Source organism: Pinus tabuliformis, chromosome Q, assembly GCF_031772625.1.
Source record: "Pinus tabuliformis cultivar Carrire ecotype Pingquan chromosome Q, CPIR1, whole genome shotgun sequence".
Classification (NCBI taxonomy): Eukaryota; Viridiplantae; Streptophyta; class Pinopsida; order Pinales; family Pinaceae; genus Pinus; species Pinus tabuliformis.
Window position 1 is genome coordinate 105,283,723 of NC_142296.1, and position 144,179 is coordinate 105,427,901.

Here is a 144,179-nt window from a genome sequence, read left to right on the forward strand (position 1 = left end):
TTTGGCACTAATATTTGTGTTTGCAGGCTTATGGTAAGTTTTGGCAAGAGTTTGAGTTGATTTCCATATCATTTTTGCCACTAATCTATTGTGTTTCAAGCTAACACTTTGTTTTGCAGACCTATCTCTAGTTTGAGGAAGGATTTCAAGGGTTTGAGGTCTCATTAGTTCATCAATCAGCCTTGAAGCCCTAACTTCAGTCACAAGAGGGTTGATCTCTCATTTTGTGATTTCTATCAAGCTAATATTGGTGTTGCAAGTGTTTGAAGGAGTTCTAGTGCATATAAGAAGCTCATCTATCCATCCAACAAGGCCTCAAGGCCTAAGGGTTTGCCTCTTCTCTCCTATTCTCCTCTCTGTTTTCATAATCAGATCTGAAGTAGCTCTTAACAGTGGTCTAATACCTCAATTTAATCATCTATAATAGCCCTAAGACACATTTAAGACATTGCATAAGCTAAATAGACATTTGTGCTTTTCATGTAATAGCATTCTACATGTATCTTAAGGTCTGATATAATTTTTCTAAGGTCTGATATGAGCATTTAGAAGTCTGATATATAAGCTAACAGTGGTAAGAAAACACCTTGCTAAGGCTTAACATTCATAAGAACTCATTTCTAAGTCTTGAGAACATTATGGTAAAGTGTTAAAGTAATTGCTCTTGTGAAATCGTGTTTATCTTTAAGGTGGTAAAAAGAATCCTTGAATGCTTTGATCTTGTTGTCTTTAAATCTAATCACACACTGGGAAATCATTGTTAGCAATCTCATTTCAAGATAGTTGTGCTCTAATTGGCTCTAGTATTGGTTTCATTGATTGCAAGAAGTAAATCTTAATTGGCATAAATAAGAATTTTGGATAATCTTTGTGGTGAATGTCTCTTTGTCTCTAATTGACATATCAAGTTTAAAGAGATCTTGCCATTAATAATTCTTGTTATTGGTTAATTGAGAGAAATTGGTTAATTCGTGAGATTTGCTAATTGCATTGTTTATTGTCATTGAGTATCATTGACGAGCATTGATTTATTGGAGTAGTTCAAAGTGTTTTCCTCTTTTGAAAGATCTTTTCACTTTGATATCACAAATTGGGCATCATATGTTGCGGCATTGTGATTTTAAGTTCCTCTTGTTAATTGTGCAACATAATCACTGTTGTGGAATCAAATAAATCTTGTTGAGGAACTCATTTTGATTAATAAATTTCATTAAGGCATTCACTCATATCTTTCATTTCATTCTAGGACTAGAAGTGCATTTGTAAAAAATTACCTCTAAGCATAAGCTTGGTTGTAAGAAGATATGACCACCTTTCTCACCCAACTTACGAAGTTTAGACCCTCATTTGTGGTTAACACGGGTGACCTTCCAGTTCTCTTGCGAACAATCCCTTATAGGAACGGAGGCACTTCGTCGGTTAGAATCTCACAGGAGGTATCGTTAATAAGGCCTTACCCTCCTTCCTTTGGGCTTCTCTCTACAACCTACATTCGAGACTAACTTCAAAACAGTTGAGAGAAAAGACTCACCTTATAGGGCATTTAAACTAAAATCTACCAAGATCTTGCATTTCACTTAGATCTAGGATTTGCACTTTATTTAGGATAGATTTGCACCCTACAACAGGTGTTCATATGGTAACTTGGAATTTAATTCATATTGTGCAAGTAAATTGACTCCTAAGGCATTGGTCTCTAACTAATAGTTAAATCTAATCAAGTGGGGCTTAAGTAATCATACTTGCCTTTAATCTTAAGCAAGTTGCTAGGCCATTCAGTTGTGTCTCCTTTACTTGTTGGTTAGTTCATCTCTTCATCCACAGAGACTACCCCCCCTAGTCTGGAACTAGGAAACAACTTAAACGAAGAGTGCATGGATCACAACCCCTGTCATGAGTGTTGTCGCAATGTAGTGTACAATTTGAGCAACAACAAGTCCAAACCCTCGCTCTCACTCCTTATGCACAGACCTAAAACACAAGCAGTAAGATAACGAGCAAAATAGCAACATCAAAACATACAAAGATATTTGATATGTTAGTTAAACAATAATCCAATTACATAATTAAGAACATGTCATATGAACAATTGAATAGGAAAGGAACATAAGTTTCTTTATTAAGATGTACAGCAAAAAGGTAATTATGCAATTACCTAACCCTTGTTGCATGCACTAAACGGAATCGTCCCCAAATCCTTCCTTCCCGAGCCACTAAAGGTCTCCTCCTCTAGCAAAAGCTCTGATAGTTTGAAATAAAGAAGCTCAAAACTACAACATGGAAACGAGGGTCTCCAAAAGAAGGGAGAGTGCTTAAAAGCACAGGGATAACAGACCTCATCGAGGATAATTTTTCCAACGTTAGAATACAAAGGCAACTCACATGCCTAGTGCACCACCCAAAGTGTGTATAAATACCACTAGAAATTGGTGTGGGTGGTTATGGCATGGGCTACAACAGGGGGCTTCTAGTCTAGTACAAAAACCCTGCCTGAAAATGTGCATATTTTATATATTTTTTGATGTATTTTAGATTTTTAAGGCATATGTTGGTTTCTTTATAAGCACCTGCGTATATACGAGTTTTGTATGTGGCATCTCGCGTATGGAATTTGAAAAGATTTTTTTAAGAAAAAGTCAAGTCAATACAGGGATAAGGGGATGTTGCCCTGGCCAAACTGTGCATCTAAATATAAGCGTGGCAAAAGATGTTATAACAATTTGCAATATAGCATCCCAAAGTCCCTTAGAGTCAGACTCTTGAGAAGGAAAGCAGAAGTCATGGGTCGTACTAAGGACAAGAGGTTTGTTAACGAAGATCTAAACCAACTAACAAATCTTCTTTGTTTGGACCCCCTTGAATAGACCAAAAATTACTAGGAAGAAAGAGTTGGTATCCAATGAACCAACTCAACCTATTCCAGGCTTCCAATTTCTGGGGAGAAAAAAGAGGAGGCCTCCACACTCTTCTCAATAATAAAACAATAAGCCAATGAGGCCCATAGGATTAATTCTAACATAGTTCCCACCCTCCAACGGAACAGCTTTAATTATACCCTCAATTTCACAAAGTAATTGAATTAACCAAGGAACTAACAAAACCTAAGTTACCAGAAACCCCTAGTCCAAGGACCAGAAATGCCGTTCCTCGTTTCTGAAACAGAAACGAGAACAATCCTCCTCCAAAACAACACAAAAACGTTTTTTTGCAATTTCCAAAATTTTGAAACGTTGGTTTTGTGCACGGAAACGTATTCTGGAGGTTTTCAATTTTTTTTTACGAAAATTGGGATCCATTTTCAGATTTCCGGAAATGAATCCAACTTAAAAGCCCCGAAAACGAGTATTAAAAAAAAATAGGTTTCAAGTTACGTATTAAAAGTGACGCCTTCACTTAATCGACCGACCTTTCACTTAATTGACCAAGCAACCAGGCATTTGAAGTTGAGTTGTCATTGGATCTTAGAGCAGCTACCGTCGTGACCACTCAGTGTTGTCCATCATCACTCGAGCTACTGGAGCATTAGAGAGTGGGAGCATGGCTGAAGGAATAAACAAATATCAATTTTTCAGAGAAAAGAAACCCGTGTGGCTTTGTTGATTGAATCTTTTCCGACTTCCTAAGACATGGTTTGCACAAAAGCATCCATAATCTTCTCCTTTAAAAAATCTCGTTTTGCCCATTGGAACATTTTTTGCATGTGCATTTCTTTATTTAGGAATGAATTTGATACTTGACCCCTTTGAGATTTCACTATGATTGTTTGCCCCTTTCTAAGGGTTGACATCATTGCCTTAGCATATACTTCCACACTTAACACACCTTGGTAGATAAAAAGTTAAACGAAAATGACAAAAAAACGGGGGTGAAATAACACAATAGATTTCTTATCAAACTACAAGCTTAAGTGACCAAATGGTTTGTGATAACCTAGGTTGTGAACCTAGTGGTTAGTAGTCTTATATATAAGGGGGTGATTTAAATTGGAAACTGATACTTGCACCTTTTATAAGTAAAAGGGGGTGTATGTTTGTGTGTGTATAAGTGCGATATTAATTTTAAATATGTACTTGTGATAAAGTTGGGAAAGAAATGAGCATGTGCCAAATTAACGTTAGTAAGAAACATTAGTTGGGGTAGAAGTAAAGTATGAAAGAGAGTACAAATAAAATGAAAGGAAAACAAAAAAAAGAGAAAAGAGGTGAAATAGGAAGAGAGCACATACAAAAGAGCATGTTGCCACTTGTCCTCAACTAGACATGCATGTTCCCACATGGTTTTGGAGGAGGAAGAAGAATAAAAAGAAAGAAATCCATTGTGGAAGGGTACTCTTGTTTCAATTTTTTTTGGAGTGCATTCTTTTAGGAAAGACTTTTGCAGGGAAACCAATGTTGCACAGTCTTCCAGAACATAGAAACATTCAAAATGTAGGTATTTGTGTCCAGAATGATGAGAAGTTTTGCCCAAATTTACAGGAAATGGCAGGTTGGGAGCAGCAAAAATATATATTAAGTAAAACAAAAGATAGGGGAAAATGGGAGAACTGCATGCATTAAGGAGCTCTCTAATAATCTTTAAACATGTGTGACCATTAATACCTACTGGATATAATATAATGCTCCCACTCTTGGATATGATATGTAAATGTAATTTATGATGGTGTTTTAAACTTTTAAACAATAAATATTGAATACCATGATATGCCATATGAATTATGAATAATGATAGTAGACTGCCAGTAATCTATGTTCATCTTATACTTTGTACTATGTAGTATGCGCATTATTAATTTTGGTGATAATGTTGTAACTTGTCATGTTGACGACTTAAATTTGAAACTAAAACTTGATGATATGTTGAATGATGAATCATGAATGTTATAATAATCATTAACGATGATGACAATGTTTATGTTGAATTGATGATGATAATAGATGATAACTGATTATGTATTTTTAAATATAGAATCTAGCTTCTAAAAGATGAATGGTAATATGAAATTCTTTTATGTGTGTGTGTGTCATTTCCTTGTTGTATCGTACCCAGATTTTTTGAAAATTTGTCGTATCCGTTTCCAACCACGTATTCGTATCCGTTCCCGTATCTGTTTCAATGCAACTTAGAACAAAACACTCAAAAGTTTCCTTACCCGACTTTCTTTGGCTCCAACAAGTGGCAAAACCCTGTCTTCTTCCTGGTAGAGCACAAAAGTTGAAGCAATCCACCCTTCCCAATCTCCCACCAAGCTGACTGGCGTGACAACATCATCCAATTTGCAACCCAATGCTGCCACCTCGTGTATAGGAAAACAACAAAGAGTGCGTATCCGAATCTCCATATCTTTAATTTGAATCCACACACGAAGGGTACCATCAGTCATCCCTAATCAACATTACCAGCAATTGAGGTAACAATAACCCCATAGATAAGGACTACAACCACCTTCCCAAACACAATTTAACATTAAATATCGACATGGGCTCCCACACCATGGCCACATTCATATCGCCCATATCCTCTCAAACTCGAATGCAAATAACAATCGTCTTTCATTGTCGAGTCACCCATCATGCTTATGGAACATAGTGGTGAGTCACCACCTTGTTCACCACGCAGGGAGCCCACCTCAAATTGAATTTCCTTATTTTCCATTTGATCTTACGATGATACTATTATTCTGAAGGACATACAAATAGTGTACTCCTCAAAGTTTTTAAGAAGTCATTTGATTCGCTTAAGCATTGAATTTGAAGCAAGGTCATTTTAGGAGCAAACAAAGTGTGGCCAAGAATGATTTTTGAATCCCCCACTATGAATAGTTTCCAAATGTGGTTAGAAAGAGCTACACATAGGCCTTGGAGCAATGCATACTTTTCTGCCATATTGTTTGAGGCCTTACCGCAACAACAAAAGTGAAATATTTCAATACTTCCTTAGGGATGAAATAATCCCCCCTCCCCCCACCCTCCTTGCTAGAGAAATATTATTATTCATACAATACTTACATATTCTAAAACAATTTCACCTCTCCTCCTGACATAATGATGCCAACCTTCAATTTCTTAAAGCTTGCCATATACCCCTCAACACTCTCAATGTCACCCATCTTGAGATTGGAAAGTTCAATCTCAACTTCATTGACCAAAGTGCTATTATATGTGCTGCTAGAGTGTACATAAATACATCTTTAATAATAAAAACAATAATAAATAATATTAAATAACCAAAGGTCATGTGTCTAAAATGCATGTCTATTCAAGAAACATGACCATTCAATATATACTCCATACACAATGTCACATGCTATTGTAATTATCATATTAAACACATTATATTTATCCATATGAATTCTTGTATGCTATCATATTTATTTTGGATACTCATGTCGTGAACATTGTTATTGCTACCACAAAATAGAGCAGGCCAAATGCAAAGCCCTTACGCAAATCTAAACCTTACGGCAACAAGAGATTGGCCACAACCGTCACCTCAGCAACCTTTCTCTGGTTTTTTAGTGGTGAATTGAATCCCACGAGGGAGGCTTCCTTATAAAGATCACCTAAAGATATTCAATAAAGGAGGATTTAAGGTTATGCAAGGTCTTATGATTGAAGAAAATGTACTAGCGGAGGCCAGAAAGGCAAATAAGATATACCAAAGTTCAAGTAGTATTTCCTATGACCTCTTTGATAGATTAGCGAGTGTTTATAAGTTAAGGTATGAGTGATATTCAATAATATGGCATGCAAATATCATATAATAGCTAGAAGGTCTTTTGAGCATAGAGCAATAAAGAAACACAACTATCAATTAGGTAAGCAAGTTTTAGAGTAGAAAGGTAAGCTTTTTATTATTAAAACATGCATATAACAGCAATTAAAGAGATGATGTCATTCCTAATGTTAGGAAACCAGCGCACGAAAAGATAGATCAACGCCTTAGAAATTAGCCTCTTCGAGGAGGCAACCTCCTTTACATTACACAAATGAACAATTCTTAGATGATTCAAATGACAAAACCTCCTTTCTATATATAGGAGTCTAAGGGGTCACAATATAACCAAGCCGACCTAACAATAATAATATAAAAGCACAAAAATAACAATAAAGGGATTCTATGGAGCACAATAATAACAATATGGGGCAATAGGGGCACAACAATATTAATAAGGGATACAACTACAATAGTAATGGGGAATCACTAGTATTATAGGGACCTAACATGCCCCTCTCCTTCAAAAAAGTTTGTCCTCAACGCTTGAGTAGTTCTGAATGCTTCTGTATAAAATTCTCATCCCCCCATGTGGAATCTTCAGCAGATAAGTTCTTCCACTTGATGAGATACTCCAAAATTAATCGATTTAGTAGCTAACAATGTAAACTTTGAAACAAGAACTAATATTGTTACCCGTTTCGTAGAGATAGCAAAAAAGTGACCTAATTTTGAAAAGGGGTGATGCAGCACACACATGTTTTTTTTAGAGCATAGTTTTTGGCACTTTAATTTTTTTTATGTACATTGTGTTTTAGAATGGTAGTGATTTTCATGCTGATTTAAAAAAATGGTAATTCTGCATCAGATCTTTTTTTAAAATACCTATTTTTTTACTTTAAATTTTCTAATGTATGAAATGTAAATAATTATTTTGTAAATTTAATAATTTTTGAAGTGGTCGTTTTCTTCATATTTTCTTGTTTTTATTTTAATTTTAATTTTTTTGTAGTGAGGTTTTTATTGTTTTACATTTTTAAATTAGAAAGTCGATATTTTGAATTTTCAATATTCTACATATTTAAACATCCTTAATTAATTTTTCAATCCACATGAAATAATTGTTTCTAAAAAAATTATTTTTTAACAATGGACATAAAAATAACCATTTTTAACATAAATATAACTAAAAAACTACATGTTTTGATCATTTTTCACTAGAATTGACATATGAAAATCACAATTTTTATACGAAAATTTTAACTAAAAATGGTTAAATAATAGTTTTTTTTATGAATTTCATGTCAAAAAAAATTAATAATCACTTCTTCTTTTTTTCAAAAAACAATGATTAACTTAAAAATTAATGTGAAAATCAGATATTACAAATATTGAACACATAACAGTATCAATCCCCGTAATCGGAATCAAACAACCACCGCCTGACTGCCCATGGGGGTGGCTACCCGATTCTCGGAATCGGATAGCCACGACCCGGCCACCCCCACGGGCAGCCGAGCAGTGGCCATCTAATTCTCAGCCACCGCCCGACCATCCCCACAGGTGGCTGGGCAGTGGCTATCTGATTCCGAGAATCGGATAGCCACCGTCCAGCCACCCGTGGGGGTGGCCGGGCGGTGGCTATCTGATTTTGAGAATCGGATAGCCGCCCCCATGGGCAACCAAGCGATGGCTATTTGATTTCGAGAATTGGATAGTCACCCCCACGGGCATCCGGGCGATGGCTATTCGATTCTGAGAATCGGATAGCCACCCCCACGAGCAGTCGAGCGATGACTATTCGATTTCGAGAATCAGATAACCAACCCCATCGTCGGTCAGGCAGTGGCTATCCGATTCTCGGAATTGGATAAACACCCCCTGACTGCCCTTGAGGTGGATATCTGATTCTCAGAATCGGATAGCCACCGCTCAGCCGCCCCCACGGGCAGCCGAGCGGTGGCTATCTGATTCTGAGAATCAGATAACCACCACCGGCCACCCCCACAAGCAGTTGAGTGGTGGCTATCCAATTCTGAGAATCGGGTAGCCACCGCCCAGCCGCCCGTGGGGGCGGTGGCCGATACAATTGTTTTTTTTAAATAAAAAATAAATTTTGTTGAACATGTTTATTGTATTTATATATATATATATAAATTTTAAATGGTTTTTTTAATTTTATATATATTTATAAAATATATATATTTTAAATGTTATTTTAAAAAATATCAAAAATATATTTAGCTTTTTTTTTTTAAATGATGTTTAATTTGAAAATATGTATTTTTTAAAAATTGTAATTGTTTTTCAGATTTTGTTTTATTTTTAATTTTAGCATATTTTTGTTTTTTAGGGTTTTTTGAAAATGTTTTTAATCTTAATTTTTGTAGTTTTTTAATTTTTTTCTTTTTTTTTGTTATTTTTCTATTTTTTTAATCTAGTTTGTTTTTAATTTTATTTTATTTTTTTAGTTTTTCTTAATGTTTTTTTTTAATTTCCTATTTTTACTTAATTTTATAGCTTTATTTTATTTTATTGTTTCCCAAAAAATTTTATGGTTTACCACATTAATGTTATTTTTTTGAAATATGTTTTTTTATTATTTATTTCTTTAAATTTTTTTAATTTTTAATTCTTATATTTTATAAGTTAATTTTGTTTTTTTTTTACATTTTTATGATTGAATTTTTTTTTATGTTTTGTTTTTTATATATATTTGTATTCACATTTTGGTATTTTTTTTGTAACTTTCTTTTTTGTGTTTTTTTCATTGTTTTTATTTTTGTTTTTATTTTTAATTTTATGTTTTCATTATTTTTTTGAAATTTTAATGTTTTTCGGAGTCATAACAAAATCTTTTACACCATTATTCCAAAATGTTGAAAATTTACCCCCAAAAAGAAGTCTTATTCGAGCATCAACACTTTTCGTTTTGAGGGTGTTTTTTTGCACAATTTTTGCACATAAAAATTCGATTTTACTGGCATTTTTTTAAAATGTTAAAAATTAACCCTAATGGGGTTATTTTTGCTGCAGTATGGAATGGAGTGTTATACCACCATTCAGCTAGAGGTAACCACTTGACCCATTATGTTTATTTATGATAAACAAAGAAACGAAGATATCCTTCCAAACATTTGTTCACTATCTCAGTTTTCCCATAAAATTGAGGATGATAAGATGAGCTATGAGCTAATTGAGTAGCAAGACAAGAAAATAATCCAGTCCAAAAATTTCCAGTGAAAATGGGATCTCTGTCACTTACAATAATCTTTGGGTTTCCATGTAGCTTTTAAATTGTTTCCATAAGTGCAGTACAAACTGTACTGGCTTTAAATGGATGTGATAATGCACAAAAGTGTGCATACTTGGTAAGTCTGTCAACTACCACCATGATGACACTCTTTCCTTCAGACTTGGGTAAACCTGTGATAAAATCCATTGAAACCTCCTCCCAACGTTGGCTTGGAATGGATAAAGGTTGTAATAGGCCTGGGGTCTTAATTGTTTCAACTTTATTTTGTTGGCAAACCAAACATTCTGCAACAAACTTTTGAATATCCGGTTTAAGGCCATCCCAAAAAAATTCCTTCTTAACCTTGTGGTAAGTTTTTAAAAATCCTAAGTGCCCTCCTAAGGGAGAAGTGTGCAATTCCATAAGAAGCTTTTGTTTGAGTTGGGAATTTTTACAGAGGTATAAGCGATCTTTGTACCATAACAAATCATTTTTCCAGCTAAATGTATCAGATGTACTGGAATCTTGTTGTAACTTTTGAATATGTGCCCACACTTCTTCGTCATTCTTCCATTCCTCCCTTGCTTCGTTTATCCAATCTGGTTGGATAATAGAAATGGCGTACAACAATGCTTCCACATCCTCATCCTTTCTTGAGAGTGCATCCGCCACAACATTTTACTTCCCTTTTTTGTAGATGATTTCAAAGTCATAACCCAACATCTTTGTGACCCATTTTTGTTGCTTTTCAGAGAATAATCTTTGTTCTAAAAATTATTTAAGGCTATCATGATCTGTTTTTACCTTGAAGTGTCTTCCCATTAGGTAGGGTCGCCATTTCTTAAATGCATGTAATATTGCCAACATTTCCTTCTCATAAATAGCTTCGTGTAGATACTTTCCCTTGATTGGACGACTTTCGAAAGCAATGGGTCTTTCATCATGCATTAAAACAGCACCAATTCCATTTCCTGAAACATCACATTCCACAATAAAGTTTTTTGTGAAGTCCGATGTAGCTAAGACCGGTGCTTGGCACATTGCCTCTTTAAGATGTTCGAAGGCCTTTGTTGCTTTTGGAGTCCATGAAAATGCATCTTTCTTCAATAATGTTGTTAGAGAAGCTGTTATTCTCCCATAATTCTTAACAAACTTGCGATAATACCCCGTCAACGCGAGAAATCCTCGCATATGCTTTATGGATGTGGGGATTTTCCATTCCTTAATGGCTTTAATTTTTCTAGGGTCTACTTTAACACCTTCATTAAATACAATATGACCCAGATATTCTGCCTCTTGTACTCCAAAAAAACATTTGGAGCTTTTTGCATATAATTGTTTCCCCTCCAATAGTTGTAACACCCTGTCAACATGTTCAACATGATCCTTCCAAGACTTGGTGTAAATTAATATATCATCAAAAAATACTAACACAATTTTTTTAAGGAAGGGTTTGAAAATGGAATTCATCAAACCTTGAAATGTAGAAAGTGCATTGGTAAGGCTAAAAGGCATGACCAAAAATTCATAATGACCATCATGAACTCTAAATGTTATTTTTGGAATGTCTTCAGTCTTCATTCTGATTTGATGATATCCTGAATGAAGATCCAACTTGGTCAAGTAAATTGATCCATGTTATTCATCCAATAATTCATCAATGACAAGAATGGGAAATTTATCTTAAATAGTGAGCTCCCTATAATCCGGACACATGCGCCATGATCCACCCTTCTTGTGCACCAATACTACTGGAGCAGAGAAAGAACTTTGACTAGGTTGAATTATACCAGCCTCTAACATTTCTGCAACCATACGTTCAATTTCACTCTTTTGGGCATAGGGATATCTGTATGGCTTGATGTTTGGAGGAACACTTCCTGGAATCAAATGAATAGCATGATCATGATCACGAATAGGTGGGAGACCTTTGGGAGTCTCAAACACCTTGGAATGATTGTCCAAGACTTTTTGGAGATCTGGAGAAATAGATGATTTCGATGTGGAAACATCTAGTGAACAAAATTGTGCAATTACACCTCGTTGTTCCTTTTTTAAAAGCTTTTTCATATTGTTAGAGCTGATTATCTTTCTCGGTTTCCCTGCAATACCCCTTAATTCAACTTCCTTTCCTTCCGTAGAAAATTTCATCAAAAATTCTTGAAAATTAAAAGCTATTGTACCCAAGGATTGTAACCATTGGACTCCTAGTACAACATCAACACCACCCATTGGAATGGAAAGCATTGGGCTATTCAATACATATTCTTCCATACATAGCTTGATATTATGGCACTTTACAGAGCAATTTATGGTTCCTCCACTTGCGACCATCTCTTGACACTCTGGTGCTGGATATAGAAAGCAATTCAATTCTTTTGTTATCTTACAATGAATAAAATTGTGGGTACTTCCTGAATCAATCAACACTATTACATTTTTCTTCTTGATATGGCCTTCTATCTTGATAGTTTGAGGAGTTGTAATTCTAGCCAATGCATTACAAGATATGGTCGGATTCATTTCTTCTTTATCTAGGGTTTGTTCCTGGAGTATATCCTCTTCTTTTGACATTTCTTGTTCATTTTCTTCCTCCTCTTCACACTCTATGTAGAATAATTTCTTCTCAGTACACTTATGACATTTCGTGTATTTGCTATCACAATTGTAACAAAGCTCTTTTGCTCTTTTTTCTTCCAATTGTTGTGGTGTCAACATTATAAGTTGTGGAAGGATAGGGGCAGCAGCACTTCCATCTTTATAGTTGTGAGTAGTAGGCTTCCTAGTTGCCATAATTTTGCTTTCCATTTTTCTTTATAACATAAATGCCTTCTCCAATGAATCAGATTCCCAAAGGCGAACCTCATGTTGAAAATTGTCCTTTAAAGTCCATATGAACACATCAATCATATGCTCCTCTGGAATATCTTTTACCCTTATGTTCAATTTTTGGAAGTCCTCAATGTGCTCCATCATTGAACCCTTTTGTTTGAGATTTATCAATTGGTTAAAAAAGGTGTTATTTTTTGTATCCTCATAATGTGTTGTCATTTCTTCCGTAAAAATTGCCCAAGTGACAATTTGTTTACAAGAGCAAAGCCATCGAAACCATACAAACTAATTTGGTTCCAAATATAAAGTTGCAATACGTACTTTTTGTGTGTTTTTCACATTATGGAGATCGAAAAATTGCTCCATTTGTAGTATCCATGTTGCGGGATTCTTACGATCAAACTTCCTCGTATCGATTTTTGCAATATGGTGGGTCTTCAATCCAACATTAAAGTCTATGAAATCATGATTAACATTTCTTTTGTTCTCATCATGAGTTTCCTTTACTACCCTTTCACCATTAGTGACCATTTCTTGTAGTAACTTATTCAAATTTATCTTCAATTTTTCCATCTTATTGTCCATGCCATTCATCTTAACTTCCATCTTAGCGTCCATGCCATTCATCTTAAGCTTCCACGCCATTCATCTTGGCTTCATTTACCTTTAGTGAGAGTGAAATTTGTTGTACTTGGTCTTGTAATTTCGATATATCATGTTGCATTTCTTCTTCTTCTTCACGAGTCATGCTAGAGCTTTCAGGTTGCTTACTAGGTGTTTCCATTTTCTTTCGTCGGGGCATTAATTAATGCTAATAATTCTTCACTATTCACTTTGAATTCCTTCAAACTAATTTTTCCAACCAATCCTATGCAAAATAAAAAAAATTACACACTTTTTTTTTCACTTTGTAAGATCTCGATATTGAATCTGTTGTATCTCTATAGCCGCGGATCTCAAATATTTGATATCTTGTCGTCCGGTAGCCCTTTGAGTCATCTTTCTAACCCCACAAATCTGATCAAGATTGGATTCTCCAAGAAAGAGTTATCCCAAATCTCCCATGGTGACCTGATTATAGACTAGTTCAGTAGAGCGAACTTGTATGACGTGTCATGTCTCACTGTTTCAACCTTAGGTTCTGAAAATGATACTCACAAAAACTACAGTCTGTCCTCTTTCTGTAACTTCTTACGAAAATTCAATCTGATATTCAGAGCGAAAGTTATGACGATTTTCCCAAGGTGACCTGTTTGAAATGTAATTCAGGGGTCTGCAAAAACCCTAACTTCCTCAGATCATATCTCCGAGAATATAGTGAGACAAGCTCTGAAATTCGGACCCGAGGTTCAGCGCGATTTGTCTCAAATGGGTTTTTTTCGCTTCTGAAACGTCGCAGATAAAAAAATAAATAAAATAATAATAATAATAATAAATAAATAAAATTATAGCGAAAATGCCACGATGCCGAGCAGCGAAACCCTAAAATCCAAAGCTCTAATACCAAATGTTAGGAAACCAGCTCACAAAAAGATAGAAAAAATAGATCAACACCTTAGAAATAAGCCTCTTCGAGGGAAACCTCCTTTACATTACACAAATGAACAATTCTTAGATGATTCAAATGACAAAACCTCCTTTCACAATATAACCAAGCCGACCTAACAATAATAATATAAAGGCACATAACAATAAAGGGATTCTATGGGGCACAGTAATAACAATATGGGGACAATAGGGGCACAACAAGATTAATAAGGGATACAACTACAATATAGTGGGGGAATCACTAGTATTATAGGGACCTAACACCTAATAGCGTTTTACCATGCAATTAATGCTAGATTTTATATTTTTCATGTTATTAAATGCAATCCCTATCAACAAAGAAATAGCACATCAAATAAAATTACTAATAAATACAATTTCAAGAATAAATTTCAACTATAACCCTAGATACATAGGAATTAAAGAGGAGAGAGAAAATATGTAATATAGAGGGGTTGATCAAAAAACTACTAGATCATTGCTTTGATCTAATTGAGCAACGAAGTCTTTTAGGGCAAACTCTATAAACACAACCTTGATGAAGAGGATCAAAGAGAAAGAATCTCTACATAGAAACTCTAATGACTCCCTTAGATGGGAGATTTAAAGTTCAAGATATGCATATATCAAAGTTCTCTTGAAGGATTCAAGGAAAACAATTTCATAGACCATGAAGAATCAAGACTTCATGAAATAAATTACAATTTTGACATGGCACACATAGAAAACCTAATTCACATATTAAAGCATGCAAAAATTGATAAAGGTCAACATTAAACTTACAATATTCAACAAGAATATCTCCAATCGATCCCAAAGTAGTCTCTTCATGCAAATTTCCTCCCCAAAAGACAATTCGCTCCATAAAACTACATTGTGGCCAAGTAGAAAAGACAGCAATAATTAGTGCACAGTTGAAAAGGGAGAGAAGCCTAATGAATGATGATCATGAATGAGTGAGTGAGACTCACCTCTATTTATATGAGGGAAACCAAGTCTCATTTCACTAATTTTACAAGCAAAATCCCTAAAACAAGTTAATTTGAGCATTCAAGAAGGTTAAAGGTCACAAGACAACCATGAGATAGCTCTAGAACATAATAAAATGCTAAAAATAAGCCCCACGTGAGGGAAAAATTATCACCATGACATCATCCTCCAAGAATGGTCAATAATGCATAAAGTAAAAGTGAGGCAATGGTCCAAGAATGATCCTCACTCCAAGAAAACCTCAAAGCACATGTGTGCATCTCCAAAAGGCACCTCCTCCACATGATATCATCCAAAAAAAGGCCTATGTTACCTTTCCAAGGCATGTAGGAGTGATGTGGCACCATCTAGGGCAAGCATTGGCATTAAGGAAGAATGTGCTAGCCCTCCCAAGTTGTATCAATGACAACCATCCTCATCTAGGCTTCAAAACAAGGCATCGTCAATCAAACAGGGTCAAGGCCAACCAAGGGGTGCGTTGGTTCCATCTAGGCACATCAACAAATAATCCAATGCCCAAGCTTTCAAGCTCTACATTTTAGTGTTTGGGGGCACATCAATAGGTGTATAATCATGTAAATTTGCTCAAGGCCCAACAATCATCTTTGGAGGGGCAATGTTAGGGCCAAAGGTCATGTATGCTCTCAAAACGAGACAAAGCACCCTTTGGAAGGTGTTGGGAAGGAGTCAAGTTATCCCTCAAGAGATCTTTGCACCTAACACCACCTGAACAAAACATTTCAAGATCAAGTGAGATCAACATCATTAGGGACATAAAACCATTAAAGCATCATAATGGACCATATCTAATGCTAGGGGCACAAAAATACTTCACACAAAACTCACCTTCAAATGTCTAACTAGCTCAAGACATGTAAACAAGTTACCTCACTTACGTTAGGGATGATTAGATTAATAACCCTATTAGGTGTGCCCCCAAGGGGAGTGACATTTCCTAGGTAGACCCATCAATCCATAAGTGTGTGTGATAATGTGGTCATGGAGTGGGAATGACTTGAAGCAAGACACTACAACCATGAGACTAGCAAATGGGGGTCCAACATCCTAAGTGTAATGATCAATGTTACATTTATCATTATTGGCAATTTATCGCCGAGGGTACAAAAATTAAATTATCTGCAATATTGGGGAAAATATCGAAAATTATCATGATTATCATGAAATTTAAAAAAAAAAAAAAATAATAATACAAAAATAATCATTTTTTTCAATTCTTTAAATTCTAAAACAACATCAACATTAAACAAACACATTGTTGCATAAACATGAAAATATAATCGATATATAAAATGTATAACATGTCAAATGATAAATTAGACATCGATATTGAAATATGATATTTGTCCCAAGCCATAAGATCTAATAGAATGATACAAAATCATAACAAAACAAAAATAAATGTCTCATGAGATGAATCATGGCAATGAAAACAATAAATTTCCTCTTGTTTGCTTGATGGAAAATGGTCATAACATCCTCAACAATGTTATCAGAACTAGACCAGCAGATTGGTTAACCAAAAAATACATAAAATATTTAAATTTTGAAAAGAACATATAATTCATATTCACCCATATGAATCCAAATTATTATACACAAATAGGCATAATTTCTCATGCATATAGCAAGGGTGCATAATATAACCACAATATCACTAAGTGAATCAAAATAGATCAATAGAGAAGCTCTAAATTGTTAATTTTTCAGTGTTCTATAATAAACACAATCATTATTCCAATTCTTCTTTAGTTAGCAATCAATTTATCCAATATAATTAAATCTTCTAGCGACAATAAGCAATTGTAGATAGAACAGTAAACCAATGCACAATAGAAGACAACCAACAACAGTAGAGACATTATTTCGTCAAAGACCAGAGAAAAAACCCACAAGGGGAAAAACCCTTTCAAAAATTTTCTTCTATTAGATTGTCATCAAATGTTCAGCAAAGAGATACAATGTTCCAATTCATCAACAAAGAGTCAAAGTCAAATCTTTTACTATCAAAGAAACAAACCAACCAATATCCAAAAGATGAGCCCGAAAGTCAAATGTGGTCGACAAGTCAAATCTGCAATTATGGTCAAAGTCTAAAGTAGTAGCAGCAACTCCAATCAGTTAATGGTCAATGGTCAACAGTCCTCCAAAATAGCTCAGTCAAAGCAACATTCAATTCAGCATTCCAAGATCGGTTAAAGGCAATCAAAACAGTCAAACTTCAACCCATAGGAATTCAATCAAAGTCAACCCTTGACCTATGGAAACCCTATGTGCATACTTGTGGTCAACGTGGGTTAAAGTGCCCAGAAAAACTCGGTTAAAGGAGCAGTCAACTCAGCGTTCAATAACAAATCCAAATTTGGTCAAAACATGCCAAGTCAATGCAAGTCAAAGGCTAGTCAAATTGTCCCAATCAAAAAGTCAATGCAAAAAACAAAAAATGCCTCCTTCCCTTCACACATGTGAGCTCAAGCCTCCTTGTTTCAGACCTATACAAACCAAACCAATCAAGAGAGAGAAGATGTGATGTGTTGATGAAGCTCCAAAGTGATGGAAAATGAGATCTATTTATATGTGGTGTAGAAGACCCAATTTGTCCTTTAAGTCGACCTGTACTTTGTGCACATGTGGGTTTCACCTTAAAAATAATATTTTTCCTTGACCAAATTAAATTCTTCCAAGGTCTAGTAGGGGCATCTCTAGATGAGGAAGACTCTCTAGTGGAGGGGATTTGTCCCAAAGCTGCCAAATTAACATAAATGGCCTCTAAAATCCAAATAAAATCATGTTACAACAAATAGCTACATAACATCAAAATCATTGTCTATATTGGGATCCCCCTCATCAAGATCACCCTTTGGGCATTAAAATAAGATAGAAAAAGCTTAACATCCTAATCAATGATTTTGCTCGAGTGAAGTGTACATTTTTACTAGGGTCGTGAAGGATGAGCTCAATAATCACTGCCACCAACATTGAGGTACATAGAGGGCTTGGTGATCTTGATTAAATTTTAGTTCCATGCCCTCATACACCACAGAATGTAGTAGAAATGTTGCAATCTCACCAACCCTAAAATCATAAAAATTATTAAGTGTGTTGGATTTTGAGTGGGATCTAAAATTCTACTTTCTCCATTTGAAATCCAATGAGGTCAAAACCACTCTCAAACATCTTGAGTCAATTAATGGTAATATTAAAAATTTAAGTAAAAAGATGAAAAAAAAGATAAAGAAAAATGTCACTTTTACTTATCACGATAATCAATGTCGATATTATCGCCAAGGTTGGTTTTGGCGATATTGTCGCGATAATTCTAATAATATCGCGATAAGTGCAACACTAGTAATGATGTAAGGAGGGAGAAATCCTGGTGGCATGAGTTACCCCTTTACTCCGCCTGCTTTTTTCCACCCCTCGGATGTGCCTTTTACATTAACGATTTATCTTTCTTTGGTGCATTGTTTAGTAGTCGAAGTTTGCTTTGTGCTTTTCCAACATCCCTTAAAGATGTAGCGCTTTCTCGCTCATCGAGGTTGGGACATTCAAGAGTTCCTTTCTTTCAGATGAAGCATTAAATGCTCGAGGAACTGAGCGATGGCTAATGAGGGGGGTAGAGCTCATACTATGCTTCTTCCCACGTGCTAAATAAGTCCCAACCATCCTATGCATTTTACATTGTCCTTCTATTGTGGGCTTTATATGCTTTAATCATTATTTTAGCTGCATCAACCTCCAAGGCCAAGTTTCAAGGTCCTAACTCAAGGATGTGGTTATAGGGTGCCAATCCAATGACCAATGACTCTAGACCCCAAGACTCGAGACGAGAAATCGGGAGGGATGGAAAGTGGAAACCCTAGACAAGCTATATCAATCAAAGACTCCCCAATAGTGCCCTTCCTAAACCGTAAGGCCTCAGAGCAGGTCCCAATGCACTAGAATCAAAGACTAACCTCCCAAGTGAACTTTGATAACAAGGATACAATCAAGAGTGATCAATCATCCAGTTTGCCTAAAGATTCATATTAATATGCCCATAACATTAAATGAAAGCACATGATTGCTAAATTGGATAGATTACCTATTAATAGTTGACCCACCTTCCTTCAAGAAGAATGATAAAGGGGTAAGAGCATTGATCAAAGCAATAGGTGGATAACTATGGCATAATGTTATCTGAATATCATCATATGGTTGTTGGTTGGTTGGCTATCAAATCAGGAGAAATATTTTATCCTATGGGTTACCCACTTTTGTTGGGTAACAATTATCAAATCCCAACTTGGGTTGATATTCATGGGATTGCCTGTTGACTTAAAGTCAAATCTTCTTGTGCAAGAACAAAGTTGTGGACAAAACACATTTTGCATTCATCATTGCAAGTTGGTGGCCATTTTGCTTCCAAAAACAGTATCACAAAAAATTATGCTGCGATTTTGAAGACAGCGTTGATGAAGGGGGTGACAGAGTAGGAATCTCAACTTAGAAACCCCAGCAACTTCCTTTGATGGGAGATTCAAAGTTCAAGAGATGCATATATCAAAGTTCTCTTGAAGGATTCAAGGAAAACAATTTCACAGACCATGAAGAATCAAGATTTCATGAAATAAATTACAATTTTGACATGGCACACATAGAAACCCTAACTCACATTATAGCATGCAAAAATTGAATGAGGTCAACTTTAAACTTACAATATTCAACAAGACTCTCTTCAATCAACCCCAAAGTAGTCTCCTCATGCAAAATTCCTCCCCAAAAGACAATTCACTACATAAAACTACATTGTTGCCCCAAGTAGAAAAGTCAACAATAGCTAGTGCACATTTCCAAAAGAGACAGAAGCATAATGAATGATGATCATGAATGAGTGAGTGAGACTCCCCTTTATTTATATAAGGGCAAGCAAGTCTCATTTCACTAATTTTACAAGCAAAATCCCGAATACAAGCTAATTTGAGCGTTCAAGTAGGTCAAAGGTCACAATCTGACCTTGAGATAGCTCTAAAACATAATAATATGCCAAATATAACCCCCATGTGTGGGTAAAATGATCACCATGACATCATCCTCCAAAAATGGTCAATAATGCATCAAGTAAGTGAGGCAATGGTCCAAGAATGATCCGCACTCCAAGAAAACCTCAAAGTGCATGTGTGCATCTCCAATATGCACCACCTCCACACATGATATCATCCAAAAAGAGGCCTATGTTACCCTTCCAAGGCATGTAGGAGTGATGTGGCACCATATAGGGCAAGCATTGGCATCAAGAAAGAATTTGCTAGCCCTCCCAAGTCATATCAATGATAACCACCCTCATCTAGGCTTCGAAACAAGCCATCGTCCATCAAACAACGTCAAGGACAACCTAAGGGCATCGTCCATCAAACAACGTCAAGGACAACCTAAGGGTGCGTTGGTTCCCTCTAGGCACATCATCAAATAATTCAATGCCCAAGCTTTCAAACTTTGCATTCCAACATCTAGAGGCACATCAATAGGTGCAGAATCATGTAGAAGTTTCTCAAGTCCCAATGTTCATCTTCGAAGGGGCAACATTGGGACCACAAGGTCATATATGCCCTCAAAACAGGGAAAAGTACCCTCTGGAAGGTGTTGGGGAGGAGTCAAGCTATCCCTCAAGGAATCGTTGAGGTATGTGATAGCACCTAAACAAAACCTCTCAAGATCAAGTAAGATCAACATCATTAGGGGCATAAAACTATTAAAGCATCATAATGGACCACATTTAATGGTAAGGGTGCATAAATACTTCACACAAAACTCACCTTCAAATGTCTAACTAGCTCAAGACCTATAAACAAGTTACCTCACTTATGTTAGGGATGATTAGGTTAATAAACCTATTAAGGATTTCCAACCCCGAAGGGGAGTGACATGTCTTATAGGTAGACCCATCAATCCATGTGTATATGTTTTAAGGTGGTCATGGAGCGGGAAAGACTTCAAGGAAGATTCCACAACCAAGAGACAAGCTAATGGTTGTCCAACATCCTAAGTGTAATGATGTAAGGAGGGAGAAATTATGGTGGCATGAGTTACCCCTTTACTCAGCTTGCTTTCTCCACCCCCTGCGTGCACCTTTTACTTTGATGATTTATCTTTCTTTGGCGCATAGCTTAATAGCCCAAGCTTCCTTTGTGCTTTTCCAGTATCCCTTAAAGATGTAGCGCTTTCTCACTCATCGAAGTTGGGACATTCAAGAGTTCCTTTCTTTTAGATGAAGCATTAAATGCTTGAGGAACTAAGTGATGGCTAATGAGAGTGGTAGAGCTCATACTAGGATTTTTTCCATGTGCTAAACAAGTCCCAACCATCTTCTGCATTTTACATTTTCTTTTTGTTGTGGTTTTATATGATTTTATCATTGTTTCACTTGCATCAACCTCCAAGGCCAAGTTTCCAAGACCTAACCCAAGGATGTGGATTTAGGGTGCATATCCAATGACCAATGACTCTCAACCCAAATATTGGAGATGAGTAATTGGGAGAGATGGAAAGTAGTAAGTATGGATTACCCTAGACATGTCATATCAATCAATGCCTCCCTAGTAGTGCCCTTCCTAAACCATAAGGCCTTAGAGCAGGTCCCATTGCACTAGAGTCAAAGACTAACCTCCCAAGTAGTGTGGGAACAAGGATACAATCAAGAGCTCTCAATCATCCAGTTTGCCCATGATTCATATTAAAATGCCTATAAAATTAAATGAAACCTCATGATTGCTAAAATGGTTTGTGTACATATTGATAATTAACCCACCTTCAAGAACAATGTTAGACAGGTGGGATCTCTAATTGGAACAATAGGTGGATAATTGTGGCATAATGCTATTTGAATACCATCATAGGGTTGCTCATTGATCGGCTATCAAATGAGGAGAAATATTTTCTCCTAAGGGTAATAGTTATCAAATCCCAACTTGGGTTGATATTCATAGGATCAACTGTTGACTTAAAGTCAAATATTCTTGTGCAAGAACAAAGTTGTGGCCAAAACGCATTTTGCATTCATCATTGCAAACCTGTGGCCATTTTGTTTCCAAAAACATATGCTGCAGATTTGAAGATAAAACTAGAAAACATTGCAAATACAATTCAAAGGTTGCCTACAAATAGAGATCTAGCTTGCGAATTTTTTTCAAAGATTATAATAAAAAAGAAAAAGAATAAGAGAGACACAGACACCAAGCAAGCTTAATTGTCTCGATTTAATAGAAGTAGATAAGACCAACAACACACCTGAGAGAGAAGACAACATTTTTATTAACATTTGTCATTGCTTAACAATTCAAGACGATGTGTCAAAGCTATCAAATTAGCATCTATGACCAATCACTCGGTTGCAAATCAGGTGATAAATACAACTTGGGCTGGCTCACATGAGAATTGTTGTCTAGCCTTGAAAATCATTTATGTTCTAAGCTTACCATGAAAGGCCCTACAACAAACAATGAAGTTAATTTGATTTTCACCAAAATTAGTAATTCATATTGCAATTAACCATAATGAACATGTGACACACATAAGGAATAATCACAAAAGGATGAGATTAACCATTTCTCCTTTTGCAATAGATGGAATTCATCGTGCCATCATGGAAGGCGAGTCATGCTAAATTAGAAAATTATCAAGGTCAAATGACATGTCTCACCATTGGGAAAATATTTTGGTTGTTGATTAACAAAGTAAAAGATTTTAAGAAAACATGAAGGTGATAACATAATGTCAATTATACAATTTCGTATATAAGTAATATTTTATTCTAAATAGTTTAAAACAATATATTAAAAGTACCCTTCTTATGCGACAAAATTCCATTAAGTAAAAGGTTCTGAGAAAAGTCCAAAAAATACTACCAACGTGTGAAAGAGATAATAACGATAAGGTTACTACCATGGTGTGAAATAGATAATAACGATAAGGTACACTTCAAAATTGACTAACTCGAGAAATAAATATTATCATATATGAGTGAGACATGTCTTATCAAAAGTAACCATGGCATACTCATATTGAAATGAATAGGTATAAATGAACAAAATCCTAAGGAAACTCCTAATACAGCCAATTAAAGAATATGTAGAAAAGATGAAATTAACAGTGGAAATAAGATCTCTTGCTACAAAAGTTGACTAGATAAAATGTGCAATAGAGCAATATCAACAAAATTAGCAAAACCTAAAACATGGAATGCAAGAGCTCAAGAGAATTTTTGCCAACGACAAGAAAATCAATCATCAAAAAAGGCACACTTAAAATTTTATTAACACGTGAGGTTTCTTTTGGACGTGGTCCACCTTACTATTGTTGACCTCCCTCACCTATTCTATAAAAAGGGAGGAAAGAGTCTTTTGTGTTAGATTTTCAAGTTACTTCAAAAGTATTTACACCATGTTTGGGGACACTCCATGAGATTTAGGGTGCATAGTGTATGGTCAAAGATGGGATGTAGTATAAGAAATGGTCCATGACGGATAATTGACACGGCTTGCTCAATGAATTCTTGAACTTAATTGATTACAGACTTAGTGTTCTTCCCTTGGCCATTAGACATCTCTTCATAGTTTAGAGGATGCCCTTCATTGGGACCTCATTGAGCAACCACTTTGTTTAGGGGATGTGGAGATTTGTGCATCCTAGAGGAGGGCTTCAAGCCCTAGTTGACATGTGGCAACTTGGTTTCCTATTTGGAGGATTGGAGATGGCCTCAAGATGCGTAAAAATTCCATAACGTTCTTGCAAGGGGTAGCTGAGCTACTGGAGGGCACTTCCAAAGATGTTGCTCACAACAAGTACAAAATCAATTATGTAACAGAGTGCAATCATGATCAATTAAAGGGAAGGCCACATATGAACCCATAAATGAAGTAGGAAAAGTAGGATAGTGTTCTTATTAATGAACAACCAATAATACATCATTCTTCAAGTTTGATTTCACCACATTATCAAGTGGCCTAAATGTGCCACACTTAACCTTCAAACCCTACTTAGGGAAGCATTAAAAAATAAAGCGAAAGACCTAACCTAGAAAGTGCAACACCAAATATCCTTCACTAAACACAATGATTATAGCAAATAATGTGAGGGCTTCACCTCAACCTTAACATTTACTTATGGGAAACAACCTACCCTTGGATTATACCTCACATTGAAATGCCCCTTAACTTCTTCCTCCCAAAGATATTCATTTAAGGTTGGAAGGGATCTCCCACACTTCCAACCATGCCTCTAAAAAATTAATCTTTTAAACCAAGATTTTGGTCCCTTTTAGCATTTAAAAAGGGAAAATGATATTTTAATCCATAAATGTTGTCATTCCACTAAGGGTGTATCCCCTAGGCCTTATTCATGGATGAATAATGCATTTTGTTAGCTTTCAGGTTACTCTAAAAGTGTTTACACCATGTTTGGGGGTGTTTAATGAGTTTTGAGGTACATGGTGTATATTTATCCCCCAGATGGTTCAAGATGTATTGCAAATGAGAGATGGTTCGTGGTGGATTTGCATAATGGAGACAACTAGCTTAGTAGTTTCTTGGCATCAACTATGTGCTTGCTTGGTATTATACCCTAAAGCATTGGAGTTCTCTTGATAGCTTGGGAGACACCCTTTATGATGGCCACGTGGGAAGGTTCAGTTTCTTTGAGAATGCCCTATTTAGTTGGAGAAGTGTTGTACATCTTAGAGGGCATCAAATAGCATGAGATAGCTTGGATTCCTATATGGAAGCTTAGAGTTACCTCCGAGATGCCTTAGGTTGCAACAAAGTTCATGCAAGGGGAGTGGACCAAGAAGAGTGAATGGTTTAGAAGGGCCAACGGAATTCATGTGGGCTTGGGGCAGAGGAGCATGGGCACACCTTGTGTAGCTACGTCATCTCAAAGCCCTCATTGTGTATGAGATCACCTTGGAGCTTTACATTTGTACCCTTAGAGTGAATCACTTCACTTGTGTGGACATACATGTGATTATTGTAGGTTGCTTGAAAGGGATTTGGCCCACATTGTATTGTTGGACTCCCTTACCTCTCATATATATAGGAAAAGGAGAGAGTCCTTCACTCACTCATGCCACACCCATCATTCCTCCTCACTCTTATGTGGAGAGATGATTTGGATGAGCGCACTAGTCATCCTCTCTCTCTTATATCTTCATTTATACTCTCTCTCTCTCTCTCTCTCTCTCTCTCTCTCTCTCTCTTATAGAGTCGCTTGGGATTCTTGATCTTCTTGGATCATCTTGAATTCTAGGGTTAGGGTTTTATCCCTTCGGAGATTTTGAGATTAGGGTTTTGAGATGAAACCACAACTTATGTTTCGTGAAGAAGAGGAGACAGCGTCTTGCTTTGAAGAAGTAGCTCATAGGTGATTCATGTTGGATCTCCTTGGTTGAGCTACGGTTTTTTATTGTTATCACTAGTTAGGGTTTTGGAAATCTAGTGGATTGTACTAGCCATTTGATAAGACTATGCACAACAGCTTGATCTTATGCATATCACTGAAGTTCTCAATTGTTCAATACTTCTATAAATTGCAAAATTGATTTTCAAACATCTACATTCTTCATGGGTTGTAATTTCCAATAAAATATGCCTTCCAGGTGATTTAACAATGTAATGGAAGAAAATAAGGGTTGTTTTACCAATGTATTTATTATTGTAAATAGGAGTTTTCATATTTGGGTTATGCATGATAAGATTGCCCTAGGTAAATAGGAGTTTTCAGATCTAGGTTAAGTATGATAAGATTGCCCTAGAGTAAATAGGAGTTTTCATATCTAGGTTATGCATGATAAGATTGCCCTAGAGGATTGAAATTTATCAAAACACTGGTATCTTTTCTCTTGGATTGCCTAGATGTTTGGCATTGTTGAGGATTGAAATATTATCCACTTTTGTCGTTGTTTTTTCATAGCATATCTAAGGATGAAAATTCACAAGGTTAAGATCCAAGAAACCTCTTCTTAAGAGGTGAAATATCTGTTTTGCATTATTTTCCATATTTTCATAATTTTTTGCATGTTATCAAAGAATTTCACAAATTTCTACACCTTTCAAACTCTATCGCAGCTCTATTAGAGCCCACGAACCCTAATGTTCCGCTTCATGAGTGAAGATGATTCTTTCACCGTCTTTTATAGGCTTATAGGTCTAATTTTGACTTGGGTCCACATTCACCATTACACATGTCAACTTGCCACTTGATATTTTTTTAATTTCTCTGAGTAGGCATTTGATCATTGTTTATAGGCTTGGACCATGTTAACCATGCCACATGGCGCTTTCTCATGGAAAGAGATCTCCTTTGAATACATACAACATGCCGTGAACAAAGTATCCTTGCCCCAAATGTTTCAAGGCTTAAACAAGGATTCCTAAGACAGGAGGAAATCAAGTCTAGGGACTCTATTATATTAACTACTCGTGACACCACCAGTAGAATGTAGCATTCAAACTTAAGACAAGGGGGTTTAATTAGAGCAATTTCCAGATTTTAGCATATGAAATTTCTAAGCCAATTTCTAATGTTTAACAAGTCAATATTAGTCAAAGAGGGAACCCCAATCACTACAAAAGAAAAAAAAACTATGGTTGTTGCAAAACTTGCACAAAAGATGATATATTTCAGCAATTAACAAAATGTATTTATAGCAGCAAATGAAAGTGGTATCATTAGAGCAATTTCCAGATTTTAGCATATGAAATTTCTAAGACAATTTATAATGTTTAACAAGTCAATATTAGTCAAAGAGGGAACCCCAATCACTACAAAAGAAAACAAAATTATCATTCTTGCAAAACTTGCACCAAAGATGATATATTTCAGCAATAAAAAAAAGTAATCATAACAGCAAATAAAACAATCCTTGAACAATTGCCAATGAAAACTAGGGTTGACTCCTGAGAATAAGAATTAAACTGGGGTTTAACTAGCACACTAATCTGAAAATTAAGTGGCATATAACAGCCATAAAATGCAAGAAGTCCAGCCCTAACAAGGCTAATCAGAAATGCATAATATGATGATAATATCATTTTTTTTAACCATACAAATGCTCAATAACTCTACACGTCTAGCTATTCTGTTGTTGAAAATGAATATCTAGCTGTTATAAATCCTAAGTTAATCCTAAAATAGAAAATAAAAGATAAAATGTTGGATTTTCTGATTGACAATTGGGAGAAAGACCAGTCCCTACTCATTTTTGAAGCATATGGGGTCAACTAAAGACTCCCTTGGGAGAAAGTAAGAAGATCTAGGGTGATATCTAGGGCTGACCACCACTCATAAAATTAAAATCATTTATCAAACCCTAGCCATGAACATCCATAGAAATTTTGCAAAATCATCCACTAAAACTATCTCCATAAGACATCACTGCAGTCATCCTTCCATAACCTTTTAGAATAAAGGAAAAGTATTAAAATCATTTAGCAAACCCTAGCTATGAAGTTTGAACAACCATAGAAATTTTGCAGATCATCCACTTAGTACTATCTCCAGAAGACATCACTCTGGTCATCCCTCCATAGCCTTTTAGAATAAGAGAAAAGTAGACATCTAGTGATATGACTCCACAAGTAGCTATGTCTTACAAGTGAGAAATGCTCCTCTTACTTATATGAGAGATCTAGCACTTCCTCGTCCACTAAAATCCCTAAAGACATAAAATAGTGTATTTATCTCTTACAAGCCCTAGATAATCAGTAATAAGGCAACAATACTTACAATATCCATGATACAAGAGTGGATACGTCTCAAGACCCCGAACAACACCTCATAAAAGAAAAAATAATGCTCAAAATATCAATTTGTCCTCCTCATATGTGTGCTCTAAAGCCATACTTGTCACACAAATGCATGCTTTTATGCAGGTTTTACAGACTGTCATACAGGACAGCAAGTTATTTTAACTCATAAATCCTTAACCAAACCTCCAAACCAAGAAACAATCACACTTTGGTTCGGGTAATTTCAGTAGACCAAAATCCATAGGTTATATGCTATATCTTTGAAATATTTTGGTTACTAATACCTACTATTGAAATCTGCTCTGCTTTTAGCATTATTTTTTATGCAGGACAGCAGACAATTCAAGAACACCTCCATCCCATTGACTTCATACAAGGCACTGGACATAAACAAGAGTTTCGGGGAAATATTTAGGGACTCTTCCCTTGGTTGTTTAGGAGGTGTTGAGCCTAAATAGTAGGGGTTCGAGCCAAGGTGACAGTGGGTCCATGCCTTGCATGTGCCCATCTTAGTGAGGCTGCCAGGGCCTTAGCAGCGCTGCTAAAAAGCAGCAGGTTGTTTGATAGGATCCCTTCCAATTATCAACTTAAAAAAAGTATGTCAAGCATTTTAAAGAGAAAACTTATCAACGCAAATCCAAAGAAACATCCTATATGAACCCAAACCTAGCTCAAACTCCTAGTCAATCATCCAGTCAAACATCCTCTTCGTCTAAAACAATAGTGTACCCTCCCAAGTTTTCAGAGTCCACAAAATCAGATGTAGATCTCTTTGGATGGGAAAATAATGCTAAAGTTCCTATCCCTTTGATGAAGTTGTCAAGATCCCTACCATTAGAAGTCAAATAAGGCAGGACTTAGGTTTTGAAGAGCCAAGAGTCAAGGAAGTGATTCGGAGTAACACTATTTGTATGAATCAGAGTGGGGATCCCCCTATGTTTCGCACATCCGCCATGTTAAACCTAGCAACAATCCCTTAAACGAGCCATTCCTAGTGTCATTAACCATAACTAACTGGATCCTTCACAATTGCATGATGGATTCAAGGGCTACAATAAATGTCATGAGCTTACAAGTGGCTAAGAAGATGGGACTTAGAACTTTACGACCTTACAAGAATATCTATGCTTTTGACTCTCGTGAGATCCCATCCATCGAGTTGATTAAGGATTTGCAAGTTCACCTCGCATCCTAATGTATTCTTGAGTATGGACATAGTCGTGTTGGATGTGCCTCTAGCTTTGGGAATGTTGTTATCATGAAAGTGGATGGTAGATGTAGGTGGTGCAATTCAAATGGATCTATCTTAAATCACGCTACCTACCCCTGAGGGTGAGTCCGTTAGGTTATACAAGGAATCCTATAGAATGAACCGTGTAGAGCAACCTAGAAACCCTAACGATCAATTTAAGATCATAGAAGAAAGTATGGGATCTTACATGGTCATGGCCGCTGAAATTCTTCAACCAAAAGAAGTGAAGGGGTTATGGGGAGTGAGTTTTGATGGTGCATCCTCAAAATATGGGAATGGAACTGAAATTGTGTTCACATTTCCTGACAAAGAAGCCATCCATTTCTTGGATAGGTTGGAGTTTGATGCAACTAATAATGTGGAGGAGTATGAAGCTTTACTCAGAATTATCCACTACTAGGGATATGTGCATATCATCCTTAAAGGTTACGGGTGATTCAAAACTAGTGGTGTGTCAAATCAAAGGCTTACATGTCTATAAGAACAAAAGGCTTAGAAAGTATAAAAACAAGCAGTCATGGGGGTCACAGATGTCTTTGATGCCTTTGGGATAGAAGCGGTACCAAGGTCTATGAATGTTATTGCCAATTCATTAGTTGTGTCTACATCAATTATGCAACCTTGCCCATAATTAGATATAAGTGGTAGAATTGAGATACTTTACAACCCCTTAGATATAAGTGGTAGAATTGAGATACTTTACAAACCCTCTATTCCAAACAATGTTGAGAACTAGCAAGTTTTTTACGATGATGATCAAATTGTCAGATTTCTGAAGGGCACTGATGAATTCGAGGGAGATGAGCCTAATTTGAGGGAAGAACATTTTATAGAACCTTTACCCTCTAATAAGATTCCCTCAGGTTTAATACCTTTAGAAGCATCTTTCAACCGAGATGATGCTTTCAAAGGATGAACTAACTCGATCAGCCTAGAAGAATATGAAGAGATCAACATAGGGACTAAGGTTGACTGGTAGTCACATCACTCCAATGTTGCATTAATCGTCATCGAGATATTATCGGCACTCGAAAAAAATCGGAAAAATCGTAATTATCAGTAAATAATCAGAAATAATCGGGAAAAAATCGTTTGGTACAAAAATATTCATTTTTTTCATTTTTTTAATATCTAAACCATCTACAGCATAAAATAAATACATTGACACATAAATATGATAAAAGAACTAATATATAAGATGTTTAATATCATTTCTAGTGCTAAAACCACACATAACATTGAATCATGTCCTGAATAGTAAGTCCCGACTCCTGAGTCCCAACTCAGCCTCAAAATATCAACAAAAAATATAATAATGTATCTCATCATGTCATAATGTCATAATGTCATATACAATAAAATGAAGAAAATAACTAAAGTCTAATCCTATTGATTTCCTCTGCCCCTCTTGCGAAAAAATGCCACAGCATTCCCTTTCCCTCTAGATGTGGATGTTGGTGCTGGTGGAGTTGGTATTGGAGTCTGATGTGCTCTAGAAGCTGAAAAACTAGAAGTATGAGCTATAGGAGGTAAATCACATCCTCTACTGGTGGCAGGGGTAGCCCGGGTAGGTGGTGTCACCTCCTCCTCCTGTTCCTCCTCCTCCTCCTCCCCCCCCCCTCCACTACATCCTGCACTAACCAATCATCAGCAGACTCCATGAGAGGCCTCTCGCCCTCAACCCTCCATGCAGCAGTGGTGTCAATCCCATCCAATGAGATAGCCTCCACATTAGGCGTCCTCTCAAGTTGCCTCACCCACAATTGAAGATTGTAGTAGACGTAGACCATGTCATTAAGTCGCTGGGACTCCAACCTGTACAAAGATCATGAAATAATAATTAATAATTAAAAAAAAAAAATATATATATATATATATATATATCGTTTAATGAATTCAAAAATTTATTTGGAAATTTGCAATATTTTAAATGTTAAAGTGTTAACCTGTTGCGCTTCTTGTTGTGTATTTTTTCAAATACACTCCAGTTGCGCTCACATCCTAAGCAGCTACATGTTTGGCTGAGGATGCGAATGGCGAGCTTTTGCAAAAGGCATACCCTGCCACCATACATTCTCCACCATGCATCTACAACAAAATTACAAATAAAATTTTAAATAAACATAAGAAAAAAATGGAATTTGAAGAGACAATGAAATTTGAAACAAAGTTACAAACTAAAAAATACCTGGCATTTTAATCGTCCTATCAATGACAGCCATCTCAAAGCCAAATGTGCCACCTGCCATCCTATATGTCTCAATTTCTTTAGAGATCTCTATACGTTCTGCTGGAGATCGCACCATCTTCTAGACACAGGATAAGAATCCATCCATGATCTCAGCATCAAATACAAACCCACATGCATAAGAAAATGCGGGGTTCAGGAAAAGCCCAGCAGCATGAATGGGACGATGGAGTGTGTTGTTCCATCGCTCATCAATCACTCCCCATAGGAGGAGTTGTCTCTGAAACCCATCATCTCCCTTATCATCATAGTAGGCCCGAATGGCTTCTTTGGCCCTGTCCATGACCTCATACAAATAGCCCATTGTGGGCTTCTCACCATCAACCAACAAAAGAACCTTTACCAAAGGTTCAGTAACGGCGCACACCTCCTGCACTCCCGCCTAGAAGTCTTCCTAGTATGAAACTAGTCTGCATACGGCCTCTCCCTCTGGTTTGCGGCTCATTGGCAAAGCACGCCACTCCTCTGAAAGAAACACTCTCTTCACATCCCACATAGAATTCAAGAGGGATTGAAGAGATATGAAATTGGTGGCAAACCATGTATTGGCCGGGCACACCAACTCTTTGTTGTTGGTGAATCTTCTCATCAAGCTAAGCACAGATGTATGGTTATATATAAATTTTGTAATGCATTTGGATGAATCAACAATATCTTTGATAAAGGGAATTTTCCCTATGTCCTCCAACATCAAATCAATACAGTGTGCAGCACAAAGTGTCCAAAATAAACTAGGATGCCTGTCCATAAGCATCCTGCCAGCAACAACATAATTTTCAGCATTGTCCGTTATGGTTTGGACAACATTTTCTGCACCCACCTCCAAAATAAACACATCTAGCAAATCACATAAAGTTCTTGCATCTTTGATTTGTGCAAATGCATCAACAAATTTTATAAACATAGTCCCCTTGGGACAACTAACCAAGAAGTTTATAAGGGTTCTCCCCTTTTGGTCAGTCCAACCATCTGACATAATAGTGCATCCTGTTTGTGCCCATGATGCCCTAAAATCCTCCAATCTTTGGGTGCAGTCAAGCTTTTCATTTTGAAGAATCCAGCCTCTGAAATCATGATAAGAAGGGATTTTGTACCCTGGGCCAACACTTGCAATAGCATCAATAGCAGGTTGGAAAAATGGATTATTCCTTACAATGCTGAAAGGAATATCACTCCAGAGGAGAAATTTTGCCAGCAACTTGTCAGCTTGTTCTTTCTCAGTTCTTTTTAGCATTGAACTAATAGATGGCTGTGAACCAGGTGTGGTTCGAGGAACAAAAAATGATGTGGCAGCTACCGGATTGGTTGATGCTGCAGTAGAACCAGTGCCACTTGCTTCAGCTGACTTTTTTAGTTGCCTCTTCATTTCTTCTTTGGCCTCTCTATTCTAGTCTAAAGCTTCCAATGCTTTCATGGCTCTTCGGATGAGTTCAGGATTTGTATTTGTGCAAGGCCCTACATCAAATCCAGGGATTTGTGCAAGGTGATACTTCAATCTGTACACCCCCCCAGACATAGGGTGGCCACACAACTTGCAAGTCAAGTTTAGTCTATCATTCGGAGCTTTAGGTTCACCAAATTCCCAGAAAGGGTCCAATTTCCTTGGCATGTTTGTTTTTGAACTTTGAAGTTGAAAACTTGAATGGTGTTTCGGTGAAGTTGTGAACCTATGGGAAAATAAGGATTACAATTTAGTATTTACAAGTTACAAACTTACAATTTAGTATTTTAATTTTTACATTGTACAAAAACTAAAAAAAATTACATACATTTTAATTTTTAAGAAACCCCATTCCAAACCCAACCAAAAAAACTAAAAAAACAATACATCAAAAACCCCATTCCAAACCCAACCAAAAAAACTAAAAAAAAATTACATTGGGCAAATTTCATAAACCCCATTCCAAACCCAAGTTACCCAACCAAAAACAATGAAAAAAACATAAACAAAGTTTCAAAACAATGAAAACAAAAAAAAATTGGTGCCCATACCATTTCTATGGAGATAATCGGTCTCCTCCTCTTGATTTTCTCCTCCACGCACTTGAAATAGCTCCAATCCTCTCCAAGCAAAATCTCCAAGCCCTCTCCAACACTCCACTGCCCTCTGCACGCCTAACTGTGCAAATGAAATGAAAAAAATCAACTTTTGCCTTATAAAACCGAGCTGCCCCGACCTTCGGCGATAAATTGGGAAAAAATCGCGATTTTTTCGAAAAAAAAATCGCATATAAAAAAAATATGCGAGTATTACTCGCGATAATATCGGCTTCGGGAAAAAATCGCAATAAAGCAATAATATCACGATATTATCGCAATGTTAACAACACTGCATCACTCATGAAGAAAAGAGTAAGATTAAGAAATTAGTGATGGATTTTAAGGATGTGTTTGCTTGGTCATATGATGAAATGAAAGCATATAAAGATGATGTCATATAACACACGGTCCCTTTAGTCAAGGGTGTCAAGCCTGTCAGGCAAAAGGTTAGGCAGATCAATACAAAGCTCATTGTTAAACAAGAACTTGAGAAGATGTTGAGTGTGAGAACCATTACTCCATCTAGACATACCACTCGGCTTTCAAACCTCATGGTAGTGAAAAAGAAGTTAGGACAAATCCACTTGTGTGTGGATTTCGAAAAACTAAATGTAGCCTTCATCAAAGACAACTACCCATTGCCCAACATGGAGATGTTGTAGTAATGGAAGTGAGTATTGATTCTAAAGAAACAAACAAACAAAGAGGGAAAAACCCTATTAAGGCACAACTCTCTTCAACCGCACAGACCCAACGAAGTTCCTCCTTGGCCCACAAAAGACATGAAAACATTTCAATCCAAGGATAGAGTAATGACAGACAATCAGGTGGAGATGATGGTGAAGAACCACCCACTTGTGTCATCTTGGAAATGTCCCATTTTGTTATTTCTTCCGAAAGGAAGAGTTCAAGTAAAAGAGGCTCATAGCAAGAAGAAGGATTTGCAGATATGGATGTGGACAGTGCCACCATCTCAAACTGGGTAGCATCACAATTAGTTGAGAGTCAGAAGTTAGTCAAGGAGTTGGTTGTTGAAGAGCCAATCATTTTTGAAGAATTGTCATTAACCATGCATAACACCCCTTATGATAAGATTGGTAGAAAATTATAGTTTGAAAAGGTGCATGTCAAAATCAAGAAAATTACTAAACTGTGGAAGTCAAAAGTTGGCGTCTCAGGAGTCGGACCTATTGAACTCGTGAAATTACACATGACTACAGGGGATGCACTTGCTCAATCTGCTTTCTTTTTTTTTAACAGGAAAGACCCAATGACTAAGCAAGAGTCGAGACATCTTGTATTGACCACGGACGAAGTGAAAACTCCTTGGGCCGCCTACTCCTTGAGCCTAATCAATACAGGCTACAACATGCCTCTAGAGACTTGAACCTAGGTGGATGGGGTGGCAAGCCACAATCCCAACCACTTAAGCTAAGAACCATTGGCAAAATTAGGTGGAAAGGGAAGACAAATCTGACATATTGTGGGTTTCAAACTCTTCATCTAAATAATATCAAGGTGCCTTCGTCGTTTCCATATTAAAGTTGGTTTCTCTTCTTTTTTTTTCAACTGAAGAAACCATGCCTAGAGCTAGCTTGGAGTTGTAGCTCTCAGGCATACATGGTCTTGCCCAGGATTGGACCACGAGACCTATGGGGAACAAACCTCCCCACCTAACCATTGGACCACATCCACGGGACTTCTACCTTCACTGAGGAAGAGGTTGAAAATATGAGGTCAAAAGGAAAGACAAGTGAGTTGGATAGGCTCTTATTCCTAAACCTCTATTTATGCCCCCTTTAGTTATTCAAACACCAGAAGCTACAGCAGCAATCACCCCCAATACAACCCAAAAAGTTAAGAAAACGAAAAAATTATTAAATAGTGGCAGATCCAATGTCACAATAAATATTAATAATCGACTAAGAATAAGTGAGGAAGCAACGGAAATTTATTTATACTTACAAAATTTGTTGCTTCATTTTTTCAATACTTGAATAAATATTTGGAGTGATTAACAATTCGTTGAAAATTATTTAATGACTTTTATTAGTAAAACCAATACTCTTAGTGATTTCCAAAAGAACCAACAAGGCCTTCCATTAGCGAAGAGAATCAAGCAGATCAAAGCAGCAAGGATTAAAATGCTAGAAGATATTATTTTTGAATGTTCAAGTATCGACGACAATAGGAGAAAAAATTCCTCAAGACTATAAAAGTTGTCGATGAATTACAAGGGCCCAAAATGTTTAGAGATTCTATGAATCAGAACATGTTGCAAGAAGAGTTCAATATTATTAAAGCATCATGGGAGTCAAGTCTTTTGGGACATGCCCTTTCATAATTAATTATACTTGTTAATCATTATTTTTCATTATTATTTATATAATAAATCATTATTTATATAATCATTATTTTTCATTATAAATGAGAAGAGGACTGCCACTCCTATAAAAACACAAATGGAACCTGAACAAGGCCTTAGAAGGTTGACTCTTTTCCTTGACAGGAGAAGACATCATCACTAGGGTAAATAGTCAAGATTTTTAGTTGCAAGTATGCAAATGGGTATGGGTGCAAAAATGCCAATTTTGAAATCAAGGTGTGTCAAGTTACCTTATGATATGAGTTGTAAAACCAAACTTATACCATCAAACATCCACACTTTGCAAAGCTCAAGAGAAGGGTACACAATTATGGGAAGTACAAATCTTGGGAGAGTTTGTAAGCATACAGTGTATATTTTAGCACTAGACACTCTAGCTGGATCTCTATAACATATTTCAAGGCAATAGAAAACAAAAATCCAACATTTGTACAACTAGACATGAAATATATCGACTAGCCCTCTATATAAGCTAGTTGGAAATGATATATGTAGGTTAGACGATTAGAATTTAGGATAACTTCATAGGCAAATTCATGTAATAGATTACAGGGCATAGAAATGCAAATTATGTTGATTTTTGATAGCTTGGGAGGTACTCCAAGCCCTAGGGTTTGGGGATTGGAAGTTAGAGCGCCACAAAAGCACTTTGTGGGCTTGAAACCCAAGCTTGGGGTTTTGCACCCATCGATGTTTGGGCCAAAACCATGAAACGTTTTGGACATGTGATGGATGGAGATGATAGAGGATGACGAGACGAATCCAACGCATCGAGAATCATCGAAATCCAAGTTGTCTAAAGAGAGATAATAATTTTTGAAGTTGTTAGTGGGTTTTGTGGGTGACAAGTCATGTAGGCTTGTGTTTTTGGATAGTTGTACAAGCCCACCTTGCATATTCGTTGGAGCCACTTGATGCATATAAATATAGGTCAAGTGTGAGGCATAATTCAAATAATAAGTGTATCGACATCAAAGAAAAGCTCTGATTTGGACAGCGAGTTAGGGTAGCAAGGATGCAAGGACAGGAGCACAAGTTTTGGAAGGTTATCTTTGAAATTTGGTGTGAGTTACCTTGTGGAGGAAGTCGGAGACTTGAGGAGGCTTGGGAGACCTGTTTGGTGTGCCTTGTCACTAGTTTTGGTGTGTTGTTCTTGCAGACTTGGAGCCGTTGTCACAGAGGTGAGTATTGGAACTGTCTGGTGCATGTTTTGGTGTTATGTTTGGGTCGCAGGGGTAGTTGAAGCTACAACAGCGTGTGGAGAGTTGTTTAGAGGAGGGAGAGGGCTAAGAAGGCTCCTCCAACCCAACCGCAATCATCTTAGGAGGTCGCAGCTCAAACAGGGCCTTCTCCCTTGGTTTTGAGGCCAGTTTGTCTTGCTATTAGGGACAACCACCTGTAGGGTGCCTTGTGTGGATCTTACAAGGGCCAAAACAATGGTCAAGGAGCATAGAATAAACAAAAAGTAAGAGCAACCCAATGGGAGAAGGATACACAGAGTTTTGAGCAAGGGTTGAGGGTTGTTAAGGGTGCCCTAACCAGACTTGAAGTGCACAGATCCCAAGGCAAGGTGGCAACAACAGGCAATTGCAGATGTCATCTTCTGAGATGGTTGGATGCTAGTTGGACGGGTGTCCTAGAAGAGGACAATTTGAAGAAGTTTGTTGGCAGCCAAGTGGAAGGGCTTCATAGGTGTTGGATACCCTAACCAAGAGCAGATGCTACAACAAGTATTGGTCACTCATGGTCTGTTGGAGGGCAGTGTGAGAGTGGACCAAGTGTGGACAATGGATTAGGCATTTATGGTTTGCTGGAGGGTGGCGTGATGGTGGCCAAGTTGGAGCCTGGTGTGCACCATCTTCATGGACTTGGGGCAGTTGCTAGACTGGTAGGTGTTGAGCTCAAGGGTCTGATCAACTAGGAGCAGTTTCTGTAGCCCTAGACTTGTCATGTGGAGAAGGACAGTTATAGTGGAAGATGGGAATCCTCCTAGCCCGTGTTCATAGCGGGAGATGGACATCTTGCAGTGATAGGTGGTAGCCCTCTGTGCCCTAAATTAGTCTTCATTGGAGCAACGCAAAAAGACTACAGTGGGATGAAGTCCCTGAGTAGATGAGTAGCAGTGGGCAGTTGTGAGTTCACAAACAGAGTTGTAAACAACTCACCAAGAGTCTCAATGTGTTGTGCCCTTCATGGACTGAGGCACAACTAGTGAGCAGATTGGATAGGAGAGGTTCAATGGCTAGATGGACTTGGATCGTTGACAAAGGCATTGCTGCAGATCTAGAGCCGAAGGGCCGAGCAGGTTCAAAGGTACGACCAAGGAAGCTGTGAGGAGCTATACAATCATAGTATCTTGTTGAGGGTAGATTGGTTGTCGATGGACTGACACCAAGCCCCAGTTTTGTATTCTTGTACTAGTGGATATTTGAGGGCCATTATCCTTGGTACGAGAGCCCTAGATTGTTGTATTATTCAGTTGGATTAATATAACGAAGTTGGGTTATTGTACAAAATTGTGTAAAAAGTTGTGTATATTTTGTGCACTAGTAGATTTACTGTTGTTTATATTTTGTTGTACAAAGTAGTTTCGTTGTGATCTTTGGTTTGGTAGTGTCAGTGATTTAAGATTCCATCTAAAACACCAAGATTGTGGAAAATCAACAAATTCGACCTAAATCAAACCCTAAATCAGATTTTTGGGCATGGAGGACACAAACCTTAAAAATGAGAATATTAGGTAATGTATTAGACACTACTAACCATAGTTTGAATCGTTTTGAGGGACATCCCTTCAGTTTGGTCAAGGGAACCTCCCCCACATAAAGAACATGAGAAGGCATCCCCCAGACTAAAGAAGACAACGAGTACATGTATCTCCAACAGGAAGATGCAAGGCACATCTCCTAGTGTTGAAGATGAATCCCCTAGCAACAAAATACCTATATGCTAAAGATTAACTTGTCTACTTTCAAAGGATTCAAACCGTTTGATTTAAAACCTAGATCGAAAAGTCTAAACGTACAACATGAAATCAGAAAACAAATTGAGAACTCAAACTTCATAAAGAAAAAAAGCTAACTAAAAGATTGAGGAGATACATCAAGAAGAGAAATTGAAGAGAATTAAAAGCTTTACACAAAAGAAGAAGCATGGTCATTAGAGGAATCATGCCAAAGCTAAAACCACCATGTCTATGCAAACAAGTTGCCCTGAATCAAGTCATCGGTATGAGAAAGTATAGATTGAAAGGCCAGCATTGCTAGATAAGAAAAACAAGAGAGTTCAAGTGGAATGAAACACCTAGAAAAGAGATAAAAGTGTTGTTAGACCAAACAATGCGCAGCGGAAATAAAAATAAACATACATACACAGCACATACAAAATCACAAAACCATAACACAAAGATTTTAACGTGGTTCACCCAACCAATCTGGGCTACATCCACCAGAACAGAGGCATCGGCAATCTTATTATTCAACAGGAGATTACAACAATTTTAATTCTTCACACATACTCTCAGCTCACCCTATTTTCTCTACACTCTCACAATCCTCTACGGGATTACATTTCTTATAGCTAGAGTATAAAATTGAATCATAAATTCCCTCACAACAAATATAGGATGCATTAACTCCTCCTCAAAAAATACTGGACCTAATATAGCAACTAATCCTATTGTTGTCACATACATGAGATTTTTTCCAAAATTAATTAAAACAAAAAATCTCAACAATCTCCACCTTGACAACAATTACCCTGATACCTTGTTCCTTTATTATCTTTATCTTTTCTGCAAGCCAAGAGAAGCCAGACACCAACGTAGCTTCTCTAACAAAACTGGTTTCGTGAACATATCTGCACATTTTTCCTTCGTATGCACTTTTTCAAGAGAAACACCCCTTTCAGTGATAACCTGTCTTACAAAATGGTACTTGATAGGTATATGCTTAGATTTACTATGATAGGCCGGATTCTTAGCCAAATGAATTGCACTTTGACTATCACAAAATAACTTGATGTTGTCCTGTAACCTACCAAACTCACCAATCAAACCTTTCAACCAAACCGCTTCTTTGCAAGCATGCGAAGCAGCTATGTATTCTGCTTTAGTAGTGGATAAAGCAACAATATTCTATAGCTTTGACATCCATGATCCAGCTAATAGCTCCACCTGCAAGAGTAAAGACATACCCTGAAGTTGACCTTCTCTTATCCAAATCACCTGCAAAATCGAAATCAACATATCCGCAAACAAATTCACTACTTCTGTTATACGTGATACAATAATCACTTGTGCCTCTCAAATACCAAAGCACCCATTTCACTGCTAACCAGTGTTCTTTTCCTGGATTTGCCATATACCTGCTGACAACCCCAACTGCATGTGAAATATCTAGTAGAGTATAAACCATCGCATACATTAAACAACCTACTACATTGGCATATGGAATTCGAGACATATATTCCTTTTCTTCATTTGTATTAGGACATAAACTTGAAGAAAGCTTAAAATGGGAAGCTAAAGGGACTGAAACAGGCTTCACATTGTTCATACCAAACCTCAAGAGTATTTTCTCAATATACTTCTGTTGTGATAGCCACAGCTTACCATTGCTCCTGTCTCTGAAAATCTCCATGCCCAAAATTTGTCTTGTTGCTCCTAGATCTTTCATATCAAATGTCTTAGCCATCTGAGCCTTTAACCTATTGATCTTTGTTATGCTTTTGCTTGCTAAAAGCATATCGTCAACATATAACACTAAGATAATGAACATGCCATTACTTAATTTCTTAGAGTAAACACAATGATCAAATTCACTTCTTATATAATTTTGACTCAACATGAAAGAATCAAATTTCTTGTACCATTGTCGAGGCAATTGCTTCAGACCATAAAATGATTTCTTGAGCCTGCAGACAAATTTCTTGTTGCGATCTTGAACAAACCCTTCCGGTTGTTCCATGTAAATCTCCTCATCTAAATCTCCATGTAAAAATGCAGTTTTAACATCTAGTTGTTGTAATTCTAAATCAAGTAAGGCAACTAATGCTAATACAATTCGAATTGAAACAATTTTTACAATTGGTGAAAATATCTCATGAAAATCAATGTCTGCTTTCTAAGAAAAACCTTTCGTGACCAGCCTTGCTTTGTACTTGTCCTTTGAACCATCAACACCCCTTTTCAATTTGTACACCCATTTACATCCCACAGTTTTTCTGTCTTTAGGAAGTTCTACCAGATCCCATGTGTCATTCTTGTCTAATGCCATCATCTCGTCCTTCATAGCTTCTTTCCACTTTTCACTTTTAGAACCTTCTACAGCTTCCTGATAGCACAAAGGTTCATCATCGTTAGCGGTTAAAGCAACTGAAGTAACATAATCATCATACCTTCTAGGAGGACGTTTAATTCTCGTGGACCTCCTTAAAGATGTTTCTGGTACTTCCACAATTTGTTGATTATTATCTGTAGGAACTTCTTCATGATCTACATCTGAAACATGTTCATGATCTACATCTGAAACTTGTTCATGATCTGCATCTGAAACCTGTTCATGACTTACATCTGAACCATGTTCATCTTGACTATCATCAGTATTTGAACTAGTTTCAAACTGAATGTGTTGAAGCTTAGATACATTATCCTGTTTCAATTTATCATCTACATCTGGATTTTCAAGTAAGGATTCATTAAATTTAACATCTCTGTTAATGATGATCTTGTGAGTAGTAGGATCCCACAATCTGTATCCCTTAGTCACATCACCATATCCAACAAAGATATATCTTTTTGATTTAGGATCTAATTTAGAACGTTGATGTTTTGGAACTAGAGCATATGCATCACAACCAAAAACTTTCAGTTTAGAATACTCACAAGGATGACCTTTCCATACCTCTTGAGGAATTTTGCATCCTATTGCAGTGGATGGTGATCGATTTATCAAATAGCAAGTTGTAGCAACCGCTTCTGTCCACAATTCCTTCGGCAAATTGGCGTTACTCAGCATACTTCTTGCTCCCTCTAAAAGAGTCATGTTCATGCGTTCAGCAACTCCATTTTGCTGAGGAGTATACACAGTGGTTTTATGTCTCTCGATCCCAGCTTCCTTGCAATTATTATCAAATTCCTTTAATAGTTCTTAGACATTTAATAGTTCTTCCAGTGATGTTTTCAAATAATGCTCTAAATTGTTTGAAAACTGTAAACACATCAGACTTCTTCTTTAACATGTAGACCCACACTTTTCTAGAGAAATCATCAATAAAAGATACAAAATATGACGAACCTCCATATGAGGTTGTAGGAGACGGACCCCAAACATCAGAATGGATATAATCAAGGATTCCCTTACTAGTATGTTTTCCAGTTTTAAACTTCTACTTGCTTTGTTTCCCAAACAGACAATGTTTGCAGAAATCTAACTTATCAGACTTTAAATTAGGAAGTAACTTATGATCAGATAAAATCTTTAAACCTCTTTCGCTCATATGGCCCAACCTTTGATGCCATAAACGAATAGAATTACTGTCGTTTTCGGACACTGTAGAAACATGATCTGACTCTGTTCTTCCTTCTAACTGAAAAATATTTCCAACCTTCTTTGCTTTCATTACTAGTAAAATTCCTTTATAAACTTTCATTACTCCACCTTGAATAAAGGTTTTATATCCATTAGTGTCTAGTACTCCTAATCAAATGAGGTTTTTCCTTAGTTCAGGTACATGTTTTACATCAGTTAAAATTGTATTTGTCCCATCAAACATTTTAAGCTGAATGGTTCCAATTACCACAATGTTACTGGTGACATCATTTCCCATGTAAACTACTCCATCATTGATTGGTTTATAAGTTTTAAACCATTCCCTATGAATACACATGTGATTTGATGCTCCAGAATCTAACAGCCAATGTCGATCATGACTAGACAAATCAAATGATAACACTTCATCACTCATACCTGTCTTGGATGCCGACCCTGTATTTGTCATGTTTGCTTCTTTCTTCTCTGTTGAAGAGTCTTCTTTGGATGCTTGCTGTCTCTTCCAACAGTCCTTCTTCAAATGTCCCGATTTGCCACAAAACCAGCACTTTACCTTACTCTTCTTCCCTTTCGATTTTGAACGCGAGTCGTTGTGCTTACCGGAGCGTCTTTTTCTAGAACGACCTCTAGCCATCATTGCTTTTGATGTAGAGGTTTCGGAATTTGACCTCTTCCTTGTCTCTTTAGACAACAAAGCTCCAACAACATCATCAAATTCAAGGGTTTATGATATACTTAAACTTATGGAAGTAACAAAATGATCCCATGACTCGGGCAACGAGCATAATAAAGTTATAGCTTTATCCTCTGATTCAAATTTTACTTCTATACTTTCTAATTGCACCAGGAGAGTATTAAAGACATTCAAATGATCAATAATAGTTGTACCTTCCTTCATGCGCAGACTATACAATTGTCGCTTCAGAAGAATCCTATTGGTTAAGGATTTTGTCATGTACAGCTTCTCAAGCTTTGTCCACAAACCAGCAGCAGTTTTCTCTGACACGATGTTAAACAAAACATCATCCGCCAAACACAGTCGAATACCGCTCAGAGCTCTTCCATCCAATTCATTCCATTCATCATCTGTCATGGTGTAAGGCTGTTTGAATTTTCCCAACAGCGCCTTCGCCACGCCTTGTTGCACAAGTAGATGATGCATCTTCACTTTCCAGATTTCGAAGTTATTTTTGCCATTGAACTTCTCGATCTCAAAACGAGCACTTTGAGTTTTTGCCATGTTGTAACAAACAGAATCTCCAATTCCAAATTTAAAAATGCATTTTCTTTATACTATAAAATGCCTCTGTCGTACCGTGTAATTACAATTTGAAAAGAAAAACAAAAACTTGCAGGTTTACCAAAAGGAAAAATTGCTTGGTGCTCCTCGACAGCGGAAAACCCGCGCCTGAAACAAAATAAACTGCCTGGCGCTCCTCGACAGCGGAAAACCCGCGCCTGAAACAAAATAAACTGCCTGGCGCTCCTCGACGGCGGAAGACCCGCGCCTGAAACAAAATCCGTGCAAGGCAGGAAATTGGCGCGATTAACCCTTTCGTTTCCGCGCCAATAGCCCTTTCTGGCGCGCTGGCACGACTGTTCCTGGAACTTCCGCGCCAATTGGCGCGACTGTTACTGAATAAACCGCGCCAGCCCCTTCTTTAGCTCAAAATTGGCGCTGTTGTTCCAGCCAAAACCGCGCCAACCAAAAAAGCTTCACTTTCCGCGTCTCTGTCACACGTACCAGCTCCACAACCAGAGACCTGTAGGTTATGGGCCCTCCACGCTTCCGCTGCGCCGCTCTGATACCAATTGTTAGACCAAACAATGCGCAGCGGAAATAAAAATAAACATACATACACAGCACATACAAAATCACAAAACCATAACACAAAGATTTTAACGTGGTTCACCCAACCAATCTGGGCTACATCCACCAGAACAGAGGCATCGGCAATCTTATTATTCAACATGAGATTACAACAATTTTAATTCTTCACACATACTCTCAGCTCACCCTATTTTCTCTACACTCACAATCCTCTACGGGATTACATTTCTTATAGCTGGAGTATAAAACTGAATCATAAATTCCCTCACAACAAATATAGGATGCATTAACTCCTCAAAAAATACTGGAGCTAATATAGCAACAAATCCTATTGTTGTCACATACATGAGATTTTTTCCAAAATTAATTAAAACAGAAAATCTCAACAAGTGTTGTCCTACGAAAAAAAACACTGAAAACATGGAGATTAGGTGTCGCTTTGTTGATGCAAATTTGAAAAATAAAAAAATAAAGATGGCATTCCCATGAACTCCTTTTAATGTCGTTCCCATTCCTTCAAACATTGTTCCCTTAGCTTTGCTAATTCAACGCTTACATTTCTTGAAAACCCTAATACCTCTTATTTGCCCAATACTTATTTCAGATTGGATGGCAACTATATAAGAGCATTTCCATAAGTGCACCATATCTAATTGTCTATCACAATCCAATTACACCTATCATACTAGTCAACCATCTAATATTCTTAAAGCCAGTTCCATGGAACTCAAATGGGACTTTTCTAGCTCATTCATTATATTTTAGCCTTGAAGTAAATATCTTCAAAACAAAAGAGGTGTATGTATCTATCTATGCATATGAATATGGATGGTGTTTTCAATAATGATGGTATCCAAACAAAAACATTTCACTTAAAAACAGCATCCCAAAGAATGAATAATTCATAAATAATACCTGCAAACAAGGTCCTGCCTCACATTCATTTTCCTCAAGACGATATTCATGCATTATCCAATCAGTTCGTTCACCTTGTGGAGCCCGGCCTCTATAGAAAACTAGAGTCTTTTTTATTCCTACTGTCTTTGCTCGAGAGTAAACTTTACGATCCCTTCCTGTGGCTTTCCAATACCCAGCTTCAGTAGCCCTATTAGTGCGTGAACCATTCGGATACTTCCTGTCACGAGGACTAAAGAAATACCACTCCATATCACCGCTGGGCAGGAAGGATTTCTCTGCAAAATTGCAAAAAATTCAAGCGTGAGACATTGTACTCATTGCTGAATTTTACTTATCATATAATCAGGTCCAGGAACATGTGGAACATCATGTTTCTTAACACCAAAATTTAATTTACAGGAAAGATTCGTATGCAAAACACACAAGCTCATTTCAATTATGAAACATTATGTATATTGAATTTAGTTCAAAGAAAAGAGGTGTCAACGGTCAACCTATGCAAAGCCAATTTTTTTAACACCAAAATTTACTTTACAGGAATAATCCGTGCAGAATTGCACAAGGTTCATTTCGATCATGAGTCATAATCCACTAATTACTGAATTGTAGTTAACATGAAAATCGTCTAGTTAACGTGAAAATCTTTGGGAAACTATGCAACAGTAAATCATCATGTGTCTTCTTACCAGAATTTTTACACTTCTGCAGACCCAACTGAGAAAATCCAGGTTATCCCATTAACTACTGTTACTGAAAAACTGAACATAACTGTTCCGGGAAACTTGATAAGCTGCATCAGTCCACTGTCATTAATAATTATTATCGATATACATATTCTAAGCTAAGAAGCTGTGAAAATAATACTTATTCAATGCTATGCCGTAATATTTCAACCGCCAGTGGGAATAAACAAATATTTCTTTGAAGTAATACTACCTACATCTATTTTAATGTACCTAACTGTTAATACTGTGGAATGTTCTAGTTTAATTGCTTTAACACAACCTACGATAACCAAAAAGTTACTGTCTCTATATTTAGTAAATTCGAATTTACTATTGGAAGCACTAGGAATCAGTAAGCCCTTGCATTTACTATTTACCAAAATTGACTTTAAAAGTTCAGTTGTATTCTCTAATTGAAATTTTCATTAACATAACCAGGTTTGGCAATCTGCAAGCCATTGAATCCTTGAATGTCCCCTTCTTGGAACCTACTTAGCAGAGCCACCTGTTCCGATTTAAAGTCATCCTCTTGAATATGTTTCACCCTATTGGCATTCTATGTAAACAGTTAAAGAAAATGGGGCCGCCATTCGATGTAATCACATTGAAATTACTTCTAACATAACCACCCAAGGAATTTGATGGACTAATTCTGTGAGCTACTACCCAAAGATAGATAGGTTAGAAGACTTGCGAATAACGGATGCCTGCCACAATCCAATACAGTACTTCAGTAACTTCGACTCTGTTCAAACGATCTGCTGTTATATCCTATGTTACTATAACCTGCAGTTACATTCTCTGTTCCTAAAACGTAGGGTTACCAGGGTTTAAGTTAGTGAGTGAGATTCATTAACAGGTAGGTTACTACTGAAACCTACTTTAACATGACCTGCGAACACGAACCAGAAACGCAACCCATGGACCATCATTTTACAAAAGACCGCAGTTACCACCATCATCTCAGCTCGCAATTCCACTTAAAAGTCTACCATATGCTAACCCCCAATTAATGGGTCAAAATGTAAGTCTAAAATTTCATTGCCGCCGCCATGAGAACTAATGCCTAAGAGAGATTACTTCAAAAGCATAATCAAATTACTACTACTTAGCGAGATCCCATAAATCTGTCGATCAGGAATATAAAATTGAAGTTACCAGGCAAATCCCAGGGCTCGTTTCTGTAAAGGTCGACCTCGCTAATAACCTCGATCTCTGCTTCTTTAAGGCCATGATTGAGTTTGCCCTTGAGATAGCAGGAGATAAGTTCTTCGTCAGTGGGATGGAACCTGAAACCTGGGGGTAACGCTAATGTTCCCATGGGCAAAGAAGGGGGGTCGATTCCCCTCTAGGTCGATTCCCCTCTACCACCTCTTAAGCCTAAGAGGCGAAACTAAATTCCACTCACCCGTCTCCCTTCTCCCTTTTTTTTCGTTCTTGATAATTTATCTGCCGTCTTTCTGTGCTGGTGGCTGAAAATGTCTGCGCCCACCTATTATTTGTATGTCTCTCCGCCAAGCCCAACCGACATACTGTGTAGGCCGTCCATATTTGCAGAATAAAAACCCAAAGAAAATTGGGCCAGATATTTTGCGCACACGTGTCGCTCTTCAGTGATTACTGGGAACAGTAACAGGGTTCGTATTTGGGTTGGATAGATCGATCACTGTCGTCGCTCTCCCGTCAAATAACGGACACCTAATGCGTCCATATTTGGAGAATAAAGTCCAATGAAAGTTGGCCACATATTTTGTGCACACGTGTCGCCCTTCACTGGTTACCGGTAACAGTTTGGGCTCGTCGCGCAACTCGCTCTGCCATCGAACCCAAGCTTCCGTAAGTAGACCCTTTTTCACCTTTCACAATATCGTGAGATACGGGGAAATGGAGTTGTTTAACCCGCAAAGGAATTGATTGGTTGGTTAAAAGTGGTCGGAATTTGGTAAAAAAATTTCAAAAAATTTTGTCGAAGCAGTGTTTGAATCGTGTTTTTTATGGTGGAAATAGATTCAGCACCATCAAAAACGTCTAAGAGACCTAAAATTTTGAAGTTTAACAATTATAACTTGGATTTACAAAAATTCTTGCTAGATTTTCTCTAAATATCACTGAAATTTTCATAACTTTCCGAGCAACTCCTCTACCTCGTTAGACTAGGCGACGAAGATTTCAGTGCTTTTCTATCCCTTATCTAACTAAATTTCTGGGGGACTTTGTTTTTCCGCATTTTAGCAAGAGGAGACATTGTAATTTTCGAGCTTTATTATTAGCAAAGTTTAACTCTAAGAGTATCAAAGATAATTGATCATGTGATTTCCTATTAGTAAGGTGCTTTAATAGTAAAATTTGACCAATTGAGCTAACCTTTAGAGCTTGTTATTTTTATTTTTATTTTATTTTGACCAAGTTAAAATGTTTATATTTTTTTACATAACGTTACAGCATCTCTACCATACTGGATTTCACAGTGTTTCAATTGACCATGTACTTCTTATTAGCAAGGTGTTTTAAAAGTAAAATTTGACCAATTGAGTTAACCCTTAGAGCTTATTATTTTTATTTTTATTTTTATTTGATTTTAACCAAATTAAAATGTTTATATTTTTTTACATAACTTTAAAGCGTCTCTACCATACTGGATTTGAGAATCTTTTAGGCAATTAATTTCTTTTTTTATTATTGATAATTATCCAAATAAATTATAATTTAGTTAATTTATATGATTTCTTAAATTTTAGCAATTTAGAAATATATGACCAAATAAGTGTTTTCGAACTTATTATGGATTAATGCCTATTAACATTTGCTAACCATTTAAATTATATAATAACACTAATTTTAATCAAATATAAAAAAATTTAATAAATATAAACTTGAAATATAAAATTTTCAATGAATATAAATCTAAAATAATAAACAAATGGTGATTTTGAAATTTTGTAAATTGAAATTTCAATAATTTTTTATTAAAAATATTTTACAAAATAGAAAATTATTTAAATATTTTATTTAAACTATTTTTCATGAGAATAGAAATTTAATAAATATTTATAACTCCATTTAATATAATATCAAAAAAATTATAAAATTTATTAAATTAATTTAATATAATAATTAACACAATATTTGAATTGTTGAAATTTTGTAAATTGAAATTTCAATAATTTTTTATTAAAAATATTTTACAAAATAGAAAATTATTTAAATATTTTATTTAAACTATTTTTCATGAGAATAGAAATTTAATAAATATTTATAACTCCATTTAATATAATATCAAAAAAATTTATAAAATTTAATAAATTAATTTAACATAATAATTAACACAATATTTGAATTGTTGAATTGAGGCTTCTGTGATCCATATCAAGTTTTATGAGAAAAATTTTCAGCATAAACCACATAATGATACATTTGTCCACTATTTCGAACCAAGAGTGTGGTTCATAGTAAGGACAAGTTGAAGAATCAAATCATGGCTGCATGTTAAATAGGGAGAGCAAATCTTCCAACGACTAGGTTTGACTAGGAAACGGCTATATCGGAGTGGGTAATTAGACTAGACCAACGGCCATATTTGACCAGGTATGACTAGGAAACGGCTATATCTAAGTGGGTAACTAGACTGGACCAACGGCTATATTTGACCATGAAACGGCTATATATTAGACTAGACCAACGGCCATATTTGACCAGGTATGACTAGGAAACGGCTATATCTAAGTGGGTAACTAGACTGGACCAACGGCTATATTTGACCATGAAACGGCTATATCTGACTAGCCAACTAGACTGGACCAAGAAATGGGGACAAGGACTAATATTATATTTGATAAAATTATTTAATTATAAAAATATTATTAGATAAATAATTATTCAATATATTAATAGTGTTTAATATCAATATTATTAGTATAATGTTTTGAATGTCATTAATGTATAAAATGATAAACTTATTAAATGCTATATATGAATGTTATTTTAATATTTTTATATTGGTCTTGTTTATTATTTAAGTAAAATGTTAACCATATTTGTGTTAAAAAATAATAAATCTAGAGAATATTAACAATAATAATCAAGTAAAATGTTAACATATTTAAGTTAATATGTTAATAGTAATTTATTAATAGATCTAGGGATTATTAATATTAATAATAGTATGGATCTATTATTATTTTTAATATTCCTAAATATATAACAATAATAATAAATTAATTATTGTCTTATAAATTATATTATTATTATTGTTATTATTATTATTATTAATGGTTTGGGTAAGGTATTAATAGAATTTATTAATTGAATATAAATTTACGAGGTTAAGTTATCTAATGTAAATTTGAATTTTCCGCTTATATCAATAATCATCTATAATAAAAAAATTTAACTCATTAAGTTAGTTATGAAATAGATCATTTAATAAATTTAAGAAAAAGAAAATGAGGAAAATTTCTAAAAAGACTAAAATCGAAAAACAACTAAGGAGAAAAAAAACAAATTAATTAAAAACTTTACTCATCTATAATTAGGGATAGAAAAAAGATTTTTATGAAAAGACAATTAGTTTAGATTATTAATGAAAAAAGGAAAAAAAATGAGTGACCTTAAGAATCAAAGAAACGAATAAGAACTTCGAACTTTCCTTTTATGTTTTAATTCATTATGATTACTCTGGTGCTAAGTAGAATTTCCATCATTTTATCTCCTCTAAGTGGTAATTGTCCCAAGTCTCGAGACATTTTGCATGGTTATATTTTAAAAAAAGATTAGCGAGTGAACAAAAGAAGTGAATGGAAAAATATTAAGAGTAGTAAAGTCGTGACCCACGAGAACCTCAAGATGAATTATTAATTCTGTGGAAGGGCCTCGAGATTTAGGAGTCATTCCGTATATTTGTAGTGTTTCCATTAATTTAATTATATGATTTCACATATCTGATTTATTTAGATAAAAATGGTAATTAAATTTTATAAATATTATTTTATAAGATTATATAGATATTATATATATTTTTAAATTTGTAATTTAGTCGCTGATTTAATGGTTTTAAAAATTAAATTAAATGTATATTAATAATAATGTGTGTTTTTAAAAATCATTAATATGGAAGAAATGTTGTAACGTTTTGTCTTCTCAATAAAAATAATAAAGATAAAAGTAAAAATAATTATGAGTTAAAATACATATAAGTTATTGACTTATGGTATTCATGTGGAATATAGTTTATTTAAAGGGAGGAAGACTAATCTAGATTCATTTGAATTCAGGATTTACTTCCAGAGGTATCTTGACGTGAAAACCTCTTTCAAAGTGAAATAAGGATGGATCTAAGCTGGTATATAATGAATAGAGAAAATTAAGCAAAGTCTTTTGGTTGAAATCGCATAAGAGAAATTTTTGGCCGACACGTTTCGAACCAACAAGTGTGGTTCATCATCAGGACTAGATGATGAACCACGCTTGTTGGTTCGAAACGCGTCAGCTAAAAAATTTTCTTATGTGATTTCTACGGAAAGACTTTGCTTAATTCATTATGGATCATAGAAGCCTGAATACAGAATAGAGAAAAGTTAAACAATCAATCAAATTTAACTATTACCTTTCACAATATCAATAATGTTAATGTTATTACTTTTATATATATTACAAAATCACTTCTATAATGTCATGAACATTTACATATCCAAAGTTGTCGAAAATGTTTTAATGCATTTCACAATAACAATAATAAAATACAATTAAACATCGTTTTATTTCATGTTTCACTTAACAACAATAATAATAATAATAATAATTTTATATATATCTCGAATAGGCTCCTCTAGTAAGCTCATTCTCCCCATCTTCTTCGGGTGAGCCCTCCTACCTCGATGGCCCCTTGAAGTCACCCACCTGATTTCTTTCTTTTAGTAGGTACCAAAGAGAGCGGTCAGCCTTGATATGTAGCCTAGTTGGTTGAAGCCCCCCTTGCCAAGTCTTTGGCCCCCTGTCATGAGGCGTGGGTTTAATTCTCCTTGGGTCCATCAAGGTCAGACCTCGCAGTTTGAACCAGTTAGTGTGTGGCCCCTTCGGGTGGGCACGTGGGCGTTATTCCGTGGAAGTAAACACCATTATTCAAAAGAAAAATGAAAAACAAAACCAAAACCAAAAAGAGTGGCCCTTCCACAAGTCTATCCCCTGGTTCAATCTCATCTAGCAGTTGGTCAGTATCAGGGGTCCCTTACCGACTTGTTTTTCTCTCTTTCCCCATAAAGGTCAGGTCAATTAATGGAAGTGGAATGATAGTAGATGAAATTAGGGTGTTTCCTTTGAGTGTTTGGTCTTCTTATTATTATTATTATTATTATCCAATTTTAAGGTCACAGCCAAACCAGACACCAAATTGGTTTATGAGACCCCCTTGTTTGTGGGACAAGGGACCCACCTTCACTTTAACTGCTAAGCCTACAAAGGCATACATACTCTACCCCCTCTAGTTTTGAACCCGTGACCTCTTAGGAGAAAACACATGCTCTTAACCATTAGGCCGTGTATTTTGAGTGATATGTGTTGAATTTTAAATAATTTTTTAATTTAATGAATATTTTGATGGGTTAGATAGAGTAGTGGACGAACGAAGAGAAAGCCATAAAAGAGATGGAAGGACTCACGAACATAGGTTATTGGTGTATCCCCAACTTAATTACCTTTATTGTGTGAATCATTCAATGTCTCTATTAAATTAGAGGTTGTAATTAGTATTGAGAAATTGACAACTAAGTATCATGTTCAAATGCAAAAATATATTCTTTAAAAAGAAACATCAATATGTATATGTTTTAGTAAATCTGCAAAATCTATATTGTTTTAGTGAAAATTTACAATTATCTAAGTTACTTTTATTGTATTTTAATCTCGTGAAACAACATCGAAAAAATATTGAAGTTTGTGTATATATATTGCTAATGCATACTTATAATATGTTCTTCAACTTGCTATTTAAGATACTGGCACGAACCACTACAATCATGTCAAGCGGGAAAAATCTTATAATGTAACTTAGTTCTTCAATTTTGAATCAATATCTTTAATTTTTTGTCCATTTGATAGAAAAATAAAAGGATAATATGGAGAAGCCCCTAGGGGCGTAATGCAATTGGTGATATCTATGACAATGAAGTGTTATGTACCAAGAGGTTCGATGTTCAAATCCCCTTGATTTACCCGTGTTTACTGAAAGGGTTATAGTGGTAGTGGTTGGAATCACCCCATGTCATGCAAATACGAAATCGACCTAGTGACAGGGGTCGAAATCGATCGTGTGCCATTTAAGTACAAAATCCAACCTCATGCCATGCAAGTACAAAATCCTAACCTCGTGTCATTCAAGTACGAAATTCCAACCTAGTGTCAAGCAAGTATGAAACAATCCCGCATTCCTTTAAGTATTAGAGAGAAAGAAAAAGCGAAAAATAATAACATGAAAAAAATTATCTTTAACTCATAACTTGAAAAAAAAAACACTTTAAAATGTCAAAACTCATGAATAAATACAATATATATTCTTTTTTTGTTTTTTACAAGAACGGTTATAGGATTGCATTAGATACTTCGCATAAAGCCACAACACAGATTACAGATATTGGAGGTGATTTCTGAGCACCTCTCCAACAAGAGGATCAAGGCGCATATGCTTATGATTCGTCTCTTCTTACATTTTACAATGAACTCTATTTCTGTTATTTGCCCAAGCTTGTGAATGCATACAAATTGCTTCAATAAAATGCAGTAAAACATGGAAGATAGGGGATTAAGGAATTGGATCCCACGATGTTTCTTTGTCTCTGAGAATAGCCCCAGCAGGTAACTGGGCTACCTTGTTTGCTTCAATATCCGCCTCTTTGTTGTTTATTCTCAGCACATGGAAAAATTCCAATTTCAAGGACTTTGCCATTGCTTTGACTCTTGTGATCGTCCTTGCAAGACGCAAATATGTTGGAATAGAGTTTGTCACCATTGTTTTGATGATGACCTGTGAATCACCAAAGACATTAACCTCCCTGAATCCCAATTATTTGAGCAGCTTGATCCCTTGGAAACGAGCCAATGCTTCAGCTTGCATGCTAGAGGAGTGACCTAGTCCCCAAGCAAATCTATGGATAGGAGTTCCTTTTATATTTATTATGAGCCCTCCCGCACCAACGATTCCTGGATTTCCCTTAGCTGCCCCGTCAAAGAAGAGAGAGGGGATTGTTTGCTTGGAAATCCAGGACTGAAAGTCTTCTTCATTTTTTCTGATTTGCCATTCTTTGGGAGGAATGGGGATGATAATCGATTTTTTGAATTGGACACTGAGTGCAGCACCCAACTGGATCTTCTAGGAGAGGATTGAGAGTCTCCCATTTCTCCTTCTTCTTCTGACTCCTTAGATTCTTGGACTTCCTCCTCCTCTTCTGAGAGCTTTTCTTTGGATCTCTGTGCGGCACTTCCACCTTTGGTCGAGACGGAGGGGGAAACTTTGGTGGAAGAAATTTCCTTTGGGATCTCAACCTCTTGGGAGGCCACGATTTCAGATCCTAAGAGCTCGAATTTGTTCTCTTTGCCTTTCATGGTTGATTGTTGAACAGGGGCCGTCTAAGGGCCTTTATCATTTGCAGTTGCAGTCTTCTTGTGAGAGGACTTGGTGCGCTTGACTTGGTTCCAACCTTCTTCTTTCCCTTTCTCTTATGTCCCATTGGACGGACAGCCTGTGGCAAAATGGCCGTAGACGTGGCATTTCTGGCATTTGAAGGGCAGTTGCTCGTAGTCGAGTTTTTTTACATGAGTCCAGGGACCTATGATGATTTTGATGGCTTCCGGAAGCCCCACCTCTAGATCTACCTCCACGCAGATTCTGGTGCAATCGTACTGGTCTTTATTATTAGCCCAATCTATAAATTTACCTAGGGTGTTGCCTATATGATTTAGTGAATCCCAATTCCAACAATGCACTGGGAGATTAGGGAGTCTCACCCACACCGGGACCGCTGTGGGAACATCCACTGCCGAATCGAAGTCTGGCGTCCATTTATTCAGATACAATCCCTGAGGACCCAAGAAGTAAGGTCCATTTTGGAAAATCAAGTCTTTGTCCTCTTTTGCAGTGAACTCAAATAGAAAATAGCCTCTCCTGAGAAAGTATGAGGTTACTCTGTTTTTTATCAAGGGTGCCCAGTTCTTGGCAACCCAGATCTCTGTGGATTTAGGGGATAGCCAAAGCCCTGTGAACTGGCCAATGAGGGCACGATCTGCTAGAGACAAAGTGACTTGGATCGGCCCATCTAGCGAGAGAGAAATCTCGGGGATGTCCTCCAATTTCTTCACAAACTTTGCAACTTCGCCTTTCTTCTTCTTTGGCAAGGATGTGAGCAGAGAGTTGAAAGCTTCAGAGGTAGAAGGCGGAGGAGGAGAGATGGGAGGCCCCTGAGGAGAGCCCAACACCTCCATGGAGGCGGGCGACCTCGAGTAAGGCCTAGCCAAGCCGATCTGCGGTAGGCGGCCACGTTCTTCAATGCTGCCCAAACTCCTCACAAGAGCGCTCACACTGTTGCAGAGCTAAATCACGCTCAGATTATCCTATGGACAAGATCTTTACATGTTAAAAAGAAATACAATATATATTCTTAAAAATATAATTAAAAATATTCCAATTCTTATATTTATTAAAAACATAAACAAATTACAAATACCATTCATAAAAAATTAAACAAATTCTTATACTTATTAAAAAAAGTTAATTAATTAATTAATTAATTTACGTTATACAATTCATACTATTATAAACATAAAAATTAAAAAACTAATCTTCTTAATACTATAGCATTGCTCTAATTCCTTGCCATCATTCACCAAAAATAAATTAATATTATATCATTGCTCTAATTCCTTGCCATCCTTCCCCAAAATAAATAAATTAATTAAATAAAGACAAGGTATAATTATTATGATGATGTTATACTTGCTCGAATTCCTTGCAATTATAACGATGTTATGATTCTCCTCACAATTTCAAATTTAAATAATGTAAAGCATTAAAATGGTACAAAGTGCAAGGATGGATTATAGCTACCAATAAATAGAGTTTGAAATAAAGAATAATGTAAAGCATTAAAATGGTACAAAGTGCACGGCAAGGATGAATTATAGTTACCAATAAACAGGGTTTGAAATAAAATAAAATAAATATATTTAGGATTTTAAAATTTATTAGGGTTTAATTTTTTCAAAAAATTTAATAAAATAATAAAAAGAAATTATTAAATATAGATAAAGAAAATTTTGAATTTAGGTTTTTGTGATTTATATTTTATTTGAGAAAATTTTGGTAGATCACGTTGAGAAGAAAGAAGCACCACATCATTATTGAGGATTCTCAAGTCCTTGCAAAAATTGATCATTTCCATCAATGTATATTTATGGAGACTATTGAGATTGAAAAATGTCCAAGTCATTTAATAAAAATGATGGTTGGAAAATAAGTCGTTGTTGGATCCCTTCTCTTTATTCCTAAATTTTCTCCTTTAGTTTCTTTTTTTATCCCAGCTTCTTCATTTCTTTACCTTTTCTTTTTGACCTTATATTTTTATATTATTTATTTATTTTTATTTTTATTTTTTCATTATTATTTTATTAATTTTTTTAAAATTATATTTATTACTAATAATGATACTTTGGTTTTCGCCTCTTTATATTATGAATTATAATTTATATTACTTCTATATTATAACATTATTTAATAAATTAATAAATAATTTTGTTATAAATTTAATAATAATAAAAAAAAATCATTCTAATTATTTAGTTTTTATTCTCTTTTGTTATATTATATTTTTTTTAAGTAATTTTTTATAATTTTTATTTTTAATTTATCTATCTTTTATATTTTTTATTTGTAAATATTTTTTTTCTCGGCAAAGCTATCTAATCTATTATATTATGTACAGGTAAGCATTACATTCAAAAAGACAGGCTGCCCAGGGCCGACTGTGGCACCTTGGGTAGCTTTACTTGACTCAGAATTCGCCCTCGCAGGGGCAGCACTTCCCACATGACAAAACACAGAGTTGTTTCCAGGTCATACCAAAACGGCCCGCGCAGGGGCATCAAACAGACAGACGCGTAACAGACTTTGCAAGGCCTACTGCCTATACTACAGTGAACGTGAACATAAACAAGAACTGAAAAGATACAAACATAGATATTTAGCTTAATCCAGGCCTCGACCGAGACCCAAAATCTATACCAGACCTGAAAGAGAGAAATGTATGACATGGTGTGCCGCTGGGGACTAATCTTCAGGTTTTTCCTCAATAATTCTGCACCAGCCTTGGCCTTCTGGGATGCCTGCCCACATTGCCATAGGGTCCTGCGCTGTGGCCGGCGTCTCCTGCTCTTGAAGTCGGGTAGGGGACTGCTGAAGCTCCTTCTCTGGATTTCCCTCTGCAATTGTCGGCTGCACCACTGGGCGTTTCTCCCCACTGCCCTCTGGAAGTACCTCAGCGGAGACCGGTTGCATTCCTTCTTCGTTCTCCTCAGAAACCTTTGTAAAAAGAACTGAGATGTGTGCGTTAATGCCAGCATTATCCCGCGAGCTGCCAAGGGTAAAAATGACTGAGCCGAACGCTGGAAGCATGGGCGCTCCATCATTGGAGCTGCCGGCCTCCAGGAAATGACTGGCTGGAATTGGTGTGGCTCCCGCCCTTCTATGGCAATAGCAGCAACAACAGTGATGGTGGACATCCGCTGCAGGGGGGCGTGAAGACTCACCGCGCCCAGAACCTCTTCTACACGGCATTCTTTCACGCGGGCGCGCCATGGTTTCAGCGACGCCCACAGCTTGTTCCAGAACAGTGCTTGAGGGCCTGTTATGAGTGCGATCACCCCCAATTGAGTGCTGTCCCCCAATTGTCCCGAAGCAGAGCTCAACCTTACATAAACAGTACCCAGGATAAACAAGCAGGAAGCAATCTTCGTCAGAATGAATGCCTTCGCTCTCAGCATCAATAGCGCAACGCTTTCTCTCAGAGATGTGAGTTGCTTGCTCTGCACTCTGAGCCCAGAACAACAACATGCCTTCCCTCTTAAGCCAGCTGACATTCCCTTGGATTTTGCCCGCATTGATTGCCCTCTGCAATCTCGCCATCGTTCCCTGCGTCCTCATTAAGGATCCTGCTCTGCTCCTCCCGTCTTAACGTCTCGGCGGCGAGGGGCATTTAAAATCCCTTGTCTATCACGTGGCGGCACATGCTGGGCATGTGGCTCCCCATAACCTGGCGCGATGACACCCGCATTCGGGGTTTTATTTGTAAATATTAATTATATTATTATTATTTATTGTTTTTCCAAATGTTCAAAATTCGATTATGAATGAAAAATAATAAAATGGTAATAAATAATATTAATAAAAATAAAAATCAACAAATAAATATAGTCATAATTTAATCAGTGTTTTTTTGAGTTGAAAATGATGGAAATTCCGATAATATTTTGATAAAATACTTTATGGATTTTTGTAAATCCAGATTATAGATGTCAAACTTCAAGATTAAATAATTAGATAGTTGTCAAACTTCAAGATTAAATAATTAGATAAATAAGTATATAAATTTTGACTGTTAGGAGTTAGTGTTTGCATCTCTACTCTTTATTAACTTGTTATTAGCTGTCTGGGTCATGTTGTTTGTTTGTGGGACAAGAGACCCACCTTGGGGAAGCCATTTGACTGCTAAATTTACAAAAGCATACATATTCTACCCTCTCTAGTTTTGAATCCGTGAGCTCCTAGAAAAAAACACATGCTCTTAACTATTAAGCCCACTCAAATTATATTAATTTTAATATATATATAAAAACTCAAACTCTCCCTTCAATAAAAACACATTACCTCTCATTTGTTATACTGAAAAAATGTTGTCCCCGGGAAATCAAGACTCCGAAAAAATAGGGGCGCCACTTAAGAAATCTTTGAAGGCCAAGAAGGTGGCATGGCAGTAATGGTGCCATTAAAATAGATATACCCAGGGAGATGACGGGGATTAAAAATATCCCAAAAAGGGAAATTTACATAGACGGCGCCTTCAATAAATCTTTAAAAACTATGGCAGATCGAGAAATAGTCATATCAATTTTTTTTTAATTGCAGCGTAAAAAACTGGAAAAATTTATAAAATATATTGTTTTGGGATAATCCACTTGTGTTTAACCAGTGGAGCCTGCAACAAAATATCTGAATACTTTGGCAGCTTGTTCAACTGTGCACAGTGCCACATTCAATTTGGTTGGCTCTCACAGAGTTGAGGATTGAATTAAATGCAGGTGACAGTGACCAACCAACTATGATTTTGGCGTCGTTTTCTTCTTGCTATCCACATCTTCGTTTTCAAATAGTTCCACGTCATCTTTTATATTAACTTCTTTTTTTCGCAGTCACCGTTATCTGCTCAACGAAGTTAAAGATAAATTATGAGACAGATTGATTTTTTTTTTTTATGGTTTTTGTATTTGGCTCTTTACTTGTGAAATTTTACAATAAAGGCTTCTAGTTTCACTGATTTGCAAGAGTACTTACTATCTCTTGCATTTTTGTAGAAGTGTGGGAATGCAAGTCAAGATCAGCTAAGCGAAAGTAGTGGTTTTCTCTAAGAAAAGAAAACATAACTAGTATAAGTTCTACTATGAAGGTTGTGGATTACAAATACCTCGAAATTGACTTCAACAAAAATCTAAGCTAGGATGGTTGAAAAAAAAAAAAAAAAGGGAAGAATTTTGGGGGGTTGGAAAGCATTTCATGCTTTTTAAAATAGATGTAGAGAGGTAGAGTTATGGCACTAGCAAACCACTCAAACTCATTTTTGGGCTTCTCGTGATTCTCTATGGTTGTGAACTATGGGCCAGCAGTAAGTTTGACATGTAGTGGAGACAAATTGAGAAAATTAAGAAGTGTTTGATTACAAACAAATTCAAGATTAAAAGTGCAGTTCCTTATGCCCTTATGCTATCTTGTTAAGTGAAACATGGGTTGCTATGATGCGAGTCATAAGGTATTTTAACAAAATTGAGCAAATAGAAGAGGGTAGATGGCCTAAGGTTGTGTTGAATGATAGATTGTGCAACAGAAAAGAAAAAACAAAAACAAAAACAAAACAAAACAAAACAAACAAACTTAGATGCAACAAAATAACAAATGGTTTAGTAAATGGGGTATTTGCTTGAATGCGTGTCCCATAAACAACAAAGAGATAAAATCTTTTGTTATGGATAAGTTCCACAAGTGTACTTGGGATAAGGAGGTGGGAAGAAAGAAAAAGTATTATATTGAAGTGTTCAGTTAATGACTAATTCTCAACAACTCCATTGTGAAACACGGCTTTGGAAAAGGCCAAAAGAAGTGTGGGAGGAAAGAGTACCCATTTGTTGTTTTTCCGAAGAAAAAAATAAAATAAATAAATATAAATTAGAATGTAAGGTCTTCAAAAACAACAGGGAAATTTATGCAAATATGTTCGCAGCTAGCTCTGGGATAATCTATTTAGCAAGAGGTTTGTCCAGAAGCTGAGAGCATTTATTGTGAAACTTCACAGAAAAATGGTCGAACACATCACGCAGTTGAAGAAGCAATCTATGCTATAGGCTATCTTTAGCCTCCTGAACAAGCAATCTATGCTATAAGCTATCTTTAACCTTGTGAAAGTTAAAATAATTTATTTTTTTCTTTTTTAATAAATTATTTCAAAAACACCAACCAAAACTAAGGTGGCGACGAGTGTTGGGTTAATTGAGTTGAATCTAAACGAGAGATGGTAAAATCATGTGGCCTTAAATTAAAGTATGGGCTTTATGGTTTAGAAATACCCCACATGATTCATGGTTGATGGTTGTGGAAGAGAGCTTTTTAAATAGTTTCACGACATCTTTTATATTAACTCCACGTGGAGAGATATATGCCTCATATGCACATGGTGGGCAGATATCTACCTCATGCATGTGTTTATCTGAACTCCACCTAGACAAATATATACCTCATTTGCATCCGGAGATTCTAGTTGTAATTTGTTTATTATATTTTAAAATATGACATTTTTTTTTTTCAAAAAAAATCTACGGATTTGATATAAAAACATGAATCTTCTAAAGTTGACATTCGCGGTGTTTTTTAAATTAGTTACAGTTTGAAATACACTTAAACAATTTAACTTTTTTTATTTTACCATATTAAAATAAGCATATACCATCCTTATTCAACAATCTTAAACATGGTACAAATGCATAAAATTAGTAACAAAGAATAATCCCTATAAAATATATCTTAAATTACATATATAACAAATAATCTTTATAAAAAAAATTCAATTACGGTTAAAGGTTAGTAAGTGGTTGCTATATGCAAAAGTAATAATACCAGTTGGTTTATCTACCCAGGCCTAACCCCATGGGCTTTCAGGGGATTTGACCTTGTGACTTTTCAATTGGCAAGGTACTTAGCAACTGGAACTCGACCAATTGAGTCATCCCTTAGGGCTAAATACTAGCAATTGCACCACATGTCATGTTGCAATGGAAACGTCGTAAGGCACCAGCATAAGAAAGAGTAGCATGAAGAAAGAAGCTCTGATATGTTATGTGATTTAATTGAATATCTAAATTATAAATATAAATGATTTTATTTAAAAAGAAATTTTAGGTTTGGAGAAATGTTTGGATAAAGAAATTGGTTTTTTATAGCACGACACATTAAGCCTCTTCTATAAAAGAGTTCAAGTTGTTAAACTAAGTTATATTTAATCGATATCCAATCTATATAAATAAAGAAGGTAATAGAGCTATATCAGAATTTTAACAACCTTCACGCTCCTGCAGATGCAATTGTACTGGTAATAAACATATAAGAGCTTCTTCATCTTCCCATTTTTTTTTCCATATCTCGATGTTTTCTTGTCATCTCTCTACTTTATCCTTAGCTTAGTTACGACAAAAGAAACCCTATTTGGGTCTTGACTTTTGTTCAACATCTCTAGCTCTTCTAGTGTCCGGCTCTTAAACTTTGCTCTTCAATTCCTCTAATTCGTGGCTCTTCATGCCTCCTTAGGTTGCTCCTCTTGATGGTAGAATCCTCATAGTCCTCAAGTTGTCTGCCATTCAGAAACCTTCCTTCTAAAAAACAAGTTTGCAGATGCAGACTCAAACATTCTCTGTTGCAGAAGCAAACATGCAGTTTGGAATGTTGCAGCCACAAAAGTTTTATGTACACATGGACACTATCATGTTCTGAACAGAAAGCATGACCAGGGACACTATCCAAAAATATCATGATGAGAGCTAACTACCTAGGAAAGCAAGCAGTGCATTATGATGCTACCCAAACATACCCTGCTGGCCAAGAAGGAAGCAATCGATCTAGGGTCGTTTTCCTCAAAATCTGGATTAGCAAACCGACGTCCTCATCTAAATGTCCAACTGGTCTAGACTCTGAAGAATGTTAAAGTTAATTCATTCATTATTCCGTGTATTTAATTAATCCAAAATGTATAACATATCAATATTCTCGACTCTGAAGAATGTTAAAATAATTCATTCATTCATTCCATATATTTGAGTAATCCAGAACGCATAGTAGATGCTTTATAAATAGATAATATTGTCGCTAAAGTGGGATTTGTGTAGCACATAGCAAGACCCATTGAGTGAAAATATATAAAGGGTATTATATTTTATCTTTATTGTCGTATTTGTAGGGTACAAACAGTAATTACAAAATGTATGCTCATAAGATGACCAAGAACAGGGAAACATGCAATCCCAATTTGAGAAATAGTACCATTTCATGTTCAAACACAAAACACTTTATTGATAGGATATCAATTTACTAAATCTGAAAATGAAGGAGACAACCAATTTGTAAATCTATGGATTTGATTTTACAGTCTTAATAGCTTGTACTGGATCATTTAATTTTGCTCCTGTTACTTCTTTACCAATCTTTTCACCCTTCAAATTATTGAAGGTGGGCACAACCTTGAGTCCGAGCTCCTTTGCCAAAGGTTGTAACCAAAAACATCAATCAAAAGCATTAGTTTAAGATATGTTAGATATCACAAACAAAGGAAATATTTAACAAGCAATTGAAATATGGATTTGAGAAAAAGCATGAGGAAAAACAGTGTGTTCAGGCAATGCCACTTTATTCATTAAAGAGGCAAGTGAATAGGAGCGTAATAAATATTTGATAGACAAAATGCAGTGCCATAGAAGAAGCGAGATGATGAACTTAAGTCATGATGTACGTCAAGAAAATCAATAGACCTTGTTCTCCTGGTTGTAGTCAAGCTTCAGGAACACAACATCGGTGTATTTCTTTGATAGTTCTTGCAGTTTGGGAGCAATAATCTTGCATGGACCACACCTTCAAAGGAATTCAAAAAAAGGAAGCAATGTTAGAAAAATAATTGCTTCTTACTAAAATAGATTTATCATTAGTGATGTTTAAAGTTTCTTAAACCACAAGGATCGAGACCTTTTCTGGATAGATTTTCTCATATTCCAAAGTATTATACAACATGGAGCATGTCATTAATCCTTGTCTGACAATATGAAAAAATGACCTAATGGATCAAGGGGGAAGAGGAGGGAACCATCAGAAAACAAAATAGACTAATTTTTGTTATACATGCATGCCCCAGGACACTGAACAAAAGCCCACATAAAAAAAATTGCCTACCCCAACAGGGACGCCATTCGGTATGGAAATATCCATGCCCACACTATCATATATTTTGGGGCATTATCGGTCACTTCTAATGGTTGATTTGACCCTATGATTTACTTGCTCCTTTACAACTCATATATTTCTTTAGAATTCCACAATTATTTAGTGCCAAGGCCCTGTTTGATACACAAGACTATCCCCTGGACTTGCAAGCCATGGTGCATGATTGGCCTTGCCTTCCTATTATGATGGAAACATCTGAAATCTCCATTTTAGATTCCAAGCCATGCCAATTAACCAAGTTATATCTTTGTCCAAGGTAACCATCATTGAGTGCTTAACTAGATAACAGTTCAAGGCAAAGACTCCTTGTTACATCATCAACACTAAGTAACAACTCATTGTATTTTATATATACCTAGATACAAACAAGAACATAATTCTCATCTAACTCGAGATTTTCCTACAAGGACACAACTAGTGACATAACTCATCATCCAAAAAAAATACCAAATACAAGCCATCATTTTCATTCTGCACCTAATGCAATCAAAACCATTTCATTGTGCAATCAACAAAATTATCCACCAAGAGAGTGAGCTCTTTCTTGTTCATTACTCATTCATTGACACCTGGAATGTACATTCTTGTTTGCCAACAAGAACTTAAAATACCAAAATATTTATGCTTTCTCAAGACAACAATAAAGACACAAATTTCAAGGATCATCATCCTTTCAACAAATGGTCTTGGATATAAGTGGTTAACATTAACCTTAACCTTCAATCGATGCCTTTACCTCTACCCCAAATGCCTCCACCTCGACTCCTTATCTTATCTTTGCTACTGAGTCATTGATTACTGCTTACGATGAAAATGATTGGTGAAGAACACATCCAGTTGGACCCATGGCTAGAGACCTTGCTTAAAGTCGATAATTCAAAGCACTAAAAAGGTTCATAGATAAATACTCTAAATAAGAAGGCTAGGAAGGAAGAAGCCTAATTCAACTACAATTTTCTTGTACTGAGTACTAATATTTTTTTGAGTACTCATTTTTCTTACAGAAAAAGTGAACAAATATTGGCATCCATGATCCTTCCTAGACAATCCAGTGGTATCGAACACTTGTTTTTCATTTGGAAAAAGTGAACAAATAATGGCCTACATGATCGAGTAGTATTGAATATTGATTCTTTTCGCAGGGTCGTGAATGCTAAAATTGCATCTTATTTCTTGCAATTTTTGACTTTAAATTATTTTTTATACATTAAAATAGGTAGTGGCTTGCATACCACAAATTGTGTCTCCAAGGCTAAAATTTCTACCAAAACACAAGTGGAAGATTACAGAATTCTTCATAAACCATTTAAATGGTCGATTCATCGTGACTCCATATCCTGTAACTAAAACTTAAGAGATGTATAACTACCTTCGGTAGGGATTCCAAGTAAACATGAAAATTTATACAAATGGTCCATGTAGATAAAACCTAAGCATTGATGCCATCGTTGTCTTTAGTATTTGTTTGAGAGAGTCAAATCTGATTCACCAACAATTCTCTCGTACTGAGTACTGATCAATTTTCAAAAACAAGTACTGAGTACTTGTTTTTCTTGTGCAAAAAGTGAACAAATATTGGCATCCATGATCCTTCCATGACAATCCAGTGGTATCAAACACTTACTTTTCATCTCGCAAAAGTGAACAAATAGCCTCCATGAATACCACTTCTTCTTGCAAGATTGTGAATGTTAAAATTGCATGTTATAAAAATATACATATCTAAAAAAAAACAAATATAATGATGCTACAAATCAATATAAATATTTTAGAGAAATAAAACCAATTAAATTTAAAAATAATTAGATGGTCAAAAAAAGTTAACCACCTAACTATAGGATCCCCCCACCGCAGACGCGAAGTAAGATCTAGTCCTCGCAGGCTTATCTATCTTCATGGGGTGCCACTGTTGTTACTCCATATGCGCCTTTAAGTGGAGGGAACATCTAAAACAATGGTATTAAATTCATTTGATGGGAGATCAGCTAAGTAAACCTGGAACTCTGACACGTTCATGCTGTGGCAAATGAAAGTTAATTGCACTACTCTCACGATGTCAACTGCGAGAAGAGTATTCATACCAGTTTTTTTTCACTTCGTAAAAACCACTTCATATCTTTTGTACTAATCCAAATTGGCAACTCTTGCGACACAATTTCAACATTTTAAAAACTTAGAACTTTGACCACTAACAACTTACACATGAGATTTTTTTTTTGCCATAATCCTTGCTCATAAATGCATGTATCACTCAACATGTTACATGTGTAACCATAATAAGGGTTTGTTGTTTTCTATCAAAGAACAAAAGGATTATGCTTCATCCAAAATATGCTCACAGTACACATATTACCTTGGGTCAGTGCTCTTTCTTTCAAAGGGCCTTGGTTTTGAGTTTGTCGAGTTAAAATATTGAGAGATGAGTATAACAACCATGACAACTATCAAACAACCAACCAGGGAACTGAAGAAGAGGGCACCAGGTTGTCAGATTTGCACAAATCCATAAATTCCATCAGAAGTTACTAGAATTAGGTCATTCAAGCCATCATTTGAAATATCACCATATATTATGGGGTGTGTAGGTAGAGATTGCAAGAAGAATGACGTGAGCTGACTACCATCTAGGGAAAGAATAACTGCCTCCTATTCTCCTGCAACCAAAATAACTATATGGGTTACATGAACATGTAGTGGCAAAGGTTCTAAATTGGGGATAACCTTTTCTTCAACAATTCACACATGTGAAGGCAAATTTGACCAAGTAGCACTAGTTAGTAGTTGTCATCTTCAGATTTAACCCTGGCCATAAATGCATGGAAAATAAGTAGTAACCTCTCCTCGGCTTGTGTCCATCATTCCCGGGAATCAGAATAGACGTTGCTACCTCTAGAGGAGCAACATCAAGAGTGTGACAAAAGCTCGTGATACACCAAATGGGCCATGCCTACAAATAGAGGCATTAAAAAGTTGCTCTTGCACTAGAACTCTAGAAGTAGCTACAACCCAACAAGATTTTAGTACTTACATTGTTCCAGTTGCTACAGTATGTTCAATACCACTTCCTCCAACAACCTGAACATGTTCTAACACTCCATCTCTATTTATATCAGCATGTAGGCCACCCTCTTGCAGATGAAGCTTACAAACTAACTGTCCAAAGGCTAGATGAATAGCTTATATTCCCTCCTTTTGATGTGCTACAATTACATTAGGAATCCACCAGAGATTAGTATAATTTGTTATTATGGGTACATAAAGACTCTTCTTCTTTGTTTTGCCATATGTAGCATACTCTGCTACCTTATCAATAGCACTGGTAATTTTTTTTGTTGTATCCTTCCCAAAAACATGTTTGTCCTCTAGTTTGTGAACTGTAGATGATGATCTCTTTCCAGGCATCTTCTTCAGGGATTTCCTTTTGTGCTTTCTGAAATGTGCCAGCTCAAGTAGAGTATCCTCCCTTCTATCCCAACGATGTGGCATAACTCCTAGAATGGATTCTCGGAACTCCCTCCATTCTACCTCTCCAGGATGTCGATTGTTCAATGCATGAGCATCAAGCTTGTAGTTGTGTTGTGGAATCAGCTGTGATGAATCAAGTACGTGGTGTGGTAGATCATCACTCCTATGCTTCCATCGTTGTATGTCATAATGCCAAACAAAGGCATAATAGGCAAAGTGCCTTAGTTTCTCTCCACCTTTAGTGCTCAAATCCTCATAAGACTCTTTCTCCTCTGCACTTCTTCGATGACGGTCTGCATTCTTTTCAGCAACCACTGCTTCTTCAAATGGATCCAGGTAAAGATGTGGTTGTATTTCCATCCTTCCCCCCACAATTACTAGCCCCACATCTCCATGCTTCAATGTATAGTTACTGATGGAGATTTCTATCTATGTGTGAAGAGCACCATGTGGAAAGTCGTCATGCACATGAACCTCCCATAGTTTCTTGAGGTTGTGGTCAAAGCACATTATCGACCAACCTACTGTGACTAGAACAAGGATCTGTTTTTATGGGAAAAAGGACAGTCTTTTCATGTCCCTCTTAAGGTTATATATGAGCCACTATGACAAGCATCCTCTACCATCTAAGGACACATCATTACAAAATATGGAGTCATGCAACATGATCTCTACACTCATTGCAACAAGGATTCAATAAGTAGTTAATCTTCTCCTAATGTATCTTCTTCACAAGAAAGTTAATGAATGTCTCTTGTTTATATGCGAGGGAGTGGTGGTATATTACATAGTTTTCTCTTGTTAATGGGGTACCTTAATCTTGATTAGATTCTCAACTCTTTGATTTAGTAGTTTGTTCATCTAGTGAAAAGAGAATTCTCAAATGGGATTTTTTTACATTTAATAATTTTAACATTTCTAGTCTTGTTTTCTCTCAAAATCAAAATATCAGTTTTAATTTCTCAAAATCAAAATAAAAAAGAAATGTGTCAAAAAAAAGGATTACCAACAAAAAATTATGATTGAAAAATACATATCACCACATCTAAAAAAAAGTTGATAAAATATAAATGCATATCACCACCTCTCAAAAATGTTGATAAAATATAAAAAAAATTATAATTAAAAAATACATATCACCACATCTCAAAAAAAAGTTAGGATATAAATGCATATTACCACATCTCAAAAACGTTGATAAGATTTGAATTACAATATTTAAAAAAAAAAAACTCATAATTCAGTGAAAGGTTAGTCTAACACTTTGAAGTTTAATGGATTCTTAATAACATTGCTTATACATTTTTGTAATATCCATAATCCTATTAAATAATTATATATATATATATATATATATATATATATATATATATATATAGTATTTCATTAAACATTATATATATATATATATATATGAAAGGAGTTGTTTTTAGTGTGATTTTTTGTTGGTGGAATCCAAGTCAAAAAAATTGAGGTGAAATTTTGATCTGTGTTATTTAAATTGATTTTTTAACTGCATATTTGGATTCAACACCGTGAAAAACTCTTAGGACACTTCGATTTTCCAGGGATTACCCATCAAGCTTGTGATTTCAATAAATTGTTGCCGAAAGTTAAAAAAATTTTACAAAAAAAACCACTAGAAAAACTTCTAAAAAGTCGCATTAAAAACAACTCCTATATGAAAACAAAAATAAATTAAAAATCAAAATAGATTCATAATATGATACAAATACTAAAAATAAAATAACCTCTCATCAAAACAAAATAACAACGAAGTCAAACTTCTACCACCAGAAACTCCAACATACAAACATGCTAAACTAAGAAGAAAAAAATGTATATTCACTGTGTTTTAAAGCAAAACATTCCTTAACAAATTAAGGATGTTATTATTATAATTAAAAAAAACAAAAAATTAATAACCAATTAATGAGTATATTGTTATCGTTAACCAATCAATGATCTCTCACAAAGGCTCTAAAGCCCTCTTAGTATGCCTCATTTACAATTGTGTTACAAGAATTGTAACATATAGCGGTGTGCCACCATAATTGAATGTGATGGACTCTCTTACAATAATTGAATAACATCGACTCTATTATGGTGACTTACAGTTATATCTCGCATTCCTATGGAGTCCAACAGTACCCCTGCCACCTAGTATGTTTTAAAATTCAAGTACACGTTCTTCTAATATTATCAATACTATGTGTTAATACCCTAAATGCTATTTGTTTTTATAATTTTCTTACAGTCCTCCAAAACAAAAAATTAAAATACAAATTCTTTTGGTGTTGCAAATATATATATAATTTAATTTTAATAAAAAATAAAAAAACCAAATATAATTATCTATTTAATAAACCATCATAAGACCATTACAATCATAAAGCAAATGTAATTATGTTATTTCATTATAATCATAAAGTAAATGTAATTATGTTATTTCATTAAATTTAGTATATATAATATTTTGTAATTTTAATTTTTTAAAATATAAAATACCAAATTCTAAAAATTTTAACATGCTAGTGCAATTATATAAACTAAATGGTCAATAAATATTAATAAGTATTAATCTATGATAAACATCAAAATATTTATTTCATAATACAAATAACATTGCTAAAAAAACTAAATTATAACTTTATTTTAAATTATTATTATTAACAAAATTAAACATATATATACATTAAAAAAAACATATAACAAGATTCTTAACAATAGAGATTCACCCCCATTTTACCATAGAGATTCTTAATATGTAAATAAGCTTTGTTACAATACCATGGCTTATCAATACCACATGCCAAAAAAAGCTATGACTCATTTCACATGAGACTTGCTTTAATTAATCAATTCAATTAAAAGAGAAAAAAAGGCATTACTACTTTGGAGACAAACGTTAACTTTTAATTTGTCAAAATTGTTAAGAATATTCTAGAAAATTCCATGGATGTTAAATCCCTACCATACGCCTAATGCCATTGACTATCGCGTCAATTTTGCCCCACAACGAAAAAATTGTTGGAATCCAACCATTCTTTTTACAAAAATATGATATTTACAAAAAAACTGATAGTAGGAGTGGGTAAATCTTGTTTTTGATGGTGGAAATGGATTCTACACCATCCAAAACCCCTGCAACACCTAAAATTTTATCAAATCTTGTGAGAATTTCCATATTTTTTGGCACAAAACTTAGGCCTAATTAAACTATGCTCCGCCTACTAATTATTAATAATTAAATTAAAAATTTTGAAATCCTTTTTCAAAATAAAATTAAAAAAAAAAAAAAAAAAACTGAAATTAAAAATAAAATGAAATTAATTCGTAACCATTTGAAAAAAAAAAACTGAAATTAGTATTAAAATGGATTTTAGAGTATCTAAAATAAAAACTAATAACTATATATAGATAAATATATATACCACTTCAGTGCTATGATGCAAACCATAAAAACACATATCCCATGTACATTGTTCACGTTGCAAATCATCTAAATACAAAAAAGGAAGAAGTCTTTTGTTGCTTTGTTGATTTCAGAAAAGCGTTTGACTCGGTTCCTAGGGATGAACTTTGGCACAAAATGGAGGAACTTGGGGTTCCTAAACATTTGAGAGTAGTTGTGCATAGGCTGTATGAAGACGTGAAAGTCAAAATTAGAACTTCAGCCGGCATTTCTGAAAGTTTTAGAAGCGATATCGGGGTCATGCAAGGTTGCCAACTGTCTCCTACCCTTTTTGGTTTATATATCGACAAGCTTGAGGAGTGGTTAAATTCTCAAGGGGGCGATGGTACTTATTTGGGCAAGTTTGTTATAAGGCTTCTTTTGTATGCAGACGACCTTATTCGGATTGCTAAATCAACTCTTGGTTTGCAAGAGCACTTACTATCAATTGAGCATGTTTCTAGAAGTGTGGGGATGCAAGTCAATATTAGCAAAACGAAAGTAGTGGTCTTCTCTAAGAAAAGAAAACATAACCAACATAAGTTCTACTTTGATGGCAACATTCTGGAAGAAGTTGCGGATTACAAATACCTCAGAATTGACTTCAACAAAAATCTAAGGTAGAATGGTTGTAGAAAGAAAAGAATTTTGGGGGGTTGGAAAGCATCGTATGCTTTTCAAAATAGGTGTAGAGAGGCAGAGTTATGGGACTAGAAAACCACTCAAACTCTTTTTGGGCTTCTAGTGATTCTGGTGATTCTCTATGGTTGTGAACTATGGGCTAGCAGTACATCCGACATGCAGTGGAGACAAATTGAGAAAATTCAGAAGCATTTGATTACAAACAAATTTAAGATTAAGAGTGTAGTTCCTTATGATATCTTGTTAAGTGAAACAGGGGCTGCTCCTATTGAAGCAATTGCTAAGGTGTGAGTCATAAGGTATTTAAAAAAATTTGAGCAAATGGAAGAGGGTAGATGGTCTAAGGTTGTCTTTAATGATAGATTGTGCAAGAGCAAAAAAAATTGGATGCAACAAAATAACAAATGGTTTAGTAAATGGGGTATTTGCTTGAACGCGTGTCCCATAAACAACAAAGAGATAAAAGTTTTCCTTATGGAAAAGTTCCACAAGTGTACTTGGGATAAGGAGCTAGGAAGAAAGAAAAATTACTTTATTGAAGTGTTTAATCCCACTCATAGTCATCAACCAAAAGCATACATAGAGGCCAATATCTCTTGGAGAGCCAAAATTATTATTGCTCAGTTAAGGACTAATTCTCATCAACTCCGTTGTGAAACAGGGCGCTAGAAAAGGCCAAAGGAAGTGTGGGAGGAAAGAGTATGCATTTTTTGTTCTTCCGAGAGAGAAAATAAAAATAAAAAAAAATCATTTTAGAATGTGGGTCCTTCAAAGACAACATGGAAAGTTATGTAGATATGTGGTAGCTAGCTCTTGGGATAATCTATTTAGCTAGGGGTTTGTCAAGAATTTGGAAGCATTTATTTTGAAGCTTCACAGAAAAAGGATTGAACATATCAAGCAGATAAAGAAGCAATCTGTCCCATAGGCTATCTTTAGCCTCGTGGATGTTAAAATAATTTCTCTCTTTCTTTCTTCTTTCTCCACTACCTGTTGTGTCAAAAACAAATTCCCTACCAAATTGCTCATCAGGACTTTTGTCCCTTAAAAAAGTACAATTGTACGATGTTGTAATAATGATTCCAAAATAGAGATGGAGCCAGATGATCCTCAGAGGCCAAAGAACGTAAGGGTGCCAATAAAAGAGATTCGTTTAGGAAGATACCATGCATTAAAATAGTTTTTGCCCGTTTAAGCTTTATTTATTGAGGAGACAATTTTGCTCGAAGTTATTTCCAGTTAGATTTTTTTTTTTTTTTTCAAAAATTTAATGGTGGAAGTGTTTAAATCATTTTTTGATGTAAAAAAGATTCAACACCATAAAAAATGAGGGCACCCAAAATCCTAAAGCTTTACAACTCTAACTAGAATTTCCAAAAAATTCTACCGGATTTTATTATGTTTTGGCGACTTAGAATCAAAATTTAGGAACCAGAGGCCATAATTTTGCCCAGAAAATGGTGGAAATTCAAATCCCGCATAAATTCTGGGAAATTTGGGTGCCCCTGGGGTTTTTTATGCTTAATCAATATCCACCATAAAAAAAAAATGATTTAAACATTCATATGGTTGGAATTTTTAAGAAAAAAAAGACGAAAAATGGTTTTCCGAGTGAAATTGTGCCATAGCTACACAACGAATGTTATTTTTTTAAATTGAATTTATTTATATATTCAGAAACATATTTTAAATAACAAAAAAAATATTATAAAGTTCTAAGTATGCCCTAAAATTACTTTTGTTTCTCTGAAAGTTCACCTTTCTCAGTTGATAGGTTAATAGCCAAATACCTAGAGGCATTTGACATGGGTGAAAGCCTACCCCCTTATGAACCACCAGGGTGGTTTGCTTTTCCTTGAATAATAGTGATGATGTTTAGAAAATCTTCGGCAAAATCACATAACCAATCTTTTGTCGACGTGTTTCGAACCAACCAGTGTGGTTCATCGTCAGGACAAGTTGAAGAACCAATCCGGCTTAGCTTGATTAAATAGAGTGTGCAGAGACTCCAACGGCTATAATGCCAACGGCTAATTTTGACCAGAGGTCCTAGTCAAACCACTAATTTTATTATTAATATTCTTAGAAATAGCTAAAACTTATAATTCATTATTATTAGTTCATATATTAAGAGAGTTCATTAGTTAATTTGAGTATATCTAAAATATAAAATTTATATAATCTATTTTTTATTAATAATAATCTATATAAATATTATCATTCAATATTATTTAAATTTAAATAATAGTATTAAATCACTATTATTCTAAGAATTTTGTTACATTAGGTAATTTGTGTATTTATTTAATAATAATTATTTAAATCTAAAGGTCAATAACCTAAAATATAAAAATTATATAATCCATTTTTTATTATTTGGACATAATAGTCATGTATAATCGTTCATAGTTTTTATTAAATAATCTATATATATATTATCATTCCAATATTATTTAGATTTAAATAATAGTATTAAATCACTATTATTATACGAATTTTGTTACATTAGGTAAATTGTGTATTTATTTAATAATAATTATTTAAATCTAATGGTCCAAAGGTAAATTTTTTTTTTAAAACTAATGGAGTATATCTAAATTATAAAAATTATATAATCATTTTTTATTATTTAGACATAATAGTCATGTATAATCGTTCATATTTTTTATTAAATAATCTATATATATCAAATCACTATTATTCTAAGAATTTTGTTACATTAGGTAAATTGTATATTTGTTTAATAATAATTATTTAAATCTAATGGTCCAAAGGTAAACTCTAATATATTATTTTTATTAATTATTTAATTACAATGGCCCTAAAAGAAAAATCTAAAATTATTAATTTTAATTTTTTAATAAAATTATTAAAGTTAACTCTGTCATTAGGTAATTATATTATTACTAATACGGTTTAAAAAGAGTTTTCTAGACAATAGTTAAAGTGAATTTTAATTCCAAAGTTATAGTAGAATTAGAATAAAGGCATAAATAGTTGAAACTATGGAAGCAAAAATTCTAATCTAATTATAATATACCTAATAGTATCATAACGGGATAAGGTTAGTTAATTAATAACTTAATAATAACTCAAACACTTCATAATAATAGGACTATCTCGCCAAAAACAGAACTTAAGGGGAGGGAAGACAGAAACCCTAAGACCTAACAAAAGGGGGAATGAGGAGGCTCGGAAGACAAAGCTGGGACCCAGCAACTGCTAATCCTCCAGCCATCATCCCTATTAAGATTGTTCGGCCTTTTCTCAATTTCCAGGGCCTCTCTAAATTTGCGATGGTGAAATTGCGCAACTTTGGCAATGACTTGAGCCTCCTCTATACAAACATGATGCATAGTCTTCTCTGCATGCTCAGCCAGGGCCGAGGACTTGGTCCTACCATGTCTTAAGTCAGCTGAATGCTCGCTAATCCGTTGATTGATAGAGCGACCAGTCTCACCAATATAAGGGGTCCCACAGGAACAGGGAATGACATAGACGCCCTTCATGTCCTTAGGGTCAATCGGGTCTTTCACCGACCTGAGGGAGCCACGGATAGTGTTGAGAGGTCTAAAAGTTGCGGGCACATCGTACTTCCTCAGAATCCTCGCAATCCTGTCCGTGGTCCCTTGGATGTAAGGAAGGTTCACATCCAAGATATGATCTTTAGGAACCCTTCGGATTGAAGGCTCCTTCTTGGCCCTGAGGAAGGCTTTTTGACCGAGGTGCCTATTGTAACCATTTTTCTCAAAAACATCAAGGAGATGAGCCTTCTCCGTTTCCAGGCTCTCCTCATCCGAAATTCTTACAGCACGGGTGGCAAGCGTGCTAAGAACCCCTAACTTCTGAGTGGGGAAATGATGCGAAGAAGCATGCAAGTATTGCTCAGTATGCGTCTTCTTCCTAAAAACCTGATGAGAAAAGGAACCATCCACCTTCTTAGAGATGAGAACATCCAAGAACGGAAGACAACCATTATCTTCTTTTTCCATCGTGAATTTAATGGCAGTGGATTGGTTATTGACGTGACTGAAGAAACGATCCAGCTCGTCAGGACCATGAGACCAGACAACACCAGTGTCATCAACAAATCTTTTCCAAAGCTTCGGTAAGAGACGAGAGGAGGCCAACGCCTTGGACTCAAAATCCTCCATGAAGAGATTAGCGACGACAGGGGACAAGGGGGAGCCCATGGCAACTCCGCAAGTCTGCTCATAGAATTCTCCCTCGAAGCTGAAAAAGGTAGAGGTAAGGCAGAGCTCAACTAACTTAGCCGTATCAGGGTCAGTTAGCTTATTAATTACCTTCATGGCCTCTCAACACTATCTGTGGCTCCCTCAGGTCGGTGAAAGACCCGATTGACCCTAAGGACATGAAGGGCGTCTATGTCATTCCCTGTTCCTGTGGGACCCCTTATATTGGTGAGACTGGTCGCTCTATCAATCAGCGGATTAGCGAGCATTCGACTGACTTAAGACATGGTAGGACCAAGTCCTCAGCCCTGGCTGAGCATGCAGAGAAGACTATGCATCATGTTTGTATAGAGGAGGCTCAAGTCATTGCCAAAGTTGCGCAATTTCACCATCGCAAATTTAGAGAGGTCCTGGAGATTGAGAAAAGGCCGAACAATCTTAATAGGGATGATGGCTGGAGGATTAGCAGTTGCTGGGTCCCAGCTTTGTCTTCCGAGCCTCCTCATTCCCCCTTTTGTTAGGTCTTAGGGTTTCTGTCTTCCCTCCCCTTAAGTTCTGTTTTTGGCGAGATAGTCCTATTATTATGAAGTGTTTGAGTTATTAATTAACTAACCTTATCCCGTTAGGATACTATTAGGTATATTATAATTAGATTAGAATTTTTGCTTCCATAGTTTCAACTATTTATGCCTTTATTCTAATTCTACTATAACTTTGGAATTGAAATTCACTTTAACTATTGTCTAGAAAACTCTTTTTAAACCGTATTAGTAATAATATAATTACCTAATGACAGAGTTAACTTTAATAAATTTATAAAAAAAATTAAAATTAATAATTTTAGATTTTTCTTTTAGGGCCATTGTAATTAAATAATTAATAAAAATAATATATTAGAGTTTACCTTTGGACCATTAGATTTAAATAATTATTATTAAACAAATATACAATTTACCTAATGTAACAAAATTCTTAGAATAATAGTGATTTGATATATATAGATTATTTAATAAAAAATATGAACGATTATACATGACTATTATGTCTAAATAATAAAAAATGATTATATAATTTTTATAGTTTAGATATACTCCATTAGTTTTTTTTTTTTTTTTTTTTCCCTTTGGACCATTAGATTTAAATAATTATTATTAAATAAATACACAATTTACCTAATGTAACAAAATTCGTATAATAATAGTGATTTAATACTATTATTTAAATTTAAATAATATTGGAATGATAATATATATATAGATTATTTAATAAAAAATATGAACGATTATACATGATTATTATGTCCAAATAATAAAAAATGGATTATATAATTTTTATATTTTAGGTTATTGACCTTTAGATTTAAATAATTATTATTAAATAAATACACAAATTACCTAATGTAACAAAATTCTTAGAATAATAGTGATTTAATACTATTATTTAAATTTAAATAATATTGAATGATAATATTTATATAGATTATTATTAATAAAAAATAGATTATATAAATTTTATATTTTAGATATACTTAAATTAATTAATGAACTCTCTTAATATATGAACTAATAATAATGAATTATAAGTTTTAGCTATTTCTAAGAATATTAATAATAAAATTAGTGGTTTGACTAGGACCTCTGGTCAAAATTAGCCGTTGGCATTATAGCCGTTGGAGTCTCTACACACTTTATTTAATCAACCTAAGCCGGATTGGTTCTTCAACTTGTCCTGACGATGAACCACACTCGTTGGTTCGAAACGCGTCGACAAAAGATTGGTTATGTGATTTTGCCGAAGATTTTCTAAACAATGTTATGGATCACAGAAGTCTAAATTCCTTAATAGTGATGATGGTTATGAACCACCAGGGTCGTTTGCTTTTCCCTGAATAATAGTGATGATGGTTGTCCCACTGCTCTTTTCACAACTGAGTTATGATAAGTTTTTCTACTATGTCAAAAAAACCAAAAAAAATATTATATCATTTGAATTTGAAAATAATTCTTTAAAAAAATAATTATGCAGATAGATATGTCTATTATCAATAATTATTAGATGGATGGTAGGATGTAACCTCTATGGAATATTCTTGAATATATTTGGTAGTATACACAAATAAAACTATGAGACATATTTGCAAAGTCGTTATGTTTTTCCTTTTTAATTTAATTCATTAATTAAAAGAAATGTCATATAAATAAGTGTTATATGAAATGAATTATGGTTTTTTGGGCATGTTGTATTGATAAATCAGGATATTGGCTCATCATACTGTAACAAAGCTTGTTTACAAATTAAGAATCTCTATGATAAATTGGGGTAAATCTCCATGGTTAAAAATCTTGTTACATTTGTTCATATATATTTCCAAAATGTAATCATGTTGATAAGTTTCTGAATAAATATTGTGCACATGTTTTTTAATGTCCTGGATTTTGAGTGGTCTCACCACCCATCATCACAAACTCATGTAAACAAAATAATTTTACATATTTTTTTAAAATACACATTATTAATTTAATTTTATCATTAATTATTATTATTTTAAATAAATTTATAATTTAATTATTTTTTATAAAATATTTAATTTTAACAATAAAATAAATCCATTTAATTTATATAAATGGACTATTAAAAACAAAATTTATATTGTAAAATTCCAAAAAACACATAATTGAATTATAATTAGACTGCGCTCCCAACTTTGCTGTGCCTACTCTGGTTTAGCGTTTTTTCTTCCTGCTATCCGCCGCCGTTTTCACAGTCAAAAGTGAGAATATTCGTATGATTACTGAGGCGGTGAGGGTTGGTGGAGTTGAATAAAGTTCATAAAATCCAGCGCCATGCTTTGTTTTATTGGAGACATATCTCACGTGATTCCTCGTGGCGGTGGAAGAATTGTCTTTACTGAACTGTTCCACGTCATCTTTTATATTTAACTCCACGTGGAGAGATATAGACCTCCCATGCATCCGTAGCTTCTGAGTTTGTGCCTTTCATAAAATAGCTTTTCTTTCAAGTTTCGATTGAATGGTATATATAAAAAAATTAAAATCGATTATTTTACTAATTTAAAAAAACATGACATAAATTTAAGTGTATGTAATTATATTAATCAAAATTTTAGAAACATAGCTTTTCATATTTATAGAGTATTTAAACTTTTCTAATTTTTTTTATTGATATTATTTTTTAAAGTTAGAAGATGAAATATTATACAAAATTTTGTGGTTAGCTTGTTATTTTGCAGATTAAAAATTAGGTCTCATAGTCCATAAGGAGAGTAAGGAGAGTGAGTTGAAAGGATTGTAAACAAAATTAAATATATTCTTAGTCATAAAAGAAATTATTGTACAATGCAAAAAACAACATCCTACAGAGGGTTTGAACAACTTGAAGATGCAGCTTTGGAGTATGACTTGAAGGTCTGGTGGATATGACCTAGTTAAGCAAAGGTAGGCAAATTGGAGATGATGTCTTTAAGCCAAAACTGAATTTCATCCAATTGTATTAGAATTCCCTCCTTGGCCTCATCACAATCCATTAAGAATTTCCCAACAAGCATTTTGAGGTGACAGTATAAATCAATCGTCTTCTAGTATTTTGTATCATGGGCCCTTGAACTCTTTGTGTGAGGGATCCTATTGCCCAACTTTGTATCAATATCCTAGTCATGTATGGTACCCTACTCCTATAGTATTTTAGTCTCCATCAATTATATTTCCTCATGAAGGTGCAAAGGAACTTACTAAAAAAAAATTAACTTCCTCATGAGCCTCAAGTTGAACATGAAAGGTGGAAGAACTTGCATGGGCTCCACATGAGCTGATAGAGCCTGATCTGCCCTTATGACCTAGAAGCGAAGATTTGCGAGAGGTATGGTGACAAAAATAAAGATAAACCAAAACCACAATGGATACACTACAAATAGAAGACTGAAAGGAGTGTATATAGCCAAAGTAGATGGTGATTATGGGGTGCAATGCAACCATCTGCTTTGATAATAAATACCTTCAAATTCATGGACAAACCATGAACTAAAATGAACCAATTAATACATGCCTTACACTCTACGTCCATTCAGAAATTCCATGTGGACAAATGATGGTTGGAATAGATTCTAGAATCAATCCTATACTGGGATGGTCTGGCAATGGATATGATTGAGTGTTGTTTCAATAAATTCCTTGAACTCAACTTGGTATAAGCGATAAATCATGCTAAGACATGGAGCTTGGATGAAATGTTGAGGTTCCTGCTTTTGTGTCAAGAGCTCAATAGGTGTGTCATGGTAATGGTGGTATGTTGTCATGTCCAAGGTCACTTGTCCCTTCTCACCCCATCCGAGGGTTTGGTATCCTCTTGAGAAAGTGAGAAACACTAGGTAGATAAGGGTTTAGAGTTAGTTGTAGACCATCTTCAATCCAATGACTTATCAATTAGAGAGACACCCTAATTTGCCAATTTTCTCTCTATTTTGTTGCATTTATGTCAGGCATATGAGGGAATAAGTATAGGAAGCTAAAGGAGAGGATATTGAATGTGTTCAAGGCCACTAGCTCTCCATTCTTCTTGAACAACTCTGAGCTTTGTGCTTCCTTCACAACACTTAACTCCTTTACAACATGGACCGATTAGATTTCCTCCAAGTTGTCCATCCAAGCCACTCCTTTTGGACAATATTCCATAAAGTGCACCTTTAACACATGCAACACATAAATCCTTTGTCTTTCTGAGATCGTTCCATGGCGATAATATTGCTTCCTTGGATGTTCCCTATATTATACATATCCATTTTCAACACTTCGTAACCATCAATGTTAGCCAACAACTTCAACACCTTTTTTTTCTCATGAGTTCCCTCACACAATGGTTTCTCCCATCTTGGATAGGCTTTGGTTTTCTTTCTACAAATCGACTTGCAATCTCATGTCATTGTAGATCATTCCCCCTTTTGTCGTGTTGTCCCCATCACGCATCTCACTCAACAAGCTTGTCTTGAATGATTGGATGAAGAGGGACCTATGTACTTGTCAATACCGCATATAATAAAGTGCCGACCTATCTGGATCTTACTCTCAATACCACTGGCCACTATCATGTGGTAAAGAAACTTGAATTTTCTTTGTTTCAACTCTGATACTAATTGCCATGCCCCCACAATCACTTGGACACTCGACTCAACTTGGTACTTCCAAGTTGTTGATCACTATGGGGAGTCCAACACCATGACTTGTTTCATCTTTCCATCTTAGTTGATACAAAATTATGTTATTCTTGACTATGCCTATTGTATCATACTTAGTCTTGTCACAATTATTATCGTATACACTTGTGTTTCTTTAACTAGAAATTCCATACAAGAATAATAATTACATCATGCAACCATAAGTATAAGAATATGTTCATAATCCTTTTTATAGTTGGGTAGGCATCCCGATCTAACACCTTATTATAATACACAAGTACAAAGAATATAACAAATTTAGAGCTCGTACATCGATTACAATTCCATCCATGTGATTCCCTAGTACAAAATTCGTGCCACTTCTTGGCTTACAAAATTGTACCAAGTCTTCCCATACCTTGTGCGACCAACCAACCTAATTCCATAACCAAGTGACCACGCATACACATAATTGTATCCATGCGAACCCCTTGCCTTCCTCTTCATTTTAACTCAAAGATTCCTCACCTTGCGACGTCACCCACTAGCTGCAATAAAAACCATCCATGCGACTCGTTCACTCGTGCAACCTATTCATCCAATCATATTGCAAATTCCTCTTCACTCGACTTGTGGTGTCATAACATCAATCAAATGCCTATTTAAATGTTTACATGACCATACTCTTGGAATAGTTGCGAGTTGACCGTCGTGTCATTAGGTGGTGCCATTCCACCTAGCACATTTTTGGTCGACCTACATTTCCACACTTCCAAATCCATGTGCATCTCTATGGTAGTTGTTTGACCCATGTATGCACATTCCCACTCTCGTATACGCTCCTTCATTGGTAAACCAACCCTGTATTTCACCTTGCTCTTTTTCCTATCGATACATACACTTGTCAGTCGACCCACCATGAATTCTAATCCAACTCCATGCTACTTTGTCATGCAACTTATTTATCACAAACCGATAAACCATGTACCCTATGAATTTATAATCCATCACAATGTTTATTCACATGCTCATTCCCTGACTAGCCCCCTTAGCATGACTACATACCTAAAGTAACATGCTTTCCTTATGCCTCATGTGATGTTTTTTACAAATCCCCTTGAGCCCAATGTAGGCTTGGATATTCCACATGTTGTATCCCAGGGTGTGAACTAAGGATGTGGTGACTGTGCCTATGTGCAAGTCTTCATGCAATGTTCAACTTGAGGGTCTTACAGGGGGTCTCCAATCTGTGAGGGGAACTAGTCTCAAATTTCTTCAAATGTGGGAAGAGGGGATTTTGATTTTTTTTTAAACATTGTAAAATTATATTATTTATATTAATGAAGTTAGATTTAAAATCTCTTCAAAATTAATATTATATATTTTTTTTTTGTAAGTTGAGAGTTTTCCATTAAGAAAAATATTACATTGTTGATCTTAGTTTTCATAAAATTATACCAACCTCACTTTGACTAGATTTGTTGTCTAGTGCAAGATATGCAAAAGTTTTTACATCAAACAACATGGATTGCACAACCCAACACATCATATATCCAAAGGACCAAAAAACCAAAATAAATAGTTCCAAACATATAGACATTTATAGTCAGATGATGTCACGGGAGTAGGGTCTTTCGGTCTAGTGCTCGGGGGTGTTGGAACCTTGAATTTTCACTCTATGTGCTTTTCCATATGGGTCATATGAGCTTCCAATCAATCAAGGTGCCCTACATTCTCCATTGGTTCCGTTGTATGTCATTAAGGAAGGATATGATCTCATTTCTATCACCATGTTTCTCATTGAGAACTTGCCCTAGTAATGTTTTCAGTTGCCAATGAAGAGTAACCATATGCATAACCTAATTTCTCCTTCCCCTGGTGTGCCCAGGGCCCAGGAGCTAATGAGAAACTTATTCCAAAAGTTCAAATTTGAAAATGTCTACCTATCCTTATGGGCATGCTTTTCAAGTCGTTGAATATCGGCCTTATTTCCTAGAGAGGTCGTGACCTAGTAAGCAACGACCACCACCTGAAAGAAAGCCTCAGAGCTAAACCTATTAGTCTAGCCATGCTCCCCAGCACCTCATCGTCTATGCCCATGCTGACATGGCATGATAACCCAAATTATCCACAAAACCTTGTTGACCCTAAGAAGGCAACAAATGTGCTTCCCTCGAAAGTTAGAGCAGTCAAACTCCTTAATTAGAGACAAAGATTCCAACGATTGAAGGAAAATAGACTCCCCCCCCTTACCCAAAACCAGATGGCAGATAAAACCTTCTTGTCCCTTGCAGAAGAATTGAACAAAACCATAACAATACTATAATACCAGGATCAAAGCCACGAGATAATAATGAAAAGGTGATGATGACGAAAGGCTAGTAGTGCAGGAAATGAAGTCAAATTAAGGTAAAATAGAGCCTTTAATAGAAAACCAACCATCCACAAAATCTTCCAGGAATAGGGAAAAAGGAACCAACACCACCACAAAAATATCTAGAATGAGGTAATAGAGCAAACAAAGGTAGGATCATAAGGTTACCTCAACATGAGTCCAAGATGGATGGAAGATGCCTTGCCACAAACTAGCTTCGAACATTGTTCTGTTGTATTATTCCATTCAAAGACAAGTATTAAACAACTGACATAAGCTTTCATCAAACCAAAATTCTCTTCTTGATGACCTACCTCCGAGAAAGAACGATTTCCTTACACTTACAGAGTTAGTAATATTTTTCTTTTGAGAGGAAGAACTGCTATATAAAACTTGGTAAACCTTCACCACTCTATTTTTTTCACTACAAACTCCCACACTACTAGGCATTCACATCATCAATTCTTGAACCTAGGCTCGTAGGGATGCCTGAAAAAACACTCCTATGGCCCATGCTTACCATTCAGAAAAGGCATTGGCTTTATAAACAACTAAAGGATTGAGAGAGAATGTACAAATATTAGGTGAACCATTAAGAAAGATGATGAATTCCACATGTATAATGCATGGGAGGGGCAAGCCGCCACCCCCCTCCTTAATAGTCTCATGAATTGGTGAGGTGGAAGACACCTCCCACCCCTAACTCCACCCTCCTGTGTTCCTCCACCCCCATTAGGGTGTTGTTATCTTCTTCTAGAATGGTTTGTAACCGATTTGTCCAACTTGGACAAATATTTTATGACTAGGGAGAGTTAAAGTTCATTTCATTAACCTGGCTTCCCAAATTAGCTAGAAGGTAAAAAAAATTATTCCCAATTCTGCGTGTATGAGAGGTAACAACATATGGTATTGAAGAAAATAGCTTTTAAATGCGAGAGATGAGGACTTCCAAGCACTAGCTCTTGATTAGTTTAGAGACATGTGTACCATAGATAAGTTTTTGAGATGTAAAGATAGCCAATTGAGAATCCCCATCCACTTGAAGTTTCAAGTAACCAACTTCATCTGTTATCCACAAACCCCGTTCTAGGGCCAAAAATCAACTACATTGTTGCTAGTTATGCCACAAATGGCTGCGAACTCTCTTAGAGTTGCCTCATTGCAATATCTGAAGACATCACCATATCCAACTGGGCCCATATTCCTTTTGGATGCCCCATAAAATTTAACTTAACAAAATCGAGGGGAGGGAGAGTAAAATATGAGGGGGAAGAGTTGGAAATGGGAGGAGACCCAGGATTTCTTGGGGGTGTCATGGCCAGCGAAATCTCTAGATAATTTTGAATAGAAACCTCTTGTTGATTGACTTTCCAATCCTTAGGGGACCACAACTTTGAAAGGACTGCGCCCCTAATAATTCACTTTACCATTTTCCAAACATACTCACTAGATGGATGTTTGTTTTGAAATATCCTCTGATTACGCTCTTTCCATACTGTGCACAAGAAAAAACCACCAACCAAGGACCATGCTATGTTGACATCTGGATTATTAAATAGGGACAATTTCCAATTCTCCAGTGTTTCAATTACACTGTTGGGTGAGTGATCCAAGTGACCAAAGATATGAAGGACCCGACTCCAGATATTTTCTATGAAAGGGCAAGATTTTAAAAGACGTTCCATTGTTTCTTCATGTTCCCTGCATAGATGCCATAAAGAGGGGCCTTGAAAACATTTTTTGCGGATGTGATCCCATGTAAGGACTTTTATCCTTCCCACTAATGACAAGACATGTGCCACTTTTGGCCACAAATTATATGTCTAAATATTGTGCCATAAGGGCTCTCTGGGTAGGTCGAGGTGTCTAGCTAACAAGGTACACACTAATTTAGGAGAAAACATACCTTTCACTTGATGACCCAAGAATAATTTTTCTGAATCCTTTGCAATATATATTTTGTGCACCTATAGGTCTTGAGCCAACATTGGCCATGAATTTAATTCTTAGTGATCAAACCAATTTTCGTTTGATTTTCATACTCACATTGTATTGGAGATTTTATTTTTTTCTAGTAATCGGCTACCTTATTAGCTCCCGGTTCCTTAGGTGAAACTGTTAAAAATAGAAGTTTCTAAAAATAGCATTTCTGGTTCCCTTCCTATTTTTAGCTGTCCCTGGTCTAACTATAGGAAGTAAAAACGAATTTGGTCTTAACAGCAGTTTAAAATATTAATTAATTAATCTCCATGAGTTAATTAGTTATGGAAAATTAAACTAGAAGTCTTTGTGAGATCATGCAATTATTTTCTCTCTTGATTTAGGAATTTATCCCTTGATTAAAGGAGATAAGGTTCAGTTCTATATTGAGAGGATCAATTGACTTAGTTTAAACTAGTCAAGTCCAGTTAGACTAATTTAACAAGTTGTTAAATTAGTGAAAAATAGTTTGTTAATGCTTGCATGCATGTGACAACTATTATTTCAGTTAACTGAGTATTTTCTCATGGATAACTGATGCATGTCAGTTCAGACAGAGACCCAGTTGAGTTCAGATAGTGGGACAGTGTACTATCAGTTGCTAGGATATTTTAGGTAAGTATTCCTTGCATGGAGAAGGATTTATTTCCAAGAAAAATACGTGATATAGGAGCTTGGAGGACTTGTGGCCTATATATTGAGGCCTAGGGAGTCTATGAGCTTCATCTTCTGATTGCAGAAAGAGCAGGATAGCTCTTGAGCTGATTCTTTTTGTAACTTGAAGAGGATTTCTGCTTGATTCATAATACAGATAGGGGTTTTATGTTGGTGCTTTCCCCGATGATATTGTTGTTGGGAAAAGTATCCAATACGGAATGACCCTATCCCACTCTAAGGGTGATAGTACCTCAGCAACAACCGAATGCAAAGCTATTCAAGATTACTTCTTTATGAGATGTAAGAGAGGGGAGAAAGAGATCCACTAACCGTTGTCTTCCGCTAATGTTTGATCCAATCTTCTCTCCTTGCTGCTTGCTCCCAGCTCCTTGCTCTTTCACTGGCCCAGCTACACAAAGATCCTGCAAAAGCACAAGAAAGGGAAACTACAAGAAGCATACATCCATAATTGATTCAAGGATTAGAATAAATCAAATATACAAGCATCAATACGCCACAGAGACACATGCATATAGAAGAACCTCAAAAGCTTTATTAATGGAAGAAGTAAAGTTCTGAGAGTGTTACAACCATAAGAGGCCCAATCCAGCAACACCTCCCAGCAGAGAGAAATCTCCTCTTCACCTCCTTCAAAGCAATCACCCAATAGTTCTATACTCAAACCAACAGCACTTCCTTACATTCACAAGATTCCAGCCTCCCTAGACCTCATGAGAGAGCTCTATATATAGGAGATTTGGAGAAAGGATGAGTCAGCTTGAGTTTGGCATGAAGCTGACTAGTGTCCTCTCCCACTTCAGTTATACTTCAGTTCTTGAGTCCACTTGGAGTTTCTTGCTTCCACTTGGAGATCTAGATCCTCTTACTCATCACAAGGCGAATTCCCTGATCCAAGTGTCATTTTGGAAGCTTCCTGGGCATTTGACACCTTGCAGAATGACTGTGCCACTTGGCCAATCTCGCCCAGCGCAGGTAGCCTTCATTAGAGTTGACATTCAGCGCAGGTACAGAGTGGAGCAGTTGACATTCAGCACAGATGCTCAGTGGAGCAGTTGACATGATCCAGAATTAGCTTGTTTTTGAGTGTTTTCAGGTGGAGAACTGATTTTCAGTGCTGTGGTTTGCTGACCTTGTTCCTCTAGGGGTAGGAACAACATGTTTAGGGACTTTGGATCCCTTAGATTATCGACATTTCATGCTTCATGCTGTAAGGCACAAAAATGTCTATAACAGTTGCCCCCTAAAGTATGAGGTCGTTTATCGGGTGAAATGCTTTATCAGGAGGATCCGAAGTTCATTCAATCGCTGAGAGGTGCCCTGTAATAAAATACAATACAATACATTATTTTTCGTTCTGCTTTCATGATCTAGCTGAGGCGGGCATTCCCATGCTCAGCTTTATAAATTCATTTTGGTACATAGAACAGACGATCGTCTGATGGTAGACTGATAATTCTCTGCTGAAATTATCATCCTTTGAGTAGGATGATCATCTGCTGCAATGATGTACATATCAAATGTCTTTATATTTCCTGAGTATATATCGCAGCCCGGATGGATGAAACTAGATCCGGGGTCTTCAAACTCGTTCGATCTTCACTCTAAGTACAAGTCGATCCATGTGAGAATTGCGCTGAAGTCGAACATGGAAAGACATCGCTTGATTACCGGTCAATAATGTAAACCGTTAACAAGCGCGAGAGGAATCACCAATAATGACAATGACCCTCAAGGTACTGCAGTACAATTCACGTGGTGTGAATAAAGGACTTGGCGTCGAACACCACGCAAAATCTTCTGGTCGAAGGTCATTGATGTATACCTGTCGCCGGAAGTGAGAAACTTGCCATTGAGGCATGCAAGCTTCAAAGTACTGAGGGGGTTGTTCCTAGATCAACTTCTTGGATAATGAGCTGAAGTCGACAAGAAGCGATCCGTCAAAGGAGGGCCTTAATGAATCCCACATCAGTGACACGGAACGGAGCTAATGATTTTAGTGGAGGTGAAAACAATCTGTGAAACATGATTCAGGGTGGCGATCATGGGCGGATGAAGGATAATGTATGGCAGTGGATGGGACACGGTTGACTCTTTCTGAACAACATCTCTTGAACATATAACGACACTGATGTGATGGATCGGTAGCATTACCCCAAATGTGGATGGTTTGGCGAGGACCATGGTGATGAGACCGGTGAATGAAAACAACCCAACCCGATGTGATACGGAGGACAAAGTGTCATGTTCAAGAGCGACTTGCTACCATTAAAGCTTTGAGGTTCTCCCAATTTTTCCCCAGTCATTTCTGACCAGTACCTCTTTATTTTTGTCAAGCTTGAGGAGGATAACATATGCTTGTTCTATAACCTGCCCTTCGGGCAAGCCCATCGCTATGTTTTAACGAGCCTAGCGATAGGGAAACTCGTTCTCGTCTAAAGACAAGTTTGTCGCTATTTAATCATTTTAACGAGTCTAACGACAAGGAAAACTCGGTCCTTTTCATTTTTAGAGAGTCTGAAAAGGTACAGAAAGTTAACTCCAAAATTCCTTTTTCGTCATCCAATCCCTTAAGTCCGAAAAAGTATAAAACAATACAGAAGGGATGAGTTTTCGATAACTTTAACGAGCCGAATAAAACAAGCGCTCGACCTTTTTGTGCAATAATCCCTCAGGTCCAAAAAGATTAAAATCTAGAGGAGGGATAGCTCTTCCGGTCATTTTAACGAGCTGGAAGGCCAAAACTCTGCAAACTTTTCATATTTTACGAGTCAGATGAAAAGAGCTCAAAGAAGACTCGTCTTTTGAGGAACGAGTGATAAACAGGGGTAGCAGCAGATTCCAGGTACAGGTTGGAATTTTCCAATCACGGCAGTGTCACAAGGATGGCTAGGTGAAATCACTCTTCGCAGCTGTTCCTCAAAATAGGTAAACAATCATATGGAGGTGAATGATTGGCCAAATGGAATGGAGGTGGCGGGTGCAAACACGACCAAGGATTTTCATGGCTAATAAATTTACGATCACAATGGTTATTTACCAGCACTGGGTTCATTTTTTAAAGAGCTTGAATGCGCCAAAACACTGCTCAATCTTATGTTTATTTTTTAACGAGCATGAACTATGTGCTAAAACTGCTCGGATCTCGCTTTTCTATTTTTTAACGAGCATAAATTCCGCGGTAAAACTGCTCGATTATACCAGTCGTAAGATAAGAATGTCTCCTGTGAGATAGCTATTTTTTATGGAGCTTTATCTCACGAAGCTATGCTCCTAATTTGGCAAATTTTGACCTTTGCCCCACATCCTTTCTTTATGCAAGTTAGGAAACGACTAATCCAAAAAACAGATAAATAACCGCTCTTTGCTTGCACTCCAAAAGGTTTGCATGCCCCCAGGGTATAAAATACAATTTCAAGGTTGCCCCTACTTATCCGATAAAACATTTGTTTTAAAGGGTGAGGCTTACCTCTTTCAGGTTACCCAAAGATTGTTCTGTTAATCTTTCAAACTGAACACTTCTTCGGCGATGTCTACCGAAATAGACAAAGGTGGGTGAAAAACAGATTATTTCACTCACATAACTTTGACAAAAGAATCTTATTCCAGAACAACCCCTCTTCCTAGACGGACGGGGTACGGACTAGTCATATTCTCCCGCGGAAATCTACTCTATACCCAAGGTTTTCTCTGCCCAAAGCAGACCAGGATGCATGCCCCCTGGGTTCCAGTCCCATCTTTCCGAATCACTCGCACTCATCGGGAAGGAGGACTGGGGGTGGAGACATTTCTTGGGTGAATAGACCATTGAGGGTTGGTATGTGACTATTTGCGATGCGTGATCCCGGAAATGAAAGTTGGTCTACGAGCTTGACCATTCTTCCTTCGTGTGGAAAACACATTACTCTAAAGAGTGAGGAGACTATAGCTCCCATGCAATATATATAGTCTCGTCCAAGGAGTAGGTTATAATCCAAGGGTCCTTGAACAACCATCACGTTCATTTGAACGGTCTTCCCTTTCAATGTAACGGGTACATTGGGGAGGATCCCTAATGGTCGACTGGTTCCTTTATCAAAACCCGAGAGATTTCTTATCTCAGGAAAAAGCTCTGGGGAACCCAGTGCTTTCCAAGCAATAGAGGAAAGGATACTCACAGATGCCCCTTCATCAATGATAGTTCCAGCCATTACCATCCTGTAAATTTGGACTATGATTCTGAATGGTATACTGGCTGGTAACCGGGGTCTGCCTAGTTGGTTCCAATCAAAGGATACAACCAGATTGCTTGGTGGTGGGACCGAATACACGGCCGGATATGACCTTGACGATGTTCCTTCCTGCGATAAAGGAATGGGCGCATTGCCCTGATGCTCATCAGAGTCGGTGTTGATGAAAAGAATCTGGATGGTGTCATCCTTATTCTCTTCAGTGAGGGTGTCATTTGAAGATGAATCTTCAGTGACGGTGTCATTTGAGGATGAAACCTCTGAAGGAAGAACCGGGTCAACTGCCGTATCGACCTTTAGACTTTCGTCTGGTCTGGATTCAGTAGGTTCATTTTCAATGACTGACGCTTCAGCTGACCACTTGAGTGGGCCAGCTGTATTTTCAACCAACGAAGGACTTGGCACGAGTTTTTTGTATCCAGGAGGAAGTCTTAACGGTGAAACCGGGCGACCTTCCAAAACTCTCTTCGCTTCGTCTAAGAAGGGACAACGGTGGATGGCGTGATCGCCTTCACACAGTCTACAGGGGGATCTTGCTCCCCCTCTTTGTCTTGAACCTTCACTTTCGCTGGTTGACGGTAAGCAATCAACATGGCTATCAGAGGTTGATGCTCCCGAATTGTGCAAATGAGGGGACCAGTCCCTTAGTATCCGGGGAATACAGGGACAATCTCTATGGAAGTGGTCTCCTCTACATATGACACATGGCGATTTAGGCCCGGTCTGTGCTGTGTGTGGATTTTTGTCAGATGTCTTTTGCTTGCCCCCAGTCGCCTTAGGCTCCTTCTTCTTCTTCTCCTTCTTCTCCATGGGAGCTTGGCTTTTGCCGGCTCTACCTTGCGAAGATGAAGGATTGGAGGAAGAGTTATAAGAAGTAGAAGGCTGGTGGGCAGCTCTAGACTGATCTAACTGTTGACTCGACTGTTCAGGAACCATGGTGTTCTGAACTACATTGGTTGAGAATAGCCAGATTGGCAGGCCAATTGTCAGTCCTGGAAGCGACAATGTGGCCATGTGGGGCGCACCAACTTCTCCCCAAGAGGAGAAAGGACTAGGATTTCCATCTTGTGGAAATCCTTGGTTGGGGCGTTCCATGTTCTCAACCTACAGATCAACGCGGGAATAGGAGGTGATTATGTTCCGTTTAAAATAAATTTTATAACGACGCTTTAGACACAACTTGCTTTTTCACTTTTTAAGAGTCGAGAAAAAGCTAAAGATGACTCTAGTCTCCTTCGATGTTTTAACGAGCCCGAAGTGACAAATGCTCGGATGGACTTTTTCAGTTATAGAGTTTGAAAAAGGCCAAAAGAAACTGCTCTGGAGTTCTAGGCAGAGGGTGTGCCAAACTTTTCGCAAAACCACAGAATACGTTTTACGGTACGAGTGGTCGATCTTCGTGAATGCTGTGTTCACTGCATTGCGATCAGTAGGGCGGCCGACACGGCTTCCTATTGGATAAAGGCTTTGTTCCTATAGGGGTCTCCCAATATATACGCGACGGTACGTGGGAGCACAAGTCCGTATTGATACTTATTGCTTCACCGTGGAGGAATCACCCAACCACTCAACGCTAAGATATCACGTTTAACGACGCTGGAACACGTCTCTAGCTTAGACCTCTATGTGTTTGCGTTATGTTTCAATGCGTTGTTATGTAAATTCAATTTATTTTAAGGTTGATCTTGTTTAGCAGTTTGCCTTTATGGATCACCACGAGATGTATGATAATACTCCTAAATGCAGTCTAAGATGATAAGCAAGCTTTTCAATCTTTCAACTTTGAAAATCTTAACTACTGAGGGAAAAGAAAGACAACATCTTTTCACACAGATCATAGAGCACACACTAATGCACTTTTTCCTAAATCAACATGCAAGCTGTCATAATGCATATGCACAATGCAAGTATTTCTTTTCCCTTTCTTAATGTTTGTGCGACACAAAAAGAAAGCTGTTGTATAACTTTGAATTCAATTTCAAGTGAAAGCAAACAAGCTTGTCCAAAATCAAAAGACACCTTAAGATTTACTTGTTTCGACACTAGAAATATATAAATTCAAACCATATGACGAAAGCAAAAACTCAATCAGCTATGAACAGCAAACAAACTAACTCTTAAGATCAAAACGACACTTTATCACAGGTCTAGATCTAAGAGGCCACAGCAAGACTAGTTCACTTTCGTTATGGGAAACTGTAAATGATACAAGAAATACACAAAGAACAAACACAGTTTCTTTATACAACCGAGGTGGAATAGTGGCAAGGAAAGTTGGTTTCAGATAGGCACATTGACTGGTAACAGGCAGCAAAAAACAAGAGTGAAAACAGGGCAAGAAACAGCAGGAAACCCCAGTAGCACAAGGCAAGACTGGTCCAGCGCAGGTGGTACACAGGCAGTTTGACCTTCAGTGCAGGTAGCCCCTTCGGGAACTGCGCTGAAATGCAGACAGCCTTCACATAGCCTGCACTGAAGAACGAAACTTTCATTTCTCTTGGTTTCCGAGCCACAGATTGCTCAAAAATTCACAGTTTTTGGCCAAATCAGAAGCTATCAGTCAAGGACACACTAAGGGATGACAAGGAGGATGAAAAGCTATCACTAAGAGCTTATTAGAGTCCTTGTGGATCAGCTCTTCAAATCATAAACTTGCCCAGAAACTGAGCTAGAGTAGCTGCCCTCTACTTTGCATTTGAAAGATCCAAATGCAGTTCGATTCGGTACTCCCTGTGTTTATGAAATGAATAGCAAAAACACAAACAACCAACAAGATACGATCCCCAGCGGAGTCGCCAATTTGTTGTTGGGAAAAGTATCCAATACGGAATGACCCTATCCCACTCTAAGGGTGATAGTACCTCAGCAACAACCGAATGCAAAGCTATTCAAGATTACTTCTTTATGAGATGTAAGAGAGGGGAGAAAGAGATCCACTAACCGTTGTCTTCCGCTAATGTTTGATCCAATCTTCTCTCCTTGCTGCTTGCTCCCAGCTCCTTGCTCTTTCACTGGCCCAGCTACACAAAGATCCTGCAAAAGCACAAGAAAGGGAAACTACAAGAAGCATACATCCATAATTGATTCAAGGATTAGAATAAATCAAATATACAAGCATCAATACGCCACAGAGACACATGCATATAGAAGAACCTCAAAAGCTTTATTAATGGAAGAAGTGAAGTTCTGAGAGTGTTACAACCATAAGAGGCCCAATCCAACAACACCTCCCAGCAGAGAGAAATCTCCTCTTCACCTCCAAAGCAATCACCCAATAGTTCTATACTCAAACCAACAACACTTCCTTACATTCACAAGATTCCAGCCTCCCTAAACCTCATGAGAGAGCTCTATATATAGGAGATTTGGAGAAAGGATGAGTCAGCTTGAGTTTGGCATGAAGCTGACTAGTGTCCTCTCCCACTTCAGTTATACTTCAGTTCTTGAGTCCACTTGGAGTTTCTTGCTTCCACTTGGAGATCTAGATCCTCTTACTCATCACAAGGCGAATTCCCTGATCCAAGTGTCATTTTGGAAGCTTCCTGGGCATTTGACACCTTGCAGAATGACTGTGCCACTTGGCCAATCTCGCCCAGCGCAGGTAGCCTTCATTAGAGTTGACATTCAGCGCAGGTACAGAGTGGAGCAGTTGACATTCAGCGCAGATGCTCAGTGGAGCAGTTGACATGATCCAGAATTAGCTTGTTTTTGAGTGTTTTCAGGTGGAGAACTGATTTTCAGTGCTGTGGTTTGCTGACCTTGTTCCTCTAGGGGTAGGAACAACATGTTTAGGGACTTTGGATCCCTTAGATTATCGACATTTCATGCTTCATGCTGTAAGGCACAAAAATGTCTATAACAGATATATCTTGTGTTATGGTTGATTATTTCTCTTGATTAGTTATATGTGTTTATGCTTGATGTTGCTCATGAAATCGATTATGCTTTCGCTTAATGTTTTGTAGAACTAGATCAAGTATTATGCTTTAGTACATTGCATATATCAATTTGATCTACAGGTGAAATTTCTACAAGTTGTTCTTGCATTCCTGATCCTCTAGAAGGCATTGTCCTGAATCAGGTGCTTGTTTTCTTGGGCTAGATTCCAAATAGATGATATTGAAGGGTAAACCGTTGCTCTTAGCTTATCTGCTTGAGAAAGAGACAAACTATATAGATGATCTTGAAGGGTAAACCGTTGCTCTTAGTTTATCTGCTTGAGAAAGAGACAAATTATATTTTATGTCCCAGATTTGTTTCCAAAGCTCTTGCTCACCTTGTGATCTGCATCATTGGAGCATAAATATTGACACAAGAATAAAAAATTAAAACTTCCCAGCATGTCACCCATCCCAATACTACTCTGGCCCAAGCGTGCTCAGCTAGAAAGTTCTCATGAGATTTGATGCATTAATGTCATTATGATCCAAGTTGTTTAACAAAGGAATATGTCATAATGCTTAAGAGAAATATTGCAACACAATAGTATAATAATAACTTAGAATATGCCATGATGCATAAAAGATATATTGTATAAAAACATTATAAGAAGAACTCAATGCGTATGAGAAATATTGCAGAAAAATAATAAGAGGAACTCAAATATTTATTGAAATGGGCAATATACCATGAGACTACATTATGAGAAAAATGATGATTTACTCCACGATGAAGTTCCATATTTACACTTTTCTATGTATCTTTCACTGAGAGTCATGCCTCTTGTTACATTTCAAATACCATGGGTAAATACCATGGTTTACAACATCCATCCATGGGAAATCAAAATTACAATGGTAAAATTGAAATCATCATGCGATTATATTCTCACGTTAATATTATGATTTATTTTGTTTATTATCATGCATTATCCATAGTTTTAACAACCACTGATAGAAAAATAATCATTAAATGTGGTAATTATTTTCCACTTGGATCAATCCTCCCCCCTTAAGAAGTAATGGTCCCCATTGCATAAATTTCCCTTCGAAGAAGCCTTTGTTGAATAGGAGCATAACTGTGGATTTGTGGATGACCCAAAACCAGGTGTTGTTGAAGGTAAGGGTTTTGCATGGTTGACCCATAACTGTGGGTTTGTGGATGACCCTTAACCATGATGAATGAAGGTTCAAGGATAGATATACCCTATAATGCTTGTGGTCCAATTGTGATGCTGATAGTGTGTGACCTAACAAATGCACTTTGGTGGTAAGGTTTTTGTGGTTGACCCATAACCGTGGTGAATGAATATCCGAGGATATAGATACCCTATAATACTTGTGGGCCAACTATGATGCTGACAGTATGCAACCTAGCAAATAAACTTTGGTGGCAAATCTTTTTTGTGGTTGATCCATAATTGTGCTGAGATAGTTCTCTTGTCGATCCGCCTGGTAGAGATTTTGTGGCTTATCTTTGTAAATTCTCACCATCCAATGAGATTTTGTAAAGGCTTCCATCATCTCACTCCTTTGTCATGTATGTGCTTCCTTGAGCAACATATTGACAAGATCTCTTGCTCTACCATTTTTCTTTTCGTCTTCCATGTGAGGTTTTCGGGTTCAATTTATGGGTCTTTTTACCAAATCTGAGCATGTTTGAACTAGCTACCTCAGAAGTAAAACAATCCAAAATGTTTTGAAGTATATGAGAAATTTGGGGAAAATAGTTGTCACACCTTGTTAAGTTCCACTTGCACTGATTTTTCTAGAGTTTCCCGTGCATTCGTTGGAATTAAGTCTGAGAATAGCGTAGAGATGTGCTCTGTTTGCCACTATAAACCTACACAACTTAATTCAAGAAAGTAAAAATAAAAAGTACATTCTAGAAACATAGTTGGTCAAATATTTCCCAACTGAAAGCTTCCAGGGGATGACTATTCAAACTATAATCCTTAGATGATGCATCTTCATCCCTTTTCTTAGGTTAACCTAATCCCTCAATGAAGGAGTCTCATCCTCCTCTTTTGGATCTGAAACTTCTTCCTCTTGGCCTATAAAATGACTACAGGGTAGAGGGATTGAGGAGGTCAGAACTCAAAGAAGACAAACTTATGTTGTTGGTTTGAGATTGGAAAACTTGTCATCTAAGAAGGAGTTTGAAGGAATTTGGGAGGGACCTCATGACATCAAGGTGAAGGTTGTAAGGCTCCCCTTAATCTTTGATTAATACAATTGAAGACTTTCTCCCATTAATTTGTCTTATTGGAATAATGAATGGTTTACAATTGTTTATAATGTTTATTAAGGCAATTTCAATTCTTAAATTCCTTGATCATTAGGTTAAGTTGGTTGGATTATTATATTGCATGTCCTTTTTATCGTTTTATGGTCGATGCTTGCAGGTATTATCAAGCATTGAAGAGCTGCATCGAATCACAATAAGGGATCTTCATCGATCATTTCGTGGAATAGGTAAGAGGCTCATCCATTAGCTTTAATTCTTATAATTCAAACAAGTTTAACTTAGGGAAAGATTTAGTTCAATTGTCTTGCTTGTTTCTAATTTCCGTCAAGGATCTAGGGAGATCACTCTTGTGTGCAAGAGGGATTTGTCCCGTGTAACACTTAGACCTCAACACAAAGTGTCAACCAAATTTCTTCCTAGGAAATGATTCACTTGCAAAGCCTTAACACCCCTTGATCCAACAAATCAAGAATGTCCAATCTCTCCCAATCAAATTGATTGATAACGAGCATGCTATCAAATCCTTCTAGAGATTCACCTTTACAAACACAAACCCAATAAATAATATAGTTTCACATGTACATAATCAAATACAAACCTTCGGGGTCTTTTAGACAATAGATGTTGCTTCTCAACTTTCCATAATAGGACTATCAACCAAATCTTTGACAGAAGATTCCTTAGTCATATGTTTTCTTTCCTACTTCTCATGCAGCAACATATCCTCTAAAGTTCATTCTTAAATTAATATCCAGATATGCCCTCCCTCTCAACCCGAAATCACCTCTTCATTCAGACTCCCTCTTAATCTTAGGGATATTTCTTCTATTCATGCTTCCTTTCGGAGATCAACTTCTTCCTTTTCGACACCAGATAATCTTTTGTGGCTTCCAACCATTTCATCAGATTTATCATCAACCTCATCATGCTTATCATATTAATGAGCATCTTCACCAAGTTGAAGATTTTGTACCTTCACAACTTCAATAAGAAGTACAAACAAATCTATAGAAGCATGATGTTAGCCATATCATAATCAAAACATCATTTCAACTTAACATCAGATACCCAAAATCAATTATAAACAAGAGACGTATACTCTTCAACATATTGCTAGGGGCTTTGTTAGACACCTAGACTACTTCATGAAAATATTTATTCCATATAGGGTTTCAATTTTCCTTCCAAAGGTATGGAATACCTTCTTTCAACATATATAAAACCCTAGAAACAATTTACACAAATATATATCTACAAAGAATCTAACAACCTTTCAAAATACATATGTTAGACTTCTCACTAGGGATTCATAGAAATCCTAGATTTCATATAAAAGAATCAATCAAAGTCAATCACATCTTAGTCATTAACCCAACCAGATTCCACTAGGGTTAGTTCCAACCCCCAGATTTTCAATCAATCATCAATCAATCAATAACATGGCCAACTACTACTAGGATTAGTTTGCAAACCATAGATTTCCGAGAAATCATCATACTCAACCAAAAATTCAAATTTCAATAATTTATTCACAAATCTCAAATCATATAGTCAACATTCATCAGAGATTTCTACTTCAAGGTTCAACTCAAAAACCCTAGAATTTCATTTTTCACAAATTCAACAAACTTATACAAATCTCAAATCATCATATTCCAGAGATTTTACTTTGACTAACGTTTAATTCCAAAACCTTAGAATTCCATTTTCACAATCTCAACAATCATTACATGCATAGATCTCAGATTGTTACATTTTAGACTAGACAATGTCACTACTAGGATTTAATTGCAAAACCCTAGATTTTCAGCAATCATCTAATAGATTTTAGATTGTCATATCACACATACTAGACAATTTTGACTTCACTAGGGTTAGATACAACACCCTAGATTTCCAGATATCATCATCCTAAAATCTCATATAAGGACTTCAACTAAATCTTGAAACAAGAACTTCCTTTAAGTCCTAAGACAAGGACTTCCATTAAGTCCTAAGACTTATGACCATCAATAACTAGGTCAACATATATCTAGGAATTCATAACCATATATAAGCATATCATATGTCCAACAATATTCATACATATTGACCTATACCAACCTAGGATTTCATCCATAAGGAAATATCTATATATGCCTATAATTCATCATTGTGCAAATACATTTCATATCATGTGTTAGTCAAACCCAAATTTACAAATATCAATAAGAGTTATACACAATCATCTTGATTACATTAGGGTTTGATCAGAAAAACACCTACATACCAAAGAAAACATTTCTAAGACAATATATGGGACTTTCTCACACATTCCACCAAATCCTAATGAGCTAGGGTTCCAATGTAGAAACATATTAAAACCCTATATTACCAAATGTTCAAAGGTTCTAGGATTTTAGACCTTATCATTCAACCCTAACAAGTTAGAATTTCTCGATCATACCAAAATCCAAAACATGACATCATCAATAGAACTTCAACTAGCATTTCACAATATCCCTAAGCAACTTAGGATTTCAAACATTCACATTAGCATACTCTTCGGTTAGGGTTTTCCAAAACCTGTCTAGGTTTTGCAAAATCAGTTAAGAGTGGGGTGGGTAGATTTATCAAGAGATGAATCACCCAAACAAGAACCACTAAGATTCAATACAGCTAGTCATAACAAAGTTAGTAATAGATCATCAAATGAATAATCCTTTCAATCATTGTATTCAAAGAATACCTTTGTTTATTAACTAACCTTGTCTTGAGAGATCCTCCTTCTTTCATATGTTTTCCCTAGTCTTGAGAGATCCTCCTTTCAAATGTTTTCCCTAGTCAAGACAACGAAGGGAGAAAGGTGATTATTATTCAATATAATAAAAAATGAATGTGTGCATGAGCCTAAAACTGAAAAGACAAGAGATAATTATCTTTGAGAGTTGTTGGGGGTTCCCTCCAAATCTTGGGGGATACATACAAACTTAAAAAAAATACAAAAATGTCTTTTCCAAAATATGTTAAAAACCTATAAATTCCAAAACATATAAAACATGATATGTAAAGCTACAAGAAATGGACTTAATAGTGTAAGTCCCTAATGTCGAGTTCTTCAGGCTTGAATTTATTTGAGTCTCCTTCTACAACAAGGTTGGCTTGATCCCTTCCTCTCTTCTTATTCTTTGGATTCTTGGGACAATCACTTTTATAGTGACCCTTCTTATGACATTGATAACACTCTATCTTGGTCATGTCAAATTTCTTCCTCATTCTTGTCAATCACTTTCCTTTATCATGATAAACATAAGCATTTGATACTCCTTCAAGATTGGAAATCATTGAGATCCTTAATTATTCTTGAATACAGGCGGTCCACAATTCTTCAAAGTGGGAGCCACCTTCCAACTGTTGAGACCTGCAACAAATGCACCCCAAGAGGGTGGCAATCCGAATAGAGAAGTGATCACTAGTTCTTTGTCTGGAAGAATCTCATCAATGGCCAAGAGATCGTCCTTGAGTCTATCTATATTCACAAAGAAGGTTGCCACAATATCTTCATTAGCCATATTCATAGTCCTCATCTCATTCTTGAAACTTGCTACTTGACCAATGTTCTTAATAGAGAACAACTTTGACAAGGCTTCATACATATCTTAAGCATGATGATATTAGCTATGAATGGGACAAGATTGTATTTTATCCCTTCTACCATCAGAGTCATAGCCACCAATTCTAAATCCCTTAATTTCACTTTTTCAGCATCATTGGCTTCTTCTGTAGTCTTCTTTACATTTCCTTTTACCAAATCCAACACCTTGTTCTTCTCGAGGATTAGGTCAATCCTCTTCTTCTAGGATCTAAAGTTAGATGCTCCTTCAAGTTTGTTCTCACCCTTGATTGAGTTATACATATTCCTTAAATATAATAGACTCCTTACCTAAGATAGTACCTATGAATGGATCAAGTGCTTCAAACTTCCTTTTTCTTCCTTCTTCACCAAAGCTCTGATACCATGTTGGGAAATGAGAAAGGCAGTAAATATTTTATTGATCTTGATAATTACTTGTGATGTTTCTTATTATTAAGATTATTTATATATTCTTTATTTAGCTCATCAAGCAAATACAAAAAGCAACAACACATAAAACAATAGACACCAGATGTAGGCACATGCTAGGGAAAAAGCCCCTTCGAGGGGAATACCTAGTCAAGATAGTTCTTCCTTTCAATAGTATTATTTGAGACTCTTTACCCTAGACCAAGACCAGAATTTCCCTCCACACCAAGTCAACCTCCCATAATTTCAATCTCTTCCCAACAACTTCGACTATGCAGTAACTTACGACAATTGACAGCTTTTGATAATGGTGAAACTTGGAAGACTTTGATCTCCCAATCCAGGAAATGAAATGAAGAGAGAGTGGCACCAAAATTTCGATTTTCCTTGTCTCCTTAGACTTCCCCAAACTTTCACTCACTTCAGCTTCTCGACAATAGAATTTCCGAGTTACAAGAGAACTTTTCACTTCTGCCTAGCAACAAGAGATTTTCACACTTCTTCCCAGCTATAAGAGAATCTAAACTTGATGAGAGAATGATGCTCCAAATGAATTCAATGGCATTCATTTTATAGGCTTCTTATGGGGTCGAATAGGGTCCTTAGTCCGACTTGATCTTCTCTTAGGTCGACATGGTGTGGACGTTACCTAATTCATATTTGACTCAATACTTAACCCTTTTACATGATTCAAAGCCCAAGAAAGGTCTCTTTAAATGTACAATAATTATATAGACTTAGAATAAATCCTAGAAGTCCTCAATGGGGAATTTGACCTAAAACATGGTGACCCAAGCATGAAACCCATGCTTTAATAAGTCATAATAATAATAATAATAATAATAATGATTTTATTTATTCTTTTGACAAGTACATTACATAATGACTCAAGTACATTATTGAAGATTGAACATGTTTCATTTTCCAACACTTTGGACTTGATTCATTATGATGTATGTGGTATGATGCCTGTAAAATTGTTTGGGAGTTCATTGTACTATGTGACATTTATTGACAAGTTCTCTTGTAAGACATGGATATATCTCTTGAAGACTAAGGTGAGGTATTTGAAAAGTTATAGGAATTCAAATCTGAAGTGGAATACTTGGTAGGTAAAAATATTAAGATATTGAGATCTAATAATGGAGGAGAATACACCTCAAAGGAGATCGTTTCTTTCTGAAATCAATATGAGATTAAGAGGGAGCTAATTGTTCCCTAAAATCTACAACAAAATGGTGTAGCAGAATGAAAGAACATGTTTATTGAAGAATTTGTCAAGGCGATGATGCATGACTCAGGCTTGTCATTGTTCTTATGGGGTCAAGCATCACAGATAGTTGTGTACATTCAAAATTGAAGTCCTCACAGAGTTCTGGAAGGTATGACTCATGAAGAAGCATTCTCTAAAAGGACCTAGGGAAAATTCCATATCAAATAGGTGATCTAGTGAAAATCATCATAAGGTTTTCTCTGAGCATCAGATTTGAATTTCATAAAGAGTGACGGAAAGAGGATGGACTATATCTTTTTGGGTATTCATTGGAGAAGGAATTCAGGGTGGAAATAAAAGTTGAAAGAAAAATTATGGAAACAAGGAAGTCTACCACTCACAACTACAAAGATGTAAGTGTTTCTCCTAGCCTTCGAGAACCTAAAAAGTTGACACAACAACAATTGGAAGAAAAAATAGAAAAAGGGCTTTGTTACAATTGTGATAGAAAACACACTAAAGGTCATGTTGTAGCGGCTACAACCACCCTCCAAAATTTTTGGCCTGCACCCAATTTTGGAGCCTCTCTTGAGAGTTTCACTTAATGATTGCACACACTCAGGTTCACTCCGTGAGATCGTGTGAGACCTTGCATCCGCCTTGCTTGTTCATTTCATTCAATTTTCTGCATTTTGGTGTCTAAGTCATGCTTGAGACCATGTTTTGGATATTCTCAAAGTCTTCTCTTCGTATGTGCTTGTTGTGTTCCCTATGAAAGCATCTGTCACACTCACACACGGAGTCACATTCACTATCGTGTAAGCATCATCTCAATCAATGAACGTCAATTACAAGTGTCACGCTTATCACTTGCACTGTCGGTTAGTCATGTTGAACATGTGTGTCTAGATGGTTTGAGTCGTTTCATCATCGAGGCATGAGAGTGTGTGTTTGCATGATCACCTATGCATCTTTCGATCATTCACATAGTCATTTTTTCTCAAGTTCTGACGACCAGAATCCCCTATGACTTCCGGACCATCACCTTGCCATTGACTCAATCGATTGCTAACCAGAACAGTGCAGAAGCACAAAGCAAATCCTTTCAAGTTGCGCTGGCCACAAGAAATTCAATCCACTTTCATACTGACCACTCAGACAGTCAGACCCAAAAGTCACCCCAGGACTGACTCCCCTCAAAATTTGTGTAGAGGCCATTGACATTACTCATTCAGCTGACTAAGGAAATTATGCAGACAGGCTGGACAGACACCAAGTTCCCATCCCTGTCTCCCTCAAAAAATTGTGCAGTTTTCCCAATCAATCATCCTAGCAGTCGATCGGCTACTCATCCAAGAAATTGCGTAGTTTTCATGAGCAGGCCTTCTACTGCCCAGCAGTTCACTTAGCTCAAAAATTGCGCAGAGATGATCAACAAGCCGACCTCCCAACCTCAGTGTAGTTTCCTCTGCCAGCAACTCCTTGTAGTAGACTGCGAATTCCCTACAAGAATTGCACATTTTCTGCTGCCAGTGACCAACAACCAACTGCCAGTTCCCTTTGAGAATTGTGTAGTTTTGGCTGCCAATGACCCAAAAGCCAACTGCCAATTCCCTTTGGGAATTGCACAGTTTTTGGTGTCAAGCTCCCTAGCAGTTCCTCCCAAAAATTTCACAATCTCTGCCTATTGACCCTCCTTGCAGCCCAACCTGTTCCTCCAGAAAATTGCGTAGCTTTAGCCTTCCATCCCCTGTTTCCCGCTCATTCCGGAAACTGCGCAAATCTTACCTACCTTGCCTTCCTGCAACCCAAACAGTCCCTCCCAAAATTTACACAATTTTTCCTTCCAGCTGAGCCAGACATCATAGACAGTCACTGTCGACTTGGATTTCCCATCTTCATCACTCAGTGACTCTTGCACAGTTTTCATCAGCAGTTCCTGGAGCCATCATCCCACTTCACAACCTTGCTGCCTCTCCCAGTTATCTGCATCCAAAATGATCACGTGTCATGGTAGACTAGGAGGTTTTGAATTTGATGTCGTCTCATCATGAGTGACTATAAGTATAGGTACAACAACAAACATGGGTAGAAGACGAATGGGATGAACAAAGGGAGCACATGCAGAAGGAGAGGTTCACCAATGGACGAACAAATGATGCATGCGAAGAGATGTGCTCGAGAATAGATGATCATGCAAAGATATGTTCGTGGACAGATGGATGAGAAAACATGCAAAATTGCTCATGAACAAACGAACAAACGAACATGCACCTTTCACGAACAAATGAACATGTCAAGCCTTCCAACATGCAAGCAAGGAGCAACATGCCTAAGCATCATCAAGCGAACCAAAGACCATCGAAGACTCCACGCACTTTTCCATGCAGAGGTGAAGTTGTAGTACACCATGAAGACATCCATCACCCAGCAAAACTGTAGCTCAACATGCACTCCAACAACAACACGAATGTAGCAAAAATGTCATGTCGAGTCATGTCTCCCACATCTCCACTATGGGTTATCTTGTTAATCAATGTAATGTAACGTGAAGTCCAAGAGACCCACTTGTTGTACAAAGATTCATGTAAAGTCGAAAAGTCATGGAAGTCAAATAGTCATGAGGGTAGTTGAACAACCACAAGGGTCAGTTTCACCCTTGGCTATAAATACCCCCTCATTTGTACATGTAATGGACTTTTTCACCTCAACTCCTCCCACATAGCCAAGAGAGTTTGTAATCTTTCCTTTGAGTAAGTGATGGCTCCAACACCTCTCACACAGTGTTAGTGATGTATGGTGTAATGATGTATCTTGGAACTTTCGCTTAATTCAGAAGCCCGCTACCAGGCCAAAACGTTTTCACACATGTATTGTAACTGCTATAAGAATAATCTTTAACACTTGCGATGCATGTTGCTTTCAACTTTGTTCTATATTTGAACTATTTCACTTGTTGTGATGCATAATCTGTTAATGGAAATGTGTTGTATATGTTGTTAACGCTGTCTCGCCTGTGTAGACTACTCTCTCGAATATCAGACAAACCTGTCACATGAAACTTTTTGTAAACTAATGTTGCACTCGTGTGGACTAATCGCTGAGTTTTATACGTGTTATCTTCCCTTGTGTGTTGTGACTGTCGCATCCATGTGGGCTACTCCACCAGAAGCTGTATGTCTTGTTGTGTTGTGTGTTCCTAGCAGTGTTGGGACTACTACCAATCGACCTAGAACTCACTCTCACCCTCTCCCTCAACTATGAAATAACCATTGACACAAGTGACACACTCACTCACCAGGCACGTGAACCTCACTTCTCGAAGAAAATGCAAACCAATCTCCTTTGATGACAAGCAAGAGTTGAGGCAAATTCTTAAGATAATGGTAGCCAGTCCATTGTACTGGATGGGACTACCACACCAAACGGTGTGAGGTCTAGTTGGGACTTCATAATGGGGTGATCCCCTGATGTTGGCCGATCAAACACGTCAACATTTTGGCACTAGAAGGAGGGCCATATGACAAGTTGAGCCCGTACATCTGGGTTGAATCTCTTACCCAATGAATAATACATAATTCATGCTCCTGGTTTGTTTCTCTCATTTCTCCCTTAATCAGTTATCAATCCCCGATGAGATTCTCGATCACTTGCCCTTGTTAAAGTTTGAAGGTGAGGATAGAATTTGTTATGAAACCAGCTCAAGAAAAGATAAATCAACGCCTTATAATTCAGCCTCTTAGAGGGGGAAACCTCCTTTACATTACATAAATGAACAATTCTTGGATGATACAAATGAAAAGACCTCCTTTCTATATATAGGAGTCTAAGGGGTCATAACATAATCAGAGCCGACATAACAATAATAATGTAAGGGCACAATAATAACAATAATGGGCTTCTATGTGGCACAATAGTAACAATATGGGCACTACATGGGTACATCAATATAATAAATGGGTTGTACTAATAACAATAAGGGGTTACACTAGTAGTATAGGGGCCTAACATGCCCCTCTCCTTCAAAAAGTGTTGTCCTCAACGCTTGAGTAGTTCTTGATGCTTCTATATAAAATTATTGTCCTCCCATGTGGAATCTTCAGTGGGTAAGTTCTTCCACTTGATGAGATACTTTGAAATTGATCGATTTCGTAGCTGTTGGGTTCTTGTTTCTGTGACTGCTCCAGGTTCCAATATGATTTTTCCTTCCTCTTCAATTTATAGCAATATTGTTTGAATTGGGATCTTTTGCAAATTTTGAATAAGTGGCCATACTTCTTCGTCCTTCTTCCATTCATCCCTTGCTTCTTTTATCCAATCTAGTTGGATAATAGAAATAGCACAAAACAATGCTTCCACATCCTCATCCGTGAAGAGTCTTCCCATTCGGTAAGGTCGCCATGTTTTAAGTGCATGTAGTATTGCCAACACTTCCTTCTCATAAATAGCTTGCTTGAGATGTAGCAGTAAAAATACCCAATCACCTGCATCAAAACATTTTTCACTACGATGTTGATCTACCTGTTGTTTCATTTGATTTTGCATCGAAGTGGCATTATCCTTTAAAAGTTGGAGAAATTGTTGTTGATGCTCGATGTGATATTTCTCTGCCTGAACCTTTTTCTTCTTGATATGTCCTTCTATCTCTAGAGTTTGAGGAGTGGTAATTTCTTCCAATCTTTTACAAGATATGGTCGGATTCATTTCTTGATGCTCGATGTGATCTTTCACTTCTTGAACATTTTTATTCTTGATATGTCCTTCTATCTTGATAGTTTGAGGAGTGGTAATTTCGACCAATGAATTAAAAGATATGGTTGGATTCATTTCTTCTTTCTCGATGTGATCTTTCACTTCTGCACCTTTTTCTTCTTGATATGTCCTTCTATCTTGAGAGTTTGAGGAGTGGTAATTCTTGCCAATGCTTTACAAGATATGGTCCGATTCATTTCTTCTTTCTCTGGCGTGGGGTCTAGGCGTATATCCTATTCTTTTGATGTTTCTTGATCCTTTTCTTCCTCCTCTTCATATTCTATGTAAAATAATTTCTTCTTAGCACACTTATGACCTTTAGTGCATTTGCTATCACAATTGTAACAAAGCCCTTTTTCTCTTTTTTCTTCCAATTGTTGTGGTGTAACCCTTGTAGGTTGTGGAAGGCTGGGAGAAACAACACTTCCATATTTATAGTTGTGAGGGGTATGTTTCCTGGTTTCCATAATTTTTCTTTCCACTATGCCAAAAAGCCCTTTTACTCTTTCTAATTGTTGTGGTGTTGCTCTTTGTATCCTCATAATGTGCTATCATTTCCTTCGTGAAAATTGACCACGTAACAAGTTGTTTACGAGAACAAAGCCCTTCATACCATAAAAATTGATCCGATTCTAAATATGAAGATGCAATACATACCTTTTGTAATAGTGGTACACCATGTAGATCAAAATATTGCTCCATATGAAGTATCAAATTTACCGGATCCTTGCCATCAAACTTCCTCATCTTGCTTTTTCTTGATTTTAGGAGGTCGATCTTGAAACGACTAAAAATCTATACTTTCAGATCTTTAAGTTATGAAATTGCGACCTGTAGTAGCCCTCCGTGTCCTCTTTCCAATGCCACCAATCTGATCCAAATTGGATTCTCCAAGGAAGAGTTATGCGAAATCTCCCACAGTGACCTGATTATAGACTAGTTCAGTAGAGCGAAATTGTATGACGTGCCACGAGTCACTGTTTCGACCTTTGGCTCTAAAAAATATATAAAAGAAACTACAGTCTGTCCTCTTTCTATACCTTCTTACGAAGTTTCAATCCGATGCTCAGAGAGAAAGTTATGACGATTTTCCCCAGGTCACCTGTTTGGAATGTAATTCAGGAGTCTGCAAAAAGACCAACTTCCTCATATGATATCTCCGCAAATATAGCGTGAAAAGTTCTGAAATTCGTATCCAAGGTTCAACGCAGTTTCTTCTCAAATGGGTTTTTTTTTTAGCTTCTGAAACGTCGCAGAAAAATGTTATAGCGAAAATGCCACGATGACCTATTTGGAGCAGTGAAACCCTAGAATCCAAAGCTCTGATATGTTATGAAACCAGCTCAAGAAAAGATAGAAAAGATAGATCAACGCCTTAGAATTCAGCCTCTTCGAGGGGGAAACCTCCTTTACATTACATAAATTAACAATTCTTGGATGATACAAATGAAAAGACCTCATTTCTATATATAGGAGTCTAAGGGGTCATAACATAACCAGAGCCGACATAACAATAATAATGTAAGGGCACAATAATAACAATAGTGGGCTTCTATGTGGCACAATAGTAACAATATGGGCACTAAATGGGTACATCAATATAATAAATGGGTTATACTAATAACAATAAGGGGTTACACTAGTAGTATAGGGGCCTAACAGAATGTCTATAACCAAGCACATTTATGATTTTCTTCATTTTTGTGAATCTCATGAAACCGATAGTGATGAGCTTTTTTACGTACTCTTATTCCTCACCCTTGAAGGTCATGCTAATCGATGGTGTCATACCTTGCCACCTGCTTCCATCCATTCCCTTCTCACTTTCTTTAAGGAGCTCCATCAAGCCTTTGATGAGTGTGACCACCAAGATGTCTATGATAGAATCCCTCGTTTAATAATGAAACATGGCGAATAATTTCAGGACTTTGCTACCTACTTCCTTCACCTATGTCATGAAATTCCTAAGAAATTTGTGTACCTTGAATTCATGAGCCAAGAGCTGAAACGCTTGGTTCATGTCTCCCAAAATCGTGAACTTTCTGATTTCCCTTCTTCATCAACTCTTGCGGATCACGAGACACCTCATGTCTCAAAGAGGGTACCCCCTCGCAGTGGTTGCAAAGATGAGAAATATGTGCAGCATGTTACCAATCCATCTACTCAGTTATCTCCCACCCCAACAGAGGAAATTCCAGAATGGTTAGAAAATCCTATGGAGAAAACTCATCCCTCCATTCCACAAGAGGATGTCACTGTTCCTAACCCAAGTCTTGATTCTAATCTGCAGCACTGCCATCCTCCATCATCTACAAGCCATGACTCCTCACACCATGACTCGCTTGAGCAATCTACTTCAAAAGCTAGTTGCGCACATTCTCTTGATTCTCGAGCTGCTGGCTCAAGTTGCAGTCATGTGCAAGGAAGTCTCATCATACAAGTGGAGGAGTAGGATGGTGAAGACATAATAAATTCCTCTCAAAACATTGAGCTTCCATTCTTGATCGATCCTCGATCCATGAATCTTGGTGAAACATCATGCACAATCAATTCTTTCGATCAACCTCTAGTCTTGGGTTGTCATCACTCCCACACTTCCGTATGTTGTGATGAACACCCAAGCACATCATATGATCTATTGTCATCTCATGTACACTCTAACTCAGATCTAGAATGCGCACCGGTCAAAGCAGACATCCATATCGAAGTTTCCTCTGCACCTCACTTGCATGTGTGTCCTATCATTCACAGCACATCAACATGTATCATAGACACTCCACATTCTCTTGCTTCTTCATCTTCTGAGTTATCTCCTTGATCGACATAAGGAAATGAGGCTATCCATGATGAAAATAGTTTCAACACATAGGACTCTTCCCACTTGTCATTATCTTATGTGTTGCATGAAGACAACTCGTCAAGTCAGCTTGCGGAAAATTATGATGAAGCCTGTGACAGAGATGGCTGTCATCCTAAGAGAAGTTTTGAAATCAGTAACAACAACCATCCTGAAGCCATACATGATCTGGTTCTCATCCCAAAATGTAATTTTTCAATTCTAGAAAGTTTTGGGACATGCCAGGGAGTCGAGGCACTTCAATGTCCATTGATGGTTATGTCAAGACCTCGCGACTCTGGTAAGCCCGTTAAACCAAATCAGATCTAGTTTCTCACACACAATCCGTCTATCTACATGGTTTCACTCGATGTGGATTCCCATGTAAAGAATATTTACTGTTTGGGGTATGATATTTCAAAATTTCATATTTTCGCTAATAATCGAATCCACGAGTCCATTACAACATGTCTGTCTTCATGCACTTCTCTTACATCCAGTTCAGGTTTGGAGTGTCTGTCCCTCATCCAATCATGAGATAGTGAAGTTCATCATCTCTATCCGGAATCACACTTATTAGATGTTCTCTCTCATAATAAACTCCTCGGTATTTTTGCAAAATTTTCACATTAAATCTGCCCACTCATCACACCAGCAATCTCCCTGTGCAATGATGAGCGCACAACCTATCACGCGAATCAAGTTACTCTCATTTCGCCACACCTGAACTATTTTCACACATTCACATTGTTGGCATCCTTTCTACATTTTGTGATGACCATGATGCCTGCACACTTTTTCACCATTTGCAGGGGGGTGTTCTATCATGCCTAGCACATAACAAACTTGGTTCCCTCATTCAGAGCGTTTGTACAATTGTTCAAAAGGTTTCTTTTTTCATGTCAAACTAGGAATTCGTCATCTCGACCGGCTGGTCTGATTCCTCTTCTATCTCAAGTGGTTGTCATGTAGTTTATCATTTTCCCAACAATACATCCATTGACAGTCACTTTGTGCACTATGATATTCACCATGTAACATCTTTCTTCTTAGAATTCTGTCAAGCAAGTGAGGCACTTCGGTCTACACTAATGGCTATGAAAGGCCCTCACTGTCTTGACATGACTGATGAGAATGACCAGATTTATCTATCTGTGTCAGATTCCCATCATGATCCCCTCTCTCGAATCAGGAATCCGTCTTCTCAAAGGTCACAAATCTTTTAGAATAACCATCATGGATTTTATGATCCAATCACTGAATGTCTGGAACAATCTTACTTGGCGAGTCATGTTGCAGGTAACAAGCTTCAGTCCTTCCTCGCACTCGCTAAGAAACTTGGTGCCGAACAACACACACTCGCAAGATGCCTTCGAAGTTTGTTGAAAAACGGTAGTCACAGAATAGGTAAGCATGTGTGTTGGGTGGTTGTGACACATTCTTTTGCCCACATGCGAGACCTTCTCTCTCATGTGCAAGTTTTTCAAGTTTTTTCATTTTCTGTTGCACACTATTTTTTATCTGTTTTAATCGCTCGTATATTTGTGACTGCAGGTCGGGTACGCCTACGGTGGCTTCATTGGAAATTTCATTTCACGTAACCCCGACCGTTTAACGTAGGAGTAGGAGTAGTGTTTTCTTTTTCACTTGTCTTTGCTTTCTGGTTTGCATGATTGTTTGCTTGCTGACTTGGTTGCTTTACTTTCTTGTTGTTGTTTTCACTTTGTTTGCTTTTCTTACTATTTTTGTTTTTTTTTTTTGTTTTCTTGGTATATTACTATTTTTGTTTCCAGAAATAAGTGTTGCCAACTACTACGTTCTAGATTTTGAATAGAGTATGTGGCTGAAATTTGAAGAGACTTGTGACACTACAACACTTGGCTAGTCTTGTGTCCATCTTCTCTGTGCTTGGTTATAACCTTCAGCCGATGAAGTCTTGACAGAAAATATGAACCATCTGCAAGGGAAGTTTAACCATGAACCTGTGTCCACACTGGGAAGCCCCATGCCTATACTCAACCTTCTGCTTTGTGTGTTCAAGCTCATCCAACTAGTAGAAACGAAGAAGGGGAAAATCTAAACGAGCAAACCTATGTCAGAGGTCTTACATGCTTCTTTGAAGGAACAACATCTTCTTCTCTCAATAAGTCAAGATCCCTCTTCTGCCCCAAAAGTAAATAAGTGCCTACACACAGTCCTCTTGAAAAATACAAAGGTGAAAGAAGAGAAAGGCTTCCTACATAGAGAGGTGAAGCATGCAACTCCACTGGGCTATTGTCCAGGCTCGCTGACAGGGGAGAAATGTGTGTGTTCCTACATGACTCCACTGGGGTACTATCCAAGCCTGCTAGTAGCAGAGCAACACCAAAGATGAAAACTTATGCTCTGAAAATCTTCAACTCGCAAGCTAAACTACCCTTCTCGAATTCGAAACACTGAGATAAAGCTGAAATTTTGATTGTGTTTGACTGAGTTATCAAAGGGTGGACCATGTTGTCCATGAGGTAAGTGGGGAAGCCGAAGTAATGCGCACAACAATTCAGTACTCTCTAAAAGACCAAGGCCTTGTGCTAGTAATGAATTGAAACAGAGAAGTTGGAGTTCTACCAATGTGTCGCCAGGTGTTGTAGCACTACAACCACCCTCCAAAATTTTGGCCTGCACCCAATTTTGAAGCCTCCCTTGAGAGTTTCACTTGATGAATTCACACACTCGAGTTCACTCCGTGAGCTCATGTAAGTCCTTGCATCTAGCTTATTGTTCATTTCATTCATGTTTTTGAATGTTGGTGTCTAATTCATGTTTGTGACCATGTTCTGGTTATGCTCAAAGTCTTCTCTTCGTATGTGCTTGTTGTGTTCGCTATGAAAGCATCTGTTACACTCACACATGGAGTCACATTCACTGTCACGCAAGCATCATCTCTGTCAATTAACGATCAATCATGAGTGTCATGCTTGTCACTTGCACCGTCAGTCAGTCATGTTGAACATGTGTGTCTGGATGGTTTGAGTCGTTTCATTGTTGAGTCATGAGAGTGTGTGTTTGCATGATCACCTATGCATCTTTTGGTTGTTCACACACTTAGTCATTTTTGCTGAAGTTCTGACAATCAAACTCCCCTTTGACAGCCATACCATAACCCCGCCATCGACTCGATCGACTGTCAACCAGAACAACTTAGAAGCACCAAACAAGTCTTTTCAAGTTGCACTGCCCACAAGCAATTCAATCCACATTCATACTGACCACCCGGACAGTCGGACCTGACAGTCACACTAGGACTGACTCCCCTCAAAATTTGCACAGAGGCCACTAACCTTACTCGCTCAACTGATTGAGGAAATTGCACAGATAGGCCAGACAGACACCAAGTGCTTGTCCATGTCTCCCTCAAATAATTGCACAATTTTCCCAGTCAGTCATCCTAGCAGTTGATTGGCTGCTCATCCAAGAAATTGCACAGTTTTCATGAGTAGGCCTTCTGCTACCCAGAAATCCGCTCAGTTCATAAATTTCACAAAGATGATTAGTAGGCCAGCCTCCCAACCTCAGTGTAGTTTCCTATGCCAGCAACTCCTAGCAGCAGACTGCCAGTTCCCTCCAGGAATTATGCATTCTCTGCTGCTAGTGACCAGCAATCGAATGCCAATTCCCTATGGGAACTGGGCAGTTTTGGCTACCAATGACCCCAGCAGCCAACTGCCAGTTCCCTCTAGGAATTGCGTAGTTTTGACTGCCAGGTGCCTAGGTAGTTCCTCCAAAAAATTGCATAATCTCTGCCTGTTGACCATCCTTGTAGCCCAACCTGTTCCTCCAGAAAATTGCACAAATTTGTCCTTCTAGCCCATGTTGCCCAATCATTCTGGAAACTGCGCAGATATTGCCTACGTTTCCTTCCTGTAGCCTGGACTGTCCCTCCCAAAATTTGTGCAATTTTGCCTTCCCGCCAACCCAGACCTCGGAGACAGTCATTGTCGACTTGGATTTCCCATCTTCAACACTCAGTGACTCTTGCGTAGTTTTCATCAGCAGTGCCCAGAGACATCATCCTGCTTCACAACCTTGCTGCCTCTCCCGGTCACCTACATCCGAAATGATCATGTGTCATGGCAGACTAGGAAGTTTTGGATTTGATGTCGTCTCGTCACGAGTGACTACAGGTATAGGTACACCAACAAACATGGCAAGACGACGAATGGGATGAATGAAGGGAGCACATGCAGAAGGACAGGTTCACCAACGGGCGAACGGACGATGCATTCGAAGAGATGTGCTCACGAATAGATGATCATGCAAAGATATGTTCGCGGATGGACGGACGAGAAAACATGCAAGATGTGCTCACGAACAGACAAATAGATGAACATGCACCTTTCGCGAATAGATGAGCCTGTCAAGCCTTCCAACTTGAAAGCAAGGAGCAACATGCCTAAGCATCATCAAGCGAACCAAAGACCATCGAAGACTCTTTGCACATTTCCATGTGGAGGTGAAGTTGTGATACACCATGAAGACATCCATCACCCAGAAACACTGTAGCTCGACATGCACTCCAACAGTAGCACGAATGTACTAGCATTGTCATGTCGAGTCATGCCATGAGTCATGTCACCCACATCTCCACTATGGGCTATGTTTTCAATCAATGTAATGTAACATGGAAGTCCAAGAGACCCGCATGTTGTACAAAGAGTCATGTAAAGTCGAAAATTCATGGAAGTCAAACATTCATGAGGTAGTCAAATAGCCACAAGGGTCAATTTCACCCTTGGCTATAAATACCCCATCATTTGTACATGCAATGGACATTTTCACCTCAACTCCTCCCACATAGCCAAGAGAGTCTATAATATTTTCTTTCAGGAGTAAGTAGTGGCTCCAACGCCTCTCACACGGGGCTAGTGATGTATGGTGTAATGATGTGTCTTGGAACTTTTTCTTAATTCATAAGCCTGCTACCAAGCCAACACATTTTCACACATGTATTGTAACTGTTGTAAGACTAATCTTTAAAACTTGTGATGCATGTTGCTTTAACCTGTGTTCTACATTTTATCTATTTCACTTGTTGTAATGCATAATCTGTTAATGGAAATGTGTTGTATATCATGTTAACGTTGTCTCACCTATGTTGACTACTCCTTTGGATATTAGACAGACATCTCACATGAAATTTGCTATAAAATATCATTTCACTCGTGTGGACTAATCTGTTGATTGTTATACATGTTATCTTCCCTTGTGTGTTGCGATTGTCACAACCATGTGGACTAATCCGCCAAAAGTTGTGTATGTCATGTTGTGTTGTGTGTTCCTAGCAGTGTTGGGACTGCTCCCAATCAACCTGGAACTCACTCTCACCCTCTCCCTCGACAGTGAAATAACCATTGACACAAGTGAGACTTACACTCACCAAGCATGTGAACCTCGCTTCTCGAAGACAAAGCAAACCACTCTCCTATGCTGACAAGCAAGAGTTGAGGCGAATCCTTAAGATAATGGCAACCAGACCATCGTACTGGATGAGACTCCCACACCAAATGGTGTGAGGTCTAGTTGGGACTTCATTCCAGGGTGATCCCCTGATGTTGGCGGATCCAGCACCGTCAACGGGTCATACGTGTGCTGAGAAGAAATTATTTTACATAGATTTTTAGAGGAGGAAGAAAATGAACAAGAAACTCAAAAGAAGAGGATATACACCAGGAACCAAGCCCAAAGAAAGAAGAAATCAATCTGACCATATCTTGTAATGCATTGGTAGGAATTACCACTCCTCAAACTCTCAATATAGAAGGACAAATCAAGAAGAAAAATGCAATAGTTCTAATTGATTCATGTAGTACCCATAATTTTATTCATTGTAAGATAGCCAAGGAATTGAATTGCTTCCTATATCTAGCATGAGAGTGTCAAGTGATGGTTGCAAATGGAGGAACTATAAAATTTTCAGGAAGGTTCCATAATATCAAGTTAACCATGGGGGAATATGTATTGAATACACCAATGTTTTCCATTCCAATGGATGGTCTTGATGTTGTACTAAGAGTTCAATGGTTACAATATTTGGGTAAAATAGCTTTTAATTTTCAAGAACTTTTCTTGAATTTTTTTGGGAAGGAAAGGAAGTTGAATTAAGAGGTATCGCAAGGAAAACAAGAAAGATAATAATCTCTAATGGCATGAAAAAGCTTATAAAGAAAGAAAAATGGGGTGTAATTGCACAACTATGCTCACTAGAGTTTCAAACATCGAAATCATCATGATCATGATCATGCTATTCGTTTGATTCCAAGAAGTTTTCCTCCAAACATTAGGTCTTACAAATATCCCTATGCCCAAATAAGTGAAATTGAAAGTATGGTTGTAGAAATGCTAGAGGTCGGTATAGTTCAACCTAGTCAAAGTTATTTCTCTGCTCCAGTAGTATTGGTGCACAAGAAGGATGGATCATGCTGCATGTTTCCAGATTATAGGGAGTTCAACAAGCTCACTATTAAAGATAAATTTCCCATTCCTGTCACTAATGAATTTTTGGATGAATTACATGGAGAAATTTAATTCAACAAGTTTGATCTTCGTTCAGGATATCATCAAATTAGAATGAAGAGTGAAGACATTCTGAAAACAACATTTAGAACTCATGAGGGTCATTATGAATTTTTGGTCACCTTACCAATACACCTTCCACATTTCAAGGTTTGATGAATTCCATTTTCAAACCCTTCCTTAGAAAATTTGTGTTAGTATTTTTTGATGATACACTAATCTACAACAAGTCTTGGAAGGATCATATTCAACATGTTGACAGGGTGCTCAAACTATTGGAGGAGAAATAATTATATGAAAAAACCTCTAAATGTTTCTTTGGAGTGAAGGAGGTCGAATATCTGGGTCATATTGTATCACATGAGGGTGTTAGAGTAGACCCTAACAAAATTAAATCCATTAAGGAATGGAAAATCCCCATAACCATAAAGAATCTTCGAGGATTTCTCGAGTTGAAAAGGTATTATCGTAAGTTTGTTAATAATTATGGGATAACAGAAGCACCTTTAATGACCTTACTGAATAAATATGCATTTTCTTGGACTACAGAAGCAACTAAGGCCTTTGAACATCTTGAAGAGGCAATGTGCCAAGCACCGGTCTTAGCTACACCAGACTTCACAAAATCATTTATTGTGGAATTTGATGCCTCGGGAAATGGAATTGTTGTTGTTTTAATGCAAGAAGGAAGACCCATTTCTTTTGAAATCCATCCAATCAAAGGAAAGTATTTACACAAACCTAATTACGAGAAGGAAATGTTGGCAATACTACATGCACCAAAGTAATGGAGACCTTACCTAATGGGAAGACACTTCAAGGTAAAAAAGATGATGATATTCTTAAATAATTTTTGGAACAAATATTGTCTTAAGAAGAGTAACAAAAATGGGTTACAAACATGTTGGATTATGACTTTGAAATCATCTACAAAAAACATAAGCAAAATGTTGTTGAATATGCACTCTCAAGAAAGGGTGAGGATGTGGAAGCATTTATTTGGGCCATTTCTATTGTCCAACCAGATTGGATAACTGAAGCAAGGGATGAATGGAAGAATGATGAAGAAGTGTGGACACTCATTCAAAAGTTGCAGTAAGATCTGAGTACATCTGATACATTTAGCCGAAAAAATTATTCATTATGGTACAAATATTGCTTATATCTTTGTAAGAATTCCCAACTCAAACAAAATATTCTTTTGGAATTGCACACCTCTCCCTGAGGAGGGCACTCAGGATTTTTAAAAACTTACCATAGGGCCAAGAAGTAATTTTTTTGGGATGGCCTTAAATATTATATTCAAAAGTTTGCGGCAGAATGTTTGGTTTTCCAACAAAATAAAGTTGAGACAATCAAGACCCCGGGTCTATTACAACCTTTAGCCATTCCAACTTAATTTTGGAAGGAGGTCCCAATGGATTTTATTACATGTTTAACCAAGTCCGAAGGAAAGAGTGTCATCATGGTAGTAGTTGATAGTCTTACAAAGTGTGCACATATTTGTGCATTATCTCATCCATTCAAAGCCAGTACAATTTCTATTGCATATATGGAAACAATTCAAAAGCTACATGGAAACCCAGAGATTATTGTACGCGATAGATATCCCATTTTCACTGGAAATTTTTGGACGAAATTATTTTCTTGTCTAGGTACTCAATTAGCTTATAGCTCATATTATCATCCTCAATCTGATGAGAAAACTGAGATAGTGAACAAATGTTTGGAAGGATATCTTCGTCACTTTGTATATGATAAACAAACACAATGGGTCAAGTGGCAACCTCTCGCTGAATGGTGGTATAACACTTCCTTCCATACTACAACAAAATGAACCTATTTATGGCACTTTATGGATATCATCCACCATCCATCACATCATATTTAAGAGAAAATTCTAAGGTTCAAGCAGTGGAATATCACATCGAGCATCAACAACATATTCTCCAACTCTTAAAGGATAACCTCACTTTGGCAGAGAATTGATTGAAATAACAGGTCGATTAGCATCGCAATGAAAGAAGTTTTGATGTAGGTGACTCAATATTTTTACGACTACAACCATACAAACAAATGTCCCTCAAGTAATCTAATAAGTATAATAAATTATCACCAAAGTACTATGGTACTTACAAGCTGTTGCAAAATATTGGTATTATGGCATACAAATTGGAGCTTCTTGCATCTTCCCAAGTGCACCTAGTTTTCCATGTTTCATGCTTAAAGAAGGTTATAGGTGAGAAGCTCCCAGTTCAAACAATATTGCCAGAAATTGACGAGGAAAGAAAAATCATATTGGAACCTAAAGCAGTCATAGAAACAAGAACCCAACAGCTAACAAAATCGATCAATTTCAGAGTATCTCATCAATTGGATGAACATTCCCACTGAAGATTCCACATAGAAGGATGAGAATTTTATACAGAAGCATCCAGAACTACACAAGCGTTGAGGACAACACGTTTTTGAAGAAGAGGGGCATGTTAGGTCCCTATAATACTAGTGTATCCCCTTATTGTTATTTTTGTGCCCATGTAGTCCCTATATTGTTATTATTGTGCCCCATAGAAGCCCACTATTGTTATTATTGTGCCCTTAAATTATTATTCTTATGTAGTCTCTGATTATATTGTGACCCCTTAGACTCCTATATATAGAAAGGAGGTCTTTTCATTTGTATCATCCAAGAATTGTTCATTTATGTAATGTAAAGGAGGTTTCCCCCTCGAAGAGGATAATTTTTAAGTCATTGATATATCTATTTGTGAGTTGGTTTCATAACACACCTACATTTGATGCGGATATGAATAAGGCAAAGAACGTAGAAGAATGATTGCTGGGAATGAAGAAAATTTCAAAATACATGACTATTACGAGAATATGAAGGTTGGGATTGTCACATATAGTTTGAAATGGAAAACTGACATATGGTGGGAAGTCTTGAAGAATTTTAGAGCCATTACTAAGAAGGAGATGATCTGGGAGGAGTTTGAGGAGCTCTTCAAAGAAAAATAATTGTTTGAGTGGTATTATGATAGCAAAACAAAAGAGTTTTGTGAACTCCAAATGGGTCAGTTAACCAGTAATGAGTATGTCACCAAATTTCTGAAACTGTTGAGGTATGTACCATATCTCAAGGATGAGAAAGCCAAAATTCATGGGTTTATCAATGGGCTACCTACGACATTCAGAGATAAAATTGAATTGTTGGAACCTCAAACCCTGAAGGATGTTATCAAGAAATTAGGACATTGTTTTGAACATAGATTAAGAGCAACTGGCAGGGAAAGAGAAACATTGGACATAATAAGATTTGGCCCAAGAAAAACCCAGATAGGAGGGAAGTAAAGCAATCAGCTCAAAAACAATAGTTTCAACAAAAGTCCAGCTTTGCTAATAAGAAAAATGTGCAGCAACCAGCAACAACATAACCCAAGTTTGAAGGTCAAGAACCACTCAAGTGTTGGACCTGTGATGGGGACCCTAAAATAAGATATTGCCCACATCAGTAGATTGTTGGACCAAATATCTACAACACTCAAGAAGCAAGCACAATGGGCGAAGTAGCTCAAAGAAGATCATCAGACATCCATCAATGAGATGGAAGGTAAGCTACAACAACAATTCATTTTCATTTTGGTTGATACGTGTTCATATTATAGTTATATCAATGCATAACTTATGGGTAAGTGTGGATTGGGAAAGGAGTGGCATCAAGAAACTTGGTTTGTTCAATTGGCAACATGAACAAGGAGACGAATAAACCATTGGGTAAGGTCGTGTGCAATTGAGATCAATGGCATGGCCACAATATCCCACTTGAATGTGTTATGATTGGGTGGGTATGACTTATTATTGGACATGGATTGGATGTACCTACACCAGACCAAGGTAGATTGCTATGACAAAGCAATAGAATGCTTGGATGAGCAAGGAACAAAAAGAGTTGCAAGGTAAGAGGAAATCCATATCAATGAGGTTGATCATTGCTATGCAAGCCAAACAAAGCAACTAAAAAATATGCATGTTGTTTGGAGTACAAGTTTCTATAGCGAGGAAGATGGTAGAAGATAAAATGACAAGGAGGGTGAATTACTTCAAAAGTACCATGTTTTGCAACAATATGCAAATGTTTTTCCAGTGTAGGTTCTTGGATTTCCTCCTCACAGGGAGATATATTTCTTTATCGAACTAGTGATAGGAGTAGCACCAACATCCAAGGCTCCATATATAATGAGCATGCCAAAATTGGTTTAACTCAAACTACAGCTGAAAGAGATGCTCGACAAGGGTTACATAAGGCCAAGTGTGTCTCCTTGGGGAGCATTGGTATTATTTGTAAAGAATAAATACGGAACCCTTCGATTGTGCATTGATTACAGACATTGAATAAAGTAACCATTAAGGATAGGTACCCATTACCAATGATTGATGATCTCTTTGATTAGTTAAGAGGATCAACAATTTTATCCAAAATTGACTTGCAGTTAGGCTACCATCAAGTGAGAATTAAGGAGAAAAATATACATAAAACTACCTTCAAAACAAGATATGGGCACTATGAATTCATAGTGGTACCCTTTGGACTAACTAACACTTTGGACACGTTCATCTACCTAATGAACATAGTATTACATCCATACTTGCATAAGTTTGTCATAGTATTTGTTGACGACATTTTAATCTATTCAAAAATAGAAGAAAAACATGAAAAGCATTTGGTTTCACTGTTATAAATGTTGAGAGAAAATAATATCTATGCAAAGCTCATAAAATGTGACTTCTTCCAATCATGGATAGATTATCTAGGGCATGTCGTCTCTGAGGAAGGCATATTAGTTGACCCTCAAAATATGAAAGATATAAGGGAGTGGCCAACTCCAAAGAACATGGATGAGATTAGATCATTCATGGGATCGACAGGATACTATAGGGGATATGTTAAGAATTTATCCAAAATTGATCATCCCATTACAACTTTGCAGAAGAAATGAAAAATATTTGAATGAACTGCACAATGTGCCGAAATATTTGAGCACTTGAAACAATTTCTCACCAGTGCAGCAATGGTGAGAATCGCAGATCCAGATAAAGATTTTGTGGTTTGTATAGATGCATACCGAGAGACTCGATGGAGTCTTAATGAATGAAGGGAAAGTAGTGTGCTATGAATCTATAAATTTGAATAAACATGAGGAAAATTATGTGACACGTGATTTAGAATTGGTTGCTATAGTTCATGCTTTGAAAATGTTGAGGCACTACCTCCTTGACACGAATTTCACGCTCATGTCAGACCATAGTGGACTCAATTGTTTTTTGGACAACCGAAGTTGAATGCTAGGAAATCAAGATGGTTTCCCATGCTCAACAAGTTTGAATTTGAGATTAAGCACATAAAAGGAAAGGAAAACAAGGTTTTCGATGCCTTGAGAAGGAGTATCCAACTAAATTACTTGGCGTTAGTAAGTTGGTATGCAACATATATGGAAGAAAGAATCAAAATCCCTGGATGGCTGGATGAAAATAACCAACAACTGAAAGAAATGTTGCAGCAAAGAGGTGAGGATGAAGGATCTCATCTCACTAAGGACGACTTAGTCAAGATTAAAGGCAAAATTTATGTGCCTAACAACGATGAGATAAAAAGGCTAATAATGAAATAATTCCATGTTAAGACTTACATAGGCCACCCATGGTATCAAAACACCCTCACAGTTGTCAAAAAGTACTATCACTAGTCGAATCAGAAGAAAGAAATGGAAGATTTCATAGCAACATGCATGGAATGCCATCAAGTAAATGTTGAATGCAAACACCCGACAGGATTGTTCTCACCTATCCCTATTCCAGAATGGAAGTGGGAGGTAGTCTCTATGGATTTCATCACATGATATACCAAAAAAGCTAAGCAGCATGATGCAATCATGGTGGTGGTGGAAAAACTTAGCAAGGTAGCTCATTTTATGGTAGTCAAATCCACCAATTCCACTAGTGATATAGCACAAATATTCATAAAGGAGATTGTGAGACTACATGGAATTCCCAAGAAGATTGTGTCAGATAGAGATGCTAAGTTTACTTCCAGGTTTTGGAAGGAATTTTTTGCAGGATTGGGAACATAATTAGCATTTAGTATGTCCTATCATCCACATACAGATAGGAAAACAAAGAGAATTAATTAGATCCTTGAGGACATGTTAAGGATGTATGTGATGCATCAGCCCAAGAAATGGGAATAATATCTTCCACTTATGGAATTTTCATACAATAATGGACACCAAGAGTCCATAAGGATGAGCCCCTTTGAGGCATTGTATGGCAGGAAATGTAATACTCCTATTAGCTAGAGTGACCCAGTTAACAGAGTGCATGTAGGACCTGATATTCTTAAGGATATGGAACAACAAGTTCGAATCATAAAACAAAATCTGAAAGTGGCACAGGACAACTATTCAGATAAGCATAGGGTGCACAAAGAGTTCCAAGTGGGGGAACATGATTACCTGAGAATTAAACCCAAGGAAAGTTCCCTAAAAATGGGGATATGTGCCAATTTGGCACCACAGTATTGTGGGCCATTTGAATTCTTGAGAGGATTGGACTAGTAGCATATAGACTGGCTTTACCTCCATCAATTAGATTTCATGATGTTTTCCATGTTTCTTTACTTAAAAGATAGGTACAATTTTATAATCATGTGATTGATTGGTATGTGTTACAGGTGGAACCAGATGGAGAGTTACAACTAGAACTATGTGCATTCTGGACTAGAGAAGTCTCATGCTCCGGAATTGGGTCATAAAGCAAGTCAAGGTGCATAGGAAGCACTTTCGGTCATAGGAGGTCATGTGGGAAATGGTCGATGCCATGAAATCTAATTATCCTTTCTTGTTTGGTGATTAAAACAAATGTGTATAATTGTAAATACTATATAGATATATGTGTATAAAGCTCCATGGAATAGTATGTGTAACATTTTATTTCTCACATTGTATAGGTGTAAATGAACACCGAGGGTGACGTTCCCTCAAGGGGGAGGGGACTGTGATAGCCCCACCCAAGGTTATCGTATGAAACACCTTGTAAAAATGATGTAAATATTATACAATGTTTGAAATAAAAGAAAAGGTGACTAAGTTATGGTACACGAATTCCAGAGCTAGGGATGGAGAATTGTTGCTTGGGATGTTATGGTTTCTTGTGCAAAGAAGAAACCTGAACTTTAGGACATCCATTAAAGGTTGGATGGTGAATGAAGTAAAGGGACCAACTCTTGAAATTAAATGGGATGAGAAATATTATTAGACCCATGCTTACCTGAGAAAAAACAACAAGAAAAGAGGACAAAAATTATGAAGGGCTACAAACAACAAGGACACGACAGTAAAGGAAGGGGGCATAAATATTGACCAAAAAGGAGAAGGAAAATATTAGAAAATGGGGAGAATAGACTGAGAGAGGGGACTCAAACTCTTAGAGGAGAATAATTTGAAGAGGAGGGAGAGAATGGGTCGAACAATAAATAGGAAGTGAAGCATAGATATTTGTTTCTCCTGGGGAAGCATAGGCTTTTCTTACATTCGGGAAGCATCTAGAGAGGAGGAAAAAATTGAACCTCCAGCAAAAGCTTTCAATAAGCAACGATGAAGAGAAGAGAAGAGAAGGGGACCAGTTCTCTGTCCCTAGAGGTTATGGGTTGAGTGCTAATCTCTATATCCCTGTAACAACTTGGGCTCCCTAGAGGCTCTGGGATGAGATAAGATTCATGGAACCCTGTAACAACTTGGGTCAGTGATGGATGTGGGTTTAGACAAGAGGTATCTCAAGTGTTGCAACAACTTGGGTCCCTGGAGGCTGTGGGTGGAATGAAATCTCTGGGGCCTTATAATAGCTTGGGTTCCTTGGAGGATATGGGCTGAGATAGCTACTCTGGAGCCCTACAATAGCTTGGGAGGGGACAACATTGAAGCCGAGACAAAGAAAAGATGAATCATAGTTCTTGATTACTGCCCTGACTAGTACAATGGTTTCTGGACTCCCTAGGGTGGGGGTGAAACATTGTATGTGTACGAGGGTTGAGGTTGGGCACCTATAGAATCCCCATTTAGGAAAGAAGGAGGTAAAACAGTTGTGGGGATTGGGGCTGGAGGTCCTATGGAGTCCCTGACTTACCTGGCACCTTGAGTGTGGTCCCAGAAGTAAGAATTCCCCCTCAGACTTTAGAAAGGCTCGGGGGTTGCAACTGCAAGAAGTAGTGGTTGTAGATGTCTATGGTTGGGTGGAGAGTTGTAGTGCCAAACTCAGCAGCCCTATATACTAAAAGATAAGTATTTGTTAATACTGCTTGCAATTAATGGATTATGTTGCATTTTCATTTGTAATAGATATGGAAAACATGGACTGAAATTGTGTTTTTGTGTGTATATCTGTGGTGCAATTATGAAGGGATATTTCGCTGGATTGATTATTGAATATGTCTATGAATATGTATGTGTACATGTGTGGTTTTTCTTGCACTTAAAAGTAAATAAGTTTAACAACCTAAGTAATGGAAACCATAGAGTATCTGAAGTTAAGATGCGAAAAAATCCCATAACAATGGCGCCTAAGCTTTAGAGTAGAGGCCAACTCTTACTCTCAAAAAAATGCTTATCTGTGTTAGAAATAATACAGTAGCGAAATTTAATGAACCTAATAATCTATTTCAGGCCCAAACCATGAAAAGTTAAAAAAAAGTGGGTTCTAAGACCCTTTTATTAATGTACAATTTATAAGGAATACCCTTTGTTGGTTGGAATCAGACATTGTATACATCGGGGTAATTTCTAACAAGTTGTTGTGGCAACAAGCAAGCAGTATGTGAAGGATCAAGGGAGTTTTCTCGGGTCCGTTGTGCCCAACGATTTTACTTCCATGGCCTTTAACCTTACTTGTGCAGTACCCTACATTCCCACTACAGGGATTTTGGTGATGAGGACTACAAGTCCTTGCTAATAGCCAAATGCGTCGGCAACCCGTGAGCAGTGCCAAGGAACTACTTGTAGAGTTTGTGTGGACTATAGAATTGTTGGCATGCAGCAGGGGAGGTGGGAGCCTCTCAGAATCTAGCACTATGCCTCTGGTAGATATTAGATGCATGAGCACATGTGCACCCATGCACCCATGCAAGGAATTTCCTACCCGAAGGCAGGAAGTCCCTCGAGATAGGAATCCCTCAATGTAGCTATCACCCAAGCTCAGAAGGGGTAACGTCGTAGAATGTCTTAATATGACTCTGACATAGTGGCGAGGTATTGAAGGAGATCTAGACACCGACTAGACCTTTGAGACTGAGCCACAGTTGAGAAGACCAACTCGAAGAAGCATGTGTAGTGGTAGATGCGATCTCTGGGGAGCGCACAAAGATCACAGCCGAAGGCATCGTATGATGCAGAGTTGAAGTCCATTGACCGAGCCATCATAGAATGGTAACAAAAGGGAATTTGTTGCAGTGTAAGGGAGAAAACCCTAACCTTATAGGAAGGATAGGATAGACTTATCCCCTTGCAGATCATAATATCAGGTGGGAAGGCTTCCAACTGGAGCAGCTATATTCTCCTCTTATGTGATTGGTCGGAGGAAACTAACATGATCTATTTGCGGGGTCCATGTAGCCAAATGAAAAACCTATAGGTTAGGAGGTCAGGTCGTGTGCTGATGGAAGGAAGCGCGGTTGATACGCTGCCCCAACTAGGATGGAGGTTGAGGGTCACGTGGTCAGGAGGAAGGCAAGTCACGAACTCTTAGGATGGGCCGACCTCGACTCAGTCGAAGGTCAGGAGGTCAAGATGTGAGATGAAATTGTGAATTGGGGAGACATATATGTCCTAACCATCTCGCTCACCTGTTGGTTGGACGATCCCGTGGTGAACCATCGTGTGGCAGCATGGATAGGTGATCGCCATTCCCTATGCATAGAAAGGAAAGGAAGGAAATATAAAAGTGAATGAAAAAAAAATAATAAAAAAAATCAAGGTTGTGAGCCTCCGAATCCCATTTCCATGACCAAACAATGGGGACCGGATTTTCCAGTAACAACTCTCTTACCTTTGGGTGAGTAAGGGGGTATGTTAAAAAATACCTCAATCTACTCAAGTCAACAATAGTAAAGGAGGGTTGTGGAGGGGGAACTATTGTAATTACATTTTGATTGTTGTTAATTAAAATTCTTGTTGATTCATGTTCCATTTCCATTGTGTGTGTGATGTGCTGAAAGTGTAGGTATGCTACTACAAGTTTAACCAATGCCTCCTCTAAGGAAGTAGGGCATCGTTATTAGTTAGTTATTGTTTGTATTTTAGTTAGGGTAGTTTCTATTGCCATTCACAACTCAATTGATTTGATTATTTACTATGTTTCTTATTTATTCATGTTGTTGCAACTCACTAAGGAATTTACTTTATTTCATAATTATTAGTGTTGCTACAACTTGTTAAGAAATTTGCCATGTTTTATAATACTTTATGTTGATTCAATTAAGCAATCATTTACTTTGTTTTCCAAGATTTTGCAATATAAGCATTGATTCAACTTATTGATTTAGGTTTTCTTTATCACAATTTGTCAGTTTTTAAATATTTCATCAATTCATGAGCATTTATGTCACAAAGTTCACTAATACACATTTAGCTTGATCAAGTCACACATTTACTTTCATGCTGGTGTTTACCTTCTAGCAAGAGTAATTTATGTTCCTATTTGTGTATTTACTTTCCAACAATAGTGATATACTTTATTATCTGTTCATTTACTTTCCAACAAGAGTGATTTACCTTTATGCAAGAGTGCTAGAGTTAATATTTCAATTCTTGAAAGTGTGATGTGCTTTACTTGGTGACTTGTGAAAGAACATAGACATCCAAATTTATCATACTTAATTAGTACAATAACCACCTCAGTATAAATTAACATAATATATTAGCATATATGTTGCACAACAGATCTCAAGTTCCAAGATTAACAATTAAATGTATTTCTCATTTATCTACTAAGTAATAAGGAGGTAATTGAAAAGCCCATCATTTTTGTTGCATGATTTATTTCAATTAGTATATTTCTTTTAAAATTATTGGTGTGGTGTTTTTAATTCAATTTTTCATTTAAGCCAGTTTATTTTAGAAATTATATATCTTTAAATTTCCATGCACAAAATTAGAGATTAGCTAGTTAAACTTAGTTCCAATAAAAATCCCCACAATACTCATAGTGCAAGACAATCACAAGAGGAAAAATGGCACAAATAGCCCCACTTCTTAACTCCTACAACTAGCTTTCTTTCTAAAAGGAAGCATGAATCTTCAACTCATGGAATTGAGACCATGCAAGCCTCATTCCTTGCCTCAAAAAAGGTTTCTTTCCTAGATGGCTAGCCAAAAGGGTAGTTTCATTTCATAGAATTTTTCTTTCCCAAATCTCTCAAAGCACCTTCAAAGGAAAAGAACATTTTTTCATAACAAGATGGCACATGAAATCTTTATTAAGGAAGATACATTTGCCTTCATATTCCCCATTCAAGAGTTAGATTAGGAAATTAAGATGATGAACATTCCACATTCAGTCTTGCCCAACTGTCATGGCGTATCCAAAGAAAAATTGGACACCTTCCTCTTCCATTTTGATGTCCTCTGTAGAAGTTATGGCTAGGTATCAAATGCCCATAAATTTAAATTCTTTTCTGCCACACTCAAGAATGTTGCATCATGTTGGTTCATGGATCTTGGCATAGATAACATCAACATTTGGGCACAAATGAAGAAAACAATCCTAAATAAGTATGAAGATTATTGCAAGGACAATGAATGAAGAGAGGAAGTCTTCAGAATGATTGGGAATGAAGATGAAAGCTTAGAAGGATATGTTGAATGATTAAACTACAATATACAATAGGAAAGATAAGGATATTTGGCTCTATATGCACTATGTGTCTTAATTTCACATGGAATTCATGATTATTGTATTGAAATCTTAAATTTTATGGGTGGAGGTGATGTCTCCCACTAGTCTTGTGTTGATATTATTGAATTATGTCAAATATGTTCTCAGGGAATCTTAAATATTAGGAGAGAACTGAGAGACATATTGGAAAAAGACAACAAGACTACAGGAAATGGAGCCACCAAAGTAGAAATTGGGAACATGTTAGAATATTTAAAGACCAATATACTTAGCTCGATAAGTTCTCAATTAGACACATTACAAATGAACAAGATGAAGGAAGGAGCAGACTTAGTTTTGGAAACATTTTGTTCGAAGTGCATGAGAAAGCACCCATTGAAAGTGTGCATGCTGGATCACATTGAGGATTGTGCAATGTGCCATGAGAACCATGCCACAAGCAAATTTCCACCTCTACTTGGACTGAAAGTTGTATATCAAGAGGTTGATGAACCAAAGCAATTTTGTTTTGTATCCTAGAAGCATCCATGGTAGCATAAACCTTAAGGTATGATTCTAGATAAATCACAATATTATAATTTATGTTGGTCTATCCCTTCAATGCAATACTCTTCTTCGCAATGGTGTTTACCTACTCAACCATGGATGGCTCCTCCTTCAAACTAGATTTTGTGGAAAGGGTGGAAGAATCAATCCTTTTGAAGACCTCAACAAGCCTTACTACAACCACCTATGCCACTTCTTCATTTTCCTCCAATGCAACCATCCACATCAACCCCCCAATATTGTGTAGTTAGATGAGATCCATGATATATTAAAGGCTTGTCATTACGGCCCTTGTGGAGGCCACTTTATAGATAAGAGGATCGATAATAAACAACTCCATCAAGGGTACTATTGACCCTCTATTTATTCAAGATTCCAAACAATACGTGAAAATATGTCACGCCCAGTGCATGGGAACTCCAGTCCAATCAAATGAAATGTCATTAAAAAACAAATAGTTATAAAACCATTTGAGAAATGGGCTCTTGATTTCACTACATCCATCAAACCATCCATCTCAACAAAACTCCAACATCCTAGTTTTCACAGATTATGTTACAAAGTGCATGGAAGCAAAGACACTCCCAACCACAATAAAACAAGTAATTATACACTTTATCCATGGATAAATATTTGTCAAATTCAAGGTACCACAAGAGATTATCATTGATACAGGAACACGGTTCACTTTAAGATTCATTAAGGACATCATGGAAACATATAAGATCAAACATAAGGTGACAAATGCCATATCATCCATAGGCCAATGGGGAGGTGAAAGGGACATAAAATAATTAAGACCATCATAACGAATACCATTCAAATCCACCTCAAGGATTGGGCAGACAAACTTATTAAAACATTATGGGCATACCAAACGACATTGAAAAATACCATTGGTTACAATCCATTTGATCTAGTATATGGATCATAGCTATTTTACCAATAAAGGTAGAGGCAGAGACCATAAGGAAAACATTGCAACTTGGCATGAACTTATCTGAGGCATAACAATCAAGACTTCTTGAAATCAATGAGCTAGATAAACTTTGTCAAGCTTCTTTGCATCAGACAACCATTATTCAAGCAACAAAGAATTTGGTTGCATTATAAGTTCAGAGTTAAAAAAGATTCAATGTTAGAGATTGGGCATTGTTGTTTGACTCAAGATTTAAGGAATCCCAAGAAAAATTTCGTATTCGTTGGCTTATCCCATACGATATCGACATTATATATGATCACAAATCCATTTAGCTATATACCATTGATGAGGAAAGTGTTTAATTTATAACTATGGTCGGTATTCATAATATACATTTGGTTAACCGATGTAATTGTATTTATCATTATAAATTATATTTATAAATGCTTGAGTCAAAGAAAAAATTATCTTGAGTCAAAGTCCCATTGTGACTTTTAAAAGATGAAAATTTGAAATGTAAATTTTGGCTCCAAAAGTGACAAGTCGGCTTCCCTCCAAGTCAAATCATCCCTGGCCAAGAGACATGACCATTCACCCAAGACATACTACTATATAAAGGCATCTTGACCTCCTCCATTGACACATTCGCATTCTCACACAAGACAGTTTCTCAGCAAGTGAGTGAAGGACAGGAAGGACAAAAAAGGTCAAAGAAGAAGGTCGAGTTTTCTCTCTTCTCTCTCTCTATAGAAACTCACATGTGTGAAGTAATCTCTCTCTACAGTTCACTTTTTTTTCCTAGGGCAACTGTTCCAGGGGGGAATTTGTGGGTTACTAGGGAAATTGTTGCAGGGCCAAAATTATGGGGCAACTGGATATTACAAGAAGGCTGAAATTCTTGAGGTGCAGGAACAAGAGAAAGTGTAGGATCATATTGGGTGACTTGACTTGGAGGAGAAAACCAGATTTGACCATAGGTCTAGGTGTGTATCTCATTGAACAAGAATAATTTATTGATTAAAAAGGTTGCTAGGATTTTCCCCGTAGTGGGCTTTCCCAAGGTAAGTCTTTTCCTCTCTTATTTGTTGTGATCTCTATTGTTCTACTATTCTTTATGGTTGAATTTATAAAGCATAATTGTTGAATGATATATTGGAATAAGCTAAAAGACTATCTACATCAAAATTAATTATCATAATTTCAAAAATATTGTGCTAACCTTAATTACACTAAGAAAATAAACATGCTATCAAAGACTTGGTGAAGGAAGAAGGGAACATTGAGATCACCTTGAAAAACCCTAGAGAGAATTTTATTCAAGTTCTTCTTATAGATTGGTTTTTATGGTTTGCTCTATGAAATATGAAAACAAGCTAGAGGGAGCATCTAATTTCAGAGTTTGGATAGTTAGAATATATATTCTTCTTGCCAAGAACAAGGTTTTGGATATTGTGAAAGGAAAGGTTGTTGTACTAGAATATAATGTTATGAGCATCATAGTGGACTCCATTAGGGATCATTTGATTCCCTACATTGCAAATCTTGATACCTTCAAGAAGATGTATGATACCACAATGAATTCTACACAATCAAGAATGTTGGTCAATCAATGAGCTTGAAGAATGAAGTTCGAAATACAAGGATGAATAATGAAAATATTGTGGTTTCTTACTTTGTAGGATTTCCCAAATAAGAGACCAGATTCAAGAAATCAGAGAATCCATCCTTGATCAAGAAATAGTAATTACAACATTCAATGGTCCTCCTAGATCATGGGATGTTTTTGCAGAAGGTATAAGAAGTTGGAAGGAAGCACCTTCATTTGAAAAACTATGGACATTGTGTGCTCAGGAAGAAGAAAGATTGATACTAGATATCATCAAGATGAGGAAGTTCAAGCCCTTGCAACTCGTTTCAAGAACAAGGGGAAGACGAAGTTTGGATCTCAACACAAGAAGTCAGGAAAAGGATCTTCCTCTTCTAAGAAGAAGAAAGACTTATCAAAGATACAATGTTATGGTTTTCAAGAATATGGAAATTTCAAGAGAAATTTTCCTAATATGGATAACACGAAAATAAAATGGAAACAACATGCTTCCGCAACAAACATTGAGGAATATGAAAAACCAAAGAAGACCAAAGGTGAAAAGGATTTCTTCTACTATTTTGATTTGACATGTTACTTTGCAAATGATGATGACATGTGGCTGGTAGATAATGGAGCATCAAGGAACACGACCATAGAAGGTGGGAATCTCTCGAGCATGACCGAAAATAAGTTGTATCAAAGGGTTGAACTGGGAGACAATAAAAACTGTGCAGTCGAAGGAGTTAGAAAGTCATCCATAGAGTTAAAGTCTGGTAAAAATGTACATCTCAGCAATGTTCTTCTTGTACCAAGTTTGAAAAATAATCTTGTCTTTGTTTCTTGTTTAGAAGATAAAGGAGATACATTTACTTTTGTGGATGGAAAAGTACTTGTTTGGTCCAAGGGCTCTAGTATAGATGTTGTTAGGGTCATTGATATTTGTGATGGAAGACTGTATAGACTTGTAATTCAACTAGATCAAGCACTAGTACATCACAAATACATCCAAGTGAGTTATGGCACCGAGGGCATGGACATATTCATTTTAGAGCATTTCTTGAATTGAATCAAATAGTGTCAGGGGTTTATGAACTACAAATTAATAATGATGATGTATGAAAAGGTATTTCTCTTGGAAAGAACATCAAGAAACTATTTCCAAATAGTTTCAACAGATCTAGGGAACCTTTGCACTTGATTCATTCTGATGTATGTGGTATGATGCTTGTAAAATCTCTTGGTGGTTCGTTTTACTATGTGACATTTATTGATGAGTTCTCTCATAAGATGTGGATATATCTCTTGAAGACTAAGGTGAAGTATTTCAAAAGTTCCAAAAATTCAAAGCTGAAGTGGAAAACTTGACAGATAGAAAGATTAAGATATGATAATGGAGGAGAATACACCTCAAAGGAGCTTGTTTCTTTCTGAAAGCAAGATGAGATTAAGAGGGAGCTAATTTTTCCCTACAATCCACAACAAAATGGTGAAGCTGAATGAAAGAATAGGTTCATTAAATAATTTGTTCATGACATGATGCATGACTTAGACTTGTCGTTGTTCTTATGGGGTCAAGCATCACAGATAATTGTGTACATTCAAAAGTGAAGTCCTCACAGAGTTCTAGAAGGTATGACTCATGAAGAAGCATTCTCTAAAAGGAAACTGAAGGTCAGGCACATGAGAATCTTTAGTTGTCCTGTATATATTCATCTTCCTAAAGATAATATGAACAAGCTTGAGCCTTCAGGAAAGAAAGGCATATTTGTTGGATATAACGAATTCAAAGGCCTATAGAATATACATTCCAGAGAAGCAACAGATTGAGGTTAGTCGAGATCTTATCTTTGATGAGAAACTGGTATATTGGAGGTTTAAGTAAGTATCCATAGATTCCTTGGATGAAGCAAAGTAGGAAGCCTCAATAGAATAGCATTCAATTTCTACAGAATGTACTGGAAGGCCAAAAGGGCCTCAAGATCCAGCAAAACTAGTCACAGTTCCAGAGATCAAGAAGAGACTAGCATGGCTTAGATCCACATTGGAAGAGATGAAAGGACATGCAACTCTTCATGGCACAACTAGAGAGGTGAAGAAACCTAAAAGGTTCTCCATCTATGTAGCTAAACCCATTGATGAATAACCTTCCACATATGAAGAAGCAATTAGTTAGAAAGTTTGGAAGGAGGTGATGAATAAAGAGTGTTGAGCCTCAAATATGTCTATTTTTCATCACATAGTACCACTATTTCATAACCTAAATTATGACATTTTAAACTCATTTCATACCGTAATTCCACAACTTGCTGCCAATACATATCCTATGCCTCGTGGTTGTTTATCATTAGTTTTCTTAGCTTTTCTATGATTAGAGATGATTTAGTCATGATTTACTAATGATTGTTTTTGCTAAGTTCATTTGTTGCAAGATTCCATTGCCAAAATTCTTCAAAAGCCAATTAAACTAGTTGCTACAAGTTGAGTACGGAATAAATTACTGTAAGAATTTACAGGGTAATTTCCTCAGATAGAACACCAGAGGACATCGCTCACAAACATATCACAGATCAATACACCAATATTCTTGAAGTGGTTAAAACCCTCAAAGAGGTAAATATTCCACGGCTTGAGACAACGCGACCACTTCACACAATTTATTAATAAAAGAAAGAAAATTTACATAAGCTTCTCTCATGAACGATCACCTTACAAATGACCCTCCATGCTCTTTAAATAGAAATCATGGACCAATCGGGTGTTAAGCCATGGATCAAGTGTCGGCAATACTGAGGAGAGAATGAACCATCAGATCACTTCATGTCTAGAACATATCGTGGTCATCAGATTGTAAGTTACAAAAGTACATAGTAAAGAAACACACTTTACCTAACTCTCTACTAGACCAAGTTATACTTAACTATTTCCTATGTGTCGGCATATCCTAACATCCCCCCTTAAGAACAACTTGGGATAGGATTGAAGGATGTACAAATATGACACAATAGGAGAAGAAATGAGGCATTAGAGCCTATCCCCCCTTAGTGACAACTTCTTGAACTCCAACCATAAATCAAAGTTTAGCAAAATTTGCCTCTGCGAGAGCCTTTGTAAAGATGTCTACAACTTGATCATCGGTTGAAAAATATTGCACTTCAAGAACATGGTCATGAATGAGCTTTCTGATGAAGTGCAAGTGTAGTTCAATGTGTTTGCTGTGCTGATGTTGGACTGGATCTTTTCATAGTTGAATAGCACTTTGATTATCACACCAAAGTGTAGTTGGATGTTACTGCTGAAAGCCAAACTCTGATAAGATCTGACGAAGCCACAGGGCTCCCTTACTAGCTTCTATAGTGCCACGATACTCTACTTCTGCTGAAGAAAGAGAAATGGCACTTTTTTTCTTGCAAGCCCATGTAATAGGTCCAGAACCAAGAGTGAAGACATCACCTACAGTAGACTTTCGATCATCAGGGTCACCAACCCAATCAGAATCAGTGAAACCAACCAATAGAGGAGATGATTATGCACTGTAATGAATCCCAAACTGAATTGTACCTCGAACATAATGAAGTATTCTTTTAGTTGCTTTCCAATGACTTTCATGTGGGTTTTTCATAAACTGAGAAATAAGGACAACAACAAAGGAAAGTTCAGGACGAGTATGGGTCAGATACAAAAGTTTTCCTACAAGTTGACAGTATAAGGTAGCATCAACTTCAGGGGAAGTACAAGGTACTGAAAGTTTGGCTCCAGACTGAAAGGGAGAAGGGGCTGGCTTATAGTCTTCCATATGAAAGTGGCATAGAAGATCACATGCATACTTGGACTGGGAAAGGGAAATACCTTCCTTGGATTGCAAGACTTAAAGACCAAGAAAATAATGCAAGTGTCCTAGATCTGTCATTTCAAACTACTTTTTAAGGCTGGACTTCACATGGTTTATAAGGTTGGGATCAATACCAGTAAGGATAATATATCAACATAAAGAACAAGAATGATAAGAGACGTACCCACTTTCTTGGTGTAGATAGTATTGTCATAATGACACCTAGAAAAGCAGTATCTAAAAGAAATCTATCCATTTTGGCATACCAAGCCCAAGGGGCTTGCTTGAGACCATAAAGGGATTTCTTAAGCCAACATACAAGGCTGGAGTCTGTTTGTATAAATCCACGAGGTTGTTCCATATACATTCCTTCATGCAAGTACCCATGCAAGAAGGTGGATTTAACATCCATCTGATGGACTTCCCATTTGAAAGAGGTAGAAAGGGAAAGAACAAGGCGGATAGAGTTCATTTTGGCAACAAGGAAGAAGGTTTCAGTATAGTCAATGCCTTCAACTTTTGAAAAAACCTTAGCAACAAGACGAGCTTTATGTTTATCTTTTCCATTTGGTCAAAACTTGGTTCTATAAAACCATTTACATCTAACAAGTCTTCGTCCCTTTGGAAGAACAAGATCCCATGTATCATTTTCCAATAATGAACAATATTCTTCATTCATAGTTGTGTCCCAATCTAGATGGCCTGAAGCTTCTGCAAAGGTGTCAAGATCAAAAATCGCTGAAGCTTGAGCTAGTAAAGAAGAGGCTCTATCGAACTGAGAACGTGTACGTCGTTGATCTGTAGGATCACCTGTAAGAGCACTTGCTACATCCCGAGTAGCACAGACCCATTTTGGAAGCTAAGGAGCTGAAGGAGGATCCTGAGAATGTGGGGGAGGATTGACATCCTCACTGTCATCATCTGAAGAAGAAATATTTTCATAAGTAGAAGGGATAGAGAGAGGTGGCACATCCACCGAACGAGGCTTGTAGGCCGATATATTTTCAGCAAAATTTACATCTCTTCTAATGATAACATTTTTGGACTTAAGTGGAATAAGTCTATATCCTTTGACATCTTCAAAATATCTAACAAAAATACATTTTTTACTCTTAGGTTCTAAAGCTTTATGTTTCTCATCTAGAATATGGGCCCATGCTTCACTTCCAAAAATACGAAAGCGACTTACATCTGGTTTAATTGAGCTCCATGCTTCTTCTAGAGTGATATTCTTTAAAATCTTAGTAGGAGTGTGATTTACTATGTAATTTTCATAGTTAATTGATTCTACCCAAAAATTAAGACTAAGTCCTTTAGTTTGAAGCACACAATTAGCCATTTCCTTTAAGGTGTGATTCTTCCTTTCAGCTACACCGTTTTGTTGTGGAGTATATGGAACAATATGTTGCATTTGAATTCCATGCTTAGTGCAAAAGTTGATGAATTTGTTGTTAAGATATTCTCCGCCATTATCAGATCTTAGCTTAAGAATTTGATGTCCAAATTATTTCTCAACAAAGGCCTTAAAGGCCAAGAACATGTTAAATACTTCACTCTTGATTATTAAGAAGTGTACCCAAGTGCGTCTGGAGAAATCATCAATGAAAGTTAAGAAATACTTGTAGCTAGAGAATGAAACAACTAGAAGTGGACCACATAAATCACTATGCACAAGCTGTAAAGGGATTGAGGCATGCCAAGAGGCATGTTTTTCAAAACTATCTCGATGATGTTTTCTTAGTACACATCCAGAATAAACACCATCTCTGCAAGATACCATAGGAAGGCATGTCACCATATTTTCTTTACATAGATTTTGAAGGGAGCGATAGTTCAAGTGACAAAATCGCTCATGCCAAAGTTTTCTCACTTCATCATTATGAGAAACAAATACCGAGGGAAGAGTTGATGGCCCAAAGTTGTTAAACTTACACAACCTTGTAGAATCATCAACAATTCCAGTAGCTAAAATCTGTCTAGGATCTCTTAGGTCCTTAATTACAACATCATGAGGTGAGAATTCAACGATTTTACCTTCACCTGAATGAGTTATCTGATATATAGATAGAAGGTTGCAGGATAAGATTGGAACACATAATACATCATTAAATTGACCATTGTCTAGATGAATAGTTCCAGTCCCTACAACACTAAGAGATCTATCATCACCAACATATATACTTTTGGTGTTACAATCATTTAAAGAATAAAACATGGCTTTGTTTTTGTCCATGTGATAAGAAGCTCTAGAATCAATGAGCCACTCATGAGAATGAGAAGAAGAAGATGCATTTAGCGCATAACTAGACCGAGATGCTTGACAACCACATGCAGAAAGTGTTATTCTTGAAGATGAAGTTGAAGTTGAAGAATGCTCCAAATGGATGTTATGCTTCTTCATTGTTGCTTCCAAGGCTTCCATCTTCTTAAAGCATTTGGATTCTAAGTGGCCATCTCGATTACAAAAGTTGCAATGTATACCAATATTCTTCCCTTTGATTTTATTTGCCTTATCATTTTGTTGAGTTGATTTTTCATGTTGAGACTGAAATTTCTTAGGACCCTTGTTTGTTAGGACCATTATTTTTAGGGTACTACTTCTTAGGATTCTTTGAACTTGGTTGCTATTGGGCAGCTAAGGCTTTCTTAGAAGAGTTTCCAAGAATAAAAAGATCAAGATGTAAGAATTTTTCTTGTTCTCTTATTAAAGAATCACGAAAGGCATCAAAAGAGGGGGACTTGTAGTCTTGTCCTTGAGAAATAAATGCTTCTCTAGTAGAATGGAATGTGGAAACAAACACAGAGTAGGCTAGTCCCAACTTAGTAAGAATGTAATAGATAAGGCTACCATGTTCTTACTTAACCTTAACACCTTCTAAGAGAAGTCTAAGGGTCTTGAACTTGGACAAAAAATCTTCAATGGAAGAAAAATTATTGGGGTCCAACGTAAGCAACTCATTTTCGAGTTGATGGGCTCTAATTTCATTTTTAATTCCAAAAACTTTAGTGAGTTGTTTTATTGCTTCATTAGGGGTATCAAGTTCTATGATATGGAATCTAAGGTTTGGAGAAATAGACATCCCTATTAAGCCACGTGCTTGATCTTGCCTATTTTCCCATTTGGTTGTCTTATCTTCATCTTTAGGTTTAGTTTCTTGGCCTGATGCTATTATGTAAAGACCTTTACTTCTAAGTAAATCCACAATGTAGGACCACCATTGGAAGTAGTTGGCGCTGTCAAGAATAACTTGGCATGGAATTTCCATTTTAAAAGAAAATTAAGCTGTAAATGCTGAAACTAAGTGTTCCAATGGAAAGATCTCAAAAAATTTGGCCGATTAAAAAAAACGGCTTCCAAATGAAAAAGTTATGGATTTTTGAAGAAAAGATGTTGAAGATGCCGACGAAGTGCGTGAATGTGCGGAAGTGAATGATAATGCTATATTTAAAAAAAATCCCCCCCCCTCCCCACCCCCCTTTCCAAATTTAATCTAATTAGCTCAATTAAAAAAATATTTTATGTGACCCACTTTTATAAATAAGTGAAAGTCACCTTTACAATGTTACTTTATGAGCTACTCACTAAATTGTAACTTAAATAAAAATTAAAGAGACTTTAGAATTATAAGTGACTCACCTTTTATAATGGGTGAGAACACTTTTACATAAAGTAACTTTAAAACATAAGTTACATGTGCTTTTTGAAAAGGTAGCTCAACAAAAGAAAGACATGATCCCAAGGCATCTATTCTCATAAAGTAACTTCGGACCAAGTGAGCTAGTTTAAAAGGTTAGTAATTTTTGGAAACGAGGAAGGGTTTTTTCTTTTGTAGTCACTGAAGCTTTGGGGTGCATGCTTACTTGAAAAAGCTATTTTTTCCTACAAAAAAAAAACCACACAACCCAACGCGAACATGCAAAAAAACAAACCTTATGGCTTGAAGTTAGCTTTCGCCGGAAACTAAATTTTTTCTTTAGTGTTTCCGATTTTCCAAGATCACACTAAGGCGTGGCGGAAAAGAGCATACGCATGAGAAAAATCCTTACTTTCTGTTTCTGATTTGCCCAGGTTGCATAGAGTTGCAGGGCAAAGAGAATACACAAAAATGAAAGGTATATATCTAGTAATAAAAAAACAAAAAGGTAAATAAATCGAATAAACAGAGAGATGAATAACTAAAACTGCAAATACAGACTTTATACCTCCAGATCTTAAAAATGACATAGCTAGGGCTATGGAAACCTTTTTGCGTGAAACAAAAGGGGTTCCTCACTGGAACAGATGCTCATAACACAATAGAGTATCCCTCTTAGCCCGAAAGTGGTCAGAAATAGTATATCTAGGACACGACAGTCGGATGCAGTTGTACCGGCTTCGAATTTGGATCACCAACGAACGCGGCCCTCAAATAGCTCTAATACCATGTAGGAATTTTCAAGGTAAGTTCCTCATATAGAACGCCAGAGGACACCGCTCACAAATAGATCATAGATCAATACACCAATATTATTGACGTGGTTAAAACCCTCAAAGAGAGAAACAGTCCATGACCTAAGCCAACACAGCCATTTCAAGCAATTTATTAATAAAAGAACCATGCTCTTTAAATAGAGATCATGGACCAATCAGGTGCTAAGCCACGGATTAAGTGTCAATAATACCGAGGAGAGAATGAACCATCGGATCGCTTCATGTCTAAAACATATCGTGACTGTTAGATTGTAAGTTACAAAAGTACATAGTAAAGAAACACACTTTACCTAACTCTATACTATACCAAGTTATACTTAACCATTTCCTATGTGTCAAAATATCCTAACAATACTGTAGGTGAAAATATCCAATTTGGAGTTTCGACATCTCGGCACACTTCTGGGGAAAACTGAGGAAGGTTATTGTCCAAAATGATGTTCTAACAACTTTCCATGAGTTGGATTACACCCAGGTCACACATGTGGGTCCCTAAAAGAAAATCAACAAATTTGCTCAAAATCCGCAGAAGTTTCAAAATGCAAAGTTTGACCTCAATTCACATGAATCTCGAGGTGAATCACGAAAATCTATACAAATGGGTTTTTTACCAATATAATAAATTATCTACAACTGAAACCGTTTCTCAATATTCTCTTTGGTTCAAAGGTTATACGTGGGTCTTTGAGGTAGTTTTATAAAAAACACTTTTTTCCAGAATTCTAGAATCTTACCCAAATTTGCAAAAAGAGCCAAACATCCAACTTCGTGCATGGTTTTCAAGGAAATGAAGTTGAATGAGAAAAATAGAATAGAGGTTTTTGTTTAAAATATGAAAAACTAGGTTCCCTCCAAATAGTTTTCCAAAACTCAACATGGTTAGGAAGATATGAAAATATATTTGAGGTCAATTTGTTAAAAATATGTAATTTTCCAGAATTAAGGAAAATGATTGTTAGAGTCAAAATTCGCCTTGTAAATTTTATAAATGGTTTAGACATGGCTTGTGTGGAAAAATAAAAAGGATAGATTGAAATGCTTGATGTAAAAAGTTTCACTTTGACTTAGAAGAACTGAAAGAATGTATGCATATAAACTTATGTTTTGAATCTTAATACAACTCTGATTCTGCACTCAATTTGTTGTAAGTATTGATGTGTTTTTTATTTTTAAAGAGAGTATTGTGTTAATTTAGACTTGCTCTGGGAGTGGAAAGGGCCACCACCACCTAGAAGAAAGTTTTGTAAAACATCATAGGATAGATCTACATGTAGGGATTTTATTTTGAAAGCATTTGTATTGGATCTCATAATTCTGATTTTGTACTCAAGGCTGTAATTTGTTTTCTTGAAATTAAATAGACATATCATCTCCAAGTTGTTTCAAGCTAATGAATGGTGTTGATCAACGATTGTATTGCATAAATAATCCCTTCGTTACAGTTTTACGATTGGAATACTCAAAGGTGATTCTTAATTAGATAAATAAGAGATTGATAACTCTATTTCTTTTAAATATGAATTAAAATCGTTTATGTACCTTACTGATTCACTATAATTTCTTGTAACATTGTGTTTTGGCAATCAAGTATTTGAAATCAATGCAATGATACCATTAAATCATTGTTTGGAATTGTAGTTTACTTTTGAAATTCAATATAATTGTAATTAGTTATTGGTAGAATCATTAGTCAATGTGCTTATGTTTGAACGATTTCTTGAGTTTGATTAAAGTATAAAATAGTTTCTAATTTTGCAGTCTTTTAATTCTGAAAGCATGTCAATTAGAATATTGGTTTACTTGGTTTCTTTTGAAGTAATTGCAGAGTGATGTTAGAGGTTAAATTTTGAACTCTTATTGATTTGTGTGATCCTGGGAATTAGATTAGTTGAAGTCTTGTTTGACCATTGCCTTAATTTAATATCGTTTGAATGAGAGTGACATTTATTGGAATTAAGATTTAGCATAAGTTTGGTATCATTTTAAATTAATCTTGATTGATTTAATATTCTTGTACTTAGATTAAATAGAGATTGAGATTTCCATTTAGATTAAAATCATTTGAATAGTAATTTGTATTGCTTGGTTTATGATTAATTAAAGTTAGTTTCGTTTGACCATTGATTCGTATTGCTTGAGCATGTTTTTTTCAATGGATTGGTTTCAAATTAGGAATAGGAATTTTGTATTTAATTTAGGAATAGATTTCATATTTCATGATGTTAGATTAGACACTCTGAACCTGTGTTACTTGCGCTTGTGCCTTGAAGCTTACAAGTCTCAAATTGATAATTTAATGTTGGAATTATAACACATATAATTTCCCCAACAAAGAGTATTAATCAATCATGAAGAATAATGTTTGGGAAATTGTGCCAAGGACTGAAGGGAAGTTAGTGGTGACTTACAAGTGGATATACAAAATTAAAAATGTTGCAGATGGGAGTATTGACAAATACTAGGCACGGTTCATGGCTAGAGGATTCTCCTAGAAAGAGGGATAAGACTATGATGGAACTTTTTCTCGAGTTTCCAGGTACACCTCCATTAGATCCATCATCTCACTTTCTGCTTCTATGGGATGGGAACTGCACAAAATGGATATAAAGACTACTTTCCTCAATGGAGTGATTGAGGAAGAGGTGTACATAGATAACCCTCAAGGATTTGAGGTATATGGAAAGGATTTTCATGTTTTTAGGTTGAAAAAGGCCTTGTATGGACTCAAACAAGCTCCAAGAGCTTGGTAAGCTCGTATTGACAACTATCTAGAGAGAATGAGATTTACCAAGAGTGAAGTTTATCCAACCATTTACTTTAAGGTTATGAAGAATGCACCTGTGATCTTATTATTATATGTTGGTGACTTGTTTCTCACAAGTGCCAAGCCTATTATCATTCAGTGCAAGAAGTAGTTGGATTTTGAGTTCAACATGAAATATCTTGGGTTGATGCACTATTACCTGGAATTAGAAGTATGGCATAAACTTGGTGAAGTCTTCCTTGGTTAAGGAAAATAAGTATTAGATATCCTTCAGAGATTCAGTATGATGGATTGCAAATCTTGTTAGAAATATGTTGTCACTTATGGAAAAGGTGATGAGGATGAAGGAAAAGCAAAAGAAGATGATGCGAGATTGTGATAATATGTTCTCAAGGAGGTGTCATGGATGTCAAGTATTAATATGGGGTTGTTACATAAGGTGGATGTTGGCATAAGGATGATGTCACAAGTGTCAATGGTGGTGTATCTAGATAAAAGGTAATGAAATGGAAAAAATCAGAGAAGACTGAGGAATATCAACACATGTATGAAAAAGGTGTTGCAAGGTTCAGATGTTTCCAAGAATATTAGTAAACAATAGTGGTGGAGCTAATTCATTAAGGTGCAGATGCGTTAGATCCAATTCTTATGTAACATATAATATCAAATGAATTTGTGACCCACTCATATGGATAAATCTCTAAAAGAGATTTCTAGTGGTATGTGGAAGATCAAAAATTTCCTCTTGGATTGTAGGTTATGGCTAGTCAAAGCCAGGGACCCCCAAAAGTCAAATATTGCAGAGCTATTAGTGGTTAGAGGACCTTTGGCACATGTTTTAGTTTTGTGTTTTTTCAAACATGGAAAAGTAAGTTGGAGGAGTCATTACCCAAAAACCCAGGTAGACGGGGTACATAGGAGTAGGTAGCAATCATTTCTATTGGCCTAGCGGTGGAGCCCAATAACACATCATCTCGTCAGAGACTCTCCTAGAAGGAATCAAAGAAGTGCACAATGTTGACTACTCGGGTTGATACAAGCATGGGAAAGGTGGATAACACACAACAAGAAAAAGGAATGGCATTAGAAAAGCGCATTGTAATAGAGGACCCACATAACAACTCATCCCAATGGAGTTTTTCTAGGAAGGTTCAAGGTTGAGTGCATAAGGGAGCATCTGGGATGACAAAAACCAAGGAGAACTACCTTAGAAGTAACATAGTGTGCACAAAGGTGAGGCCCAAGATAATTAAGCCTCAGGTTAGTCTATCAAAGAAAAACAATAGAGAAGGACCAATAGATAAAGAGTCAGGTAGTTTTGGCAATCACAACAATATAAAGGGCTTGAGCCCAGTGGTTTTTTATTAAAAACATTAATGAAGAAATTCAATGAAAAACACAAAGGCCTGGGACCCTTTTTCTCTCCTCTTTGGGAGACTTGTGGCGGAATTTTAGTGGCCCATAATGGCATCATCATGATGTTAGTATGGAGGATATGTGGTAGGAATAGAGGCGCCACATGGAATTTACGATGTAAGCATGATGTCATCCCGAAGGCCTTATCCCGTAAGGTTTATACAATGTGCAAATGAGAAGCCTCTGGGTTGACTAGGTGTCGGGCAAATGCAACAGTTGTCAAAGACATATCATCTCGGTAGTATTGTGATTGGTCCACAAGCATGGTAGTGGTACCTAAGAGGACATGTCATCCTGGAGGCTTGACCTTGGAAGGATTATTAAGAGTGCAAAGAAGGAATCATAGAGCTAACAACACTTCGGGACACGACAACACTAGAGTTGGGTAGCGCAGAACCAATGAAATGAGCACAAGTAAGGCATAGGGTGGTCCCACGAAAAACATCATCCAAGAAGGAAAATATTGGAGGAAAGAAAGGTTCAAAGAGGAATGTAGTAGGGATAATGGGCCCCAGAGATGGAAATATTGCCAATAAGTGACATTCATCATGTAACGAAGAGCGCATTGGGACATGTTTTTGTTGCAGTTCTTTGTGTATTCTGATCGAGGGACTTCGAGCTAATTGCAATATAAAGAGCATTGTGCAAAATTAAAAAGGATTAGTGGCTTAAGTATAAATGAGTCAACAAATTAAGCACTTTGTGGCTTTAATGAAGCAAAAAGGGAGAGCAAAGATTACAACATATATTTGGTAACAATGTATTTAAAAAGCCTTTGGGCTTTAGGTATGGATGAGTCAACAACTTGGAACTTGGAAGTTATGTACAACATAACGAGAGTGCTAAAAAATATTGATAACCACACATGAATGAGTTAGCAACATTATAGAAACAACAAATCGTTAAGAGGTAGATTTGGAAATTAAGTCAAACTTGGAGATTCACCAAAATTAGAAGACCTCTACTAAAACCTATAAAAAATCCAAAATAGCAAATTTGAGCAATTAAGCTAAGTTTTTTAAGCAGAAACGGGTAAGGAGAGTTTGATAACTTGAAGAATAGATTTAGAATATTCAACTAAATAAGAAAAAGCC

At 36.6% G+C, this 144,179-nt stretch overlaps 2 protein-coding genes and 1 pseudogene across 5 annotated transcripts; all 3 read right to left on the reverse strand.

Annotated features, from left to right (window-relative positions):
* Nucleotides 1-15,047: 15,047 nt before the first annotated feature.
* On the reverse strand, nt 15,048-47,612 carry LOC149218450 (NAC domain-containing protein 54-like). 4 transcript variants are annotated; one of them, XM_089384050.1, is made up of 3 exons: nt 47,223-47,612; nt 45,337-45,614; nt 15,048-15,195 (listed from the first exon to the last, which is right to left on the reverse strand). In XM_089384050.1, exons 1-3 carry the CDS (start codon nt 47,383-47,385, stop codon nt 15,154-15,156), a joined length of 483 nt encoding a protein of 160 aa, XP_089240176.1. In that variant the 5' UTR covers nt 47,386-47,612; the 3' UTR covers nt 15,048-15,153. The 4 variants fall into 4 exon arrangements, with proteins under 4 accessions (XP_089240176.1, XP_089240177.1, XP_089240179.1 ...); XM_089384051.1 differs by lacking the exon at nt 15,048-15,195 and adding an exon at nt 16,001-16,042; XM_089384053.1 differs by lacking the exon at nt 15,048-15,195 and adding an exon at nt 31,026-31,180.
* A 7,158-nt stretch (nt 47,613-54,770) lies between these two features.
* On the reverse strand, nt 54,771-55,532 carry LOC149218451 (uncharacterized). The gene has a single exon (XM_089386561.1). The coding sequence runs from the start codon at nt 55,530-55,532 to the stop codon at nt 54,771-54,773; it is 762 nt and encodes a 253-aa protein (XP_089242687.1).
* A 10,553-nt stretch (nt 55,533-66,085) lies between these two features.
* On the reverse strand, nt 66,086-99,765 carry LOC149218452 (uncharacterized; annotated as a pseudogene).
* Between the last annotated feature and the right edge of the window lie 44,414 nt (nt 99,766-144,179).

Coding starts and splice junctions, on each gene's coding strand:
- LOC149218450 (XM_089384049.1), bottom strand. CDS start 47,385: ATGGGAACATTAGCGTTACCCCCAGGTTTCAGGTTCCATCCCACTGAC. Junction 45,615..47,222: donor CGAGCCCTGGGATTTGCCTG/GTAACTTCAATT, acceptor GCAATTTTGCAG/AGAAATCCTTCCTGCCCAGC.
- LOC149218451 (XM_089386561.1), bottom strand. CDS start 55,532: ATGGAGGTGTTGGGCTCTCCTCAGGGGCCTCCCATCTCTCCTCCTCCG.